The 124,001-nt window shown below is 27.3% G+C and overlaps 6 protein-coding genes across 9 annotated transcripts in view; 3 read left to right on the top strand and 3 right to left on the bottom strand.

The window, feature by feature from the left end:
• The first annotated feature begins 8,076 nt into the window (after nt 1-8,076).
• LOC135929607 (uncharacterized) lies at nt 8,077-25,177 on the top strand. 2 transcript variants are annotated; one of them, XM_065466270.1, is made up of 13 exons: nt 8,077-8,265; nt 8,302-8,361; nt 8,406-8,503; nt 8,548-8,642; nt 9,168-9,304; nt 12,010-12,082; nt 13,464-14,154; nt 14,252-14,328; nt 22,031-22,131; nt 22,191-22,243; nt 22,757-22,919; nt 23,563-23,625; nt 24,957-25,177. In XM_065466270.1, exons 1-13 carry the CDS (start codon nt 8,131-8,133, stop codon nt 25,086-25,088), a joined length of 1,878 nt encoding a protein of 625 aa, XP_065322342.1. In that variant the 5' UTR covers nt 8,077-8,130; the 3' UTR covers nt 25,089-25,177. The 2 variants fall into 2 exon arrangements, with proteins under 2 accessions (XP_065322342.1, XP_065322343.1); XM_065466271.1 differs by having other exon boundaries at nt 8,078-8,265; nt 23,563-23,594; nt 24,957-25,166.
• A 5,394-nt stretch (nt 25,178-30,571) lies between these two features.
• On the top strand, nt 30,572-40,049 carry LOC135930275 (uncharacterized). The gene is made up of 14 exons (XM_065467054.1): nt 30,572-30,703; nt 30,745-30,869; nt 30,912-31,100; nt 31,142-31,331; nt 31,404-31,559; nt 31,724-31,809; nt 32,954-33,103; nt 33,793-33,893; nt 36,059-36,204; nt 36,555-36,708; nt 37,123-37,425; nt 37,476-37,990; nt 38,230-38,511; nt 39,093-40,049. The coding sequence occupies exons 1-14, from the start codon at nt 30,608-30,610 to the stop codon at nt 39,159-39,161; spliced, it is 2,562 nt and encodes an 853-aa protein (XP_065323126.1). The 5' UTR covers nt 30,572-30,607; the 3' UTR covers nt 39,162-40,049.
• Nucleotides 40,050-42,761: 2,712 nt separating this feature from the next.
• Nucleotides 42,762-52,490, bottom strand: LOC135930532 (cleavage and polyadenylation specificity factor subunit 2-like). Of its 2 annotated transcripts, none has more exons than XM_065467334.1 (18): nt 52,342-52,490; nt 52,128-52,287; nt 51,974-52,079; nt 51,650-51,779; nt 51,039-51,094; nt 50,551-50,756; nt 50,108-50,380; nt 49,776-49,949; nt 49,077-49,240; nt 48,717-48,915; nt 48,379-48,491; nt 47,835-47,968; nt 47,586-47,719; nt 46,524-46,593; nt 45,979-46,055; nt 45,751-45,868; nt 43,613-43,815; nt 42,762-42,992 (listed from the first exon to the last, which is right to left on the bottom strand). In XM_065467334.1, the coding sequence occupies exons 1-18, from the start codon at nt 52,488-52,490 to the stop codon at nt 42,900-42,902; spliced, it is 2,559 nt and encodes an 852-aa protein (XP_065323406.1). In that variant the 3' UTR covers nt 42,762-42,899. The 2 variants fall into 2 exon arrangements, with proteins under 2 accessions (XP_065323406.1, XP_065323407.1); XM_065467335.1 differs by having other exon boundaries at nt 50,665-50,756.
• An 8,607-nt stretch (nt 52,491-61,097) lies between these two features.
• On the bottom strand, nt 61,098-92,257 carry LOC135929602 (neutral amino acid transporter 9-like). Of its 2 annotated transcripts, none has more exons than XM_065466261.1 (4): nt 92,180-92,257; nt 65,032-65,543; nt 61,817-63,026; nt 61,098-61,413 (listed from the first exon to the last, which is right to left on the bottom strand). In XM_065466261.1, the coding sequence occupies exons 2-4, from the start codon at nt 65,525-65,527 to the stop codon at nt 61,134-61,136; spliced, it is 1,986 nt and encodes a 661-aa protein (XP_065322333.1). In that variant the 5' UTR covers nt 65,528-65,543; nt 92,180-92,257; the 3' UTR covers nt 61,098-61,133. The 2 variants fall into 2 exon arrangements, with proteins under 2 accessions (XP_065322333.1, XP_065322334.1); XM_065466262.1 differs by lacking the exon at nt 92,180-92,257 and adding an exon at nt 85,260-85,297.
• A 5,746-nt stretch (nt 92,258-98,003) lies between these two features.
• Nucleotides 98,004-107,400, top strand: LOC135929478 (uncharacterized). Its single transcript, XM_065466082.1, has 9 exons — nt 98,004-98,184; nt 99,282-99,453; nt 102,987-103,431; nt 103,925-104,192; nt 104,896-105,018; nt 105,629-105,934; nt 106,504-106,605; nt 106,647-106,738; nt 106,802-107,400. Exons 1-9 carry the CDS (start codon nt 98,094-98,096, stop codon nt 107,018-107,020), a joined length of 1,818 nt encoding a protein of 605 aa, XP_065322154.1. The 5' UTR covers nt 98,004-98,093; the 3' UTR covers nt 107,021-107,400.
• A 13,516-nt stretch (nt 107,401-120,916) lies between these two features.
• Nucleotides 120,917-124,001, bottom strand: part of LOC135930514 (probable 4-coumarate--CoA ligase 1) — a 14,450-nt gene continuing 11,365 nt past the window's right edge. Inside the window, exons 5-11 of the mRNA XM_065467316.1 lie at nt 123,997-124,001; nt 123,359-123,533; nt 122,969-123,069; nt 122,547-122,688; nt 122,401-122,483; nt 121,684-121,848; nt 120,917-121,414 (exon numbers count right to left, since the gene is read on the bottom strand). The exon at nt 123,997-124,001 is cut by the window's right edge and continues 164 nt beyond it. Coding sequence (XP_065323388.1) covers nt 121,265-121,414; nt 121,684-121,848; nt 122,401-122,483; nt 122,547-122,688; nt 122,969-123,069; nt 123,359-123,533; nt 123,997-124,001 — 821 coding nt within the window. The 3' untranslated portion in view covers nt 120,917-121,264. The remainder of the gene's footprint in view (nt 121,415-121,683; nt 121,849-122,400; nt 122,484-122,546; nt 122,689-122,968; nt 123,070-123,358; nt 123,534-123,996) is intronic.

Raw genomic sequence — 124,001 nt, 5'->3', positions numbered from 1 at the left:
CCTCCCCCCTACCCTCTCATAAAAATAGGATGCAAACTGTTCCTACCCCTCTCGCTCATATAGACGCTGGCAAACGCTCATAAAAGCAATGCTTCTATTGTAAATTTTCTTAAATAAAATCAATATAATTTTTATGCTACGTTCAAAAAATGAAGACTATTATATATCACTAAGTTGCCATTTTACTACCTTAAAAAAAATATATTATTTTTATTACGTTAAAAATATACATGCGGGAAGCAATTTTAAAATTGCTTATATTTTTAAAATTAAAAAAGAAAAATATTATGCTCATATAATATATTTTTGGTGTATTTTTTTATTGCCTTAATAAAAATTAACATTTGAAAACTAATAATAAAATTGCTTATTTAAATAAGTAAAGAGAAAATCATTATGTATTGTGTAATTTTACGTTTAAATGATAGGTGGTGGAAAAGCAAATAATAAAAGGCTTATTTTTTAATTACTAAAAGAGAAAAGAATTATTTATATTTTTTCTCTTTTTATTTATTTAAGTTGAAAATTTTTTCTTTTTTAAAAGCAATATTTAATATAAGTCAAATAATTGCAAATGTGTTGACGAAAACTTTTATTTTCTAAATATCCTAACTCAAGTAATATTGATATGAAGAAATTGATTATCGAATAAAGAAACTCAACCTTTAAAAAATGGTCAAAATTTGGTAAAGTTGTATTCCTAATATTGATATTCAAAATAACAAATACTTAGTGTAGTAACACGTGTCATAATAGAAGCCGTCATTGATTTCAATTTAAAACAAATTATTAAAAATAAATCTAGCAAATTATTTTTATGTTAAGTTTATTTTACTCAAAAAACAAAGACAAATAATGCTCATTAATACGCACATTTTAATCTTTTGTTGATATAAATGAAAAAATTAACTGATTCCTTAATAAAAATTATATTCACTTTTCGTCATTGGAATGCACGTTAATATTTAATCGTTATCTAAACCATTAAATGATATTACAGTAAATTCGAATGCATGGACACTTTCAAATGTAATTAATGAAGGCCAATCTAGCAGTATAATACATCACTATATGCTAGTGAAAATTTATATTTAATTTTGTTAATTTTACACTGCTCAATTATTGACCATATAAGAAAAATCTTATATTTCAATTAATAAGTCAAATATTCGATTTAGAGTGTTAAAAAATTTTTAAATTGCCCCCCCCCCTTTCACCCAATATTTTCCTGCCCCTCCAAATGGGCAAAGCTAGATTAGGGGCTATTTATAATGATAAAGCAGATTTATATATATAAAGATATATATTTTGGCATTTATTTTATTTACTTTACATATCAATATCAAAATAAATTATAAAATTTTTAAAAATATTAAAATTAAATTTACATTTTTTATGTAATATATATAGAATCAGGTTAGACATATTAAAAACTTATACGCATAGTGAGTTTATAGGAAATTTTTTTGATGTATTTGGGGAAATTTTCTGTTTTATATAGCCCATGGTTTATTCAATGGGTTTATTCAATGATAGCCATACCGCAGAGGCCAAGCGCTCAGTGGGACCCCTTATGACCACCTTCACCAAGGCCATCGCCAGACTGGGATTCAAACCCAGCCACCTATGTATCAGGACTAACGAAGGAAGGTATTTCCGTAATAAATACTCCTGCGAACCTGATGAAATTCCAACCAGTCATAAAGCAACTCTTGTTAGCTGGTGTGATCGAAGTGGCAGATCAGGACTAAATTTCCTCAACCACATATATCATTCCCAAGTCAGATGAGACTCCCAGATTAATTAGCGACTTTTCCGAAGTTTCCAATTTCGGCTAAAATCTATTCCCCTAATGTCCGCTAGCCTTCAGAAATCTAAGTTCGCATGTAAGATTGATATAAATCAGCCTTTTTCTAAATCCCTCTAGCGTTGGGGTTCACTTTTTGATGACCAAATATAGATACAAGGTACCCGATGATGGCATCATTTAGCCATACTGTCTCCAATGCATCATCCTAGACGGATGTGCTAAAACCGTTAGGAGAGCGTCTTACAACGTTTACCTGGTTGATATCCTCATATATGGCGATAACGAGTTTAATGTAAAGTTGTCAACCCGCTCTTTGCTTTGCACCCTTGAAGAATGGGGCCTTACCATCTTGACCAACAAGTCAGTATTAGATCCCACCTCCGTAATAACATACTTAGGAATACCTATTGGCTGGCCAACAAAATTAGCCTGCTTACAACTATACCCGCCAAAGATTGGCTAGATGCCTGGAAGTCTTATCTTTCGAAGGCATTCCTATCAGCACCTAGACATCGGGAGAATGCTAGCAGCGCGCATTCTAGGAGTCGTCAACCATTTCGCTTATACCATCACAAGAATGTCTAGATTATTCTCACCTTAATATATCACTATGAATAATGCTACCCTCACTACTGTTGTGGATACCTACCTAGCTTTCAAGAAAGCTGTAATTATTATAGAAGCAATCATAGAACCTATTAATATGCGATATCACGCTGCAATTCCGATTTACGTGGACGTATCTGATAGCTTTATTGGACTCTCCTTTTGGGGCTACGACAATATGTCTATCTCCTACCAGAAAGCAGATTTGCTTTTCAATGTACCTATCCAAGCCATCGCAGAAATTAATACCAAGGAATTATTGCCGTTGGTATTGAGGCTCTAATTGGTAATCTATAAAGACGGGTTTCCGCCAATTTTCAACGACTCTACGGTATGCTACTATGTGTTTAAAAAAAGGGGATCCAGATCACCGTCAATCAAAATTGTGATCCGATTCTAACCAAGATTGGATTTCCCTACTTCTCGGCAGTTTTACAATTCAGTGGATACCTACAGACCAAAACCCGGTCGATGAACCATCATGGACTTAGATTAAAGACAGAGATCTGTTAGATTTATTCAGCAGGTCACATTTAGATGAACTAACAATCGGCATCGCTATCCTTATTTAGGACAGAAACAGTCAATACACCCTCACTGATAACAGATCTTTCAGAGCAGGAGCGTCGCTAGCCTTCACAATCTCAGGGGCTCAACTAAAAAATTTATAGGGGGCGAAGCTCCCCATACCCTTTAATTTGCCCCGCTTTTGCCCGGTCTTCGCCCGGGTTTTATATTTATATATTATACTGTTTAAAAATTTGTTAACTCTGAACAATTATTTTGATTTTCATATATTGTCATTTATTATATTATGCATACAAAATAAACTGGCATTGGCATATAATAAACCACATAATGCAATAATATATTTCTTAGCAACTTACATTGACAACAGTATATCAAACTAGTATAACTCTCTATTACCATTTTAGACCATGTTTTAATAGAATGGACTAATAAGGAAAAATTTATAGGTTTAAACCAAGACAACAATTTTTGAAGGAGAGAGTAAAAACGACCATTCCAAATCATAAAACTATATGGTGGTTAGAGCTTCCTCTTAGGTGATATGATGAAAGCTAGATAAGTAATCGAGAAAATTATTGTGACATATTAAATTTCTAAAAGATTATCTTCCATTTTTTGACTATTATTGTTTATCTAAAATATGCAATTATATGCTCTCAGTCGTTAGTAATAATCTTAAATTACATAGCAACACAAATAATAGATGCTGGTTAATTTGCAGTAATAGCCATGACACCCACGATGTAAACTAATATCATAATTTATTATGTTGGATAAATTGATAAAATAAAAACACTAAAAATATTTGTAAGAAATAATTATGCAAATATATTGAAGCCTGGAGTTATTTACACGGCAATGCCATATTAGAAATGAAACATTTTCTAACTATAAAATAAGGACCAGAATGATATGATGAAACAATTAAGATTTTATATATTGTCGCACCACCTTGGTATATTATATCTTATCTTATAAGAGTAGTTTGTAATAATATCAAAAATAAACTTGCATTAAAAATTTAACTCAAGACTGTTTTTCGAATAAGAAAAAAATAACTTACCTAAAAACACGTAAAAAAAGAGAAGAAAAGATATCAAATGTATTACATCTATAGGATGAATAATAAAATGTTTAATTTTAAAATTATTTATCACAAAATAGATGGCGTTAAACACTTGAATGAAATTTGTTATTATATTTATTATCAAAACTATTTATTAGTATAATTTATTATAATATTTGTAATAAATTAATAAATGATTATTTATAGATATTGTATATAAAATAGAATCGAACATTCGAAAAACAATCAATAAAAATTTGATGTTAAAAATAAATTGAAATATAAATTAATAATCGTACTGTTTATAATTAGTAGATGGTATTAGTACAAATGGCGACGATAAATGGAGAAAATAATTCCTTAAATGGAGATAATAATTCCTTAAATGGAGAAAATAATTCCTTAAATGGAGATTCAAAAAAAATAGCGAATTTATCTACGATTAAATTTGATAAATTCGAGTTGGACACTTCTATCCACAGATATTTTTCTCAATGGGAAGCCAGTTTTCGGTTAAAAAACGTAAGCCCATCTGAATGTCAATATAAAGATATATTTTTAACATTTTTTGGCAATAAGAATATTGAGTTGGTGGACCGTTTTTGTTATCCTGATTCGATCGAAACTTTATCTTTTAAGGAAATTAAGTCAATATGTTTTAAACTATTTAAACCGACGTCAACAGCTTTTGCTTCTAGATTTGATTTCGTTAGATTACGGAGAACAACTGAAACCATAACTGAATTTGCAGATAAAATTAGAACAATTGGCAAGCGTTGTCATTATCTAAATGATATTGACGAGCGTTTACGTGATCAGTTTATGGTTGTCATGGTAATACCGGGATTGGAAAGAGATCTTAGAGCTCTATATCCCGACGGTCTTGATAGAGATATTAAAACGACGACTACATTTGATAAAGGCTATAATAAAGTCAAGTATAATAATACATTTGATAAAGAGAATAATAAATACAAATATAATAAAGATAAAGATTATAATAAACTTAAATGTTATAAATGTGGTTTTATTCATAACCGAGAAGTGAGATGTCCAGCTACAAATGCGGCATGTAATAAATGTAAAAAAATTGGTCATTTTGCAGTTTGCTGTAAATCAAAGAATTTAAATTATATAAGAGTGTCATCAAGTGATTCTATTCATAATATTTGGAAGATTCAACAAAATCGAGAGAATCGAGCAAAACTAACTGCAGAGATAAATGGGTTAGATGTTGAATTTGATTTTGACACTGGTGCACAAGCGTCATTGATAGGAATTGATATATGGATAAGTATTGGGCGACCAAAAATTAGGCCAACCAGTCTATTGACTGCATATGGTGATCATCCGTTAGACGTCAAGGGCGAGACCCAAGTCAATGTTAGGATTGGATCACAGGCAAGGACTCTACCAGTGGTAATAATGAATACAATTGGGGTGCCTCTTATCGGATTACCATAGATTATAGCATTCAATTTAGAAATGCCTCGTCAGGTTATGATTAAACAAGTAAGCAATTTGGTCAACAATATTGAAAAAGAAAAATGTTGCATAACACTAGATTCTAGAATTCGAGATTTGATTAATAAACACCAAGAAATTTCGGAAGAGAATCAAGATTCTAAACATGCTTTGGATATTCGAAGTATTAATTTGGATGATATGCAATTGTCAGAAAATATTCTGCGAAAAGAGTCGAAGCAAGATTTAATATTAAAAAAAGTAGCAATACATATTCAGCAAAGTTGGCGAAACTTTGATCGTCATAAAGATAAAGAAATAGTTAATTTTTATAATCGACGGGAAGAGCTTTCTGTCAATCGTAATATTATAGAATGGATTGGGAGATTGGTTATTCCTAATAAATTAAGAAATGCAGTGTTAGGAATGATTCACTGGGGACATCCTGGGGAAAATGTAATGAAATCTATTTTTAGATTGTATTGTTGGTGGCCCAGATGTGATGTTGATATAGAAAATTTTATCAAAATATGTTCTGGATGCCAGAAAAATAGACCATGGTTAGAAGTTGATCTAATGCAGAATACCTCTGCTGATGCTATGATAAAACGACTAAATAAATGGTTTTCTAGGTTTGGAATACCCAAGTACAGTGTGTCAGACAAAGGACCACATTTCTTATCAGGGGAATTCCGTAGGTATTGTGATTTAAATAACATACGTCATATACGTTCGGCACCCTATCATCCAAAAACTAATGGATTAGCTGAACGTACAGTACGAACTTTGAAAGGTCGGTATTATGCAACGAGAGATTCAATTAGCGATCCCGAAGAAGCTATGACACAGGTTTTAACAACCTACCGATTGGGAGAGCATAGTTCCACAGGGAGATCTCCTGCTAAAATTATGTTTGGGAGGCAATTGAAAATAAGTCTGGATTGGATCCGACCAAATGCCGAACACGAAATAGTAAGGGCCAATGATAAACAAAGCCTTCATCATGATTTACATTCAAAGGAAAGAGAATTTGAAATCTCACAACCTATATGGTTAAATAATGAAAATACCAATGGTTGGAGAGAGGGAGTAATTAAAGAAAGAATAGGACTTTATTCTTATATTGTTGAATCTTCCGGGAAAACATTACAGAAGCATGCAGATCAGTTAAGAAATCGTTTAGTTATCACAAATCATGAAAGTTCTTTGGAAGTTACAGAAATGGTTGTGCCAATGAATGAAGCAAATACAAATACAAATACCACATTAAGTTGCTCATCAAGAAACCGTAAACCTACAAAGAGGTTTATTGAAGAAATCTAACTTTAAATTGTTTGAAGGAAATGTAATAAATTAATAAATGATTATTTATAGATATTGTATATTAAAATAGAATCGAACATTCGAAAAACAATCAATAAAAATTTGATGTTAAAAATAAATTGAAATATAAATTAATAATCGTATTGTTTATAATTAGTAGTTGGTATTACTACAATATTAACTGTAATATATTGCATAACTGTCAAATACGTCTATAAAAGTCGCATTATATCTAATATTTTATAAACAACTGTATATAGTAGAGACTTATAAACTATATATCTACTTACTTTTTATAAAGAAATCTCTTATACTTATTTGGACTTTGAAAATATTTTTAAGGTATGATAATAAAATTTAAAAATAAATATAGAGTTGATTAGTAATTTTGAACTGTGCTAATTACAATATTAAATTTGTTAATTTTCAAATAATATATGATTATAATTATTTAATTAGGGTTAAATAATAGTTTAATAATAAAAGTCAATTAAACTTCAACTGTTAAAGCTAAATTAACACTTAATGACTTATTGATATTATATATTTAATACAGAATTTGATTGCAAGCTGACATAGTGATAATATAATTTATATATAACTATTAATCTAATCTAATAATTAAAATAATATTCATTTAATAAAAATTTAAATAGTCTTATTAATTTCTAAATAATAAAATTATATCTATATATTACTTAATGGAATTATAAAAGAAATCATTCAGTGGGCAATCAAAAAAATTTATTTTTAATTCAAGGGGATATTAAGGAGTCATTAAAAAAAATTTTTTTGCTTCAGGGGGCTATTCAAATTTTTCAGTGGGCTCAAGCCCCTGCACCCCTTTCCCCCCTAGAGATGCCACTGTTTCAGAACCGTTGATTAGAACCTGGAACTAGGTATAGATAACTTCGCTTCTAGGGACTTGCTATGAAAAATTGAAAATTAATAAACAACAAGATACTAAGAACTAACATCCCCACTCAATTTTAAATATATATATCGTGTATAATAGCAACGCGAGTAATGTTGTTACTTTTTTTTTCTTGCTTTGTAATATTTATTCCATTTTGAATTATATATCTTTCGCTATATTAGTTGTCCCAAAATTTCGATTTTTATAGTTAGAATTATAATAAAGCATCCAAGTACAAAAGCCATAAAGGCCAATGTACTTGGCTAAATTTTATCATGTACCTAAAAGGGCTTATAAAATTGTCATTGGGTTTATTTTTTAGAGCACGTGGTTCATTTTTCCTCGATAAAAATCTATATTTCGTCGTAGCTTATAAGCAGATCCAGAACATATGTTTCTTTAAAAATTATTTTTATGCTATCTGAAAGATGTAAAAATAAATCATATACAGTGAAGGCGGCGAAAAATCAGTGCTCTAATTGTCAAAATATTATTAAGGATCTTGTTATTGTATGCAAAGAATGTATAGATATCATTTTGTGCTTAGAAGTAATTTATATAAACATTGTATGAATATTTCTTTAGTGCTTTCGCTTTGGTGCTGAAATTGGAAAACATAAATATACACATAAATTTGAATATAATGTACCAATATAAGAATAATAATATTTATAGCTACTTAATTTTAGACATCAAATTTACCAATATTTAATACAAATGATAGTTGGAATGCATCTGACGAGATAAAGTTACTTGATGCGATAGAACATTATGGCTTAGGAAATTGGTAATTTTATGCATAGAAATTGTTATATGAATATCTTAATTTAGGGAAGCCATATCAAATGCTTTTAATAACAAGAGAAGTTCTGAAGATATTTGCAAACATTTTGAAACCTTTTATATTAATGGAAATTTAGGGAAAGGTTGACCATTCTTTATTGAATATCCAATATTTTACTTTTAACTAATAACTATAAAACTGATATTGATAATAAAGATGTTTATAATTCTTTTCCTATTTCTTCTTAATTTTAAAATTTTGTTGTAGACTACAAGCTTTATTAAATATTAAAGCATTATTGCATAAATCTAAAATAAAATATTTTATACAGGAAGACTAAGATATTTCTATTTTTTTTTAAGTATTGATGGTATTTATAAAAAAATAAGAGGTATTGGTGACTTTATGTTTTTTGATAAACATTTTAAGAATTTATTTTAAGTGTCTGATTTTTCATTTCTTATATAATTTATATTGATCAATCTCCATTTTAATCTGCATTAATTAATTTTCCTGAATATTTGATTTTTCTTTTGAACATTTTCCTTCTTAGTGAATATAAATTTAAATTAATTACTGTTTATCTTATTTACATTTTAAATGTAAATTTTAAGAGATATGACATATGACATATTTTTTTTACTCCATATTTTATTTTTTTTATAAGCCACACTTAAAAATTTTGATCACTTGAGTGACAATACCAATCATATTGATATCAGCACAACAGATAGTGCAAAAGCTGTTGATCCTAAACAAGCCAGCACAATAGGGTATTCATTTCTGAGAGATGACTATGAAAAGGTATAAATTAATCTTTGATTATAAAAATTTAAGCTGGTTCCTAGAGGTCTGCATTGGGCAGGGTTTCAGCTCGCCCATTTGCCCATATTTGGCAGGGGGCGGGCAAATTTTTTTTAAGAATGGGCAGGTTGTTTATTTATTTTAATAAACTATGGGTGGGTTAAGAAATTTAAACAATTGGTGGGTGGGATTAAAAAATTTAAAATTATTTAATAAATATTGATAAAAAATAGTTCTTATGAACTTTTTGGATATTAAATATTAAAATGTCCATTTTTGGTATTTTAAAAACTCTTTTGTATATTTAAAATTACATGGTGAGCAAGAAAAATATTGGCAATTCCTGCAACTAGTGTTTCATTTGAACGAGAATTTAGCATTGCTGGAAGGTTTTTAGATCAAAGAAAACCTGTTTTAATCCAGAAAATGTTGATTCATTATTATTTTTGCATTATAATTACATAATATCTTTATATTTATATTTTTCATAAGTATTTTAATTGATCAAATAAATTATGCATTTTTTAAATTGGATATTTTTTAATGCTTAATATAGTAATTTTCATAATTATAAAACTTCTTGTAGAAGTGTAATGCTGAAATATTTTTATTAGATGCTTAAAAAATTGAAAGAATAGGTTTTTTATAAATAATGAATGGGCAGGTAAAATTTTTTAGACTAATGGGCGGGTGGATAAGGAATTTTAGACTAGTGGGTAGGCGGGCGTAATATTTTTTTGAAAATATGGGCGGGTTAAATTTTTTTTTTAAATGCAGACCTCTACTGGTTCCTTCCTCAAAAAAAATTATCCATACATTATCATTTGAATGTTTGTTTATTATGAATGCTCAAAATGATATTAATATAGGTAATGAATAATGTTTACAATATTGAAATAAGAGATATATTTAAGGAAAAAATACAAAGATAGAAAATTAAAATTATATTAAATAGCATTCCATATAAGTGGGTAATAAATAATTTAAAGTTTTTAATTGTAAATATATAATTGTTTATAATATTCTTATATAAATTTATGCAAATTGTAAAAAATGTTACCAATATATCTATCATATTATCTAAGGTTTGTAATTATCTCAGATATTCTGGGAAAAATATAATATCTGATTTGTTAAATATTCATTTCTATTATGATGATCATGGATAATTATCTAATACTTTTATTAACACAATTTCCTTAATTTCATTGAATACCTTATTTTAATAATAAATATAAATAAATATATTTTATATCAAATAATGTTGCTTAATTAATTAAAAAATCCTTTGATTAAAAATTATAGATAAAAAATGTGCAACATTATATGATGCAATATCAAACTATCTTACCTTTTTTATAAATCCACAATTGATCTAATACTTTAATTGAGTAAGTTTATTTTACCTGGTTTAAAATTAAAAAAAGAACCTTTTCATTTCAATCCTATAAAACGCCATTTAATCGTTAAAGAATAAAAAAAATCGCACGCATTAAAAAAACGTACTGTTTCAATGGATTTTTATTTTTTTTCGCTTTGAAAAAAACTGTGTTTTTATCATAAAATTTTACAGAAATAATTGAATTCAATTTTGCTTTGTGTAAATTTTTTTAAGTTAGATGATTTAACAGCACTGTTTGTAAGTACTTTGTATCGTGTTTTTTATAAAACTATACTCAAAATAAAATGAACTAAATTTCTATGGAATAATTTTATATTGAAAATTGTATTCTATATTATATTATTCACGATATAGAAAATATATACATGAAATTTTTTATATTTTAAATTAAGTGTTTAGCCATTAGCGGCGTTTATATATTTTTTTTGAAATTAAATTTGGAATTAACGTTAAAAATCATTTATTTTTTTTGAAAGTTTGTTTAAACTCACATTAAATTTTAAACAAGGGCTTGATTATTTTTTTTATACATCTTTCATTTTTTAAAATAATAAATAAATATGTTAGTATTTTAATAGAACCTGACATAACCAAAATCGGGGCCCTGCACCTCATCTAGCATATCTAATGTTATAATTTATCTCATTACGTATTATTATATTTTAAGATACCAATATTTTTAAATCATTTGCATATTATAAATGCGTAAACTTTAATAATTTGGATGAATATAATATTTTTTGAAAATTTATATTTGATTTTTCTCTAATCTTTATACTCTATCTGAACTTGTAAATAAGCTGCTAATTCTTGAAATCGTGTAGACAGGATTCATAGTGGAAGTGATATGACATGATTAAACAGCTGATCAAGTTTAAAAAATCTTTTAACGAATTAAATAGTTATTAATTAATATTAATAACTCTCATATTATTATCACATGGAATTTAGGTAAATTTATATTAATAAAGAAAATTTCTCATTAAAAAAGGTTTTTTTTATGGATTCGATCAGCAATTCATCATTTCTTATCACGTTCCACTAATAGTCCAGCCTAAAGGTTGCTTACCGATCTTCCAAATATAATAGAAAAATCGATTGATTTTGAATTTAGTAATTGTTTGACAACTATACGTAAACGTTAAAATAGTCTGCAGGAATAATAACCTCTATGTCTATATTAATATCCTGTATCTTCTATGGTGGGGAAAAAGATGACCTTTTTAAAAATTATTTTATTAATAATTTCTAAATTTAATTTTTTAAAAAAACAATTAAACCCCTTCAAAAATAAATCAAACAGGAATACCGCAACGATGCCGAAAATATTATAAAAGATTTGCATTATGAGCCTACTGACACAGATCTTGAAATAAGTTTAATATTATATTTGAATTTATATTATTTTTTTTCTTCACTTTACAACTTTTAAAATATTTTATTATTACTATACATTATGTTTATATATATCTAAAACTATTCAATATTTTTATTTTGTATATTTTTTTTTTATTTATAAAATAAAATCTTTCATCTAATCTGAATAGTCAAATCAGCCGTTCCGGTTCTAATTACAGATCAGTGGCGAAGCTAGGAATTTTCTTATTTTTTTCTAAATGCTTTAAGGACTTCTAAAAATAAAAGTTTTTTTAAAAAAAATTTCCAAGAAACTTTTAACTTACCTTCTTATTTTATAAATCAAACTTTACATTTTTCTATCTTTAGCTTGATTCAATTTTTGTCTAGACATTTTAGTACCTTTTTTAAATTTGTATCCTTCTCTCTATTTTCCACGATTTTATAATATCTAAATAACAAGCTATTCCTTCAAAACCTTTTATTAAATTCTTGATGGCTCGTTGAAATATTGCTGGAAAAGACGATACACCAATAGGATAGTCTTGATATTTAAATAATTCTCTATGCATATTGATTACAAGATATTTTTGAGACTCTTCCCCCACATTAATTTGAAAATAGGCATATGAGAGATCTAATATTTATAATTTCTTTTCTTTTCCAAAACTGCTAATAAATTTTGGATTCATGGTATTGGGTATGAATCAATATTAATATTTTGATTTATAGTTCTTTTAAAATCTCCTCAAATTCTTAAAGTTTTATCTTACTTTTCAATTATTATGGGTGATGCATAAAATGAATGAATAATTTAGGGGTGTACCGATACCACTTTTTGGAGGCCGATCTTATCCGATATTCCCGATATTTAATTGATATTGACCGATTACCGATCCGATATATCTAATTTTGTATTCTGTAAGGATACCAATGGTTTTAATTTTTAATTTACTTTTTATTAGTATAACATCTATAATTTAACTATCATAACATGTCATTTAAATATATTATAATGATCAGTTATAATTTATATTCAATTGCAATTATAAAAGTATATAAAATATTTTTATTGAAAAATCACGATCTCAGCAACATAATTATATAATTTATATTTAATGAATACCTTAGTAAGGAATCCAAAACCATATAAAAAACTCATTAAAAGAAAACACAGTCATACGTCTTTTCCCATTTATTTTTAAAAACTAAACTTAGAGGGACGTTAAAATAAAACTGGTCATACAATAAAATATAAGAAATAACCCATAGGGCAGAGATGTAAATAAATATTTAAACATCATTTAACAGTAACTAATGTAAGGCTTGCCCAGTGAATTTATATCATATCTTCCCTTTTATGCGATCCTTACATACATTTTTTTTAATTAAACTTTTTAGACTGCAAGTTCGCTCTTTACGATAATTATTGTCGAATTTTGCGAGAACGCCAAAAAAGAAAAAAATTTGTCCGGGATTATGGGCTGATCAATCAATTCTTCGAATCCAACCTTGGTGGTAAAAGTAAAGATGAAGATGCCACGTTAAAACTCAGAAACCAAATTGTGGATAACCGACAATCCATCTCGGAAAATAAATGTGATAAGAAAAGTGATAATCTTGATAACAAGGCATCTAACAATAAAGCCGCAACTTCGCAAGTCAAAAGTGTTGCAGCGCCAGTCAGTGGCGGTAATGGTAATCTCAAGCGTAAATACAAAATTATATCAAAATATAAAAACGGCCACGCTTCTAACGGCTACTTACGCAAGAGGGACAATTTGAAAAAGGCAAGTTTGTTCAGGCCTACGACGCAATTCATGCGATTGTTGAGGTCCCACAAATCCCGTGCCGGGGTTAAGCTAGGTGCCATCGATAATTACAAGAAATTTAAGCCTAAGTACGTTAAGAAAATTAAAAAGGGCAAAGGGAAGAGTTTAAATCGTAATTTTACCTCTCTCCAAGATGGGCTTGTAGACAAGGATGAAAATATTACTATGAACGAGACTAATAATAAACTAAAAGATGTGTCGCGCCAAAATCCAAGCCCATCATTCCTCCAGAAAGATGGGGCCATTGATTGGAATAATCCGTATATTTATTATTTACCTTGATATTTTTTTTATATATCGCATTAGTATTAATTTATAATATTTATTTATTACCATATCTAATATTTATATATTAAGAATATGCGAAAAGCTGAAACCCTTTGCGAGATTTATGTCCATGTCCCAGTTTAAAGACGCGTGTTCCGATATAATTAGTAATATAAATTTAAGTTTTTTTTTAAAATAAATAAAAATTCATTATTGTCAAACTGTGTGTTGGTTTAATCTAAGTAACATATTCGAAAATTCTATGACACGGACATATAATAGCAATGAACTTTTATCTTTGGGGTAATTGTTTATAATAGGCTAATTCTACTTATAATCACGCGTTTAAAAAAACCGTTGTGTTGAAGGACGCGTTAATTTATTTATGCTTTTTCACAGTTGTACTACATTTTTTTAAAAAAACCTGAGGCTATTGTATTAATTAATGTGTAGTTAAACGGCTCGATTTGAGCCGATTTTTAAAAACGGCTAACTCAATATCTTAGCCAGAAAAATATTGCATAAGTCTCGAGATTTCGCTAATAAATGTCCAAACCTTTTTGCCATCTATGACCAAAATCTCAAGTTTGCCTAATATTTTCTGGATAAAATATTGAATTAGCCGTTTTTAAATAGGCTCAAATCCAGCCGTTTAACAACATTAGTAAAAATTTTAAGCTAAAAACTTCGTTTAGCCCTCTTTTTTTAAGCTGGACATAAAATAGTGCAATTACTCAACTATACTCACTATAAATGTAGTGTCTGCCAAAAAATATATATAATGATAATCTTACTATGATTTGTTAAATACCCCGTAGATTTTACCCGATTTAATGATCGGGGTAAAAATCAAATTTCTTAAATCAGGATCAGGCTAGTAAATGATGGCATCTGCAGTCAACGATATTGTATTATCATTACCATATTTGTATAATAATAAAAATATTGCCTGTGACATATAACTTCATACACTGAGGTCTTATAAGGAATACGACATCGTTTGGGGTAGGGAATCTTCCTACCTCGAAATCGATCTTGAGGTTGGCATATGAATGATTGGTTGTATGGTTCCGACATCCGTCGTTTTTAATTTACAAAAATATCAACATGACTTGGAATTGTGTCAGTCAAGCCTATTATTGAGAATGAAAATAATACGCATTTTGTCGTTATTATTTTCGTTGTCAACCACTGTAAATGCATAAGTAAGGATGAAAAAATTAAACGAAAATGACAATTAAAAAAAGGCACTAAAAAATGGATAAAAATTCGGAAAAAATACAACATCACCAACGAAGGAACAAAGAAATTTTTTTAAAAAAATTTAGCTACTATTTTTATAATATAAAAATATTTTATTAAATTTTATTTTTCAAAACATGCAAATTGGGTGAGAACATTTGTTCAATATGGAAATTATTTTTAAAATTTAGCCATTATTTTTATAACTAATTAAACTTTTAAATAAACTTAGTAGGAATGATAATGGCTATAAAATGATGATATTTTACTTCGAACATCAACTTCATGATCATGTACCAACCCCTACCATCTTGTTCACGAGATTTAATACGACCAATTTATATTTCAATAAAAGAATTTTTATGAATGTTTGATTGTCTATTATTTGTATTGTTAAATTTATTGCATTTTAAAATTATATTTAAATAACTGTGAAAATAAAAAATTTACAATATATAATATAGTATATCAATAAAAAAGTTTTTTTCATCCTTAATTATAAGCGTCAAATGGTTCCGTTGAAAACATTAGCATTGTTCTGTCTGTATGGATTTCCATCCCTGGGGTAAATCTGATTATCTCTCCTAATTCCCGTAATTTGGGTGAATATTTTAACCAGGGACCAATAGCATATTTGCGTTTCTAGTTCCATTCTACTTTTCGGAAGTTTACATTATTATGTAGTATTAATAGAAGACTAAAATGATTTATCATTTATATAGGAGTGATGGGGTTTAATATGAATTTGAGTATCCGAAAATCACTTTACAGCTTATTTTGAATTATGATTTTAAAAATTAAGAATTAATTTTCAAAATCAATAACTAAATAATGGGTAATAATATTGTTACTTGAAGCAAACTGGAATTGAGAAATAAAAAAAGGAATATTTATGAATGAACCAGTATATATAATTATATAATTATCAGAAAGACTGACAAACGGAAAGTTTATAGGGGACAGGGGTTCGGAACGAAAACGATAAGCTTTATATTATCAATTTAAATTTTCAATTTCTTTTTCTTTTGTACCTAACAAGATTAATCGAATCTTTTTCTTTTTTAAATATACTTTTATCACAAGGAGAAAAACAAACTTTATTAAGTAATTAATTTTTTTTTTAAAACAAATTTGTTTTTTTTTACTAAAGAAAAATCAATTAAACAAAAAAATAAACCTCAATAATATTCAATAATATTTATTTCTCTTTTTTCAAAAAAAAAATAAATCAAAGATAATCATCTATTATTTTTTTTCTACACTATTTATATTATATTTAAAAAAAATAAAATAACATTGCAAAATAATATTATAAAAAAAATAATAACTATTCCTATATAAATAAACGACGGCGAGACACTAATATATTACAGAGATAACTATACTACTTATAAATAAACAATATATGCATCGCGTCAACATCCCCAGATAGGACAGCTATCCCCTTCAAAAACCTTACCCACCCTCCAGAATCCAGTCGCGCTGGGCGTCTGATATTGAATACTCCAACCAGTCCATGAATTCCGGAGTCAGGTAAGTTGCCTCAAGCTCTTCCATGGTATATTCCGACTCCGGCGCCTGCACTCCCTCCTCCGCGCTGTTCCTCCAACGGCTTCCTGCGTCCCCTGGTTCCTCCACTGGCCACGGGGCCACCTCGTTCTTCGCCAATTCGATTTCCCTAGACACCACTCCTCCTCCTCACTGTTCCTCCAACGGCTTCCTGCGTCCCCTGGTTCCTCCACTGAACACGGGGCCACCTCGTTCTCCGCCAATTCGATTTCCCTAGACACCACTCCCTCCTCCTCACTGTTTCTCCAACGGCTTCCTGCGTCCCCTGGTTCCTCCACTGGCCACGGGGCTACCTCGTTCTCCGCCAATTCGATTTCCCTAGACACCACTCCCTCCTCCTCCTCACTGTTCCTCCAACGGCTTCCTGCGTCCCATGGTTCCTCCACTGGCCACGGGGCCCCCTCGATCTCTTGCTGTTGACTTCTCACCCTCCGCAGCCCCCTCTGTGGACATCGACTGTGCAGAGGCCCAATCTGGTGACATCTAAAACAGCGTCTTTGCTCTCCCACAACCGGCCTCATCGTGAGATTCGGAACTCTCATCTGTCCCCACCAACCCGGGACCTGTCGCTGTCTCATTATCCAATACAATTCGACGTCTTCAAAAATCCAACCTCTGCTAACATTCATCCTGGACTGGCGCTCTACAGGTACTCACAATCTATATACTCAATATATATATACACAACCAAAACACTTTGTATCACGACAATCTCTAAGCATATGACCTGGTTTACCACAATTATAACAATTCATTCCCCCTTTCCTTTGCGGCTCAAAACTCTGTCTTATTTCCATTCTCCTTCCCCTAGAGTACTCTTTTGGTTCTCTATAAGGTCTCAATGCCCGATTATCATTACAATCCTGCTTGTCAGCTACATATAAACTTCTGCTTATATCGCTATCCGTCCACCCCCTAATTAACTCCTGAACCGGCAACTTACTCTGCCCATCATATCTTCCTCTCCATTATGCCCCTCAATGGTTAAAGTTTGTCCTTTGATTTTTACACTGCGACTTCTCTTCATTCTCCTGCCCCAAATTAAACTACAAATCCATATAATTAATTTTACCAACGCCCCAAAATATTATACTGGACCTCCCAATACTTAACAAATTTTAAGCTTTTCATCCGAACGTTATAAAAAATTTATTATTAATTTTAAAATGAAAATCTTGGTTATTTGTAAAGTTAATAGATAAGATATTATTAACAACGTAAACAATCCAATAATGCACATATACATGCAACAATCTCAAACAAAATAATCAATATATCTATTATTGATAGGATGTTGTCTAAATTGCTCTCCGCGAATTTACCGTGTATTTTGATTTCTTTAATCTAAACTGGTAGTACCTCTGTGTAATTTATTTCTTCGAAAAATTTGGACAACACTTCCGTACAATTATGGTTTAAGAAAAATTTGGGCAGCACTTCCGTATATTTAAGCTTCGCGAATAATTTGGGCAGCACTTCCGTGTATTTAAGCTTCGCTAAAAATTTGGGATTCACGGGTAACCTCAAAATTTGTTTCTATAGCGCCTGGGAATCAAATTATTCTTGTTGATTTATAAAATAAAGGGGATAAAAATTGGGAAGGGTGGATAGGTGTATAAGTTTTAAATGTATATATATATATTGAGTATATAGATTGTGAGTACCTGTAGAGCGCCAGTCCAGGATGAATGTTAGCAGAGGTTGGATTTTTGAAGACGTCGAATGTATTGGATAATCAGGTCCCGGGTTGGTGGGGACAGATGAGAGTTCCGAATCTCACAATGAGGCCGGTTGTGGGAGAGCAAAGACGCTGTTTTAGATGTCACCAGATTGGGCCTCTGCACAGTCGATGTCCACAGAGGGGGCTGCGGAGGGTGAGAAGTCAACAGCAAGAGATCGAGGGGGCCCCGTGGCCAGTGGAGGAACCAGGGGACGCAGGAAGCCGTTGGAGGAACAGTGAGGAGGAGGAGGGAGTGGTGTCTAGGGAAATCGAATTGGCGGAGAACGAGGTAGCCCCGTGGCCAGTGGAGGAACCAGGGGACGCAGGAAGCCGTTGGAGGAACAGTGAGGAGGAGGGAGTGGTGTCTAGGGAAATCGAATTGGCGGAGAACGAGGTGGCCCCGTGGCCAGTGGAGGAACCAGGGGACGCAGGAAGCCGTTGGAGGAACAGCGCGGAGGAGGGAGTGCAGGCGCCGGAGTCGGAATATACCATAGCTTGAGGCAACTTACCTGACTCCGGAATTCATGGACTGGTTGGAGTATTCAATATCAGACGCCGAGCGCGACTGGATTCTGGAGGGTGGGTAAGGTTTTTGAAGGGGATAGCTGTCCTATCTGGGGATGTTGACGCGATGCATATATTGTTTATTTATAATTAGTATAGTTATCTCTGTAATATATTAGTGTCTCGCCGTTGTTTATATATATAGGAATAGTTATTATTTTTTTTATAATATTATTTTGCAATGTTATTTTTTTTTTTTTTAATATAATATAAATAGTGTAAAAAAAAATAATAGATGATTATCTTTGATTCATTTTTTTTTTTACTAAAATAACATTGCAAAATAATATTATAAAAAAATAATAACTATTCCTATATAAATAAACGACGGCGAGACACTAATATATTACAGAGATAACTATACTACTTATAAATAAACAATATATGCATCGCGTCATCATCCCCAGATAGGACATCGTGCTGATAACGCGAAGGTCGCGAGTTCGAGACTCGTCTTGGCCACCAATTTATCAGAAAGACTGACAAACGGAAAGTTTATAGGGGACAGGGGTTCGGAACGAAAACGATAAGCTTTATATTATCAATTTTAATTTTCAATTTCTTTTTCTTTTGTACCTAACAAGATTAATCGAATCTTTTTCTTTTTTAAATATACTTTTATCACAAGGAGAAAAACAAATTTATTAAGTAATTAATTTTTTTTTTAAACAAATTTGTTTTTTTTACTAAAGAAAAATCAATTAAACAAAAAAATAAACCTCAATAATATTCAATAATATTTATTTCTCTTTTTTCAAAAAAAAAATGAATCAAAGATAATCATCTATTTATTTTTTTCTACACTATTTAGATTATATTAAAAAAAAATATACATTATTTTTTCTTAAAAAAATAACATTGCAAAATAATATTATAAAAAAATAATAATTATTCCTATATAAATAAACGACGGCGAGACACTAATATATTACAGAGATAACTATACTACTTATAAATAAACAATATATGCATCGCGTCAACATCCCCAGATAGGACAATAATAAAATTAAATTATAATATTATTTTTCGAAACGTTCTTTGTAATCACCGTTTTTGTTTCTTTCACGTTCCACAATTTTCCTTCTGTGTCCGAAACTTTTCATTTCATGTTCGTGATATTAACTAGTCTTGTTAAACGCTATTTTTAAATATAGCGTGCTATCGCTACTGATCTTTTTTCAAAAAAAAAGTAAAGACCTATTAACTACCTTTTTTAGAAAGTAGCTTTCGCTATATTTTATGCTGCTTTATCCAGAAAATTACCATTTCAAAAAAAAAGACATGTGAAAATATGAAAAATATATGCATTATTTATTTTATAAGTTTTGCCTTACTAAATAATTGTTATCTCACTTGAGGACAATGTGATATTTGATTTTCTAAACTTTTTTTAAGAGAAAAATTATCAAAAATGAATGTGTCATGACGATTTATTTGCTAATGTATCTTCGTCGGGCATTGGATTAATCAACATTATCAATACCTATTTAGCTGCTCTTTCCAATTAAGTCAATAAAAGATGAAAGCACAAATGCTTTATTTTACTTTCACGTGTTCTACATTCTACTATTGTGCGGATTTAATAAGCATCTGCTAGATCTAAAAGTTTTTCTTTTCTTTAAAATTATCCAAAAATCTTTGCTTAGTATTATTTTTATCGTAAATGCTAATTATAATAAAATATTTTAAAACCTGAGTTTTCTTTTTTATTTTTACTAAATTTATAAGTCTATTTTTCTAGACTGAAGCCCTGAACCCAAGCCCTCTTTTTTAGAAAGAGGGTTCACAACCCTGAATTTAAAAAACTAATTTTTTTAGAATATTAAATATTTCTTACTACATTGAGAATTATATGATTCTCAATTAATTATGTCAAAAATTTAAACAATGACAAACAAAATCAAGTAATTTTTTTATCTAATAAGTAATGATTACTAGTACAATTTAGTATTTTATGAAGTTTATTTAATTTTAAAATAATTATGTCTTTTTCTTTACTTATATTAAGTTGAAATTTAGTAAATAAAATTTTATTAAAAATATTAATTTTTTATTGGCCAACCCTACTTCTAACACCTTACTTTAAAACGAGGTAAAGTGCGATAAAATTTTAACGTTCATTTTTGTTAACTTGTGCGCGAATTCATGCTAACTGTGAATGCAGGGTAAGACTAAGACCATACCAGAACGTTAGAGAGCATAATGTTAAAAAGATAAGGAAGCCAAAATTCGAACGTTCCAAAATATCGCTTTTATTTTTTATAGTCTGCTTAACTAGCCTGTGTTAATTCCTACTAATTCCCGTATTTTAAAATAATAAGTTTATAAAATATATTTAAAAACGTATCCGTATAATCTATAACTATTATATTATTTTTTATACTGACTATAAACTCTCAATTTCTCCAACACGCGATTGCTTCGGATATGGCTGCATTTATAGTAAGCGCGATTCACTCAAGCGATGCGAAATTTTTTGCTACATAATTAGCATAATCAAGCAGTTAATAGGTATAATTTATAAATACTGAGTGAAAATGATTAGGAAATTGCTACAGCTGTTTACGTATATTTCAAAAAGTATTATCGCTGTAATGGATCAGCTGTGATATCGTTAGCGATTAATTTCGCGAATCGTGCTGACCATAAATGCAGCATATGGCTTTCGTCGAATTATTCAAGATGCAAATCCAAGATGAAGGAAAGTGCTTTCTTTTAAAAAATATTATTGTAAATATTGTATTATTTTACTTTAATTTTTGTATCTTGTTAAGATGCGGACAAATATATGTCAGAATATCTGAAACCGATGAGAGAGAAATTTGTGGGCATAGCCAAAATGCTAGGCGAAAGTAACTCCAAAATCAGTATTAAAGTAAATTCTAGAATCTATATCAAAATACTAATGATTTGGTTTCCCTATTTAAATTATAGTCGGAAGTTTTTTCGAACCCCGATGATGACTCATCCTGCAAAAATACCATCAAGTTATTTCTTTATTTTTTTTTTTTTGAAGATTTTTTATAAATTTTTGCGAATTCAGAAATCTATAATAATCAATATTGTTCAAGATAAATATTTCTAACATGAGCTAAACGTTTTTTAAACAGTATAAAATGGCAGCCCTCCCTCTCCCCCATGTTATGAATTATTAAAATTAATTTTGGGTGACATTGAATGTCGAAAAATTTTTTTTATTTATAATTATTAGGCTGCAATCTTTCTTTTTAGAATTGTAAATGGATCTATTCTTAAACTAAAGAAAAGTTATAATAAGTAGACATATTCATTATAAAGATATCAATCTTCTTATGTCAAAATTTTTAAATAATAATTTTTTTAGTTAGCTACTTTTCTAAATAGAATGTTCTGTTTATAATTTAGAACAAATATTAAGACAATATAGGACTCACAGCCTTAAGGTTATATAAGTTTAAATTGGATAATACTTTTAAAAAAGATATTTCCAAAATTAATCTATTTATCCTCTCCAAAAACAGAGAAGAGAATCCCGCTTTTTTGGGGAGTAGTAGTTGCCAATCCAACAACATTTTTAATGACTGTCACCTGTCCAATAATTTTGATTATCCTTCGTCTTCTGATAGTTTTAATAATAAATTGGAAAACGAAGAAACCCATATTTTAACAGCACCAGAACGCGAAGTTAGTTCCCTTTTTTTGAAAAAAAAATAATACTTATTTATAATTTGAGACCAAAACGTAGAACTTTCGACACTGGGACGAATTTTTAAAAAATTTCGAGTAACTTATTATGAAACTAGTTTTGGTTTCAAATTATTTATATAATCGTTTTAAATTGTCGTTATGATTCATTTTTTGAGGATTTATTTATTGTTTATTTTTAATGTTTACTCGAACTTTTCTAGAACCCACATGGTTTATAAATTAAAACTTGGTAAAGACTATCCGGTCCTATATCTAGTGTTGTAAAACGGCCCGATTTAAGTCGATTTTTAAAAAATAAGATTTTAGTTAATAATTATATAATTGTAATCCTGAAGATTTTTCTAGTAGATGGCCAGATAGGTTTACATATTATTATTTTGGCTAAAATCTTAATCGGGCAGCTTAACAACACTACCTATATCGAACCCGGACTTAATAACGAGAAGATTGGGGTGAGGCCTTTCATCTGACCAAATATTCGGATTTGATCTTCACTAGTTATAATAATAATAAATAAACTAAACTTTATTCGGTCAGTTTGGAACTAATATTCAAATCCAAATATCGTGTTTTATGCATTAAATTTATATATTATTAATTAATTAATATTTTTTTACAGATTTGCTCAAAATTGAACCTTAAACCCTCTAGGTATTTTACGTTGAAAAAAAATATCATGAAAGTATTAAAAAAATAATAAATGTTTTTCCACCCAAAATTAATTAAGGATCTTATTTATTAAAATTCTAAACATGAGAATCAAAATGCTAAGTTTTTTTTTATAAAATAATAATGGAAAAAAATTATTTTTTGTTAAATTTTACCAGAGAATAAAAGAAATTTGATTTTTTTTTCTACTTGTTAATCTTATTTTCTTATACTTATTTCTCATTTCTCATAACATCCTTTGAATGTTTATCTAAATATTTTTTTAAAGTTTTCCTTTTATAAAATAATTTTGGAAATTTAATCTAAATGAAGTAAAAAAAGAGAAAAAACTTAGTGGTTTGATTAAAAATAAAATAAAATAAGCATAATAATATTTTTTTCTCTCCTAATTTAATAAACTATTTAATATATTATTGTCAATGCGTTTTTTTTTCTATCAGTGTCTTATGTTTTTTAAAAAAATTAAAAATCTCATTTTACCAGGAAATATATTTCAGTGTGTGTTAAAAATATTTTAAAAATGACTAACTCAACCTCGAAATTTTTCTAATAGTTGTCCAAAAATTTGTGCCCATGACCTAAATCTTCTGGCTTGCTTAATATTTATCTGAATAAAATATTTAGTTAGCCGTTTAACAACACTACTTTCTTTTAGTATTTCGCACAAGTGCCAATCAAATTTTAAGTCATTTATATTATAAAAAAAATAGATCTTTGGAAACAAAATAATGTAAATTAAAATAAGCTTAATTGGAGAGAGTATGACAGTTTTTAATACTTGATTAACGATTCATTTATTAGAACATGTACGTCCATTGAAGTCACCTGTAGTAGTCTATGCCATCGTCGACAGGAAACGCAATGAAGATGTTTTGTCTAAATGTCTTTAACGCTTTGTCTAAATGTGTGATGGCGGACTTAAAAATGTATATGTACCATTTTTAAGGCATTTTAAATGAGTAAATCACCAGTCTATTTTACTATTAATGTCATTAGAATAAAATATTCTGCACATGTTGGAATACATTTCCTGTAAACCGATCCATCACGATTTAACGAAGAAACTTTTTAAATCAATGTTAAATTGTAACGGATTAGATCTCACTGCAGCCAGCCTAAAGAAAAACATATTGACACTAACATTATAAATATTTCGTTTTTAAAATATATATAAGAAAAATTTACTACCTTATCTATTTTATTAAATTACTGATTTATAAATAATGAAAATATTTATACATCTTCGTTAAGAATAATATAAATAAATAATAATTATTAAAATATTCCAAATTTACTCTAACAAAAAAAAATTTAGAAAAATAATAAAATTAAATAAAACAAAAGTTCGACAAAGAATATCACGAATTCCCCCCAAAACCACTCTTTTTGGTTGGATTGGAAAAAGTCAAGAAGGAAAAATTGTTGCGTTTCTTAAAGCAGCGTTCATATATTCATAACATAAACATTGATAATTAGATTGATGTTTTGTTTTACTTTTATATTTAATCTTCTTTCTTTATATTTTTCCTATCATCATAATATATTGAATTATCAAATTAATATATATTTTATAACGCTATATAGTTACAATATTGTAAAACATTTGATATATATTTTTTTTTAAATGTGATTTTTTTAAAAAAAAAATAAAATAAAATATTTGTAATTATAATAATTTGTATTACATATCGATTATTATAAATTTTTGTTAAAGGTGGTTTAAACAGATGGCCCTGTTTCTTGAGTCGGCGCCTATAGTGGATCTCATAAATGAATCTGTTTAAACTAATAATTTATTTTTCAAATCAAATCGATGTTATAAGTTCATAAGTTAATTCATTTTTAAACCGAAAATTTTAATATTTATACTATAGGTCGATCCAAACCGGCCGATAAAAATTTTATATCTACTTTTCGATTCGTAATCATTTTTACCCGACCCAGCCCGTAAAATATATCTCCTACAGAATCAGGCCGTAATAAAATCGTCATTCCCGGTTCAGACCGGGCTTCCAGTCACTGCTGCTCCTACATCTAATTTGTTCATAAAAAAAGCATAAAAATATAGTAAAAATATTTGTAAAATAAATTTAAAACAAGTAAATAAACCCTATTTTTTGAACACAATACTTTTATATAATCTCGCAGGCCCTTTTTAATTTTTTCTCACCAGTTCCTAGTTTTAAAAAAAATTGCGGTATAGCCCCTTTAATAATTTTCGGGCTCGTCTGTATTTAGCCTGGGCATCGTATTATTGTGAAATATTTGGTAGCTATGACAGAGAGACATATATTCAGCGTCAATATGACAGGATTTTCACTGGATGTAAACCCCCTTCAAAAACCTTAGACTAACCCCCTAAAAATTCGCCGCCTTCGGCGGCGGTGTCTTTTTCTAATTGTTTTTACCTATTTATTTATTGATACTCTTTTCAAAGAATTTATAAAGGATAACTTAAATTAATCTATCTCTACTAACAACTATCTATTGTGAATATAAAGAATTTTTTTTTAGATAATAAATTCAATTAAAACCTCCATTATTTACAATGAATTAATTATTATGGCAATATAAGCTTGCTAAAATATCTAAACCTTTTAAATTACATTTAAAAGGATAGTTTATTTGGAAAACAATGTGTATGATTGTTTGCAATATATAGATTTGGTCGATGAATTATATTATAATAATACTATAATAAAAGTATAATTTTTACAGCAATAAATTTTGTCCTATTTAATCTCAAAATTTAATAGATAACCCCCCAAAAAATTTATCCTACCCCCATTAAAGCAGCTAACCCCCTACCCCCTCAAAAAAATAGGATGCAAACTGTTCCTACCCCTCCCGCTCATGTAGACGCTGCATATATTACAAATTGATAGTAGCCAACCCCTGAGTGATAAATAGTATTATGCTATACTATACTATGTTTATGCAAGGCTTTCAGAATTCGTATCAATCAATATATTGACTTTGAAGCAAAAATGCACATTTGAACTCTTACAATTTAAAAGAAAATGCGGCAACTTTAATATTAGGGCATTACATTAGGGATCATATCTAATGTAACTTTTTTTTTAAAAATCTAGAATATTTTTCAAATTTAATATAACCAGGTTCAGGGATCCAAACCGAAACGAATATCGATTCGGTTCGAATAAAAATAACGGTTCGAGGTTCAGGTTCAGTTCGTAAAAAATTAAAATATCGGTTCGGTTCGAACCTCTAAAAACCTGTTTGAACGCTTTTGTATTCAAACCTACATTCGAATTATGTATAGGGAAATTATTTTTTTTATTTTATCATTAATTTAAATAACATATATAAAACCTTCATTTTTATTAATTGCACATTATAAAATAATATTTAATTTATAAATATAAAAATATATATCAATGATTAATTTTAATATGAGCAATATTTTCCTTTTTTTACTTAAATTTTTTTTATTAAGCCAATTAATATATTTTCAAAATTCAGCTCACTCAAATTACATCTATAATGAGATAGCAATTTAATTGTTGAAACATCTTTCACACTAACTTGGGTAGCCGGCACTGCCAATATGATATCAGATTTGATATGTCATTTATAGTAATATTTTGGATTTAATTTTTCTCCATTATAATTTATAAGCTTAAAATATTTAAAAAATGTTGTAAAATGACATTATATTAAAGTTTATAAAAATTATGACCGACACTTATCAATCAAATGTGATCGATGATAATCTTTAAAATAATTCGAATATAATTGAAATCTAATAATAACTTACATATTATTTTATAATAAAATCATGAGACTCGAACCGGTTCAGAGGCATTTTAGCGGTTCGGTTCAGGTTCGGCTGGAATTTTTTTAGCGGTTTAGGTTCGATAAAAAATAACGGTTGGTTTAACGTTCAGTTCAGGTTCGGTTTGGATCCCTGCCAGGTTATTATTATTTTTTTCTCAATCTCGCATCCCAAATGAAGTTGAGCTTTAAAATATATCTAATTTATAAAATAGAAAGGTCTATAAAATTTTTATAAAAAAATTAATTTTTTTTATTATCATAAGTTTTAAACGTTTGTAAGGTGGTAATTGTCATGAATGGTGTTTTTTTATTATTTTGGTATATATATTTTTTTGTTTAATTCATTATATTTTTATTAGGCGCAATAATCTGGTCTTGTTTGATAACATCGGCGCATTTGTTTAACTTTAGATTGTAAGACTCAGGATGAATCGTGTTATTATTTTTTTATTTGAATTTAATAAAAATTATTCTCCAAGGACAGTTTGAGCAAAATAATATCTAAGCGAACAACCAAAAGTAATCAATAAAATAGGCACCAAAACACATTGGGTAGCAAAGAAAGCATATGACTCTTGTTGGGAAATATTTTTCTAACTCTAGCATCCTCCATTAGGTTTTTTGTTTATAAAATGTTTTATTTTTTTAAAATTTTCTCTTCAGGTACGAAAGTCAGCGTCTACATGAGCGGGATGGGGAGGGGTTAGGAACAGTTTGCATCCTAATTTTTATAGTGGGGTTAGGGGTTAAGTGGCTTCTATGGGGGTAGGATAAAAATTTTTGAGGGTTATTTATTAAATTTTGAAATTAAATCGGAAATTTATTGCTGTAAAAATTAATACTTTTATTATAGAACTATTATAATACAATTCATAGACCAAATCTATATATTGCAAACAATCAGCACATTATTTTCCAAATAACTTTATGCTATACTTTTAAATGTAATATAAAAGGTTTAGATATTTCAGCAAGCTCATCATGCTATAATAATGAATTCATTGTCAATAATGGAGGTATTAATTGAAATTATTATCTAAAAAATAAATCCTTTATATTCACAAAATATCGATGTGTCCGACCCGACCAGATAAATAAATATAAACGTTCTAAATAATCATTTTATATAATGCCAATTAGAATAACATGTCTTTTTTTTACCTAACATATTTCATCATTAAAATTTCAATCAATATAGCAAATCATTTTCAGTTATTATTTTACGTCATCTGTTTTTCAAACTATTTTGTTTTTATATTTTTGTGTTATTTTTACATACTTTTTACGGTTAGGGTCCACTAGATCGTATGAACATTTGTGAAAAAACGTCAAATGACCTAAAATGGCCACAAATATATTTGAAGCGATATAAAATTGTATAATTTTGAAACGTTATGGCTAAATGGTAATTAATATTTATATTAATACAAGAACAGTATATATTAAAAAATAAATAGCAGATAATTTACAATATTTTAGCAAACTCTTAATGCTCTAGATCCATTAATATATAATAGACAGCACAATTGTATTATAAATATATCTTTGATATAACATCATTAAAATTTATATGAAATATCTCATAATAAAATTTTTAATTAATATATAAAAATGCAAAGTCTTTTTTTTTGCATGATAATGTATAAATTGAATTAAATTTTTGTTAGAATAGATAATATTATTGTTGTATTTTGATTTGATCAAACTATATTGAACCATTTGATTATTAGAATTTGTATAATAGCTTTGTTTAAAAATGATATAAATAGCAGATAATTTACAATATTTTAGCAAACTCTTTATTATAAATATATCTTTGATATAACATTATTAAAATTTATATGAAATATCTCATAATAAAATTTTTAGTTAATATATAAAAATGCAATTTCTTTTTTTTGCATGATAATGTATAAATTGAATTAAATTTTTGTTAGAATAGATAATATTATTGTTGTATTTTGATTTGATCAAACTATATTGAACCATTTGATTATTAGAATTTGAATAATAGCTTTGTTTAAAAATGATATAAATAGCAGATAATTTACAATATTTTAGCAAACTCTTTATTATAAATATATCTTTGATATAACATTATTAAAATTTATATGAAATATCTCATAATAAAAATTTTAATTAATATATAAAAATGCAATCTCTTTTTTTTGCATGATAATGTATAAATTGAATTAAAATTTTGTTAGAATAGATAATATTATTGTTGTATTTTGATTTAATCAAACTATATTGAACCATTTGATTATTAGAATTTGAATAATAGCTTTGTTTATATGCACTCTTTGTTTTGCCTAGTTTTCTAAAAAAATTAATTATTATATGCAAATTAAATAATATATACTTTACAATTTTCTTATTGATCGATTTAGCTTTAATCTCTTGGATTTTCATAATTATTTTGGGAACAAACTACTTTGGGAACGAACTATTGCAAATTGGCTTTTTTTTGGGAACGAACTATTTGCAATACGACAAAAAACCTATTTCCTAAATTTTCATACGAATTAGAGGGACGATACCCTTTTTACATCATATTAATAAAATAAAATTGCCTAATATCTAATTAATTAAATAGTCTCAAATTTTTATAATTTAATATGGTTTAACAAATCTAAATTGAGGGGTAAGTGTTTTCTTCAATTACTGGGTATCCCTACTTTCTCAGTTAAAGTGAAAGAACGCTTTCAGCGGCTGGTATAACATTTGAAGAGAGGAAAACTTATTTAAAGTCTGACAAACTCGACTCCTCATTATTTATATATCTCAATTATTCACCATGTGATACTATCGATAAATATATTGATATATCTTGATAATATATTCATTATAATATACACATTATTTTTATATATACCCAATTATATTTGATTGTGTTCCAGTTTTTCAATATTTAAACTAAATAAAAGGTTTAAATAAATCAAGTTAATATAAATATTGATTATATTATGGCGGTCAAATAAATTTTATTTAAGGTAATCAAGATAATACACATATTTTTAATTGTTTTTTGGATATTATAATATTCACAATCAAATTTTAAAAAATCTACTCGGGTTCTTGTCGAGTTTTTTAATTCGGGCTCCTGTTGTAAAAAATTCACTCTCAATTGAGAGTATCAGCTGTGAGTATTTTTTAGGCATACATGCATTTATTATTTCTTTAAAAATTTTGATAATATGAGCAATATTCAAAGGCAAGACGTTAGACAAGCTCTAGTTTATATTGATGCTTTTACTAATAATTTTAGCCCCCTTACGATTTATGAACATATGGTATAAAAATTTAAATTTTATATTTCTTAAGATATGTGTAGGCTTTACTTCCTTTAGTAAACATTCCTTGTATAGATTATACAATTGAAATTTTGATATCATCTGGAATAGAAGAAATATATTTGATTTCCTCTATATATAGTGAAAAATTAAAACTTTATCTTAAGTATAATTATATTGGATAATATACGTTCTATTAACAGTTTAGTAACAATAAATGGCTTTCAAAGTTAAAAAAATTAACAATTACTTTGTACACCTCTGAAAGCTGTCAAACACTTGGAGATGCATTTAGAGAAATATACAACAAGGGGAATATATTAAAATCTGATTTTGTACTTATCAATGGATTATTAGCTTCGAATTTAAATATAAAGCCAATATTAGAATTACATAAGTAAAAAAAATCTTAAAATTAATTTATAATTAATGAAATAGAAAAAGAAGAGTAAAAGATAAGATTGATTCCTTGATGACTCTTCTTTACAGAAAGACAAGTGGTAAAATTCCTTATGATCCTCCAAATCGATGTTTGGTAATTTATGATGCAATTTCATATCAACTATTGCATCATTCTACTGGCACAGTTTTGAGAAATAAAAATGATTGTAATATTGCAATTCCTCTAGTAATTTATAAAATTTATTTGTATTATGTGGAACATAAAAAAAATTATAACTACTCTATTTCTTTTAAATAGGAAATTCTTGAGAAATGTAATAATGTCAAAGTTTCTTATGATTTGTTCAACATGAATATTTGTATTTGTAGTCCACAAGTACCACAATTCTTTGCAGACAATTTTGATTATCAAAGCCTAGCACATTTTATCAATGATATACTGATTAATGAAGAAGTATATTTTAAATAAATGTATTGATTAACCATTAAAATTTTTATAAATTTAAAGATTTATAAATAATATTGCAGTATTTTTAATATTAAAAATCATGTATACAATCAAAATATGATAAATTATTTATTGCAAAATATATTTATTTAAACACTAAACATCTACAGATCTTGGGTAGTCAACTCCATGTTTATATTGAAGATAAATTTTATGTATTTACCCTCTCTGATTTGGCAATGTATTATCGGATCAGGCATGCTACCATTATTTTTAATGAATAATTTATGATATAATATATATGCCTAACCCTGATACAAAGGCTTAATATACCTCCTAATACCTGAGCCAGGTCTAAAATATTTTTTTAAATTACTGGGGTTACGTTAAATATTTTATTAGGACTGGGCCTGAAACTATAAAAACCGAGCAGAAATATTTTTTTTAAAAAAAAAACCGTCAAAGCCATGCAAATGGTACCTCTACAGGTCTCTGATATATATTGTATTAAACAGTTAGATTGTTAAAAATGGCTGTCCCAATATTTTGGCCAAAAAATATTACGCAATCCTTGAGATGTTTTTCATAAATGGGAGAACGGCTTGGACATCTATAAACAAAATCTCGAGGCCTACAAAATATTATTTTAGCTAAAATCGTAATTTAAAATCAACTAAATTTAGCCATTTCACATTAATGTTATACCATTTTATCCTAATTAAATATTTTTTTATTGATTATATGAGAATTAATTTAACGTTAATGGATTACTTATTTAATTAACTGAATTAATTTTCTAAAAATTAAAAAAAATATTGAGATACCTTTATTATAATTTGTTAGGGTATTAAGAATCTGTAAAAATAAACTCCCATGTCTGAGTTTTTAAAATTTTACTCTTCTGGGACCTTTAACGATAATATTAAGCTCCTTAAAACTGTACTTTCTACTAAATATATATATACCAATAAAATTCAAAAAATTCAACATATAACTAAGTATTTTGGAAAATTTATTATAAGAATTATCATGAAAATTATTTTGAAAATATATGCAATGAGAACCTCGAACTTATTATATTTCCCTGATAGAGAATGTCACCCCTATCCCGTCTTTTATCGCAATATACACGTCTCATAAATACCTCACCTTCTACCCAGACGCCTCTTCTTAGGAACTTCTACTTTCTCCAGACTCTACCAAACTACTATCGAATATTTTTATCAAAACATTGGCTATTGGCCACCTCTATACTTTTGACCATCGTGAAAAAATTTTTTTACAATTAATATAATAAATCTTCAAAATGCAATACGCAAAAAAAAGCTGACTTTTAAAATATATTGCAATTTGTTTTTCATCAATCTAGTTTAATTAAAAAAAATTTTGATCAAATTAAGCTTCGATATTCTTAACGAATGGCTCTACCCAATAAGTCCAGAAACATGGAGACATCCAACCATACCTCCTAACGATACCAGGATATATAATCAACATGATAACAAAAATATTTTTTTGCCCTTGGATATATCAACTTTCCACATTTCACAGTTTTATTTATTTTAAATGGGGGGGGGGGGGGGGGGATATTTGATTAAGTCATTTATATTGAGAATAATATGATCTTTTAATAAAAAGCGGCTTGAGGATCAGTAAATGATGTTTACTTTTTTAAGAATTTACAGTATATTGTCAACTTTAGTACCATTCTTTGATTTGAAGTTGTATTTAATGACATTAATGTGCATTCATTTAATGATAAATAAGACAATTAGTCGGTCGACGTCATACCGCAAAATGGCTCTTTTTAATTAATGAATCGCCAGTTTAGCAATATATATGCATCATTGGTGTATACAGACATGTGCCAGCATAAAACACGACTCATAATTTATGAGAGAAAAAAAATTTGGAATAAAACCTGGGTTTTTAGAATCAGTCTTTCAAAATAATTTTGTCTGTTAGATAATCCGTAATTTAATTTTTCAATCGATTCGGTTCATAATTTTTATTATTATTAGGCCCACACATTTTTTAAAATCATATTATTTTACCTCCATCGTGGATCTTTGAATTATGTATAATATATTTATAACAAAATTTAAGGTAAAAAACCTTGGGTTGGGGCTGGTAAATTTCAATTTAGGGGACGAGATATAATTGTGATTGATAATTTTAAAGATTTGATTATAATATATTTTTACAATAAAATGTATTTGTCGTCTTTTAAAAATTATAGAAATGCCGAACTGGAACAGAATGTGTTGATATCGAATAATTGCGAAATCGGGGAATCATCTTTAGTCTTTAGAAGCGTGATAGGGAGCAATTGTAGTATAGGTGTGGTATCTTATTTTTTTAAAAATATTTTATCTGTATCCTAGCTCATACTTAATTTTTGTTCTTTGATTCTATTCAGAAAATCAAATAGGGCACTCTTTTTGGTTTTATTTAATATAATATTAAAGATTTTGGCAAAAGGTGATGCTACTTCCAAAAATAAGCGGTATTATATCTTTTTTAGTCTAAAAATCTAATTCTATTTGGGCAACTATTTCTAAAAGGAAAAACCTATTTATTTTTTGGCACAAACATACATAAATGGTAAGGCACTAAACTCAGCCAATTATTGTCCTATATATAGCTATAACAAAGATATAAGAGCTGGCAGGATTGGGCAGGACCTCCGGAAAAAGAAACCGATTCAATTTTAAACACAAATACTGGTATCTTTTTCAAAATATCGCAAGATAATAAATACTCGTATCTTTCGCTAAATTAGAGTATCTTAAATACAATATACTTTAAAATTATCATTACCAATTAAATAAGAATAATTTATAGAATATAGTTTTTATTATTTATTTGTGAAGAACATAACATATGCATGTAATTATAATGAATATTTAAAATATTTAATAAAATATTTAATGATGTGTTAATTATAATAATCAGGCATTTAATACTAGTGTTAGCTTATTCTTAGCATGAATAGGAAAAATAGATTAGTATTTTTAATAAGAGTTGAAATATTAATTTGCTAAAGAATATTAAAATAGATTATTATTTTATAAGATTATCATATTTTTATAATAATTTATCATTAGACCTTTACCGTTTCGGCTTACATTTTGCCAACTAACCTTTCAATTGAAGTTGATGAAGGTATTGCAGTATTATATTTTAAAAAAATTTCCTTAATAGAAGATAAATAATTAAGCTTTTATAATGTATTTTTACTTTATGTAATATAATTTAAAACCTCCAGTTCAATGTTATTTGTATTGAACTCAGCAACATTTGTTTCACCAAAAGAAAAATAATCATCATTTTTTATTAGATGTTAAATCTATTGGTGTTATAGTTTGAACTTGATTATATACTCTGGTATTACATTTAGGGCTTCTTTTAATAATATATTTTGAAAGTATTTTTCCATAAGTAATTTTAAGATAACCTATGTCCCTTTTAACCACATATAAATAATAACTTTAATATGTTTAACAAAATTTGTGTTGAACCCTTTATCATTTTTTTGTTTATATAGGTTTTACCTTCAGCATCTACATTGTTTTTTTAACTTTTATTTTAAAAAAATTTCCATCTAAAATTTTAAGATTGGGATTTTATTCAGGGAAACTTATTTCCATAATTTAAATTTCACTACCTTCTTATTCACTACTATGAGTGTTAATCATTCTGCAAATTAAAAAATATTACATAAAATTGGTAATGATATTCTATCGAGATACAAAAATATAATTTCAAATTAGTTTTGGTTTTGTTATTTTTTAACTATCTTATAATGAGTTGTAAATTTCCCAGCTATATTTAAAATTTGACCGAAAAAATAAAGGAAATTAATTCAAGAAAATTTTAAACATGAATATTAAAAAGAATCTGTATCCTTTGTCAAGAAAATAAAAAAGATACGAGATACTTTTCAGAATAAGGATCTTAAATACAGATACTAGCATCTTATTAAAAATGTCAAAAAGATACTGAGTATAAGATACAACAGGATTTTGTACATTGTATCTACAAGTATTCGCCGTACTGCCCAACACTGAGAGCTGGTTTAAGTAAGGTCATTCGATTTAATATTTAAATGGCCGAAAAATTTGGCACAGGTTGTTTCGACATGAAATTTAGCTAGCCGGCTTGTAATTTTTTTTATGAAGAAAAATTCATAAGTCCGCATTATTTAAGCTTTTAAAAAAGTATGATTTCGCCTCAGCAGATTTCTGACATACCCCATCTCTGGCTAAGATTGTCATCACTCAACATCAAAAATTGCATAATTCCCTAACCAAACTCTCTTTTATAATGATATAATTTATATTATTCCAAAACTTTTAATTGGTAAAATCATTTTTACTAGGCTGTAAATATACTTGGAGGTATCGGGATATTTATCCCTCGCCGTTGTTTGAAAGATATATGAATAATCAATTTTATTTATACTAAAAAAAATATCTATATTTAAAATAAATTGCAAAATAAAGGCAAAAATTGCGTAATCAAAAACAGTATTTTATGGGATGGAGTCAAAATATATGATGACTGCATTATTGACACGTGCTTAATAGGAAATAACGTGACATTACACAAAAAAGTGCATTTGAACAAACATTGTCTGATAGGACCCAACGTAATAATCATTATCTATAATATATTTAGAGTATAATCTGCGTTTTCCCATTTTATCTCTTCATTTTAAAGATAATGCAAAATTTGATAATTTATTTATTACATAATTACTCCAAGTACATTAATTTAATTATTCGGGCTAAATGTCAATTGATTTTCCTCGATACTGGGCATCATTATTTTATCATAACTTACCTCGAAGTCTTGTTCTTTTTCATCTCTAGAGATTCAATGCTTGGAACTTTCATTATTTATGATTATTTAAAAGCATTGTCAAAAATAATAATAAAAAATTGAGCCTCAAAATAATTCTAAAATAAATTATAAATGTTTTTTTTAATTATTATCTAGGTATTTCTGCCAGCGTCACTAAAGCTTCCTGTTGGTACAGTATGTTTAGATGACGCGCAAAAGGCTTCCACTTTTTTGTCTCACTTTAAAACCAAAAAATTTCGCGTCGGTATTGCGAAAGGAAGCGACAACGTAAAATACGTAACATTGCGAGGTTTCTTGTAAGATATGTATCATTTTTTGCTATTAATAATTTGAACAAGCGTTAACTGGGCATGAGGGGTTAGTGCTGTTTTTGAGCCAAATTTTAAAAATGTATAACTCAAGATATTACCTATAAATATATTATGCAAGCCTTTAGATTTTGCTCGCAGAATGTCATGGAGTTTTGGACATCTATTCGCGTAATCTTGAGGCTTAAGCACTATTTTTCTGGCTAAAATATTGAGTTGACCATTTTTAAAAATCGGCTCAAATGCGGCAATTTTACACTACTAGTTCTGGTTACTTACTACTTATTCATTTTTAATTAGATCTATTTTCACACATATAATTTACGTTGCATATTATTTTGACCTCGAGTTGTTTTAAAATTGAAAATGAACGATTTTTCCTTATAACATTCCAGGTTCACCGAATGGTCACAAGGACACTTATTTGTACCGAATAGTTCCTGGCGATATATTGAAACAGGACCTCATACCTTACGATATCATCAAAGAAGAAACCTTATCTTCAACCGAGAATGGGATCAAATTAACGGATAAAATCATTCCTTGCTACGTGCTGAAGAACAAATTTTACAAATGGTTCGGTCCCAGAAACCTGGTCTTGCCTCCTTTTTTCTCTCGTGATAACAGATTGTTTCCGAGTCACGCCAGGGCCAATAGTCCCCGTCGCAAATTGATGGCCGATGCCTTCGAAAATGATTGTAAATTATAAAAACTTTATAACTAACTCATCATTTTTCCTATCACGCAGCACAAAATTCAAGCGAAGACGAAACCGGTTCACGAGCTTCCTCTATTCATTCTTCTATCTCATCCTTAACATCTTCCAACCAAAACATTTCCTCCTTATCTCACACTTCTAGTCGTCCTACGAGCCCCATCAAGTCTCATTTTGCTGATATGGATATTACAACTATTCTAAATAGCGACTCGAAAAACAACTCATCTTCAAATAAAAATTTAGTCAACGATGCCGAAAATAAAAGGAACAGAACTATTTCGGCCGACGAGCACTATATCATGTCCACCGAGGACACGAGAGGTTTCTATTTCGAGACGGCAGAGTCCTTTCAACGGTGTGAAGAGGAAAATATCCCCTTAAAAAATGTCGTGCTTGAGATAAACGCATCCAAGCACGCCTATAATGTCACTTTACATGATCTCTGGGTTTGCGTCAGTAAAATTATCTTCAAGGATGCCGCCCTAAATTTTATCAAGGAGGGCTCAAAGGGGGACGATGATGCTCTGATCCGGTATTATCAAAACGTATGTGGCATCATTCTTATAATATTTATAAAATATTAAAAACTTTTGAAGGGACTAGGTGAAGTAACTCTACCTCTTTTAAACAATACAATATACTATCATTATTTATGAGTTTTCTTCAAATAATTATGGTAAACTAAACAAACTATTTGGATTTAGGAGAAAATATTAAAAGTATATAATCCCATACTTGTCTTAATATTCGTTTATTTTCTTTTTTTCATAAAAATTTTTTACAGAGACTTGTTCGTTACAAAGACTTGCTGGCAAACTACTTTAAAACTCCCGAATCTCAATATGTTCTTTTGGATCGTATTCTGCTTCATTCTTCGAATACTGACCCTTTATCAATTGGTCCTAACAGCACAAAATCAGATAATCATCAACAAAAAGATTTTTCCACATTTGCCGTCAAGCTTACTCACTATGCCTATGAAATAGATATTATACCCGAAGAAGTAATTGTAGATTGGTTTACTGCCAAGCGCGCTCAAATTACTTCTCCTAAGATATTTAAACAAGTTATTAATTATTTTTTTTTAAATCTATCTACGCGATTTATCCCGATTGTTTCGCTTTATGTTTCACATACTGTTTACCTTTCCATCTCTTTTTGGGGTTACCATATGATAGGGGTGGGGCGATTTTATTAAGTATAACATTTGTTTTGAGCAACGCTTTTTAAATGTCTATTTTCGTAAATCAGTTAAGTTAATATCGAATGGTATATAATTATGTTCTGAAAAAATTCTAAAAATATTTTAATATCTACAGCTTGAGGAAGAAAGGGGGGGGGGGTAGTGTTATGATAAAGTTATAAGAAAAATTCCTTACTAATGGCTTTAGTTGCTAACAATTTTTTGGAGACGATTAGTTAGTATATAAAATATTTAAAATTTGGACAATGTAAAAATAAGAAATAGTTATTCATGTTGAATGAGTCTTCTTTGAGGCTCATATCTGTATTGTTCAGGTTATCTATTTTTTTTATGACGTCTAGCATATAAATTCATATGACCTGTATAGAATTACCAGTTTCAATAAATGTATCACTCCCGTTATTTATATCGTATACTAAATAAAAACTATTATTTACATATAGATGGAGACTTTTGTGAAATGGCTTGAAGAGGCTGAAGAAGAAGAGGAAGAACAAGAAATACTAAAATGATTGGCATTTATTATATCAAAATTTGTTTTTTTATATGATTTAGATAAATTGCTGTTTAATTATGTTTCTAATCATAAAATTATTTATTGAAACGGCATTTCTTACTTTTTTAAACAAATTTTTTTAAAATCATTTATAATGTATGACAATATTTTAGTTAAATCGTCTTTTTTGGGATTATTATATGAATTAGTAAATCCCAAAACTAATACAGCCATTGTACTTTACTGAGAAGAATCTATCCTCATTTACCTGCAAATAAACATGATTATATGGCGGAGTTTGTGCTTTTTCTAATCCAAAAAACATTTTTCAGCCTGTTTCTTTCCCAGTTTTTTCTGACTTGTAAAAAAAGCTTTATTTTATCTTGTTAAACATTCTGTTTCACTGGGTAGATTAGATATTTTGAACAACAATTCTTATATTGACTTTGAAGCTTATGTCTTTACTTTGGGGTAAGGTTTTCGCTTATATTCTCTGTAATCATTCTCCGATTTCAAGCTTTAACCTCTATTTCTTGAATAACTGAAGCAATTTAATGAGGATATACCTAAATAGGTATCACATTATTGGGATTCAACTTAGTATATTGATAATTTTTTGTTATCACATTATTGGGATTCAACTCAGTATATTGATAATTTTAACCTTGTATATTGAAAAGAATTTGTCAAGGTAACTGATTAATTCGAAATCCATTTCTAGATCCAAAATATCCTTATATGATTTTAATCAGAGTTTTAACCAGAAGCTGTGAACCGGGTCTAGAAGACAGTTTTCGTGAACCCAACCATTTTTTTCAAAATACTTGTAAATTCAGTTTCCTACAAATAAAATTTTTAAATGTGCAATTGAATATTTTTTTGGCGTATATTATTGAATTATGTATAATATAATAAAGATATTAAATATTTATGACATAAATTTTGTTTTAGTAAAGTTTGAATAAAATATTTTATACCCTTAAAAATAGTTATCTAATTTTGATTTTTAAAAAATTTATTGTATTTTAAAATTTTTGATGGAAATATTAAAATATAATTGACATTTCTAAACACAAACCGAACCTATTTTTTGTCGAACCCACCTTGAACAAGGAATTCGAACAGAACCTGGCAAAAATATTCGCGTTTGAGCCCTGATTTTAACGCAAATTGTTTTTTTTTTCGAATAACTTGATTTATTTTAATGTCTTTTTTACAATAAATAAACGTTTAAAAATTATAAATAAATAAAAGTGGGAATTCTTATAACGTGCAATGAGTGATATTTTATTAAATATCACTTCATAATAAATGGCCCTTTTTCATATTATTAAAATGAATAGCCCTTTTAAAACGATTATTTGCATTTTACGAATATCATTTATTCGATTCAAAGGGTTTAATGCGAATAACGATGAACAATTAATCGTCAAATAACAGCCTCTTCATTATTCGTAACACCAATTTTTTTTTATATTTAACATGTCTAGTATTGTTAAAGCCCGAAAGTTTTTTAAAAGCAACCCAATTAAGATTTTAAGCCAAAATAATATTATCTAAACCTCGAGATTTGGCAAATAGAGGTCCATACTTTTTGCCACCTATGAGCAAAATATCCAAAATTACATATTATTTTGCCTAAAATCTTAATTGGACCTTTTTTAAAAATCTATCTAAATCGCAATTTTTAACTATATTATACCCATCTTATTATTTATTTATTTTTTAGAAAATAATTGATTATTCGATTCGTATTATCTTAAGCTTATAAGCAGAGGCTAACCCAATATTTTAGAAAAAATATTACGCGTGCCTATGAGACTTTGCTCGTCTATTAAGTCAACAAAAACTACCTAAAACGAATTATTTGTTATTCGATATTCGATTCGTATTTTACTAATACGAATATCACAATTATTAATAAGGAAAATATATTATTCGTCGAATAATTTTTTATCTATTATTCGATCGAATTATTCGATTAAAATAATAATATTGAAAAATAATCATATATTATTAGTAGGAATTATTTGTAATTATTCCTATTTAATAAAATTTCCTAGTGGAATAATGAAGAAACATTTTATATTTCTAAAATTGTTGTTAACGGCTAACTTCAGAAAAATGGTTTTATGATGGACGAAGAAAGTATTTATTTTTATATGCAATTTATAACACATATACAATTATAATAAACTAGTAGCCATCCCGTCAAGAATGACGGGCGAACCAGATATTTCTCCGTCGTTTGATGATGAAGAAATCATAAATTTTACTTTTTGCAAAAACTTTTTGTTTAAAAAATTTGTTGTTGGTATATTTGTCTTCTACATGATATGAATATTATATTGATTTTACAACATTATATGTAAAAATAGTATATATATATGCTTCTATATTATCTTACTAATAAAATTTGTGTCTTTTATCCATAGTTAAATTTTACAATATAAATCTAATATTCTATCTTTTTTAATTTATGGTTAAATAAAATTTTAGAATTGAATCGAATATTTGACGAATCGAATCGATTTAAACGAATAAGAATATTGCAATTATTTGATTCGTATTTTTGTAGGTATAACTAAAACTAATTTGATATTAGATGTCTAGTTCTCAGTAAATCAAACTGATAACTTAGGAGCCGCAAATTGTGAAGAAGTTTCAAGATTTTAATGAAATTCGCATATAATATTTTTGAAATTTTATCAAAGTTAAAATTTAATTTTTTTAAAAAAATTATTATTTGGAATTTACGAAATTGAGTTTGGAAGCAAAATTGATAAATTAGAGAATCATTTTTTTTTTGAAAAATTTTTTGACTTTAGACTCACCCTAAGTTTTATTTCTTCTTTTTCGACAAAGTTTCAATAGTTTGCGAATCAAATTATTGGATATTTTGAGTAGAACCATAAAAATTTCATAATATAAAAATAAATAAATTTTGGTAATGCTTTAGGCTGTGTCCAAAATCTAAAAAATATGAATAAATTTAATTTTTAAGAAAAAAATAACAGAAATTACTAATTTGAGTAATAAGTTTTTTCAAAATTTATTTATTTGGGTAATTTTTATTAAAAAAAACAAGCAATTATTTTCCGTATTTTATTCTCGCTTTTTTTGTAAAAAAGAAATAGTGGAAGATTTCGGACATGTTTCATAATTTTATTAGTTTCCGGAAATTTTGAGACTTTTTTTCAAAACATAATGACACAGTCTTATAAAAAAAATATGATCAATATAATTATGGTAATAAGATAATTATTAGTAATGCGGGGAAGAAAAAAAAACATATTTTGAAAGAACGGTGACTTTTATCGATAGGGAAGAAAAATGATTAGTTTTCATATTAGCACATAAATTTATAAATCGTCGTCTGATAATTAAATTATTCCCTCTCTGCTTTTTGTAATTTTATAGGAAAGCAATTTTAAAAAATTAAGTTTCTATCGTTTTCAATATGGATAACTGATATCAAGCTATAGTTTAAATTATTTTATAAATATTTTAGATTTTTTTATATAAATAGAATAGTATAATTATAAAAAAAAATTGATTTATAAAAATACATTTTTGACTAAAAGTGAATATGGAATAACCTAATTCTAAGGCGATAAAATATAGAAATATTAATCAGCAATTTATAAATTAAATTTGAAAGTCAGTCAAAAGATGATATTCTTCTATTTATTCATATTCGTGCCGAATTATATATATATATTATACACTATGTACAAAATGTTATTTATATAACTTATAAAATTGCGAATTGTTGATAAAAAATATCCCTTATTTTAAAATAATCTTTGCATATAGGTCCTTCGAAAGTTAATTTTCCTGCTTCATTCTATAAAATAAACAAAAAATTATATATTTTTTTAAATTTTATTAATTATCCAAGTTTTAATCATTAAGGTGAGTGATTTATATATTTTACAATTAGTCTAAATAAATATTATGCCTGAATTTATTTCCTTTATCTACTATTTAGGGCTGCACCATAGGCGTACCCAGGATTTCCCTATGGGAAAAGGGGGGGGGATAATTAGGTTGGTTTTTTGGAGGATCTTTATATCCATTTAGCTATGTTATATTTTTATAGAAATAATTTTGGGTTTTCACTTTTTTATATATAAAAGCTTTTCTCCTAAAAATTTGAATTACGATATTTATTTTAAAAAATTATTTATTTTTACTTATTTTTATTTAAAATGATTGTTTATAGTGATGTATTGATATATAGAAAGAGGGGGGTAAATTATTTTTTATTAGATTAAAATGATATTTACTAGAACAGGAAATTTTCCACTATTTGGCTTCGCTGTGAGCTGCACCAATATTGATATTGGATCATAGTTAAAATAAATATCTAATTGGTTCAGTCCTACTCCTATTTACCAACTTTATTTGTTAATATAAGATGTGTAATACTATAAAAATAATTTTTTTTTTAAAAAACATGATAACCTTTCTGATAGCGATTAACTCGTTGCAGACCAATACTGGTCCTATAAATTCGACTTGTTGAAGTCCAGAAGAAATCAATATTTGTTTAAGATCGGTCAACTTAATATCACCAATAAAATGGGTTCCGGTCTTCACGTTCCCATCGTTATTTTCAGTAGATTCAGGGTTGGGAGCATCTAAACAAGGAATCCGATTGTCGCCATCTTGAATATAATATGAATTGAAGATTTTGTAAATAATGATAAATAATGATAACTGTCATGATTTACGTTTTCATGATATATTTTATAGCTGGCAACGTCAACCATTAATTATTCAGTTACTGGAAAATGGACTATTTTTTCATATATTAATATCTAGAATTGAAATTAAATACTATTAGAGATAGAATTATTCAACAAACACTGGTTGGAGATGTGATTGTAAACCATCACCAGCAATTAGTCATTTTTATCTTTTGATATGATTATTACAATAAAGTTATTTATATTAATTATTGCTTAGAGAAAGGTCAACCCAAGGCTTGATCTCAGTCTTAATAAATGATCATCCTTGCCATACCTAAAACATCTACTAGCCCCTTCCAATTCCTAATTCCTCTGACCTCCATATCCTCCCTTATGTGACCCTCTTGGCCACACCTAAAATATAGCAAGCTTTAAAACTATTCTTTCCTTGCCCCAAGGCACAAATGCAGGAAATGCATGTAAATACTATTGTGGAATAATGCAATATATAATAAAAACATTAAAATAAATATATTCTCGCGAAAAGAGTAAAGAAATTAATAAATTAGAAGGTTACGTCAAGATCATTTATTAAACTTGCATTAAGGAATAATATATCTGCTGTAAAATTAAATATATTTTATGTTTGTTAACGGTATTATTAGCAATTTTTCTATCTAATGTCATGCATGGAAAGAAGATTAGATCTACATATTTCGAACCCAATATTTTGTTTGAGATATAAATATTTTCTAGGATCGCCAGACATTTATTTTATAATATTTAGTTACATTAACCTAATAATTATTTAAGAACTTAACAATGAAATAGAATCAATTTAAAGCAGTGAAGTCGCTAAGAGGAAAAAGTGGAGGAAACTAGAGGTCAATGGGTTGACTAAAAACCCGCTCGCCCATTCTTCGGACGAGATTTCTAAAATATTATTTACATTGAACGGGTGGCGGGCAGGTTAAAAAATATTTTTTAAATTATGCGGGTGAATTTTAAATATTTTTAAGGCGAAACGCGTAGAAGAGACTTCTATTTATTAAAATTCACATTTTTCTATTTCATAATATTGTATTTTATAATTTAATTAAAAATATATTAAAATAAATAAAGTGCCAAACCAACAATAATAACTTTTAGACAATGGGTGGACTGGTCAAACAAAATTTTATAGATAAATGGGAGAGTGGGTGTGGGAGGGATTTAAAAAAAATATGGGTGGGTGGGTTAAAAAATTTTTAAAAATGAGTGGGCTGGCTTGTTCGTTAAAACAGGTCAAATGCAGTTCTCTCGGAAGAGATTTGAGTACGTTTGATATATTTTATCTTTGGTATTTTTTGAGAAAGCCTAAGGCCTAGCTTAAACTAGGAGGAACTAACACCATTTTGTGAAATGATATTTCTCAATAGGTGTGAATTTAAAGTGATTTTTAAGCTTAACATATGTTTGTGTTGGCAGATTAAATCGTATTCATTTTGGCTTAAATTGAGTCAGACCTAAATAAAAAAATAGCAGGGCAGGGCCACTCTCGTAAAGAATTAATAAATTATTAAACACCTCATCAATGAAATATAAATAATCTTTGGAGAAAGAAAAAAAATTGTAAGGAACTGAATATGGGAAACTCAATATTTTACATTCATCACCAATCAATTCAAAACCTATAATGCGTATTTGTACTTTAAAAAAGATGGGTTAATAAATTAAGTATCAAAATTTGTCAATTTTTTATCTAAGAATATAAACGGCTTCGCATTGAACCAGCCTGAATCCGCCCGCTCGAGGTCAGGCTTGAGCGGACCGGACCTAATTTTAAAACTTTAAGTTTCGTACCAAACCGGGCAAATTTTTTTTCGGACCGAACTGCAGGGCCTTAATTTATATGAAAATCTATCTAATCACCTTTTTCGATATCATGTTCATCTTGCTCATACACAACGCTAGAGTCTAATTTAGACAATTCGATGCCTTTATATCTGGAAAATCGAAAAGTACTAGTGAGCGAATCCTTCATTTTTACCTAAAAATTATTTTAAAAATTGGATTTAAATTCTATCTAATGAGAGAAGGAAGGGAGGAATATAAATTAGCAAAAAAAATTATTATTTATAATTTAATTTTAATATATACTTTAAATATCCGAGATTCTAGCGTAGCGTTAAGCACCTCGTTTAATTTTGGACAAAATATTTTATTCTTAGGTATACCTTCGAATATTGTTGAGAAAAAATTTCTATAAAATATTTTGGTAAATGATATTTTTTCTGAAACGAATAGAATATAATGTTGACGCTTAAGATTTAACTTCAAGGGCCTCGTATAGTAAGCGCGAAATATCGAGATATCGCTCAAACCACGAGTAATTTATCAATAAACGTTAGCATGGCTATATAAATACATTGCGTATTTTGTAAATTACGCATCGTCTTTATCGCGGTATTTCGGGTTTACTATAAAATGAGACATAGGGATTATCCTTCTTTCTTCTCCTTAAAAAATGGATGGAAAAAAAACTCTAAACTTTCACTGAAATTTTTTAAAAATTAAATATCGTCTCATAGAAAAAACTATATTTGTATGATACTAGGTAATAGTTATTATAGTAATATGTCTATCACTGTGTATTTCAATTATATTTAAAATAAAATAAATATCATAAAAGGTTTTAAAAAAACCTAATGAAGGATGATTTTTAAAGTAATCTGCCATAACCATCGTGGCGTGTTCAGGACCGTGTACCAATATCTTCAATTCAAAAGATTAATGAATATTTTTATAAAAAAATAATAAACTAGAAAAAAAATCTAGCCAATAGTTCGTATTTTTATTTCGAAATTGTTTTTCCAAGATTTGAATATAAGATATTTTTTTAATTTTTTTAAATTAAAAAAAATATGATTTATATTTGTTTTTTATTTGGTTTACTTATCATAAAATATAAAAAGATTGATCTGGGTATAATCAAGTCTTAACAAATATCAGATATCCAATACTGGGTTGCGTTATTTTCAAGCGTTGAGTTATTAGAGCTGATTCAGTTTTAAAAACTAGTTTAAGATAAAGTTAAAATAGAGATAATTATTTATAATATTTAAGAAAAATCATTACGTTTTTTATTGAATTCGCTATTATTTTTATAATCGTATGGTATATTTTTTTTAATCAACGCATCGCTGTTTTTCAAATTTTATCGTAACGCTTCATATTTATATATTTATACCTATTTATTGGCTTAATTTTGTATAATGCTGCGTTAAACGCAACGCTTGAACATAACGCGTTTACTATAAATGAGGCCTTTTATATCATTATAATACAAATATGAAGTAGTCAATATCATATACCAAAAAAACGTATATGTATTTGTTATGGAAGCTATATCTTATATTTGTTGACACCCTTATATAAAATAACTATAATATACCAATATAATTATTCATAATAAACATTAATTTAATATAATTACTAGTTATTTCATTTAAATATTATTTATTAATTGATCTTTCAACAAATGATATATATATATGAACATAATACTTTTAATATGCAAATGTATTCAAGTTTGTCAAGAAAGAAAGGTTGGCTATTTCTCTTTTTCTAATCATTGACTGTCATATATTACCAATATATGATAGTCAAAATGTTGTTATTCGATTTGTGCATAAAATACAAACCAGTGGGACTAACAAAAATAGATTGCTTTATTAATGGAAATCAACTTTATATTAAATACCAACCAATTGTTTGGGCTTAATTTGAGATATGATTTTTTTATAGGATTCGCCATCGGACTTGCCTTCGAAATCAATGAAAGTGATTGACGCTCGAATATTTAAGGTTCTCGGGGTCGAAATACATTTTGTAGGTTCGGCTAAAATAATTTTGCAAAATTTTTTTTTAAATCAAATTGTCTCTTTTTATTGGAGGTAAATAAATTTATATGTACAAGCCAATGAAAAGAGGGAAAAATAATAATAACATCTTACAAAAGGTAAAATTTTTAACGTCGTTGGGAGATTTATTGTTCTCATTTTCTTTTTTAGTGGCATCATTGTTTTCAACTTTATTGGTGTTATCGTCTGCTATGCTCATTTTCTCGAATAAATTAAAGTCGTTTGGACTAAAATGGATATTTAAACAAAAAATAAGGGTTAAAAATATAAAAGAATACATTTATAAAATTCTGTTAAAATTATTATTTTATAAATCATAAACACGGGGCTGGACCTATTTTGTAAAAAATTAATTTATCATTGGAAAATAATATAATCGACCACTATAACATTTCATTTAATACTCAATTTCCGCTAAAGGCATTTTACAAAACATGGGCCAAAATGTTTTAAAAAAATTTGAAAATCCAGGCTAGGCTTAAAATTTCGACATCCAGATCTCCGAAATAATAATAAGTTATGTGTTGTCATTATTATAATTCTTTAATTTAAATGGTGAATTTAAAATGCTATCAGATTCCATCTTAATAATAAATGTTCAAGGTTTCCAAATTAATAATATAATATAGGAAGTAACTCTATTGGTTCCCCATAATCGTCCCATTTAACTTTGTGTTCGACATAAGGAAACATGACCAATCGTTTTCGATATCTCTTAAAATCGGTTATTTGTAATTCGTCAATGTAAACCTTGTTAATTTATTTTTCACAAAAAAAAGTTCATAAGAAAATGATTTGTCGATTTTGTCATGACAAATAGATTAGTAGTATATAAATGCGAAATTATTGAGTAAACTGTATTGCAATTCAATCCTAAATTATTCTCCTTCTTTCTATCTTTCTAACATAAAAATATATACACATAATATTTGTAGTTGGAAGTTAGAGTATAGCATATATCATTAAATATATTACATCGTCTTTTATGTAAGTATCGTATGGTAATCTCTGTCGTGATTTAGTTTTCTTGGAGCTAAACGATTTATTACTATCGTCGCGAGTTAGACTTTCGTAGTCATCAGAACTTGAGGATGTGCTAGAAAGTTCCGAATCATCGCTACCAGTAGAGAAATCAGAATCGGATAATTTTTTCGAAGCCTTCTCTTCCGGTTTTCTAATTTTTAAATTAAAAAAACCAGTATAACATAAACAAAACAAAGATGGATGACCATACTCAAACATTTGCCACAATTTTTTTAGACTCGATGTAGCATAATCATATATTATTAATTAATGGAAATTATTGGGGGGAGGGGGTGAGATAATTATCCTCACTTGTCGATCTCCGTGCTGGTTAGTTCTTCTGTAGCTTCTGTAGATAATCGTTTCTTTTGTTTTCTCCAGGGGTGTATTGGGTTGAGATGATTATGATTATTATACCTTTTCTTTTTTATGTATTCTACGAGCTCTTCTCCCTCTAATTTAACGCGTTTCTTAACCTATAAAAATATATATATATAAATTATTACTATTTATTTCTTTTTTTAAAAAAAAATCATTCGCATAATTCAACTTTGGAGGCATGTAAATATTTATGAGCAATGAAAAATATTTTAAAATGATAACTATAAAACATATAATATTTTTGTAAAACGAAAGCATAACCTTATGATTATATAACTGATGATGAAGGTCAGAGGTCCGATTTTCTCGGGTTATACCCCTTGGAGGTTCTGTCTTTAGATTTGGTTCAGCCGTTCAGTCTAGCATAACTATGTTCCTATAGTTGTGATTTGCGGTTAGGTTTTTAAAAATGGGCTCTAGAATATTATTCGACCCAAAAAAATTTATATACTCTTTCTAAGCTTCATTCAGTTTTCACTATGTTTTCTCTTGGCCAAATAAGTCGCTATCTACATATTTTCAGATATCTTCCAAAAAATATATTTGGAGCCTTATAGCCGACCACATAAAAGATAAAAATGATTGTTTTAAGCTTTCCAGTAATTTTAACTTAAATAAAATATTCATTACTTCCAGCGTTATCGTCTTAATAGAACCAGTGTGATCATCGATCAAGGTTCTAGCCAGAGTGCCAGGGGTCGTTCTGACGGTTAGAATAACAGAATTTTTAGAGTTTCCACACCATTCCAAAAAAAGATCTCTTGAAAATCCGCTGTCCAAGGCTGGGCTAGAGGCTAACACCACCTTTGAAAACATTAATTATATGATTATCAGATATTATTATGGTAATATTGATACATTGATAATGTTAAAACAATAATCGCAAATCGCATTACTCATTGTTTTATTGTAGAGTCATTTATGAAGTTAAAAAAAATTAAATATAAAATAAAATAAATTACTTTAGGGTCAGGTATTTTATCGAGTTCTGACAGGCTATGGCAGAGTAGCAAATGCTTGAAATGGAAAGGAGATTGATTCATGGAATTGTGAAAATCTGGGCTGGAAGAAGAATTTATATTTCCATCACTATTGATGACCAAGGATTTTGAAATTTTTTCGCTCATCCATTCTATTTGCGACTGAGCAAAGGCGACTACATTATAACTAACGTTGTTCAAGAGGACAAGGGGATATGAACCAAACCCTGAATCGGGATTACGCCATAGTTGATCCTATCGATAAAATAGTAAATATATTTTTTAAGTGGAATTTAAAGAATGGTTCCTGCATAAATATACGTATAACTATGTCTGGGAAAATTTTTAAACAAAATAGTTTTATTTTCAAGGCTCAAACAGAAATAAGTGCAGATAATGGGGTGGTGGGGGGGGGGGGTTCAAACCAATAGATGAGCGATTTCCAAAACCCGACCAGCTGTATCTATGGGTAAAAGAACGTTCCCGCCTTGACTTCTGAGCGTGTGAAGTATTTTTGTCACTAAGGCTTCGTCCCTTACCCGTCGCCTGCTTTGTTCGTAGAGTGCATTTATTGTGTCCGTTATAAGCAAGCTGCATGGTTTGTCAGTGGATAAAGTGCTGCTGCCAATACCTTTATAAATAAATTAAAGGCAAAATTTAAATTCTAATTATATATTCTATACCATTATATATGGGCAATTCGAAAACCCGTTCATTGTAGATTTATAACACTGCCACATTTATTTTTAAGATAAATTTAACAATACTAAAATTTATAATGATTATATACGAAATCATCTTAAAATATTCTATTGAATGAAGAAAATCTAGATAGTCTAAATAAGAAAAATATTCTTAAGCTGTCTTAAAAAATATTGAAGACAGCATTATATAAATATCAATTATTTGTTACCTTTAATATTTTGGCGGCTAGATAGACTTTCCAAGATTTGGCAACCGTTTAAATGACTGTATTGATTTTATTAAAAAAGTATTAATTAAATTATTATAAAATTGCATTTTCATAACTTTGAAAATATGTTAAGTTGAAAGGAAACTATGAATCATCTAAATACTCTAAGAGTGATCATAAAAATTTTCAATATAAAATTGAAGGTATTAGTACTTACTGTGATTCTCCATTTGTGTGCAACAACATTCCTATAAAATTGTTTAATTTGCCAAATTTATTTTGACAAAAAAAATATTAAAATTATCATATTCTAAATAAATTTCAAAAAATATTTTTTCAATAATTAGGGCAAATTAAATAATTTTATAAGAATATTGTTAAACATAAATGACAAATGTGTTACAAATCATATTAAAACTATAGGTTTAATAAATCAGTTCCTGATTTATTCTAAAGGAAATAATGTAACTTTTACTTAGCCTTATTTAGACTTAATATTGTTAATTATTTCCCCATTTAATCTATTTAGTATTAGTTAAAACTTTAGCTTAGGCTATCTCAAAATACTAATATTCTAAATAAAATACAACTAAATAAAACAATAACATTACCGTTCTTTTTTGTGATTAAAGTCAACTGCATATATAATTTCTTCTTCTCCATCTTTGACTATTTTCCATATAGTCCCCCCAATCATATGTCCAGCAGAAATGGGAGTTATTTGTAAACCATGACCCTTACCTTAATGAATTAAATGTATATTAAACATTGTATGTAAATTTAAATAAATATGTTTTGAAAACTACATTTTTTATACTTTAAAAAAATTTATTATTTCAAATCATAATATAAATAAGGTAATCAAATAAAATTATGCCATCTAAAATAATTACTATTGAATGATAGTTTTATTATAATTTATTTTATAAATTAACTCTTAAGTCCAACTGTCTGTGAAAATTTAAGTTGAGTAATACGATCAAAAGCTGTATCCACATCATCAAGTGAAAAGACATCAAAATTTTCATTATTATACCTTGACTTTATATGAGATAAAATTGTTTTAGCTTCTATGTTAAAAATATTTACTTGATATATATCATACATAAACATTTGACCCATTTTATAAACAGGTATAGTTGCATAAATAGGAGCTAATAAGCCACATTTACCCACCAAATAAGGCAAAGCTCCCAAATGATACAGGTCAGGGTATGATAGTAAAACTGCATCAATTTGATGAATATATCTTTGTAAATTGATTATAGATGATAATTAATATATTAAATTTATTAACATTTACTTCTTTATATTTTTTATATGATTTAAATTAAAATTTTCATCCCAACCACAGTCTAGAAGAAACGTAAATTCATCTATTTGTAATAAATATGCAAGAGGTGATTCATCATAAACCCCAGATAAAGGTTCAAATTTAATTATGGATGTCATGCAGCAAAAAATTAAATTTAAAATAACTGTGTGAATGAATGATTAATATTAGGTTCCACATGACTAGGTTATCCACTAACTATAACTAATATTAAATTTATAATATATACCAAATGATCAGCCAGGAGGCAGGGTAATGGGGAATTTCCAGTATATAAAATTTGTGTTTTCTCACAAATATTGTTTTAAGCCAATAAAAAATTTTCCCTACATTCCGTCCTATCCCCCTTTCTCCAAAAAATGTGTACAATATAATATATCACTCTAAGAGAATTTGGGGGAAAAATTAGTATTTTTTAAGTAAACAATAAAATTTAGAATTTAAAATAAACATATTTGTTAAAAAAAATAATAATAATAAATTATTTTTCCAAGAATTTATATAAACTAGTGTAGATTTATACCAATAAAAATATCTCAGCACAAAAACATGAGTGACAAGAAAAATATCTTTCTTTATTCATTAATTAAGAAATTGAATAAAATAAATGCTGTAAATAAAAACAGATTAATTTCTTCAAATCCAGAGAATATGATATATTTTAAAACCTAAGTAAACATATTATCAATGTAAATTTGTATTTAATTTAATTATAATATAAATCTAGGACACTTTGTTAGCATTATGTAATCTACTTTTATTTGTTATATAATAATCATTTTTAAAACTAACAATTTTTACATAATAATAATATAAATAATTCTAAAATAATAATATAGATACATACACTATATTATATTTCGCCAAAATTAATTTATATCATTCTTCGATAAATCTTTACGTTGATATTTCGTGAACATTGCGCGATACTTGGAAATTCTAATCCTCCAATACTACTTGAATCAGTAGTTTCTTTAACTTATGTGTTCAAATTTCTCTCTCTCTCTGTTTAATCATGTTCGATGAGACTACTCATTCCCAGTTATATCAGCAGAATCTACAATATATAACAAATTAGAACCTATAATCCTTTCCGCCAGCCTGACATAATATTATTATCTACCCAAACAGGTTGCGAATCTTTAAAATCTCGTATCTTACATTTTAAATTGCAATTATTATTTTTTAATTTAGCGATTTTTCTATTTCATTATGGGTATCCTATCTATCCCAATCTAAATTGATTTTTTCTGTCAGCCTAACATTATCTTAGCAGGACTTCGACCACCTATACTATGTTCACTCATACGGTATGTCTTCAAAACATCTTTTAAAGCATTTTCAGAATCTATTCCAAAATCTCGCATAACTCTATATTTTTCCTTAAGTTTTCGAATCGTTCTTATAACTATAGGCATTCGTCCAAGAAATATTTTTTAAATGGCAGATTTCAAAACGGCTTAGCCGAGTTCATAATCAAAAAAATAGTCTGAACCTTGGTACACAAGTCAAAAAAATCAACTCAACTTTGGTTCCCAAGCCAAAACATCAGTCCAACCTTGGAGCTCAAGCCAAAAAAAACGGCTCAAACTTGGCGCGCAAGCCAAAAATCAAGCCAGCCTTTGAGCGAGATCCGAAAAATAATCAGCTAAGAGTGCAGCTAAAAATATTGGCACAGCCTTGAATTCAAAATTTGTGTATTATCTTTCACAAACCTTTTATATTATATTTGGCTAAGAGTATAGTTTTGTTAATATGTTTGGTCGTAATGGTGCTCAGGCCTGCTTTGAGCAAGAACCCGGAGCACACACCCGGGGTTTATACCTGGGAATCCGTGCAAGATATTTATATGGGCCTCAAATAAAAGTTAATTTAATTATATTTTGATTGTATAATTATTATTCCTAGTTGAAGTATCTAAGTCTTGAGGAGTCAGAAATGTTTTTATCAACTCAAAGTATTAATACAGATGTCAAATAAAAGCTACTTTAGATATTTTGATTGTAATCTTACTTATTATTCCAAGTGGGTGGGTCTAGGTACTTTAAGTAGCTGGATTATTATTATCAACACAATATATCAATATAGGTATCAATTAATTAAAATATCCTCTAACTTTAAATTATGAAAGATTCTAGGAATATAGAATTTTTAAAATCTTGTTTACTATTAAAAGAAGAAATTATATAAAATCATGTTTATTTTTATTATAAAAGAATGGATATAATTGAATTTTTTTAAAAAAAAAAAATATATAATTAATATATTGTTTTTTCTTCCTCCCCAGCCAAGATAATTAAATTTATATCTTCCTTTTTTCTTTTATCGATAAGATTCATATGAGGATGTTAGTTTTATTTTATTTCACCCTTTTAACTATAGTTATCAATGAAAACATGTTTATTTCTTCTATTGAAAATATCCTGTTTGAAGATGTGATGAATGGAAACACATTTTTTTAAATGATTATTTATATCATTTTAAAATTTATATAAATATTTGAAATTATATACAATTTTTTTTTTAAATTATGTAAAAATATGTTTATATGTGTCAGTGTTTCCCAAGTAATAGGAAAATTTATTATATTTGTATATAATAAAACAAGAGGGAAGGGATAAATTTTTTACATTTATTGAATAATAATTTTTATATAACTATAATAAATAAAAAAACGATACTGAATATTGCAATTGGTTTTGATATAATTTTACATGATTAACTACCTTTTTTAAATAAGCGATAAGTGTCACTTAACCCATCTCGCTCCTCAACACAATTAGTTATATAATACTTACCAATAAAAAAAAATTACAAACGTTTAACTTCGTAATTAATATTTTCAGAAACAAAAATTTTTCCTATCGATATTTATTTTTCTTAGAAAATAGCCAAATAATATAATAACAAGTCAAATTATTATTATTAGGTTTCATTTTTAAGCGGTAATACACTGAAATTATATATATGATACAGTAGCAAGAATATCTATTGCCATTATAATAAAAATAAAAGCGATTAGCTAATCGATTTAATGGCTTAAACTTTAAGGCTAATCCAAATTTGTGGGCTCGCGCTGTAAGGTTGAACATTTTTTTTCGGTTTGAGCTCCAAGCCTTAGCCAATTTCATCAGCTCGCATTTTAGGGTGAACCGACTTTTCGACTGGCGTTCCAAGATAAAGACATTTTTTTCGGCTCGAGCTCCCAAAGTTGAGCTGGTTTTTTTAACTCAGCCTCGAGGCAGCTGGCTTGAGTGGAGCGATTTTGCATCACTAGGCAATAAAATTGAAATTTTATACCTTCTAATAATTGTATTGGAAGTTGTAATCTTCAACTGAAATACCTCACATTTTGGATAAGAAACCACTAAAACTAATCAATAAGAAAGATTCCACTAAAACTAACTAATAAGATTCTAGTGGCCCTGCCAAATCTATATGCAATTCTTTCCACGGTTTTTGACATATATTTCAAGAGAATAAAGGGGCCCTAATAATTTTTATATAATAATAAAAATAGAATATATAATTCCAAAAAAATATTACAATACGCTATAAATAAATTTTGTTATTTATTACGTATGAATTATTAATGATCTGGTAAACTATTTGTATATATAAATTTTTAATAAAAAAATTTTTTCTTCATATTTTGAATGAATTCCACGCGTTAGGAAGTGGGTTTGAAGAGAAAATGTTTGGTGATGTATTTATCATTGTGGCCGGGTATTTCGTTAAATTACAATTATTGAACGCGGTGGGAATCGTTTGCGGCGTCGAAATTAGAATTCTTCCAGATTGGTTCAAGGCGGGGAGCAATTGACTGTATACCGGAGAGGTATTTATTATTCTTCCCGCCATAGGATTCTGACAGTTAAAAAAAGTATTTTTATCAGCGGGATAACTCGCAAGTGGAGACAATGGGAACATGTTAAGATTAGTTGGCTGTAGCACGGTAGGTAAAAGATTATCCTGAATCATGCTCTTAAATCGAAGGTTTGGTATGCTACCAATACTGGTATCTAGGTTGTTGCTATTAATATAACTGCTGTTCATTCCACTCACGCATCTCTCGGGCGGGAAATAATTCTTAAGTGAAATATCTTCCTTACCTTTCTCAGTGTAATCTCTGTACCAATACGCCTTACGTATCCATTCCTTGCAGATTTCTTGATCCTTTAAATCCTCGAAGCATTTGCCGATCAAATAATCCTTAGGGATCGAATTGAATCTTACGTGACTCATAACTTCAGCTGTCAATTTTTTCCGAGCTGAGTCGTGGTTGAGCCATTTCCACAGGGTATCGTAAAATCTTTTTTCGTCGTACACTTTAGTACCCTTATCGCCAATCAGTGTCAAAAATGTTAACTCCTTGATGGCGTATAGTTCCACCCGTGTGTCAAGATCGATAAAATTTTTTAGAACATAAGTGTAAGCGAGCATGTAATCCAGCGATTGTTGATCGCTTTGATCGAGTGCTCTAAAGATATCGGCTAAATCTGTGTTTTCGATCCTAAATTTCAGGATCTTTTCTTTTTCTTGTTCATTGCCCATACCAGTATTATTTGAAGATCTATCCGGGATTCCTATGAAACAACTCTGATTCTTATTACCTTTTCGCCCATCGTCGAAGTCCTGAAGATTCATATACTTGTCGATGTCGGTGACCTCGTTGGTTAAGCTGTATTTCCTGGCTATGCTCTTTTTCCGGACACTTTCTTGGGTGGGCGGCACTGTTGGCTCCAATTTTGTTGGCCCCGTTTCTTCGTAAAATTCATCTTTTTCATAATCCGCCAAGTTGTCGATGTCTGGGATATTTTGTTCATTGTTTATTGGATCGTATAGTGAGTCGATATCAATTCCAACTTTTTGGTTGCTTCTTCCGACTTTAGAAGCCCTTTTAGAACTTTTTCTTCTAACATCTTTTGAGTCGTTTTCTACTTCATCCAAAATCTCCATTCCCCGTATCATCATATGATTTTTATTGATTTTAGAAGCCTTGCTTGTATTTTTGGAAGATACGTTTTTGGTGTTTTGTAAAGTCGGCTTGGGGCTTTCTTGTTCTGGGAGGAATAGGACTGATGTCTGACATTCGTCGTTCAAATGAACTAATATTGGATTCTCTACTACTTTGGTAGAGTGCTTGGTAAAATCATCAAAACTTCCCTTAGCGAAATTATTAACGACATGAATTTGATTGACGTTGTCATCGTCATAATTCTTTGCAGCCGATTTGGATAGATGGCGAGAAACTTTGGTTTTATGTTTGGATTTGTGTTTTTTTGGTTTTTCGAATTCATTTATATAGTGAAAGGTGTCATTTTCGTAAGCATTATCATCATTCAAAATATTTGACACCTCTTTTTGAGCTTTTTTACTTAGAGGGCTTTGTTTTTTTATCGTTGACCTTTTAACTATGGTGGGATATTTAATATTCGCGTTAGGCGGTGGAGGAGGGGGTGAAACGATCCTTTTGGATTGGGAAGGGTAATAAATAAAGTTATTTTTTTCGTCGGGGAACAATGAATCATTTGTCTCGCTATCGATTAAGTATGATGACTGAGCTAAACTTGAATCCGATTTTGGAGAAGAGAATCCAATATTTTCATCGTAATAGACATCATTGATTACAGATTTTTTGGAACAGGTATCTTTGAATGGTAACGTATATATTTTCGTTTTATTGATGGTTTTAGAACTTGATTTGAGTGAATGTCGCTTATTAAAATTATCACGAGCAGGGTTGGGAACCCATACGTTTTCCTTTTCCTCCTTAAATATCGCTTTGGCACTATCGAGGGAGTGTCTTTTTTTATCCGTTTTCAGTGACGGTGTAGCCCTTAGAGTGCCATCGTCGGGTTCAAATTTTTTTCGGTTTTCTTTCTTGAGTTTAATGCGTTGAATGCTCATTTGCGCTTAAGCAAGGCCATGCGGGTTGTGTTAATTCATAAAAGATTGAATGATTATTTATGAGTGCTAGTGAGTGAATGTGAAAGATAAGAAAAGAAGAAGGGAAAAATAAATTAGATCAAAATTGAATTTTATTTTTTTGAAACATAAAACATTAAGAAATGGATAAAAATATGAGGAATTGTTTGTTGAGTTTAAAATATGACAAATGGAGAAATTAACATCAGTCAACAATCAATCGAACAATTGCGATCGCTGGTATGCGAAAGATTTATTAAAAAAATAAATATTATATTAAAAAATATAATATAATATATAAAAATATAATGTTAATTTATTTATTTAATAAAGAGGATATAATATTTTTTCTAAGAAGCTTTCCCCAAAGTATGATATAGCTATCTTTGAGAGCTTGTTGTCCGAATGGTTTAACTGCTCAGTATTCGTTATCGTTGGCTGGTAAGGAACTTGATAAAGAACTCGTCTTTACCTACTGAAGGAGATGTGTCAAAGAGTTCAATGGTGTATTATTGAACATAAGATCCTGATTAAGGTCAATGATCCCAAGGGGACAATATTCGCTCTTGTCTGAATTTATTTGCAATCTCAAACTGATCCCGCTTATTCCATAGTTAGAAGAATCTATCTATCTCCAAATTGGAGGTGCGAGGGACTAGCATAACATTCGAAGATAAATTGTTAGTATTCTGAGTAGGTGAGGATAGGATTTATTCTACGCTTTGTTAAAGGCGTTCGAAATGTTTATTTTGACTAGGATATCATCGCTCTGTTTGTAAATACATCCGGGCCATGTGAAGGGATATCCCTAATTGATTCGGGCACAGGTGATTGGATATGTGAATATTCTGCTTACTCTAGCTTGGAAGTTAATCGGCGCCAAGTGATTCCAATAGTGATAGGGCAAATATCTTTATTAAGTTTAAGGAGAGCGATGAGTTTAGCTCCGTATAGGAGTGGAACAATGGCGGGTGGTATGCCTCCAGTAAGCATACGGTTGATGAGTTGGGCAATTTTTCCAAAACGTAGCATTGTTGTGTGATGTAAGGTGCGGTTAGATCTTATGGGAATATTGGGTGAAACTCATATGAGGAATCGCGTTTGAAGATGAGAATAGCCTTTCTAAAGTCGCTTGTGGTATAAGTGGCTGCAATTAAAGGGGATCGAGGGTAAAACGGTATTTCGTCCTCAAGATCGTGTTAGTGATGTTTTAGGACAAGAGCTTGATAAGTTGCTTGATGGTAAAGAGCCAGCTTATTGTCAGAGGTTGCCAGGCGTAGACGGATTTAACATTCAGATCCACATTTTTAAATATTAGTCTGGCCTTAGTGAGCAGGTCGTTTTTGTGATTTTTATCTGTGTCATCACTCTTAAAGGATGTGGAAATGTGATTAATGGGTAAGGGGTAGATATTTGCATCCTTAATTTGCAGGGTCAAGGACTTTTTGCTGGCAGAATCAGTAACTTGTAAAGTATTAAAGGCAAATGACAAGATGTCTAGCCAGTGTTTTACAGAAGAATAATTATTTATCAAGGGTTAGGGTTTTTTTTTAATTTATAGTTTATATTTGGTTATTTTGTGGATTACTTACAAATTTCATAAGATTTTATAAAAAAAATGCAAAAAGAATCTCCAAAGTCAAAATTTTATTTTTAATAAAATAATTCATTATTGCAATTTTCGAAATCGAATTTGGACGCCTATTCAAGGTAATGAATAAATGCAATCATTTATTTTTGTTTTGAAAATTTTTTGACTTTCACCTTTTATTTTGCTTACTTCATCTACGGAACCAATTGGATAGTGCCATGGAGATATGGATGGGAATGGTTTAATATAGCTATCTATAAATTCCATAACTATACAAAATTATCTCATGAATGTAACTTTCGGAAAATCTAATATTCAATTTTAACATCATTACCAAATTTTTATATACTTTTTATTACTTTGAACATGTAATATAATTTATAAGCCATTCATTCTAAATTTGTTTATGAGATTAGAAATGCAGATTAGGATTTTTTAAAAAAAACATAAATAGTTACTTATATTTTGTCATGGAAGCGTTTAGACAAAAAAAACATATTTTAATTTATATATAAAACTGAGAAATAATTGATAACTGATGCCTATCTTTTTGTCAAAGATGTTCGCTACTATTTCATGGCTCAAAATTTATTAATCAAGAATGCATACATATAAAATAATGAAGGTCCAAAAGCTTTTATAACATGATAAAAAAATAAATGAATATTATATAAAATGTAAATAAGTTTATCCCTTCACATTTAAATTTTTAATTAAAAATCACTGAAACTAATTTTATTAGCCCAAATTCGAAATGATAGAATTATTATTTTATAAAATTAAAATGTAGGTATAAATTCTTTTATCCGTTTTATTTAAAAATTTCTCCGTCCGCTAAATGAAGAAGTGGATGATAATTATGGTTGTACGATTCTAAACAGAAAATTTGAATGGTCCTAAAAATTAAGACAATTCTTATTTTTCTTGGTTGGATGACGAAAAAAAGCGGAGAGAAAAGGCCATGCATTTACAGATTCAAATTGTCCGAAGTAGGGCCTGATGGACCATAATCCAATTTCTTTTAATTTGATGAATGAAGGGGTAAAAAAAATATTCGAATCAGCCTTATCGCCAAAAACCGGCGCGACAGATAGCTTTATCTAAAACAAAGATAGCATTCATAATTTAACTAATGATTTATTAATTATTTATTCTATTTTATTATATAATTAAACATATATATCTTAAATACAATTTTGGAATATATAAAATTCGCGAAAAAAAATAATACATTTATATACTTTTAGTTAAAAAATTGAGATACAAAATTTGAGGCGCCTAATAATATCAATACAAATATAATCGTCAATTTTAAAGGAGTTATTTGACCGCACTCTTTTAATGAAAGGGCCCAAACAATACATGGATACAAAAATATGTAAATAAATCCGCAGAAACCGCCGGCAAACCTTAAAATATAGCCTATCTTGGGGAGGAACATCGCGAAAACCAAACAGATACATACCAGCACGGTGTTAAGTGGCAACAAGTATCTAGGATCCGTTGAAGACAATGCGGAAAATCTAATTATATTTTATGTTTTTTACAAATTAATTCAGGAATAGGGTTAAATTATTTTCGGATTATATTTTATTTTATGGTGAGATTACGTTTTGTAAGCAATCTCGATTCCACGATTTTTTAAAAATATCTAAATCAACGTTTTAGCCAATGATTACCCAACAGCTAGGCCTCATTTCGCTATAAGATGGAAGAAAGGACTGGTCCTTTAGCTAAATCTAGAGAATTCGGTAACATTTTGGAGATAATATATTGATTCAGACAATTTTTAAAAAATCGGCATGAAATTTAATCAAATCATCGATAATCCTCCTATCCTTATTTAAGATTTTAAAAAATCTTGCATTTAAAAAATAAAATATTAATAAGATAATCCTTACAATATCAAATCTAAATATATTAAACCTATAAATGTGACCGTTATTTTCTAAACGATCGTCAGTAAGTAATGGTTCTTGTTCTTCCATAATTTTTCTATGAGACGATTGTTTAGTTGAGAGCAAGTCTTCCCCTCGATCGGTTAATTTTGGCCGCTCCAGCGATTGAAACAAAAGCGAGTGAGCCTGGACCCGTACCAAGTAGGCTACGAGAGGAAACACCGTCGCCATTTGAAAAAGTAATAGCAATCGAACGGCGCAAGCGAAGGTGTCGGAATAAGGAACGTTTTCGAGAAAATTGTCTCTAAGGGGGCATGTCAAGAGATCGCCACCGTGGCCGACCCGAACGAAACCGTAGTAAAATACGAAGCCTACGAAAAGGTAAGTGAAGGTGGCTAGGAAGTAACCCGCGGCTAAATCGTGAGCCATGGCGCGTAGGGGCCTGAAATTTGTTTCTACGTTGAATATAGGTATAAAAGCGTTGTGAATGAGCAGAGCCAGAGCCAGTATACCGGTCAGCTTTGGAAAGGACGGTGAAAAAGGAACGAATGATGATTGAGTAGGAGCAACGAAGGACGAAGAGTCGGAGGAAAAATAACAAACAAGACATTTTCGAGTCACGAAAGCTATTATCGTTATCACGGAAACCGTTCCGAGACTATTTAAACGTGAAAAAAATTTGGGCGATTTGAAATTCATCAGGGGGAATAGCAAGAGAATTAGGGCCAGGGGTGCGGTACGATACTGTGACCACCATGATAATACCCCCTGGGGGTCCGTATTACTGCCTTGAGTCCTACAAGTGTATACCTGAGGGCAACTCGTGTTTGAGGTATTGGACTGACCCATTACCTTATAGAAGATATTTTTTCCTATTTTGTATTGAGGCTGTTGCATATTTGATGCATTTCCGTGAAAGATATGGTATATCGATAGATGTGGTGGTACAGAGCTTGGATTAAGCTGCGAATATAGACTATAGAAGTGAATTACAATGTCGTAAAGATAGGAGCTCATTAATATCCAGTATACCAGCATTGCGGCAGTCAATAAAAATATCGAAATCACTGAACTAAAATGTCTACCCCATCTTGGACCTATATAATATCCGCACACGTCGCTGAAATCGGGAAGATCGCGAAATTTTAATTGAGTCTTTATATTGTGTGATTGTCGGAGTATTAAGTAGCAAGTGAAGAAGCCCAGGAACCCGAATAATATTATAAATACAGTCCCAGCTGTTTATATTATATATATAAATTAAATTTAAACTTGAAATATTTTTAATAGAACAATGAATGAATATTCAGCTAAATATTAGCTTGAATTACTATGAAAAAGATGTAACTTATTTAACAGTTTGTTTAAAATAAATAGTAAATATACTTTTTAATTAATTCTAAGGATATACCGGGTACAAAACAAATCTGTGATGTGGTCAACCCGGTTATTGAGATAATCGGGTATTTACCTGTCTCTATTTCCTTTTTTTATCTACAATTCTGGCTTCCAACCCGAATTCAGGAATATAAATTTGTTTAATCGGACATTTTTAAAAACGCAAACAAATAGGTAAAGGACGTCCGGTCTGGGAAAAATATTACACGCGATTTTTATACATTAATTATTTTATGGGATATTTATGTTATTTGAAAGTTTTGCTTGCTTCTTTCTGGAAATGATCAGATTTAAAGATGACATTTTTAAATTTTTCTTATTAATTTTAATTATTATTTGAAAGTTAAAACTAAATTGAAATAACTCAAATTAAGATCTTCTATTATTTAAATTGCAGTCCCGTAAAGATGTCACTGGTAAAATGGTAACCAAATTATCTGATTTATCGTAAATAATCTCCAGGAAGGAAACGAATATTTGTTATTAAAATGTAAAGAGAGAGGGAAAGAGAATAAAGAGCATCAATCTTCGAATTCCAACGAGAGTAATCTTTCCAGATTACTAGATGATACACATATTTAAAATCTAATCAAACTGAAAAGATAATATATTTTATTGTTAACTATTATAGCATGAAGGGTCGAAAACTATTTTAGGTCAACAAGGTGCGATGGTGGAGTTAACTTCATTATGCATGTTAAGTATCCATCACAATCGAATCCTAGAAAAAGCTAAAAAAAAATTGTTGAGAAATTATTTCAATATTTTCAGGTCAAGGAGATAGCAAATAGCTTAATTTTAAGAAAATAACTCACATTTTGGAAACTTCCTCCAAGGTTTGTTTTAAATATAAATTTTCATAATATTTATATGGGAAATACTAAACCACGCAAAATGACAGAAAATCACATAAAATGAAATTTACGCAAAATATCTAAAAGCAAGCAAAATGAGGCATAAATTAGGCAAAATGACTTAATATCACATAAGGCGACTAAAAAGATGGAAGAATTACGCAAAATGCGCGTAAAATATGCAAAATGAATGCGAAATGATACATAATTATTATATTTTTAAAAAGCAAAATATAATAATAACATAAAATAATAAAGTAAAGTAAGAGGCTGCAAAAATTATGAAAAATGGCGAAATATCACAGAAAATCATGCAAAAAGCATGCGAAATGACCCAAAATGCGAGCAAAGACAAAAGCAATAAAAACCCAAATTGGTGTGAAATTTTTTTTTAAAAATACAAATGTCCCCGCATTTTACCAAATTATAAAAATATTTTTTTAGCCTTCCCCTGGAAAAATTCCTGCTGGAGCCAGTAAAATAGGGACCGCTTTATGGACAACCCATCAAACCCGTGATATTTTTGAACCGCGCGGGAACGATTCCATTTTCGATTAAGTTTTACGTTATCAAAATTTCCGTCAAGTTGTTGAAAATTCCTGTAACCGAATTCAGGTTCAAAGCTCTTAATACAATTGAACCGATTACTTAGACAAATAGTTTATTATAATTTCATATTATATCTATAAAATTTTATATCGTTTTTTTTCTCCATTGTTTAATTAAGTTTTAAATATTAAAATAAAAACTTATTAACATTACTCTCTCTATCTCTCTCTTCTCAAAAATTATTTTTGAATTCAATTGATATACTAATTAATTATTCCTGTGTGTTGATATATTCTAAGCATTAGCTAATAAATAAATAAAATTCTACACAATATTCGTTACCGGAACAGATAACGACTCGGTAAAATCGGGTCCGGTTAGGTTTTGGGCGTAGAATGCCGATAAGGTACCTTCTACTTAATTCTATCTTTATATAATAAACCTATATATCCGGCCTGGAAAAATGCCCATGGCATTGCCAGCATACCAGACCCCACCATTGTATTCCACAAGGTAAACACCGTGATTAATCGTTTGTAAAATACGGAACCCTCTTTCCGAACTACCGTCAATATCTCGTCAGGTGTTATGTCGTCCTTGGGAATGTTGGAATCCTTGTATTCGCCACCATTCGAATTTTGACGAGAACTATTGTAATCGTTGACTAAATTACCGTTATATTCGTATTTCAAGATGGGAGTCAGATTGGACGAATCTTGATCATAGGTTTGTTGGAATGATTTATCGGAACCGAGTCCAGAATCGAAATGGAATGGTTTTTTTGCGTCTATATGTGGTGTGCCTTGAATAATATTATTCTCATATGCCTTTAAGGGTGGACTACAATTAGTCGTATCGTTTATCGCGCCATAGTCTTGATAAGATGGTTTAGAGATTGAGGCATCAAAAAGTCGTCTGTTTTCTCTTTCGTCACCCATGACACGCCTTTTCTATCTTTAAATTTAAAATGGCCGTTTACTAGTCAATTTAAAATTGTTAAAATTTGAATTTTTTTGCCAATAAAAAAAAATTATAAACGAACTTTGATCGTACCATACTTTACTAATTATTACTATTTATTTATTTTTAATAAACTAAATTAAATTTCAAAGTTTTTTTTTGTAAATTACGAATGAAAAATAAATGTGAACAAGGTTAAAGTTAAGCAGATGTTTTAATTCTTATTTTATAATTTAAATAATTATTATTTAGAATTTCCCACGATTTGGACTTAAAATAAATAGCAAATATTTTCTAAACAAAGGTTAAATTTAGGTTTTATTTTGATTCGATGAAAAAACCGCAAAGATATATTTTTCTAATTTTACATAAATCGCGAATAAAAAAAAAGGTGATGATATCTGATGATCTAGTGTTGTATCATAAAAACTTATCCAATGATTTATTATAGGTGGCTTAAAAATATTATTACCATATCCACAATTTATTTGTATCAAAATGATCAACATTGATTCCTAGACGTTTTTTTTAACTAATAAGGGCTCATAACTTAATAATTTCCAAAATTAAAGAAAAAAATAAATAAAAATTCCATCTAAAACTTAGCGAAAAAACAAGATAATTTATGTTAAAGAAAAATGCCCAAATTATTTCTAAGGGGCTAATCTACGTTTTCAAGGGTTTTGATCCCTCCTCTGTGCTCTCGACTGATGGGGCATTGTGAAAACCCTACTAAATGAAGTCTTAGATCACGATTTTTTGATTTAAATCAAAATAATAAAATAAATCATTTAAAAAAAATAAACGTGAAAGAACGGTTATTTAAAACATGGAATGATTATTACCACATATAAAAATCGAGTTTTTCCCGTGGAATTTATGCCTAAGCCATTGTTTATTAAACAAATGAATTGATTAAATAAAAACTGTTTAAAAATTTTATCAATAATTGAATATTTCATTAATAATAATTTTAATAATTCTTCTAAAATATAATATGAAAATATTATATTTTAAATGCTAACAAATTCGATTTTTACACCATCTGTAGATCTTCAACCTCATTTAAATTTCCTATGATAGATGATATTTTAGTTTTGCACAAATCTCATATTCTCTCCCTGGGTAATCCTTTTATTCTCAACGGTCGAACATATATTATATTATCTGGAGAAATCTTACAAGCTAAAGCTAGCTAGGCTTTGTAATCCTTTAGATAAAATAAAATTTAGTTAATTTTTAAGCTATCTTAATTAGGTCCGTGAAGTTGTAGGAACGATGTAAGGATCAATTACCAAAACCTATGCCATTATTTAGAGTCTTAATTGATCCTAATTGATCTTCAAACCAGACATCAGCGGAATCAAAGGTTATTGAGTTATAAGCAAACTAATGAAAGTGCGAAGATTTGTAGCTGTAGGAATGATTTGAGGATCAATTACCGAAATTTATACCATTGTATAGCCCGTTAATTGATCCTAATTGATCTTCTATCTGGAAAGCAGCGGAATGAACCGTTACTGAGTTATGAGCAAAATAAGAAAGTGTTGGCACTTTGCCAAAACCGAAAAAATAAAAAATCACGATCTGAAACTTGGCAATTATTTAGGCTTTAATTTGTGCGTTAATAATTTCCAAACCGGATAACGATATCACTAACCGCAACCGAGTTATGACCTGTTTTTAAAGCGTGAAGTTGTAGGAATTTTTTTAAAAAGTGAGGATCAATTACCAAAAACTATACCAAATTGTGGTGCGGTAATTGATCCTCCAATCTTTAAACCGCATATCAACGGAATAAACCGTTCGTGAGTTATAAGCAAAATAGAAAGGTTTTGGCATCTTGCCAAAATTAAAAATTTAGTTATAGCCAATATTTAGTAGCTTAATTGATCCTCCGTATTCTTCAAACGGAATGTCAAAAAAATTAAAGGCTATTGAGTTATAAGCAAAATAATGAAAGTGTGAAGATTTGCAGCTCTAGGAAAGATTAGAGGATCAATTACCGAAACTTATACCATTGTATAGCCCGTTAATTGATCCTAATTGATTTTCTATCCGGAAAGCAGCGGAATGAACCGTTACTGGGTTATGAGCAAAATAAGAAAGTGTTGGCACTTAGCCAAAACCGAAAATATAAAAAATCACGATCTGAAATTTGGCAGTTATTTAGGCTTTAATTTGTGCGTTAATAATTTCCAAACCGGATATCGATATCACTAACCGCAACCGAGTTATGACCTGTTTTTAAAGCGTGAAGTTGTAGGAATTTTTTTAAAAAGTGAGGATCAATTACCAAAAACTATACCAAATTGTGGTGCGTTAATTGATCCTCCAGAATCTTTAAACCGCATATCAACGGAATGAACCGTTCGTGAGTTATAAGGAAAACAAAAAAGTATTGGCACTTTGCCAATACTGCCAAAACCGAAAATAAAAAAGATCATGAAACTTGGCAATTATGTAGTATTCAATACGTACATTAACAATCACCAAACCGGATATCGATATCACTAACCAATACCGAGTTATAACCGTTTTAAAAACGTTAAGTTAGAAGAATTAATTTAGAAAGTGAGGATCAATTACCGATAATTGTGCCAAAGTGTAGTACGTTAATTGATCCTCCAGAATCTATAAACCCCATACCAGCGGAATGAACCGTTGGTGAGTTATATGCAAAATAGAAGTTTTGGCATTTTACCAAAATCTAATTCGAATTTTATTTAGAGCCAATATTTAGTGCCTCAATTGATCCTCCGCATTCTTTAAAAGGAATGTCAAAAAAAATAAAGAAAAGCGAGTTATTAACAATAAGTGTTTCAGGGACGTGACAAATTTTGTATTCTTTAACGATGAAACTTATTTCTTAGAGCTCCATTACTAGTGAGCACTTTAATAAGTTTAATAGCCCAAATTAAAATGAAAGTTAATAACAAATAAATGGTGGTACACCAAAACAAAATCTAGAGCAGAAGAAAACATCCTATTTTTGCCATTATATAGTTATTTATTAGTTAAATTTCGTATTTAATTTGGTTAGCCCCATTATAATTTTTTTTAAAAGCTATGTAAATAATTCAAGGTCAAATTTTGACCTGAGAAATTATGGAAGCACTGCCCTTTTAAATTATTACGATTTGCTAGGCCAATAATGTAGCTTTAAAGGCTATTATGTTTCTGTTATAAAAGTCTATTTCTTCCTAATTGATAGATCTCAACATTTTTTAAACAAATATATTCGAAGATGTACTATTAATTTTGAATTACAGTAGCTATCTAGAAAAATTATGTTTTTATAACTTTTTAATACTTGGTCGTTTCAATGTATACTTAATATCATTCTCAAAAATTAACTTAAAAACTTTATACAATGAATATATAATATTTTTAATACTTTATTCGCAAATATCCCATGTATATATTCCCAAATATCATCCTGGATTCAAATTATATCGCTACTAAATTTCATTTAACTTTGTTGTAGTAATATAAAATTTAGCCAAATATATCGGCCTTTATGGCTTTTGAATTTGTCCCTTTATTTTAATCTCATATCTATATATATAATCCTCAAAAAACATCAATCAAATTTAGCCCATAGTATTTTTTTAAAAATATTTGTCCAATAAAAATCATAACATATAAATTAGTTACTGATCATAGTCAAATATATTTTTGTTATTAAATTATGTAATACTCTATTTCTTTTTTAATTATTGGAAGTTTGTCCTACTTAATTGACAAATTTTGATAATTTAATTTATGTTAAATTATAATTTTAATCTATAAATTATTTAGCCATCTATCATCATATTAATATTTATTTTAATTACATTATATTTAAAAGTAGAAATGTAAATGTTTTATCTATTTTTTAGAATATAAATTATAAATATAAATAAATAAAATTTTATTATTTTGAAAATTTTTTTTATTGTGCACATAAATTAAAATAACTAAATATATACTTTATAAACATATTTTATCATAAATAATGTCATAGGTAATCAGTAATATTTTAACAAAGAATTTTCCTATGGGTCTCAAGAATAAGCTAATTTAAAGATATTTTGATTCACAAAATATCACTCTTAGTCTTAATAGGTTGGAATTAGTTTGAAGGGGGGGGGGGTAAAAAGGATAAAAATTAGATATTTAAATAAAAGGTAACATTTGTCGTTGAAGAACAAAGAAAATTCTTATTCACTGTCATTTTTGACGGGCTATCTACAAGTAATATAATAGTGAAGGAATGTTGAAAAATAATATGAGCGAATAATAATATATTATTCAGAAAAGGAAAAAACATAGGTAATTTATTATATTCGCTATATATATATTTATTATAAGCGCGGGGATGTAGCGTATTAATTAGTAATTGCTGTTGGGTCCTTTCGGTTTAAGTACACTTGGGTATTTCATAGCAAATCTGTGGAATTGATTCAAACTTCATCCAATCGCCAGGTTGTTGTTGTAGGTACGGGCAGGCCCGAGATCAGGGAAAAGATCATAACGTTATCTAATATCCCAAAGATTATAAATTATTTTAACTATATAATACTTGGTTCTCAGTTATTCAATTCGATGTACAGATATTGTGTAATATCCCCTAGAAAGCTATCTATAAAGATTATAAATTATTTTAACTATATAATACTTGGTTCTCAGTTATTCAATTCGATGTACAGATATTGTGTAATATCCCTGGTTATTCAATTCGATTTACAGATATTGTGTAATATCCCTTAGAAAGCTATCTATAAAGATTATAAATTATTTTAACTATATAATACTTGGTTCTCAGTTATTCAATTCGATGTACAGATATTGTGTAATATACCTGGTTATTCAATTCGATTTACAGATATTGTGTAATATCCTTTAGAAAGCTTTCTATAAAGATTATAAATTATTTTAACTATATAATAATTTATTCTTAAATTCTCATTCCGTGTTTAAAATCATCTAGGAAGCTTACGTTTTCATTTTCAGTTTTGTTTTCCATTTATCATAATGTATTTTTTTGTATTTTCTTTTTAATTTTTTTCTTTTTTTGTTTATTAAGTGAGAACCAAGTATTATATAGTTAAAATAATTTATAATCTTTATAGATAGCTTTCTAAGGGATATTACACAATATCTGTAAATCGAATTGAATAACCAGGGATATTACACAATATCTGTACATCGAATTGAATAACTGAGAACCAAGTATTATATAGTTAAAATAATTTATAATCTTTATAGATAGCTTTCTAAGGGATATTACACAATATCTTTAAATCGAATTGAATAACCAGGGATATTACACAATATCTATACATCGAATTGAATAACTGAGAACCAAGTATTATATAGTTAAAATAATTTATAATCTTTATAGATAGCTTTCTCAGGGATATTAGATAACGTTATGATCTTTTCCCTGATCTCGGGCCTGCCCGTACCTACAACAACAACCTGGCGATTGGATGAAGTTTGAATCAATTCCACAGATTTGCTATGAAATACCCAAGTGTACTTAAACCGAAAGGACCCAACAGCAATTACTAATTAATACGCTACATCCCCGCGCTTATAATAAATATATATATAGCGAATATAATAAATTACCTATGTTTTTTCCTTTTCTGAATAATATATTATTATTCGCTCATATTATTTTTCAACATTCCTTCACTATTATATTACTTGTAGATAGCCCGTCAAAAATGACAGTGAATAAGAATTTTCTTTGTTCTTCAACGACAAATGTTACCTTTTATTTAAATATCTAATTTTTATCCTTTTTACCCCCCCCCCTTCAAACTAATTCCAACCTATTAAGACTAAGAGTGATATTTTGTGAATCAAAATATCTTTAAATTAGCTTATTCTTGAGACCCATAGGAAAATTCTTTGTTAAAATATTACTGATTACCTATGACATTATTTATGATAAAATATGTTTATAAAGTATATATTTAGTTATTTTAATTTATGTGCACAATAAAAAAAATTTTCAAAATAATAAAATTTTATTTATTTATATTTATAATTTATATTCTAAAAAATAGATAAAACATTTACATTTCTACTTTTAAATATAATGTAATTAAAATAAATATTAATATGATGATAGATGGCTAAATAATTTATAGATTAAAATTATAATTTAACATAAATTAAATTATCAAAATTTGTCAATTAAGTAGGACAAACTTCCAATAATTAAAAAAGAAATAGAGTATTACATAATTTAATAACAAAAATATATTTGACTATGATCAGTAACTAATTTATATGTTATGATTTTTATTGGACAAATATTTTTAAAAAAATACTATGGGCTAAATTTGATTGATGTTTTTTGAGGATTATATATATAGATATGAGATTAAAATAAAGGGACAAATTCAAAAGCCATAAAGGCCGATATATTTGGCTAAATTTTATATTACTACAACAAAGTTAAATGAAATTTAGTAGCGATATAATTTGAATCCAGGATGATATTTGGGAATATATACATGGGATATTTGCGAATAAAGTATTAAAAATATTATATATTCATTGTATAAAGTTTTTAGGGTAATTTTTGAGAATGATATTAAGTATACATTGAAACGACCAAGTATTATAAAGTTATAAAAACATAATTTTTCTAGATAGCTACTGTAATTCAAAATTAATAGTACATCTTCGAATATATTTGTTTAAAAAATGTTGAGATCTATCAATTAGGAAGGAATAGACTTTTATAACAGAAACATAATAGCCTTTAAAGCTACATTATTGGCCTAGCAAATCGTAATAATTAAAAAGGGAAGTGCTTCCATAATTTCTCAGGTCAAAATTTGACCTTGAATTATTTACATAGCTTTTAAAAAAAGTTATAATGGGGCTAACCAAATTAAATACGAAATTTAACTAATAAATAACTATATAATGGCAAAAATAGGATGTTTTCTTCTGCTCTAGATTTTGTTTTGGTGTACCACCATTTATTTGTTATTAACTTTCATTTTAATTTGGGGCTATTAAACTTATTAAAGTGCTCACTAGTAATGGAGCTCTAAGAAATAAGTTTCATCGTTAAAGAATACAAAATTTGTCACGTCCCTGAAACACTTATTGTTAATAACTCACTTTTCTTTATTTTTTTTGACATTCCTTTTAAAGAATGCGGAGGATCAATTTTTGCACTAAATATTGGCTCTAAATAAAATTCGAATTAGATTTTGGTAAAATGCCAAAACTTCTATTTTGCATATAACTCACCAACGGTTCATTCCGCTGGTATGGGGTTTATAGATTCTGGAGGATCAATTAACGTACTACACTTTGGCACAATTATCGGTAATTGATCCTCACTTTCTAAATTAATTCTTCTAACTTAACGTTTTTAAAACGGTTATAACTCGGTATTGGTTAGTGATATCGATATCCGGTTAGGTGATTGTTAATGTACGTATTGAATACTACATAATTGCCAAGTTTCATGATCTTTTTTATTTTCGGTTTTGGCAGTATTGGCAAAGTGCCAATACTTTTTTGTTTTCCTTATATCTCACGAACGGTTCATTCCGTTGATATGCGGTTTAAAGATTCTGGAGGATCAATTAACGCACCACAATTTGGTATAGTTTTTGGTAATTGATCCTCACTTTTTAAAAAAATTCCTACAACTTCACGCTTTAAAAACAGGTCATAACTCGGTTGCGGTTAGTGATATCGATATCCGGTTTGGAAATTATTAACGCACAAATTAAAGCCTAAATAACTGCCAAATTTCAGATCGTGATTTTTTATATTTTCGGTTTTGGCTAAGTGCCAGCATTTCTTATTTTGCTCATAACCCAGTAACGGTTCATTCCGCTGCTTTCCGGATAGAAGATCAATTAGGATCAATTAACGGGCTATACAATGGTATAAGTTTCGGTAATTGATCCTCTAATCTTTCCTAGAGCTGCAAATCTTCACACTTTCATTATTTTGCTTATAACTCAATAGCCTTTAATTTTTTTGACATTCCGTTTAAAGAATACGGAGGATCAATTAAGACTCTAAATAATGGCATAGGTTTTGGTAATTGATCCTTACATCGTTCCTACAACTTCACGGACCTATCTTAATTAGGCAAAATTTGTAAAGATTTCAAAAATTTCTGAATTACAAAAATTAAATAATATATAATGCATTACATTGTAATCGATTTAGTATGATATACATATTTAAAAAAATGACTTTTATTCAAATTAAAGTTATAGCAAAAAATCGCAATATTTTTTAAAATAAATATCCAGCTATGCTAATTGTTGAAGAAATTATTTAAAAAATCGTATCAGGTCAATTCAGCGAAACTTTTATCGCGAATGTCGTTTATAGCGAAGAATTTTATAGCGAAGGTAATATTGCAAAACCAAATCCGCGAAACATTTATAGCGAAGACAATATCGCGAACTTATTATCGCGAATTTATTACCGCGAAACCTTAACCGCGAATACTTTATAGCAAAACTTTGATCGCGAACTCGTTATAGCGAATTTATTTTCGCGAATCTTTAACCGCGAATACTTTATAGCGTATACATTTTGGCGAAACTTTGATCGCGAACTCATTATCGTGAATTTATTTTCGCGAAACCTAAACCGCGAATACTTTAGAGCGAATACATTTTAGCGAAACTTTAATCGCGAACCATTTATAGCGAATTTTCAACCGCGAATGTATTTGCGCGAAATTATTATAGCGAGTGCATGACCGCGAAAATTGCGAATTCATTATATCAATTTACCAACCGAAGTTTCTTAAATCATAAACGCGAATGTTTTAAGAATATTTTATTACGTATTGTTTTTAATAAGCATGTAACCTCTATCTGATGTGATAGAAAATATATTAGTCTTTCTGGTCTCACTCACTCATGGTTGTAAGTATGGAGGGGACATTAAGTTTTTACCAGAATAAGTTAACCCTTCCCCCACATAAAATTTTAAAGTGTGCTTTATGTCATTTAAAGTAAATGAAATACGTATTTCCCAAGATAAAAAAATATACTGAAAGCTAAGAATTTTTTATTGATTTTCTCAGATTATTTTTAAAAATTATAGAAGATTTTACTGATAATTAATGCCTCCTAATTACAATTTTTAGATAATGCACATCGATATAACTTTCTGATTTTTGACCTCTCCTTTTTCTTCTATTCGCATTTTAATAAATAGCAAATAACTGCAAAGTTATGATTAATCAAAAAAAAAATTCAAAATATTCTATTGGATTACATAATTTGTAATATTTATGAAGAATAAATTATGGAAATAAATCATTAGATCTTCAGTTATTTTAGTTTTTTATTTTTGCTCATTTCACAAGTCTAACTAAAATAATATAAAAATTAAAAAACGTAAAATAGTTTTCATCATTTTTTAAAATAATACCAGTTCAATTTAAATCACAGCGTTTTTATGAAAACACCGCTAAATGCTTCTACTCAATTTATAAGCACTTTTACTCATTTTTTCTAATAAAATGGAATTAAAAAAATCAGGATTTTTTGAAAATAAATAGAAAATGTTCCAAATCAAGAAAATAAAGATATTCCAATATAGGGAAACCAGAGCAAAATGGAGTGTTTATTTATTTACTCTTACATATTTTACCACGACAAGGGTAAAGGGGGGGGGGGAGGTGGTTTGTTAAAAATATTTTCTAAATTTTGAGAATAGTATATAAATGAAGGATAATAAAAAATAACTATAAAAAGTGGCTTTATTTTAAATGATTAAATAGGTGTCTTATTCAATTTTCTCATTTTGTAAATTGCAAAAATTTTTAGGCCCGGCCAACCTCCCATATTCTAAGAGTGAGGTGGGATTTTTAATGACTAAAAGGATAAAAAGCGGGAAAGCGCGACAACTGCAATCCTTTTATATATAAATATTGGTGAATAATTTTTTTCAAATTATAATTTATAAATTTAAATTTGAATATTATCCATATTTATATAGGGTAAATTATTAAAAAAAACAAATAATTAAAATAAAATAACAATATGTTTTTTTATTTTTGCACAACCCTAAAAAAATAAATGACAATCAAATATATAATATATAACAAAACAGATTTAAAAAATACATTAAAAATGTTAGCGGCAATGTGAAAATTCCGGCAATGTGTTATTTTTTCAACTTTAAATCATTTTTTAAGTGCGTTTTTAAAAATTTTAAAATCTGATTTTACCAAAAATATATGCCGCCATGTATAGAATACCTACCCCATGAATTCAGACAATTTTTTGCCGCTAACATATATATTCTCCTTTTTCTAAATTCCTTTAAAATATATTTCAATATAAATTATATTTTTATAAATTTACCTTAATTCATTGGTTGTCCTCAATAACCAATCTCCAAAAATTGATGTTTATTATAATAATTTAAAATCAAAAGGAATAGTAAATTCATTAAAAATTGATGTTACATTATTAATTATTTCGTTTCGAGTATTTGGTTCGGGGATTGATCGACCTATATTTGTTTTTTAACACTCCAAAAAAATTTTCTATCGGGTTTAGTTGCGGCGAATAGGGTGGCAAATATTCTATTCGCGCTCTAAAACAATCAATGAGGTGGCTTTTATGGATGGATGCATTGTCCATAACAATAACTGCATCACTCGGTAGAATATTAATTAGTGCATTCATATAATCTCTAAATAAAAGGCTATTATAAGGTCCTTCAATGATGCGATAAAATTTGTAATATTAGGTATTGAATTTGAATTAGATATAAAAACAGGATCAGGATTTAATGTAAATGAATTTGTATTACTAGATAAAATTTGTCGTATATTAAACATTTGAAAAAAATATTAAACTCTATTTTATAAAAAAAATTAAGTTATATAAAAATTGTAAATGCAAAAAAATTACCGTATGTATTTTATAAAAAAAATTAAATTATATAAAAATTGGGTTAGGGTACCTTTTCAGGGGCAATTATTTTTGTTATTTTTTTATGTTATTTTGTTATTTTTTTATGCGATTTTTTTTTTATGTAATTTTTTTATGAAAGCTATTGTTTTTATATTATTTTTTTATGATTGGTTCATTTTCTTATTGGTTAATTTTTTATTTAAGATATTTTAAAATAATTTTTTCTAAAATTTAAAATTCGTACAATTATTTAAAGGAAGTGATGGGGGCAAATAAGGGGGAAGGCTAGGGGTAAGATTTTTGGTAGACGAAACTTTCCATTTTTATTTTTTTTTTTGGTATAAATCTTTTTTTGGTTCCCTTTTTTTAGTTCCAATATATATTATATAATTCCTTCCATTTTTTTAAAATGAATATTCATAAATGACGAATTTTTAGATTCCATTTTTGAAGGAATTCATGATGTTGGGAGATTTTTAAGACTAGTGTACTTGTACATAAGTACCAATTCTTTAAAAAATATTAAACAAAATTATTTTTAGGCCGTTATAAAATTTCAACTGCTTCGAAAGAGTTAGATTATGATAAGAAGGCAATTTCAAGATGGTAATCTAAAGTATAATATGGTTTTTTACTTCACTTATATAGGTTTAAAAAATTTCGAAAGGTATGTGGATTCCATATAGCCTCGAATCATTCAAAGATCGGGGGGCCTGGCCACGTTATTGAAATTGATGAAACTCATGTATGGAAGCGTAAATATAACCGTGGTCGGCATTTGACTTCCAAGGCTATATGGATTATTGGTGGTATATGTCGGGAAACAAATGAGATATTTTAAAGTGCCACCACAACAAGAGATCAAGATACCACCTATCGTGTGGTTAAAGATAATGTTATGCAAGATTCCACGATAATGACTGACTCGTGGTTAGGGTATGTGAATTTATTTTTTCAATAAAGCAAAAGTGGTGATAAATGTAAATATATTTATCTTAGATATAATCGGCTAGAAAGTTCAAACTATTTCCACTATCGGATCAACCATTCGCAAAATTTTGTTGATCCAAATGACAGATCGATCCACACTCAAAAAGTCGAGAGGCTGTGGCGGAATCTAAAGGCAAATTATAAAAGACATGGGGATCGGGATAATATTCATGAATATCTTCTTGAATATAGATATTTTCGAAAATATAGATTATTAAATCGTTTTGATGTTTTTATTCATTTTATTAATGATTGTATAAATTTTAATAGTATATTTCAATTTAATGAATAAATTATTTCGATTGTTATGTATAAATTTTATTTATTTTTGGAATCTTCATTTAATTATAGTGTTATCACTAAAAAAAATTAAATTCTTTATACAAATTTTAGAAAAAATTATTCATATTAAGTTTGTATAGAAGGAATCATATTAAGTTTGTATAGAAGGAATCATATTAAGTTTATATAGAAGGAATCATATTAAGTTTGTATAGACGGAATCATATTAAGTTTGTATAGAGGGAATCATATTAAGTTTGTATAGAAGGAATCGTATTAAGTTTGTTTAGAAGAAATCATATTAAGTTTGTATAGAAAGAATCAACCAAATAAATTTTAAATAGCGAAGTTTCATCTATCAAAAATTTAACCCCAAACCTACCCGCATTGTACATAATCTAATAATTTTACCCCTTACCCCTAGCCTTCCCCCTTATTTGCCCCCATCACTTCCTTTAAATAATTGTACGAATTTTAAATTTTAGAAAAAATTATTTTAAAATATCTTAAATAAAAAAAGATATATTAATTTAAAAATATCTTAAATAAAAAATTAACCAATAAGAAAATGAACCAATCATAAAAAAATAACATAAAAACAATAGTTTTCATAAAAAAATTACATAAAAAAAATCGCATAAACAAATAACAAAAAATCGCATAAAAAATAACAAAAAATAACATTAAAAAATAACAAAAATTATTGCCCCTGAAAAGGTACCCTAACCAAAAATTGTAAATGCAAAAAAATTACCGTATGTATTTTTTAAATCTGTTTTGTTATATATTATATATTTGATTGTCATTTATTTTTTGAGGGTGCAAAAATAAAAAACATATTGTTATTTTATTTTAATTGTTTGTTTTTTAAAATAATTTACCCTATAAAATCAAAATATATAAAAATTAGATCCAAATCTACATATTTATCGGAGGGAATTTATTTTATTTAAGTTTATTATATATGAAAATAAGTTTTAACTCTTCGCAATTCATGTCAAAATTCTGCTTTACCATTAATTCGGCCTCTAATAAATCAAATGAGACCGAAGAAGAATTTTTTTTCGCCTAATCATATTCATTAAACTCATCTCTGAGCCAGTATTTAATGTAGAAATTAAAAATAAATCTTTACATATTTTTTATGCTTATATTTAAATTTTTATTTAATTCTTTCAAAATATTCTAACTTGATCGTATCATTCAAAATCAAAGGTTTAAGCATTTATATCTATAATTACCACAATAGTTTGATAATTCTGAGTTGTTACATTATAGGAATTTATAAATTAAAATATTGGTTATTGAATAGTATTTTATTTTTATATTGCATACATTCATTATATTTTTATTTGGTTAGGAATTCAAATTCAACTTGTATTACTTTTTATGAATTCAAATTTATCTTTTCAATTCAACTTTTTATTTTTGTAATTCAACTTATATTACTTATTATTTTTTGTAACCTTACTTTTTGTTTTTATATATATTCTAATTTATATTTATAGAAAATGTATATATACCTTAAGAAAAGAAAAAGAAATTAGTTAATAAAATATATTTTTACTGACTCGAACCTCGCGCTATATCGTCACCTTCTTTATTCTTTTCATGAGTAATTTCTTTATATGCTTCAACTTAGGAATAGACAAGATTTATATATTTTAATATCAGCGCCGTTAAATTTGGCGGCTGAATAGTTCTACGAACTAATTGTAAATTATATCAATATTTCTTGCTTTATTATACCAATTGAGTATTTAAACGAGTATATAGTAGCTCGTAAAAGGAAAAAACAGTAACAAAATTTTGGCAAATCTATGATTTAAGCGACTGAAATAATTAATTCTGAAAATTTTATCTATGTTCCGTATTAATTATAATTTAATTCGTTTAATAGACAGTATAAAGAAAAAGTTTACTCGCAAAATAAGAAAAATTGGCATTATAGATAGAATGGAAAATAGCTGGTTTGCGCTAATATTTATTAATTCTTCAGTCATTTTTTTCACACACAAAAAGGTAACCGTACTATAAGAGAAATAAAATCTATAACACCCATTAAAGCGTAAAATCAACCAAATTTCTAGAAGCATTTAATCTCGAACTTAAATCAATAATTGAAATTTATTACATTGATTCTTCAATTCGTTTGGTAGATAGTTTTTAAAGACAAAATAAGATAAAATTGCCACGATTGGCAACATGCGAAAACAAACAAATATTTTTGGGTGAGCTCATACCATATGAAATACCAGATTAGTACTTACTATTCCATCAATCAGTTTTTCTAGTCAATAAACAAAAACTAGTTTTAATAAGAGAAATAGAAAATAGCACACCTTTAAGTATGAACAGGGTTGCCATGTCTCCCCCCATCAGTGGGAGACTCCCGCAATTTTTTTAGTTTACACGCAGATATCTCTCTTCCGCAAAACTACCGCAATTGGAAATCTCCCGCAAAAATCTACCGCAATTTTTTAATTTCTCCCACAATTTTTTTAAAAAATTATTTTAACGTTTTTAATATGTAAATAATAATTTTGAGATATTAATTGATTATTTTTATATTTTTTAAATAAATTTTAAATATTTATTCGGAAAAAATGTCTAGTTTGTAAATTTCTTTCTATCCTGTTTTATTTTTATCCAATAATAAATCAACAATATTTCATTCATATTAGTCAGTACAGGGTAGTATATCAACATCGATTGCAATACAAAAATATTATCAAAATGAAACTATATTTGCGGAAATCATATACATCTATTATGTAGTTCAACATTCACAGAGCTCTATATATATCATTACAATGTGATCTAATAAGGGAAATATTAAAACATTTTTCTCGATCCTTCGCAATTTCAATAAGAATAAGAACATTTCAATAAAACTGTTAAAATTTTTTCCTCGGATAGTGAAAAATCCAACAATATAGCTACCCACATAATGGTAAGTATAGCTGTTTCAGGGTTATCAATGATTTGCATGCCAGCTTTCTGCGCTGATAATGCCTCCGTAAATTTTAAAAACTAAAGTTACCGAATTGAGGCAGCACAAATGAATTAATACCAATTGGCTGTATATGCCATATATACTACATAATTCTTGCAAGAAGGCGATGAATGTACTATCTGTGGATATCGAAAATGTTTTAACGAATTTAGTTCAACTAAAAGAGTTAATGAATAAAAAGAGTTGGTGAAGTGGTCTTGTTGCGATATATACCTATCAGGTTGTTGTCATTAATACCTGCCATCGATAGAATTTTAAAATTTTACAAACCCTTAAAAAAATATTTCTTAAATAAAGATTTTAGAGGCTGTGCTAAAATTTTGAAAAATTTTTTCGAGTATGAAATGGCAGAAGCATATTTGGGATTCGTTTCACATGTAGGAAATCTACTGCATGCAGTTAATGTTCAGTTGCAATCAGAATATTCTTTATTAAAAATGATTTACAAAATTATGCTACAGCTCTGTTCATCTCTATAGTTAAAAAATTGATAATAAATTTTATGGCGCTATTGCTAAAAATATTATATTAAAATGTTCAAATAATATTTTAATTAATACATTTTTAAATGAAGCAGATATTTTTATTAAGACAATTTTAGAATATTTACAATCAAAATTTGATTTTAATAACTCTATTTACAATTGTATAAATATTATGACATAGTAACAGAAATCATCAATTGATGGTTTTTATAATTTAATAAATATATTAAAAATACCGAGAGACATTGATGTCTTGTTTGAAGAGATTGTAATTCTCTCCATTTCTTATGATTCGCCAAAACTTCTCCTTACCTCATTCTAATGCCTCATCCGAGCGCATTTTTAGCCTGAAGAGGACTGCCTGGAAAAAGGAGAGAAATCGTATTTAACAACATTAGAGAACGAGCTAATGGTTAAATAATGTATAATATGTCATGCCAGGAATTTTATAATCTCAACAACGAGGGTAAACATTTAGTTTTATTATTTGAATATCAAATAAAATATAATTAAGTTTTAGCAATGGCGCCATAAAATTTATTGTCAATTTTTAACTGTAAAGATGGACACATTTGCAGCATAATTTTGTGAATCTTTGTTAAGATTCTTCTGATTGCAACTGCACATTCTACATGTGAAATCATTCCGAAATTTACCTCTGCCATTAATTATTAAAAAAATTTATCAAAATGTTAGGACTATTTAAGAAATATTTTTTATAGGTTTATAAAATTTTAAAATTCTATCGATAGCGGGTATTAGGAACATATCGCAACCAATGATATATTTACCATTATATAGCCGTGTCTTTTGATTTTTCACTATTTGAAGGGAAAAAATTTAATAGTTTTATTGAAACAACCTTAATTTTGTTGAAATAGAGGAAGATCAAGGGAAATATTTCCCTTATTAGATGCATCTGTTAGAATTGCATATATATGCCTATCTTTCAAATCGTCATCCTGAATTTAGGTCTTAAAACATTAATGATAGCCTTGCTCATTTTTGTTCTACAAGTATAATTTTCATTTATATTAGAGTCGTTATTATGGAAAAAAGATTCTACCAACATTGTGATGATAAGTATCTCTGTGAATGTTGTTCTACAAGATAAGTACAATTGCAGCAACTGTAGTTGCATCTGTTTTATCTTATTTTAGAGTACCTTATAATGTATTTAAACGTGATACGTGATAATTAAGCGCCTATCCCTATAATGTTATACACACACACGGTAGATTTCCAATTGCGGTCGTTTTGAGGGACATTCGCATAAAATATATTTTTAATTGTAAAATTAAAATCGTTTTTTTATATTTAAAAAAGATCGTTGGTTTTTTTTATAAATTAATATATTTTAATAAATCAAGATGTTATTGTATTTTGAAAAATAGTTACCGTTGTATTTATATAAACTAATTATAAAAAATAATATGCGGATAATTAAGTTAATTCAAAATCCCGGCCGAAGGCCACCCGCAAAAAAATTTTTTTAGCAATTTTTATATTTCTACCGCAATTTTCATGTTTCTCTAGCAGAATACCAAATTCTCCCGCAATTTGAAAATTTTGACGTGGCAATCCTGAGTATGAACTAAAAGTTATTAGAATTTCAAAAATTTAAATCAAATTTAGATTGAACAAAGAAACTAAAGAAAGCAATTATAATAAAAAAATTAAATGAAATATCTTAAAAAAATATTACTATCATTATTTATAAAATCAACTTTTTCCTATTTCAAAATATGAGGATTTAAAGATATAAGGCTAACTCGATATTTTAGCCAAAAGAAAATTAAGCTTGGAAACTTTTCCGACAGATGACATAACTTGCGGCAACTTTGGAAAATGTTATATCAAAATGAGATGGATTGGTTATGGTAAAATTTAAAACAATTAGGATAGCTAATTATTTTCATAAAGCGAATAGGTTGAGCTATTGTTTAATAAAAAAAATTTTGATTATTTTTAATGCCGTAAAAAAAAATAAAAATAATTTTTTAAAAAATATAACCAAAATAAATGATGTATTTTAGTTTTATTTTTATTATTCATGACATGAACAGGGTTGCCAGGTCAATATTTTCAAATTGCGGGAGAAATTTGGTATTTTGCGGGAGAAATATGAAAATTGCGGGAGAAATATGAAAAATGCTGTAGAAATAAAAAATTTGCTAAAAAAGTCCCGCAAAATCCCGGTCGGGCCGAGATTTTGAATTGACTTAATTATCCACCTATTATTTTTTATAATTAGTTTATATAAATACAAATTCAGTAACTATTTTTCAAAATAAAATAACATCTTGATTTATTAAAATATATTAATTTATAAAAAATAACCAACGATCCTTTTTAAATATAAAAGAAAAGAATGTAAACAAGATAAAATTTTATAAAAGAAAAGAATGTAAACAAGATAAAATTTTATAAAAAAACAAACTATTTTACAATGTAAAAAATATATTTTATGCGAATGTCCCGCAAAACATCCACAATTGGAAATTTACCTTGTGTGTGTATAACATTATAGGGATAGGCGCTTAATTATCACGTATCACGTATACATAATAAGGTAATATTGTACTCAATGATAATTATTTTATTTATTATTGTTCAATCACATTATAATAATCAGTGCAGGAGTATAGTATATTTAAAAAAAGTTAACCAAATGCCAATATTTAAATAATTAATAACCTTAAGGAATTTTAGAGCTATAATATAACAAAATTAATTCAACCAATTTTTCCCCAAATTTTTATAGCAAGGTCAATATCGTAACTTGAACTGCGAACTCATTAGAGGAGCATCATTGAAATTAGAGGGAAGGGGATAGTTAATTATGAAATAATTATCATTATTTGAATAAAATTGAAAAGGGATGAATGGTATTTTCTTTTTTTAATTATTTATATTTGGTAGGAGGTTAAAAGTTTTGAGAGGGTTGATATCATTTATAGATGGGTATACAATCCCCTGTTAAAGTGAATACATTATATTCTCCACAGTCCTTTTCTTAAGTTAAAATAGGAAATGGTATAACAAGTATTATCTTATTTAAATAGACCCCTTTAGGTCATATTTTTTTATATCTAATTTACATATAAAATAAATATCCTTACAAAATAAATTTCATTATAAAAAGTTTTTTAAAAAATAATTTTTTTATTTATTGAATATGTGAAGGAAAAAGTAGAGCATTGCCATATCATATCGTCTAAACCAATAGTTTGTTTGTTAAATATATATAACTGAAGTGTAAAATTTTAAAAGAATCACTGATTTGGACAAAGACTGGTTAAAAATAACCATAGAAAAAAAACACCCCAATATAAAAAAATTTACATGATTTAATAAATAAAAGGAAAATGTAATCCTCGTTTTAAACTTTGCCCTTTAGTGTAATACTTGAGTTAGTGATCTGCATCGGGCCTAATTTTTCAAGCCCGGCCCGAAATTTTTTTAAAAAGGTTTTGCCGGTCTGCCCCGAACCCGAATTTTTTTTTAAAAAAATTTACCCACCCGGCCCGGCCCGAATTTATTTAAATATAGAAATTAATTTTTATAATTACTCAAAATAAAAGACATATGTTATATGTCGTTTAATTTCAATAAATAAAATCAAATATTTTTATTTTACATAAAAAATCCAATATAAAATTGATAAATTTAAATATATTTTAAAAAAATTCCAAGGTCCGACCCGACCCGGCCCGAATTTTTTTTAAAATATTAGGCCCGGCCCGAACCCGATTAGTTTAAATAGAATTAGGGCCGGGCCTAACTTTGCAGATCTCTAACTTGAGTATTATTTTATAATAATATTTTACTAATAATGTTGCTCATCATAAATGATCATACTTATAAGGGAAAACAACTATATGACTCAAGGGCTAGGAATATGAATTTTAAAATAATTTTATAATGCATGACGAAAGGTAGTTATTTTTGAAATATTAATCGTGGGATTGATGTGGTAGATAAAGATTGCGTCACATAAAGAATTTGTAAATACCTTCATAAAATCTGTATCTTGATGAATAAGTCTGTATGTAGCTAGCTAAATTTTATACCAAAGTAGACCTTCCTATATTTTTGTCACAAAAAAATAATGAAAATATAAAAATTTTGAGACTATTATATAAAAACAAGCAAAATTTTTATTATTGTAGATAAGAATTTAAAAAATTAAACATTCAATGTTATATTAATAGCGATTCCTTTAAGATAATCTAATCTTGATCGATTTTCGAAGTCAGAAACAATTGTTACTATTCTCGCATGTAGATTTCGATATTTTTTTCTCGGGGTAGAGTGTGTTTCACCAGAATTATATTGAGCAATTTTTAACTCTGTCAACCCTTGTTGTTTTTTTAAGCCTAGAATATAAATTATATAGTTTATTAGTAAATCTTTATACTTTTTAAATCATTTTAAAATAATAGATATATAGATAACTTGATATAAATTTCCACATGTTTGGATGGTGATTTGTTAGGATGGTGATTTGTTAGGATGGTGATTTGTTAGGAGGGAACTGAAGCATCTATGCCACCCTTCAACCGCGTTGTTGGTTTTCGCTTCCCCGTTATTGGTAACAATTCCATAGTTCAATATTAAACAAAGCAGGTAGTTTGCCCAAACATTTTACCAATGTAAGCTTTTTCAAAAGTTTCAATTAGAGGCTGAAGTAACAATTGATTATTAGAATAAATTCGGAGTTTATTAATATATCAAATGTTTCAACTACATTTTAGGGTGGCACAAATGCCAAGCAAACCATCATTCTAAGTTGTATATTAAATTCCACATCTGTTTTATATTTCTGCGATATTTCTGGATATTTTTGAATGTTTCGCCAAAAGGTTGGCCAAAATGGATAGCAACATTTGTGTTGCGAACTGGGAAACACTTAATTAAAAGCTTTTACACTGGTCCTTTCAAAATCCGTCATAATTTTCTTTGGTTGATATTAAGTTGTCACCTATAATAGTAAATATTCTTTTATATGTCATAATCCTTTCTCTTGGTCAATATATATATGAGAGGTAAAACATTATTATTTTTAATCTCATGAATTGTATAAATTTAAGGTGGCGACGATTTAAATGTACCATCAGAAAACCAATGTTCGCATGAAGCTAAGAAGTCCAAATTTTTTATTCCAAATCTGATAACACGGTGGGGAACCTAGCACACATGATAAATAAGCAATTATAATTAAGTGTTTCTTATCGGGCAGCTTATCGCAATAAAAATGAAGGATTTCGTTTATATAAATTTATAGAAAATCTTACTGGACCATCATCATGAAGTATGAAATCCTCATACTTATCTGTAATTGAATATTCATGCGGAATTACCAGCTTAATAAGGCTGCTAGGATTCGGAGGTGCAAAACTGTTTGAACTCCGCGTTCGGTGAATTATACGTTTCATAAGATTCGGTGAGGGTAGTGCCATTGATATGGAATCACTTAATTAACATACGTGTTTCGCCATATAAAAGTTTGGAGTTTCCATAGTATTATTCAAAGCTTCATTCTTAATTGAAATGATTATTTTATTGGTTTCCATTTCGATTAGATTTTCTGGATGATTGTGTATTTCTTTATTATCTTTTATCTTACCATTTTTTGTCGTACGGGACATTTAAATATATCTTGATTAAGGCATCTATAATAATTTGTATCTGAGACTACTTTATCCAGGCGGAACAAATAATTTATAAAGGTTAAGATCTCCTTATTTTTGCTTGATAACATATTTTATAAGACTCCGAATCCGAAATAAAGAGGAAAGAATGGTGAAAATATTTATAATTTATAATCAAAGGAATGGCACCAGCCAGATGTGAAAATTTTTTTTTTCAAATTTCGGCAATACTTTTTTTTTTAATAATTATATAATTTATCAAATATGTCATTAATTATTTGTTAATTTTTAGTGTAGCTATTTTTTTATTATATTTTAAAATTATTTAAGATTCAATAAGATATCAAAATATTATATTTAAATTAATTGAAATTAATGCAGAGATATTATGCTAAAATTTTTATCACGCCCCCCCCCCTCTCCAAATAAACAGAAAGATAAAAAGATATCTATAACGATAGTAAAATAATAAGATTAATAAATATTTTAAATTGGGGAAATCCCTTATTTCACTTAGATGTAATTTATTTTTGAATTGCCATTCAACATTGATATTCTAAACGGTAATGTTGTAGACTTTATTCATCTACACTGTTTAAGAATAGTGACTGCCAAAACCACGGTTGTGCATTTGACTGGTCAAATATGGTTAAAATCAAATAAATATTTTATTATAATAAATATCATCATTTTCTTTAATATTTTTTAATCAATTTTCTTTTTGTCTAAATCTTCAATCGAATTCTGTTTTAGTAAGATTATTGACACATATCGACCAATTCTGAAGAAGTAGATTTAGGAATTGTTAGTAATGCCACTTCTCTTAATGGCCATGGTGGTCAAAGCTAATTTCATGAGATTGAAATCTGATTGCTTCTTATGGAAGTTACTGCTTTCCCCATGATTTTCTATTAAACAAGCCGCTTTTATTTCTGAAATTTATGATATACCTTGAAATATTTTGATCACCACCTTGTATGCCTAATCCTTTTATTATATTACATACTTCATTAAATTCACTATGATTAAAATGCTCTCCTTAATATTAGGAACTCAATAATAGCAGCATTGTGATCACATGTATTTATATCGTTTTTTCTTTTTCAAACATATTTTTATATTCAGATCTTATAAAATATTTGACCATTTGACCAGGTCAAATATTCCCCCCTTCAATTGACCCGTCAAAATCTAGTCATTTGAGTGGTCAATTGACTTACTTGCTAACCCTGGCCAAAATTGATTGATAAATTTATAAATATTAAGTCCTCAGACAATAAATAGGAATGCTACCCAGATATCAATTTCGCCAGTAAATATCAAAATTTAACTAATAAACTCAATGATTAATATATTGATAAAACTGAGTTCCTTGTGCACGATTAGGCCTATTCAAAAATAATTCGAATATTCGATTCGATTCGAATCTAATCGAATAATTACGAATACGAATAATAAATTATTTGTTTTATCTGAATACGAATAATCAATAATTCGATTCGAATAAAACGAATTATTCGTAATATTTAATAAATTGTTTAATAAATCTAACATTTGTCATTTCTATTTGTTGACCTGCCAATCGGACAGGTGATGTGTTTGTGTTTATAAAAATTCTAGCACAAATTTAAAAATTTCTGTGAAAATTTAAATTTTTATTTGCCACTTTTTTGAATCTAACGAAAAGTTTATTTTTTGAATCTCATAATAAATTATATTAAAAATTACACAAACCAGAGGTACATAAAAATATATTACATTTCTACAATAATTATTGTTAGCTAGCCTAATTATGTTAGAGGAGATTGCTTCTAATGAAATTATGCTTGATGTTGAAGATGAGAAAATTTCCTCACAAAAGAGAGAAATCATATGGGATCAATATCAAATCCTTAAAGATAGTGAAAAGGCTGCTTGCAATCATTGCAAGTGTATTATAATATCTAAAGGCAAAACAACATCTCCTCTTATTAATCATTATAATAGGTTTTATTCACACCTTAGTAAAAAAATAATAAAATTGACATTTTTTTAAAGTCTACACCAAATTCTTCAAAAAAAAATTAATTTTAAGGATAATTTATTAAAATTATTTATAAATCATAATATTCCTTTTATTTATTTTATTAAAAATATTAATTCGAATTATTCGAAATATTCGAATAATTCGAATCGAATACAAATAGTAGAATTTATTATTCGTACGAATTCAAATAGTAAATTATTCGATTCGTTTAAACGAATTGAATATGAATAATGCACTATTCGATTCGAATTCGTTTTTGAATAGGCCTATGCACGATTATTATAAAATAAGAACTTCGAAAAAAAGGATAGGATAGCGAAAAAAGTGTATTTCAATAACAAATTTCATAAACCAGATTTAAGTTTATTAATCATTATATAAATTTTTTAAGGTTAAAAGAAAATTACAAACTATGTAAATTAAAAAAATATTATTCAAAATTATTAAAAAATGATTCAAAATAAATTAGTCATTATTAGCAATTATCGCGATATTAAATTCTCCTATAATATCTTCGCGATATATGTTTCGCGAAATAATTGTCGCTACATTGTCTTCGCGATTTGGGTTTCGCGATAATAACTTCGCTATAAAATTTTCGCGATTATTGATTGGCTTAAAGTTTCGCGGTAATGTATTCGCTTTAAAAGTTTCGCGATAAAGGTTTCGCTATAAAATTTTCGCGATTATTGATTCGCGATAAAAGTTTCGCGGTAATATATTCGCTTCAAATGTTTCGCGATAAAGGTTTCTCTATAAAATTTTCGCGATTATTGATTCGCGATAAAAGTCGGTAATGTATTCGCATTAAAGATTTCGCTATAAAAAATTCGCGATATTTGTTTCGCGATATTGTATTCGCGGTAATTTATTCGCTATAAAGGTTTCGAAAGGTTTCGCTATAAAAAATTCGCGATATTACATTCGCGGAATAGTATTCGCTATTATGGATTCGCGATAAAAGTTTCGCTATAAAATCCATTCGCGATAAACGACATTCGCGAAAAAGTGCTTCGCGATAAAAGTTTAGCTGAATTGACATGAAACCTTAAAAAATAATAAAAGGATATTTTTTAAAAAAAATTAAAAATTGGAGACATCATATCCATTAATATTCTCAAATTTTCTACTGACTATAAAATAATCATATATTTTTAAAAAAAAAAATTTATTTTGATGCTTGAACCATAATTATCAATTATTGACTTAGCCATATTAGATTCAGTATTCAATCTCATTTAATTATAAATTAAAAACTAATTATTTAATATCAGGAAAAAACTAAATTTGATCTATGATTTCATATGAACATATATAACCAGCCTACAAATTTTTAACGAAATTGAAAGGGGTCAACCGAAAGGTTGATTTGACATTGACCATACATGATAATCTTATGAAATAAAAAAATTAATTGTTATATGGTTTTTAGATTATATTATTTCATGATTCAATACAGTGCTGATGGGAGATGAAAATCAAATGCCTCTTTGATCCTTCATTACAGTGGTGCAGCCAAACTACCAAAACCCAAGACTAGGCAAAAAAAATTTTGGATCATAAACAAAATATTTAAACACAGACAGGGCATAAATTTTGAAAAAGAAAGGAAATTTATGTTGTTTACCTTCATAAAAATTATAATGGGCTGGACAACTTGTATATTTTTACAAGTCAAGCTGGGTAAAAATAATTATAGCTTAGCTCCAAAATATACTTTGTCCAAGTTATTTGCATGGTTCAAAATTATTTTTATGAAGGAAAACGTTATAAATTAATTTAATTATTAGCTTTAAATCATTTTCACAACTTCAACCTTGCCCATCAAAAAATTTTAAAGTTTATCTGGCCCAACCTCAAAAACGTTTTCTCAACCCAACTATGGGTTGCATCAACCTCTAGGCATGTAACCAATAGGTGCAAATTGACTGTTCCCATAATTTTCATATTAAGCTAATAATATTCCCCCTACACATCTTTCCCCATCCTTCCTCCAAATGTATAAAATATATGATTATAAGGAAAATTTGAAAGAAAATTAGTATTAAAAATTTTTTAAATAATGACTATTGTTCAAAATTTTTAGAAAAATAAGTGAAACCCCAAAATTATTTTAATCTAATATAGCCAATGGCCTACTATAGGTGTTCCTAAATGTCTCCAATAAATTATGAGGAAAAATTTACCTAATAGCACCCCCCCCCCTCTTTAACAAATCCGGCATATGTCTATGCCAACCTCTAATGTCTAATGTGATCCATTGAGATCATCAAATATCAATTGCTAAAGATAGTGCAATCTATCAAGTGAGGCGTAGATAGTAGAAGCAGAAATATCATTTTCAAATTTCAAGATTAAAATGCCTAAGAAGTAATGGTGGAAACAAGATTTAGGAAAGTTTAGCTTTGTTGAATACCCAGGTAAGTGTTTAAATGGTAAAAAACTTAGTCATAAGATTGCAAAAAAGTGACTCTAAGGTCCTCCAATTAAATTTATAGGGAGGAATCATCCAAAAACCTCTATTATTGGAGAATTTGTGGCTATTCCTGTTATTGGCTTATAACAAAAATTGAGTTGTCTTATTAAAAGACACCAATATAAAATTAGGAATACAATTAAGGTAAGCTAGATATCTCTAAATCTATTAAATTGAGTTGTCTTATTAAAAGATACCAATATAAAATTAGGAATACAATTAAGATAAGCTAGATATCTCTTAATCTATTTTTTTTACCACCAAATATGATAATACAAACTTTCGTATTAACCATACACTGGTATTAAAATTAAAAATAATATAGATGTTATCATCTGAGGTAGATGCCCATGGTATTAGTCAGTATTAATTATTTGTGAATCTTCAATTTGATACCAGTAGCCAATACTAAATTAATTAACATTATTTTAAAAAAAATTTAAGCCTACAATATAAATTCATTTTTTAAAAAAAATTCTAACTGATAATAAAAAAAAAAATAAATAAAGTGCTGTTATTTCCCTATTTCTCTTTTATATTCATAGATCAATTATAAATTGCAATTTGATTTTTTTTTGGCATTGACCAATTGGTTAAAAAGGTGATATCAGTGCTTTTCTGGTTATAAGCCACTAATGCATATTAAATGGCTTTAAAAAATTGAATGCAAAACAAAAAATAGGGATTCAATTTTTTTTTTAATCATGTCATATCAAGATAAAATATACAAAAATTTTAATATAAATATAACAGTATTAGAATATTTTAAGATTGCTTACTAAATTTCTAAATCTTCTCGATGGACCAAAGGTATTTTAAAAGCATAACGACATTATTGAAATGACCGATAAAATTACAGCTGATAATGTAAACCGCCAGATTTCAATTAAAACTTTAGAATTATAAATTAAAAATGAAGAAATGTGTGGAACTGATAGGAATATTAATTTCCTTAATAATTAAACGCTTAGAAATATATTAATTTAATATTGTAATGTTTCTTAGTAGTCAATATATGAAAAAAATTTTTTTTAATGAATAAGGTTTTATTTTCACTATAAGAACAAAAAACAATAAAAAACGCAAAAAAAAATACGTTTGCTAATTTAAACAATCTAAATTAATCCTGATTTAAGAGCCTTTTTTTTACTCCTTTGCACTACTCCGATGTACGGACGGTGAGGGAAATTAGGAACGTTCTAATTTCAAACGCTGCCAAGCTCAGTCTAGTAGGGGGTACTTTAACCATAATAAATAGGAGGGATGCATCAATAGCAATAGGGATATCTAAAAATAAAAGGTTTCGGCACAAATTAAATTAGTTTAGGATGCAATCCTTTATTAGCTATAGCCAGCAATTATGCTTGTTGAATAATTAAATTTGTTTGACTTTTAAACTTATTTTATATTTTATTTTGGAAGAGCCTTTATGTATGTAGCTATTTAAATATATTTTAATAAATTTTATATATATACCGATGATAATTTGTATAGTTAATAGAGATAATATATTTTAGAAATTATATAAAAAAAATTTATTTTACCTTTCTACCACCATTTGGCTTCCTTTTAGTAACACAAATGAAAATCGACGTATATAAATAAAAATGATTTAATAAATAAAACGGCAAAATCCATCTAAGAATTAATACCTAAATATTACGAGTTTTAAATACAAATTTAATCAGAAGTAAAAAAAACCATCATTAATTACATGGTTGATTTAACGTTAAAAAACACAAAGTAAAATTAATTATTATAAAATGCAATTAAACTCATTAATAAAAAGGTGATTTTCGATGCAAGAATTTTTAAAATAGCACATTATTTTATCACGCTATAAGTAACATGCTACGTCCTTACTTTTAAATTTTATATAATAAATTTATACTATAAAAAATTATAAAATTTATCTATAATTGATAACCATAAAATTTCCCTAAAAATGATATTATGGAGTTACCTTTTCCTAAATTATAACCCGCTTTATTATGGATTTAGTCATATCAAATGGCTAACCTTATAATCTAAATATTAAAAAAAATTCGGCGACATATTTATAAATTAATTTCATTTAAATATTGAACGCAAAAAAAGTTAAATACCTAAATTGCCTTTAAATAAAATCAGCGTTTGTAGCAAACCTATTGTGAAGTTCGACTCTTTCGATATGGTAAATATAATTTTATTGGTTAAATTTATATGTATCTAAAAAAAAAATCCCAATAAGAGAGATGAATTTTTTGAATTATTTAATTTCTTTGTAATAATTGCAGGTAGTTTAAAACCTCAATTTTCATTTAAAAAAAGGGCCACCATGTTTGAAGCAAGAAATAAGTGTTAATAGCATTCATATTAGCATAGAAACTGGATTAAAGTGTACAAATTGTCTTGAATAGGCACATTTGTGCTAGGAAGGAGTCATTTTATGTGTGCCCACTACATATTGTGAAAAAAATATATTTATCATTTGTAAATAATATGTGTTTATTATATTTAATAAAAATTAAAAATTTTGTGTTTTATATGTTGAATTTTATATTTGCAATCTTATTTCAAGGTCAGGATTCTTCAGAATGTATATTAAATCTCGGTAATCGTGAAAATTAGTCATTTAGCTCATATTAAAATATCCATGATAAATTAAATTACTTGCAATATTTTAAATAAGTGTAAGCCCTGGTAAATTATCTTTCAATAATATTGTTAAAAAGCCCGAATCGGATCAATTTTTAAAAATGGCTTGATTAAGATTATAACCATAATTTGGGATAGGTTCTAAATCGCTAAATATTGGGAACATGGCTTGTATCTCCTAGAAATTTTTTAAAGTAAATTTGAAATTAATATTAATAGATACTAGGGGACTAAACACTTGTATTTAAATTGAAAATTAAAAAAAAATCGCTAAAATGGAAGAAATATCATCCAAAATCCCAGTTTTGGGAATCAAATTGGGAATTTAGATGATATTTCTTCCATTCGATTTTTTTTAAATTTTCAATTTAAATACAAGTGTTTAGTCCCCTAGTATCTTAATATTAATTTCAAATTTACTTTAAAAATTTTCTAGGATATATAAGCCATGTTCCCAATTTTTAGCGATTTTTGTTTTAGCGATTTAGAACGGGAACCCATAATTTAATGTAAACATGCAGATTTTGCTCATAGATGGCAGATTTGAACATCTATTTGCCAAATCTCGAGGGTTATATAATATTATTTTAGCTAAAATATTTATGGTGTCGTTTTTAAAAATCGATCCAAATCGGGCTTTTATCAATATTTTCAAATAAATGTTTAAGGAAGCCTTATCTACTTCTAAATATATTTTATATTAAAATTATTGTATATTTTAGCCACTATATCAATAAACACATACATAAAAGTTGTCCAAGGAAATGAATTAAGAAGAATCATATCAGAAAATAAAAAAGTTAAGGCCATGCTAAGATTTTTAATGTCCCTGTGTAAAAATAAATTTGGAAGCCTCTCTAAACAATAGGGATAAAATAGGATTATTTATTTATAATATGACTGAATCATTATTAGGCATAAGGTGATATTTATAACAATTCATTTAGACAAATTTATAAGAAACAAGATTTACCGATCCCTAAAAGCTTATGTTATTAACGCCGCCCTGGCTGCCATTTCTATTCAATCGCTTCTTAGTGCATATTTAATATTTGGCACTATTTAATCATTATTGCACCATTTTATTATCTTAATTCAACGCTGCGATTACTAGCCTAGAAGGTGTCCATATACTCGATGACCTAACATGCAAGATATTTTCCTAGATTCACGCTATAATGGATAAATTTTATCTTATTCATTTTACGATAAATTTCGCATTACATTCTTGAACCCTTAAAATATAAATACAATGTTTCAACTTATAAAACACATGAATAAAATTTATATCCTGTCAGATTCATACACCAAGCCGTATAACTTTAACATCTCATTCCCTGTTATGCTTGAACACTCTCGATAGCTCTGATTCTTCGTCAATTTTTCAAAACTTTGTTTCCATCAGAGTGGAAAATCAAATAGACAAACTTTCTAGGGTCTGATATTTTAAATACAAACAGCTATTCTCCAGTGGCCACCAATTCTTACATCTCAACATATCCCCAAATTTTTTGCAACGGAACAGCCCCTCAATCATCTTTTCAATTTAAAAAAGTGCTTGCATGTTAGTTGCTAAAGCTTATACCAATTGTAAATCCTCCTTACTGAAAAATTTGATTCAATTCCATATCTAAATATAAGACTATTTCTTAATAGGCCAAAAACTTCGCATTACTTCGCTATATTAGGTATGTGTCACCTTTATATTCAGAAGAATAGCCTTTTTTACATTTAATTTAATTAGTCCAAAGAATATCATTCCTTACATTTAAGTATTCTAAAGATCGCTTCCCTAATTATAAAATAAATTTTATCTCAAAAACTTTAAAAAGATAATACCCCGAAAACTGTCAAATCATTGAAATTCGGGTAATACAGATCTAATGGAAAGCCTACTACCCTGATCTCTGGGTTTCTCATTTGTTGAGATTGTGTGCATAAATTTTTCATCATGATCTAATAGAAATTTTCTCCGCTATCAATTAAGCCAAACTCTTAAAAAAGAAATATAAAATGTTTTTTAACAAAAAAAAATTTCATCCACAATTTAAAAATTTTGAAGCAATTTAGATTTTTTTAAAAACAGGTATTGTTTATGTTATAACAAGGAGAGTTTGCAAAAAGAAGGACATTCGTATCATTAAATCTCTCCATTTTTAAATTTGTTTTATTATATATATAACCACATTATAATTTATAACTTAGTCATAATTAATTTTTTAAACAATTCAGAATGCAATTTACGAGCCGGGAACATTATCATTTTTTTTACATTATAACAAATTACAAAATTTAAATTATAAGTTTAATTTTTTAGAATTTAAAATAAAAATTTGAATTTTTTAAAAAAAATTAATTTGATCTGTATGCGGGAGCGCAACTGGAATTTATCCAAGGATAGGGTTATGAAAAATAAATTGGGGCTTCGTCCCCAAACCTCCAAATCCTGCTAGGTCCCTCATATGAAAAATTATGATTAGATACTATTGATTCTCCGTTTTTAATTATATTTTGCTTTTTAAAATAGGTAATATTCTGATATCATCGCCGTTAAGATTGACTGAACAGTTGTAAAATTCACTATTCTCATAACTTCAGCCAAATTTTTTTTTTTTAAATATTGCATATAATTCATTCCAATGAAAAAAATCGGCAGTCATATTAAATCTAATAATGTATCGCTTCAGGTGAAATATCAGTACCTTGATCTTTCGACAAATACTTGATTCTAGACTTCACCCATGTCTTTCCCTTCCCCGAAAATAATTTTATTTTTATAATCCTGTCGATATTGGGTACAAACAAAACAAAAATTCTCAAAAAATCAATTATGTTTTTATACCTTTAGTTTACCTCTTCCATTGGGCCTTATTTCAAGAGTTTTAGGTTCATTAGAAAGAAAATATGAGGACGTTTGTATCAGAGACTAAAAGGATCTTTAAAAAAACCTAGAGTTCAAAAAAATGGCTGAATCTGGCTTAAAAAATATATTTAAAAAACCCCGCTAGACTCAAAATTTGGAATTTATAAATATTCTAAAAAATAAATTTAAAAAAACCTAAACTCCTCCGGGATTAGAAAGCAATTAGTGATTTTATTTAACTTTAAAATATGTATTTATAATATTCCCAACTTAAAAAAAATTTTAGGCCTGCTCAGGCTTGGGCTGTAAAATAAAAAATGGGAGACCGACTCGAACCTAAAATTAAAACACATTAAAAAATTCGGGCTTTTTGTATAAATATTTGTTAGAATCATCATTTATTCATTTATTCCGAACGTGGGTCTATTCCCCTTTCTTTAAAGAACTCAGCTCAGGGGTAAATTATACGAGGCCCTTTCTCGTATAATCGGGCCGGGTTCTTTTTTCCTCAAGGAAGCCGACAAAACTTTTTAAAATATATTTTATCATAAATAAAATAGTATAATCTTGGTTTTTAATTTTAAGTAGGCAATAAAAAATCATAGATATTTTTTTTAAATTGATAACGATCTTATAAATTCGATTTTCTAAAATTTATAATTATAATGCGGAAAAATACAAAGAATTTTTTTTAAATTATGTATTATGTGTGTGTGGTATTTAGACTAGTCAGATTCATTGGTAATTTAAAATACATTTAATAAACCATCTTAATAAAACATAAGGGTTTTTTTTTATTAAACTTTTACATTTTTTTTATTTATAATTTACAACTAAAATGACAAGATTACATAATACTGCACCCTTATAGAGTTGCTATTATCATTTTAATGGGTTATAATTATATTGTTTGGTGGGTCGGTATTTAGGTTGTAAATGTAATAATGTATGTATCATAGGGAGAAGAATATACATGACTAATAAATGATTCATAAGACCATTTGAAATAGAATAATAAAAAGATGGTAATCTATTAGCAACTATTAAAAAAAAAATTCATTGTTTTTTGTAAGGCTAGATATAAATTGAATTTCTCCATTTTTTTTAAAATAAAAAATATTGTATAAAAAAGTTAGAAATCATAAAATATTTTTCTTATAATTTATTTTGTATTTAATATAAATTTTTTATAAATGTTTCTATTCATATTTCTCATTTTGATTTCTAACCAATATCGCTATCCGTTCAGCATCCATGCTAAAGAAGCAGAAGTCTATTACGATGGTATGTTATTATATTAATTTATGATAGTATAGTAGTAAGATATAATGTTTATGCTTAAATAATCTCATTTAATCATTTTTTTCTAAATTAAATTTTTGTTTTGGCAAACTGTTCAGGTTTTTAATTTGCTAAAATGATATTTTTCAAAGATTATCTCACTAAAAGTAATAATATTGGATTAACATTAATTCCAGTGCCGTAATAACTATATTTCACCGTAAAAGGAACCGAGCTATATTGGGATTTTTAGGCTTCCCAAAAAATAATGGAAGGCCGAATAGGCGGGTGGAAAATTGTTACGCTACTGTATTTTTCTTATATTATTTTTATTTTTTTGAAGTAATGTATAAAATAATAGGAAATATCGAAATATTAAAATTTACAAATCTTGCAGAACACTGAAATTTAAGTTTTTCTTAAAAATAATAATTTAAACAAAAAAAAATCAAAATTAACCTCATGGTCAGATAAATATTCTAAATGAAGATAACAAAAAATATTATATATAGCATTTATAATATTATGATGAATAACTTTTTTTGTAATCTATCTAACTATAAAATATAGTGAAACGGCTAGATTAAGATTTTCGCCGAGATAATATTATGTAAGCCTCGAGATTTGGCAAATAGATGTCTATACCTTTCTCCCAGATATGAATCAAATCTCCAGGCTTACATGATATTGTTGAGGCCAAAATCTTAGCGGGCCGTTTAACAACACTAATAAAATGTGATAAATTTTAATAATAAGTTTGAATAATCTATAAAATGTTTAATTAATAATATAAATAAAAAGATTTTGTATCTCTCAATTATAACGTACGACTTCCTATACAAAACCAAAAAAATCAAATTTTTGTTTACATTCCAAAACTGTTTTTAAATATCAAATTAGTTTTATTTTAATATATTTTTTTTAGGAACACCCCGGTTTTTAAAAAATATATTTTTACGCTCATACCTGACCTGATTTTTTTTTGGCTCAAGCCTGTCTATTCTATTAATTTGTTCGTAAGGATCAATCATTAATTTTCCCGATATTACTCACCTCTCAATTCATTAGTTAAAAAAAAATATATAAAAAAAATAATAAAGATTTGAACAAGTTAATAAATGAATTTGTGTTGAATAAAGTTTTAAATGAAATTTATTACGAGACCGACGAAGGAAGTGTAAAAATGTCGCTCATGAAAGATGATTGTCAGCCAATGTTGAAAGAAAGTATTTTGCAATGCATAAATTGTGTGCATAATACTTGCCAAAATAGGTAATATATATTTAATTTGCTTGTTATTATAATATCGTTGGTTTTTAAAGCAAATTTTAAAAAAAACTAGTTTATATTAATTTTTATGTCTAATTTTTTCATGTGAATTAAACGCATGGCCAAATTCTTTGAAATTCAAAGTGTAGGCAAAATAATGTTTAAAATTAATAAACGGATTTAAGTAAATTTGCGAAACGTTTAGAACATTACACTAGGATCTAATAATTTACTATTCGTATTCATATGAATAATAAAATCTACTATCTGTATTCGACTCGACTTGTCGAATATTCAGAATTATTCGATTAATTGGAATGAATTTTCATATTAAAATAAATCAAACTCAAATATATTGACAAATTTTTTTATTGCAAATTTAATTTCAAGCATAAAAAATTATTATAATAATCTGATGATAAAAAATATGTAATCAAGTTATAAACAAAATTAAAATGTATATTATTATTTTAATTTATAACCCTAGGCTAATTTTTAAGACAAAGAGATTTTATTATATTTTCTTCCTTATATGACATATGATTTTTTGACAACAAATTAGTTCCAACTGAGAAAATTATTACACAAACAGTTGATGTTCCTTGTATAGATAGGTAATCCCTTGCAATTTTGAGAGTATGGGGATCCGATATGCGTTTGCCTGCCACCATATTAAAGGGTCAATATTTTGCTCTTGGCTCACTAAGATAAAAATCTATCTCACACAGTTGAATGTAATTTTGTTTAAAAATAGTTTTGTCTGTTTTGTTGGATTTCATCCTTATTTGTATGCAGAGACCTGCAGAGGTACCATTTGCACGGCCCGGCCTGGATTTTTTTTAGGCCCGGCTCGGAATTTTTAAAATTATATTCGACCTGGTATATACAAAAAATTCACCTATTCGGTATTTTATCATATATTTCGGCGAGTATTATCATTTAATAAGCAAGCATATTATTATTTTTAACAGATATTTAGTATATTACAAATTGATACTATAAAAATATTTGTGTAAATAATATTTTAGAATATACTAAAAAAAAAAACATTTTAATTAATTAAAAATATTACATATATATTATAATAATGTATTTATTACCTATTATCCTTAGCGTATTTATTCCATGGCAGGAAAACTATAATTATATTATGTAATAGATATTATGAGTGTTAGTTAGCTAGTGTTAACTTTCATCCAACATTATATTAATCATAACTATATATAATCATTATAACCATATCTAATTGGCGAATATAATAATTCATGTTGTATAAATTTTTTTAAAAAATTTTACGGCCCGGCCCGGGTATTTTCAAAAACAATTTTTCAGGCCGGGCCCAGGTATTTAAAAAATTATTTTCAGGCCAGACCCGGCCCGGGTATATTTTTAAAATTTTAAATACGGCCCGGGCTTGGGGCCAGGCCCGCAGGTCTCTGTTTGTATGACAGTTATAATTATCAGCTTATAGAATAAAATCATTTATTTAAATAGGGGTAAATTAAATATCCTTATCTCTTTAAATTTGTCCGTTAACTTGAATATATCAAAATCAGCTAATATTGATTTTAAATAATCTACATTAAGACTGGAATCTAATATTATGGTTATTATTGCATTATCAGCAGTTAAATTAAATAGTTAAACAATTTATCATGTGTTGCTTTAAAACTATTTTTAAAGGATTTATGGAAATCAGGTTTTCCATTTTTTAGGTGTTCAAGAATTAAAATATAATAAAGTATAACCAAATTATAATTAGGAATTCTCCTCACATACCATATTTGTAGTTTCAAATAAAGGCAATAGGATAGCTTTAATTTTTATAAGATCCTCCCATTCCTACTATATATATATAATAACAAAGTGTATTATATTATTCCCATATTATAAATTTTAGTTTATCTCTTATATTTGTTTTTCTTGAAGAATTTTGATATTAGTTATTACTTCTAATCCATCTTATTTCACAATCTAATTTTGGTTTTAAAAAATTTAGAGGAGGGTATAGTGAGCTACATATATTTTTAAATTAATTTAACTTTTTGGTCATTATAATAATGTCTCAGTTTTAAAATAGAAGGATCTAAATTTTTTGAAATTTCTTTGGAAATTAAATTAATTACATTTAAAAAAAATATTAAAATTTTAAAAAAATATTAAAATTTTAAAAAAATATTAAAATTTTAAAAAATATTAAAATTTTAAAAAAATATTAAAATTTTAAAAAATATATTAAAATTTAATAAAATTATTTAAAAAATAATTTTTTAAAAAAATGTGTAAAAATTAACAACTATTGGTTTTCGATATCAATCTGCATTTAATTAACTCATGTTTTATAAACAGACTACCAATATCCTTACTCTTTTATTAATTGCCTACTACTAGAATGTGTCCTATTTTTATTAATAATATTTTTTTAAAAATGTAAAAATAAAAGTTTTATTATTAATTGCATTATCCAAAGTTATAGTAAAATTTGTATCTTCCAAATTAAATTTTAATTATTTTTAAAAAGGTTTTAAATGTCTTTTCACCTGAATATGCTTCATTTATAGAAGCAACATTCAAAATTTTGTTATTTGCTTTAAAATTATAATAAAATGGTCTGTTGCCGTAAAAAAAGGTGGGTTAGTCTAATTGCCAGATGAAAAATTAATCTTATTTTTATTTTTGGATATTATTTCCTATACTAACTGTTCTTTTTCTGCAAATGTATTATATATACATATACAATTTAATAGTATTGGAGCATATTAATCCTACAGAACAATCAGGATCCCTTCTAAAATTGTAATAACAGTTTGAAAAGATATATTATTATTTATAAATAGCTTTAGCAAGTTATCTTAAAAATTAATTTTTAGACTTTAAAAAAAGTCAATTTTATTACACTTTTTACTGAAGTACGAATGGAATCTATTTATAATGATTAATAAGAGGGGATTTTGGTTTGCCTTTACATTTTTTAATGCTCTTGCAATGATTTCAAGCAGCCTTTTCACCGTCTTTATTGATTTGTTATTGATCCCATATAATCGCTCTTTTTTGAGAGGAAATTTTGTCAACTTCAACATCATGTATAACATTTAATCAGCATTCACCTCTATCATAATTAAGCTAGCTAACAATAATTTATTGTAGAAAAATGTATTATATTTTATATACCTTTGGTTTGTGTAATTTTTAAATATAATTTACTATGAGATTCAAAAAATGTACTTGTGGTGACATTCAAAAAATATGGAGAATAAAAATTTAAATATTGCTTCAATTTTCACTTCAGGGATTTTTAAATTTATGCCAATTATTTATAAATCATATCACATGTGAGATTGGCAGGTTATCAAATATAAATGACATATGTTAGATTTATTAAAAACAATTTATTAAATATTCTGAATAATTTGTTATATTCGAATCGAATAAATGATGATTAGTATTTAGATAAAACAAATAATTTATTATTCGTATTCGTAATTATTCTCTTTTTCTTAAATGTTAAGTTTAAACAATTATAAATATGCGAAAAGAGTTGAAGAGTGTCATATAATTTCGAGCATCAAGGGTAGTTACAAAAATACAGATGTCGCCGCTAACGAGGTTGAAAAAACTAACACCAACCGTCAACTCGATTCAACTAAAAGCCAAATCAAATATCCGCATTCACGTGTACCATCTCATCATTTTAAAGCACCCGAACAAGTTATTAAAAGTACTCGATGTAAGAGAGGACTTTTAGATATCTTTCAAACTGGGTGGGAGGCGGTTAAAAATACCACTTTACGTATATTCATGGGTTCTGAAAAAGTTTCCGAGGGAGTTTCAAAAATTGGAGACGGTATAAAAGAGGACTATTTGACACCCGCCTTTGATGCGATCAAAAAAATGATGGCTCAGTCTAAGGCAGAAGGTGGCAAACTGATGAATAACTCAGTGGAACTTTTAAAGAGCTACGAAATGTGCAGGGGAATTCAGGTTTTATGACAAACATAAAATTAAAATATTAAATCCATTTTAGGAATGATAAAGTAAGCTTGGGGGTAGAATTGGGAATATTGCTAAAAAAGATAAGGGTTACCGTTAGATATATTCAGAAACAATGTGTCCTAGCTTATCTTTGACTTGAGAGAAAAATGATAACAGTTACAGAGAACGCTACTTATTAAAATATAACGGTTGAAAGTTCTTCGTTACATAATTATAATTAAAAAGAAGTTGAAAACTGAAATGTGCATTAAATATGATGAAGCCTATTGGGGAAAAATATATAATTAATCCACTTGTATGATTAAATTATGCCATCCCTTTTATCATATATTTTGGGGAAAATAAAGTAGGTAAATGATAAGGTGGGGGGGGGGGGGGTAAATATTTTAAGGGAGATGACTGATATTAAGATCTATATTAAATAATAATATAATCATTTCAAACAAAAAAATATTTTTTTAAAAATTGATTTGAAAATAAGGATTGCTACGAAAAATTACTATTACTTCTCAAGGAATCGGAAGAAAGGGTAAGTGATTTTATCATAAGTAAATCTCTTTTGAAAAATAATGGAGGTAGTCCAAAAGTTGCTGAGATGTCTATTTCAACAATAGGAGAAACGCTAGAACTTGCTACTAGGTTTTTAGATACCTGGACCAATTGTGAGGGCTTAGAAAATTGTCAGAAAAGTTTACAAAGTATATTTGTACCCGTAAATTCGAATGAACGCCCGGCGACTGATCCCAATGGTTAAAATAAAAAAATTATTTTATTCGAATATTTTTCTCTACTTAGATCATGTAAACATTTAAATAATTACTAAGTAGAAAAGACTGGGTCAAAAAGGTATTTTGAATTTTTACTATAAAATTTTTTTTAAAAAAAGTAACAAATTACTAATATAACTTACACATAAAGAACTTTTAATGTTTATTTTTGCTCAGTAGTTCTACAGGTACACGTTAATATTTTAGAATACTTTTTTTAAAGATTCATTTTATCCATAACCGCTTTACCCCAGGGGGATATTTATCATATAAATTGTTCGTGACTTCTCTTACAGCTAAAATTTTAAATCCTTACGATAAATATATTTTTCTAAAAGCAAACCTTACTAGAAGGTGATTTTCTTAGATATCTTATGTAAATAGGTAACTATTAATCGGAAAGATATATTAAAACCAAACCATTAGGTAAAAAATGAACATTTGTAAGAAACTACATATATGCATCTTCACATCATATTTAAGGTCTTTATGATCGGCGGTTAAAAAAAACTATTTACATTATTATTATTATTCCATCAACCTCTTTCCCCTAATCTCCCCTAAATATATCAGTGGTGTGAAAGTGCTAATATTTTTTTTTAGAAAACTCTTTTGAAATATACACTACCTTAAATAGGATATACTACAATTTCATAAATATTTCGTATATAATTTATTAAACAAGATTTTTTGCAAGATGTCAAGAAGTCTGTTATCGAAATAACTGCCATAGCTTTTGAAACAGAGTTAGGAAAAAATATAAAGAACGTTTTAAAAGAGTGGTACAACAATACGCGCAGTTTCATCCGTAAAATATTTGATTTTATAAAAAGTATTACATTTTTTAGGGCAGCCTTTTTAAAATATTATGAACAAACTTAATAAAAATAAATTATAATTTAATGGATTAAAAAGTTTAAACTGGATAAATCCTTTAAAAGGTATTTTCATCAAAACATTTATTTACCTAGTAGAAGTCGGATCGGATCAGACAAAAAAATAATCTAACCTAACCGAGATTTTAGATCTTTGAGCATTTTTTTTTGAATGCAAACAGGAATATTGAACAAATTTTGCTTAAAATTCCAAAATAATAAATAAAAATATTTTTTAAGCAAATCTTTTGTGATTTTTAATCAAATCTTTCATAATGAAATCATGAATTTTAAAAAAAGAATTTTCCCTTTCAAATTATTTTTTGTCCAAATTTTGAGCGAAAATTTTTTTTTTCAAATTCTGTAAAATTTATTACCAACCGAGCCGAAAAAGGCTATCAAAACCTGGTTGGGTCTTGACGGCCCCTAATATCTATATTACGTTTTGAATTATAAATAATAAGATTTTAAAAAATAAACAATGCTTAAAAGCGGGAAAACTTTATATTTTTTTCTTCTAAAACCTATTAAATATTAAAAAAGCCCTCTTCAACCCGGTAAATGAAGTACCGCAAACAAAAGATTTAAACACAATTTTTAAAGGTGTAGATGAAGTTTGGTCCGATAATTTCGTTGACGCCCCGAAATCTCTTGATAATGAAGGCTACCGCCACTCTGAAACCTTAAATACCGCCGAAGATTCTTACGAAAAAGTCAAGAAGAATAACCCTTCAGATTATAATTCCAACTTTCAGGACTTACATTCACCATACAATATAAAAAGATTCCGTAGATCAACTTCAAAGAGAAATTCATCATCTGTAAACTCCGATAAATTTGATCTCGCGGGTAAATTTAAAATAAAATAAAAATTATTTAATAATATCTTGGAAACTGGCTAAGTGGGTAGCTATTTGAACCCATCTATATTTTACTATAACTATTTTTTCTCCAATCTCCTGCAGGGCCAATAATTTTCTAGAAATCAATCTCTTATAAGAGATTAGAGTAAAAAGCAAAGAGATCTGTATAGTAAAAATCGAAATAAAATTGATATGTTATAAAAAAAATTTTAAGAAATATTACATAAATAAATGGCTTAGTAAGTATCTACTCACCAATATCATTATAGGTATAAAAGAAAAGTATATATTAGTCAAAGTTAGCGTAGGTGAGACCTTGACTCCTGAGCCTGACTACCGATAACATTCGACCATTTAAAAATCATTAAAAAAATGGATAAATAGTTTTCTATTGAACCACACTATCTGGTGTAACCAATATTTATTCTGAACCCAATCACTTCCACGAGGTTAGGATTAAATGACCATAGGTTTGTATATTACATAAAGTTTTTCTGTCGATAATAATTCTATAGTTAACCCACCAATCCATAATTTTAAATATTTTTTTTGCAGAAAATCGATTAAAAGTTTGTTTAAACGTGGACAAGGAGGATTACTCAAAGAAATGCAATTACATTTTAGGGGAATGTAAAACGTGCGAAATTTTGAACAAGAGTAATAATAAATGTATATGTAATTCTAACTTTTAATTTTAGATTGTTACGAAAAATCTTTAATGTTGGACCAATTACTATACAAAAATGGTTTGCTAAACAGAATGGGATGGCCGGTGTTCGCTGTGAAAAACGTAGGGATTACCGATTTTAAAGAACTTATTTTCTAAAATATTCAAATAAAAAATATATATTAGATCACAATCATTGATCAAACAAGACCGCAAAATTATGAAAATGAAAGACTTTTCAATTCTCCGCGGCTATATATGAAATTTCAAATTATGGGCTATAATGACCAAATTCAAAGCTCCCTAGATGTCCAGAGATTTGACAATATAATGGATCTAGCGCACGAACTTGCGTCACAAATATGGCAGAATTTTCAGGATAAATATGGTTCTCTAGCTCTATAAATCAATAGATTATTTTCCTCCTGAATCAATATTTGTCAAAATTAATTTATTTTTATTATATATTTTTTTAAATTTTCTTACATTATAATAAAAACATAGCAATTACCCTGTGTCAGATTATAAAATATCCAAATTTCATAGCATTTTTAATATTTAAAAACATATATAATATATTCACATATCCCGGCGCATAACCAAGGGGCGCGGGGTAATCCCCCTCTCCCCAAATAATATATATAATATATCCTATAAGGAAGAATTTTGAAAGAAAAATTATTAAAAGTTAATAACTTTATAAAATAGAGATTATAATTCAAATTTTTTTAGTAAAAAGCACTTTTATATATTAAAAAATGAAAACCCAAAATTATTTTCATATAGCCCAAGGCATATGTAAAGATATCCAATAAAATTTATGGGGAAACTATTTAATGATGCCCCCCCCCCTCAACAAAATTCTGAATGCACATATCTAACGCTTATTTATTGAATTTTTAGATCGGGTAATAAATCATTCTTAAAAAATGAATCGAGTAAATATTTGAATTATAAATTGTGCAATTTTTTTTTAAACTATTTATGTTGCAACCTTTAAAGCCACTAACTCCAGTGAAAGAAAATGTGTATGTATAACCCTGCATTCACAATTATCAAGAATTCGCGGCGAAGTATATATAATTACAAAAAAAATACAGCATTTTTGTAAAATTCCCCGCGAATTCGCGCTGAATAAGAATGAATGGTAAAGAGTTTTTTATAGACTGTGCCCTATAGGCTGCATTTCTTTTTTTTAGCTTAGTTTTGGTTTGGACTATATTTAAATGATGATAAGAAAAAAAAGACGGGAAACTGATTTTAAAATTTATTGAAAGTTTTGCTTTAATAATACAAATTCATAGCATTTAAAACAAGGGCAATATCCTTCGCAGAATGTGACCTTCGTTTTTATCATTTTGTTATTCTAATGAATTAATTCATTGAATTTTAAAAATATCATTGTTTTGGAAAAAAAAAATTTATTAAATGTGTTGCGAAAGGAAAAAAAAAATTACCTATAAATTTATTATCACTCATTTACTTCTAATTAAAATAAAACAATCCTATAAATTGTATCCACTTCATCATAATTTTCATATAATCTATATTTTTGCCAAAATATTGTATAAAGATTTCACAATTAAATGTAATTAATTGTTTGGATAATGAGGGATCCGAAAATTACAATAATACTTATATATAAGAGACCTACATGCCATCTCCCAAAACGGGTCATAAAATAATACGACTTTAACCACTCTGGCTGGTCCGGCTTAAAACTCTAAAAAAGATTAAATGTCCTGGGTAAAAAAGTCGGGGATTTTAAAAATAATAAAAACCATTTGAAAATAGAAAAATATAATTTTACTAATATTTATATATTACTCATTCCAAGTTTTGAAAACAATTTTTCAAAATGAATAAATATAAATTCTGTGGGGTATAGTAACATTAATCATAAATATCTATAAATACAGTGTGTGTATGATTTGTTATAAAGTATTACAAGATATGGACAAAAATATAGTCTATAATGTTGTAAACGAACGCGCTTAAAATTAACGCGTAGCGCGTTAGTGTTGGATTTTTGACGAACTTTGAATGTGAACACATTCGTTCAATGAAAACTTTTTATTTTTATTCATTTGAAGATAAAAAATATTAATTTAATATTAATCGGAATTTTTTAATCAGATTTTTTGTCACATTTGAATTTTTTAACCAGCTACTATTTCTGTCCTATAGTATAGTTTATTAATTTGAATATTTATAGATTAGCATAAGCATGGATGTTTTTATTTTATCATTTGATTCCGAATCAGAAACAGATGAATTAACTTTATCATGACCCTATATTAAATAACTTTACAGTAACATCACATATTCAATAAACTAATTTTATTATCCTTACCAAATGTAAAATGTGTCCAAAAAGTATAATATCTTCAAGTTTTAATTTATAGGCATATATTTTTTATAATATAACTATAAGTATCTTGTTAATAAATTATTCTAGATTGTTATATTTCATAGGCTTATTAAATTATAATAGATACATGAATTAAAAATCATATATTACATATATAGATATAAAATAGTTAATATCTTTTAGAATTTATTTATTTTTAGTGTGGTAATTTAAAATTTCGCTATTATTTTTAAGTTATTCAGTGTTTTATATTATAATAGTCAAAATGTCAATGATAATAAAATTGGAGTAAAATTAAAAGAAAATTTATCTTTAGGATATATAAAAAATTTTAAAACAAAAAATAAATCAAGTTTAAGCGCTATAACAAAAAATAACAAAAAAAATTAATCGAAATTGATTTAAACAAAAGAAAATATCGTTATATTAAAGTTTGACTAGCCATATCCAGATATAGATTTTATTTACTAACATGAATATTTTATGGTTAATGTTAACATTGCATATTTTGATATAACAACTAATCAATTGAAGAGTTTATTTGTCAGCCTCATCATTGCACTTATTGAAAGATGTTGCATTATTCTAATTACAATATAAATTTTATTTTTTGTTATAATCTAATTTTATTTTATAAACGGCGTAACCTTACTTTTTTTATATTATTTTATTTTTTTGTATTTCGTTTTATATTCTAATTTATATTTTAGAAAATGTATATATACCTTTAGAAAAGAAAAAGAAATTAGTTAATAAAATATATTTTTACTGACTCGCACCTCGCACCATATCGTCACCATCCTTATTCTTTTCATGGTGCCCCTTGGGTGGTGGACTAGAAAAAGATGACTACCTATTGTGTATCTAACCTATAGAGACTGCTTAACCTATGGAGATGACTACCTATTGAGATGACTATCTTATCTATTGTGACTGCCTAAGCTATTAATATCCTATGCCTAATATACTGAGATGACCAAGAATCAAACCTTAGTACGTTCTTTCATGCAAAAAGCTTCTTTCTTTATGGTGTCCCGGCTCTGGATGTTGGACTGGAATATAATAGCCAGCACCTAACCTAATGTGGCAACCTAGAAAGAACCATAATGAAAGTTGGACGTTAGGTTATGAATTCTATATTGTGAGACCAATGATGATTACCTTAATATTCTAATTCACGTAAGAAGAAAAGTTATTATATTAAGATTTTATGCCAGGATAAAGGCATGTTATAAATTTTTAAAATCACTAAAATGTAAAATCATAATGGATATATTTGAACACACAAAAAGCCTTTAAAAAATTATTTATAATTTCTTAGTGAAATATTGATACTAAAATGTAAAATCATAATGGATATAGACCACACAAAAAGCCTTTAAAAAATTATTTACTTAAATTCTTATTGATATTTTTTGATTTCTTGAATGATGACCAATTGTTGTAAATTAACAACTAAACCTAAAGATGAATTCTTAGATATAATTAAATATAAACCATTAAAAATCCTAAACAAGAAGATAAAACTTTAATTTTAAATATATTAAAATGTAATTAAAACGTATGAATTAAAAGGGATTGATTTAAATACCATAAGTAATGCTTAATATGATAAAAATGTTTTTGAAATAAAGCTTTTGAAGACAAAAGGTTATGTAAAAATTAAACATCATTATTTTAGAAAAATATTGTGTGAAATTTAAATTTTTAAGAGAGGGAAATGTGCATATATTTATATTTTAACCTCGGAGATTGAAAATAAATAAAAATAAATTAAATAATATTAAAACGCTACTAATTAAATATTAAAACTCTACTAATAAAAAAATGTAAAACGCATAAAACGCTAAAAGTATAAAACGCTATGATTAACTTAACACCTAAAAAATAATATAATAATTTATCATTCCTTATTCTGGATTAAAATTTTATTCCTTATTCCATAAATTATCATTCCTTATTACATATTTTATTGTTCCAAAATTCAAAATTTTATTCGTGCATATTATTCATACATTTGATTTGATCAACTATTCCAAATTATATATTCCGATTTATTCCAAATTCCAATATTCGACTGGATTAATTATAAAAAATGATAATAACAATTGAGCACTATCAAACAAGCTATTATTAATGGAGATAATTTACGATATGGATATCAAGCTTGTGATTAAACAAACCAACGTGCAAAATCGAATTGATCAAACCAACGATTGGGACAAGCCAAAATGATAAACCACTTGGACAACAAACTCTTATGACTTCTCCGATGAAATTATCTGAAGAGGGAGAATGTTGCATTATTCTAATTACAATATAAATTTTATTTTTTGTTATAATCTAATTTTATTTTATAAACGGCGTAACCTTACTTTTTTTATATTATTTTATTTTTTTTTTGAATTTCGTTTTATATTCTAATTTATATTTTAGAAAATGTATATATACCTTTAGAAAAGAAAAAGAAATTAGTTAATAAAATATATTTTTACTGACTCGCACCTCGCGCTATATCGTTAAGAACTTTATTCTTTTCAAAAGACCTTTAATTTTTTAACACAAATTAAAAAAAAATTCTACTTAAAATCTGTTTACCTAGTGAAAAATATTATGACAACTTTTTATATATTGTTAAAATATTACCCACCATAAATTTATACCTTAAAATAAATTATCAAATTATATTTTTTTCACATTTCCTTTATACCATAAATATGTCATTTTTAAAAAAATATTCATTATTTTTAAAACAAAATTTAATATTAAGTATTACAAAAAAAAAATATATAATTTGTCATTTCTATAACATATGTTTCACAAAATACCCAATTTAATAATATATTCTAATTTATAATTCATAAAGAAATTATAGTTATAATGTTTTTGTCCAAATAATTACGACTAAGTAACTCAATAACATTTTTATTACGAACATGTCATTGGTTTAACAAAAGTCTTTAAATAAGCATTTTAAAGATTATTATCACATTTTGAGCAAAACCTTTGAATTGAAAATAAACAAAATTGAACCTTTTATTATTAAATATTTATTTATGTATAAGGAATTGTCCTTGATATTATATAACATTGCGTAAATTGATTAAAAAATTTTATTGACCTTATTTTCAGCGCTGTACCAAGATTTTTGGCAATCCAGGGCAAAAAATAACTTGTTGGTTTTTTGATAATTTTTCGCAATGAGAAGTAAAAGTATATATATTCAATTAAATTATAATTATAAATACATTATAAAAGTATAATCATAAACTAAAATATTGCAAATTCATTTATCCTCTTCGCCTTTTTATATGTAAAAGAGGATCTTAAATCAATATAATCCAACGATTAGTGAATATCACTTACTATTGAAATAAAACAGAGATTAACAAATCGGTCCTGTACTATTCAGAATCGTAAGTATGATATAATTAATTTGAGCGAGAAGATGCGTTCTGAAGATACCGCGGTAGTAGGAATGGCTAAAGTAATCCATAATACAATAAAAATAGTTGAAGGCTTCATTTAACTTATTAGTGTTGATGTGTAAAATTCCAATAAAGTTTTATGGAATGCCTGCTTAATATATTCACTAAAAATTTTAATTCAATTAGTTTATCTTGTGGATAAAATATTTAATTAAAAATATATTTATAAGCTCTCTTTCAGGCGCATTAATCAATTCTGGTATATTAAATAAGAATTTAAGATAATTTTTAGAGACTTTAACTGCTAGAAACGTCTCTTCAACGAATTTTTGGCTTGATCTAGAAATGCATTGAAAAAATTCAATCTTGTTTTATTTTTAAAGATCATATACTTCTTCGTAGGAAAATTGTTTTTGAATTTTTAGTCTAGAATTAATGTTATTGATAGAAAGGGAAGCACTGCTCTTTTAAACTCATTACCGATTCCTGCGCAATATTGAGTCACGGAAATTTTGAAGCCGTTTAAACGGTCTAAAATATCTTAAGTACTCTTTATAAGTGTAATGACTCCTTCCAATTCAATAATGTTACTTTGAATGACCTTACATACTAAATAACCTGGGTTAATATCTCACACCAGATATATCTCACACCAGATATATCTCACACCAGATAACAATAGTTACAAAATAGGGAAATTGTTTTAATTCTTTAATAGCTTCTGTACAGCATTTAGAGTCATTATTTTTTCGGATACCTCAATTAGTACATCGTAAATGTCACCTATTCGATTTCTAATGGCCTTTACACTCTCCATTTTCCAATTATATCGCGTTTCAGGTAATAATTCTCAAAAATGATTTCGCGATTAATGATGATCGTCACGTCACCAAGTAGCAGATTTAAGCTATGGCAATCTCAAGGCAAAAAAACGCTCCTCGATTTATTGTGTTATTTGAGCTTGAACCTCTTTATAACATCCTCTCATATTGTCATTATCGTAACCTTGTCCAGGACAATTTATTTTTACCTCTAATAACAATTTTCTTGATTTTGTTCATTTCTATCAAGGCCTGGCCAGTACTAAAATAGATTTTTAAAAAGATACAAATCGCTCACATATTTTAACTTAGTTATTGTTAAGTTCTATATGATTAATTTTTTTTGGTAGCTTATGTGGTGTACAGTCTAATATAATGTAAAATATATTGCGTTTGTATCAAATTTTCATAAAAAAAATCAAATTTATTGAAGTTTTTTACTAAATTATAAATCATTTTTGGTTATGATACATATGGCTAGATACACTAAATCTTTTTCCAAAATTATCCATGGATTCTTTCAAAATAAAAAATAATGCCTTGCTTGTATATTGTTATACAAAAAAATATTATTATTCAAAAGCTAAAAATAATTAAGAAAATTTCAAAATTTAGAGGCCCCTAAAACTCTCTGATTTTAGGGGCCCAGGGCGGCTCCCCCTCTCGTTTATCCGTTTGTATGGCCCTGCTTAATCTGATAGCTATATAAATATCAGTGACGAAGCGTCCATAGAAGCAAGGGAAGCATTGCTTCCCTTGAAATTTTTCTTACAAAATTTTTAAATAACAATATAATCTTTGTACCCTTTGTAACTATGCTAAATAAACTAAACTGACTTCTACGTTAAAAAATTAATATAATTTTTATAACGTTGAAAATTAATATTATTTTTTTACTATATTAAGAAATACTATTATTCTTACTACGTTAAAAAGTTACTATTATTTTTACTACGTTAAAAAGTTACTATTATTTTTACTATGAAAATTTACTATTATTTTTTACTACGTTAAAAAAATATACATGAGGGAAGCAAATTTAATATTGCTTATTTTTTAAATAAATAAAAAGAAAATCATGCCATGGTATTGTATAATTTTACCATTAAAAAAATAAGCATTGGGGAAGCAAATAAAAAAATGCTTATTTATTTAATAAAGAAAAGATAATGAAATTTTTTTATATAATAATTTTTTCCTTACTTTTTTAAAATAAAAAATTTTTCGTTTTTAAAATCCTTAATTAATGTTTAATAATTGTAATTGTATTATTGAAAATTTATTAACATCATCATTTAGCTCAAGAAATTTTGATGCAAAAAAATTGATTATTGAAAAAAGAAGACCAAAACCTATTTTACAAAACTTAAAAAAAGAAATCAAAACTTGCATCCGTAATTTTTCTATCGATAAATATGAAAAATATGAATGGCTCACTGGATGTGAATTTTCTAATTCTCTATATTGTTGGTCATGCCTATTATTCCCAAAGGAAAAATATGTTTGGAATGATAAAGGATTTTCGGATATCAATAATTTTTCAAAGGCAGTTAAACGGCACGAAGAGTCAAACATTTGCAGTCGATGATTCAATTAAAAACATTTGGCCAAAATCGTATTAAAAATATGATGGATTCGAGGTGCAAAATATCAATCGAACAGCATAATTCTAAAGTCAAATCAAATTGAGAAATATAAAAATATTGATCAACTCTATATGTTTTCTTGGAATTCCGGAGCTCGTATTCCGTGGTGGTGATGAATCTTCTAATTCAGTAAATAGTGGAAATTATATTTAATTAATTTATTTGCTCGCGACAGAAAATTTAATAATGAAACATCATTTAGAAATAGTGCAGTTTTTATTGGACTATCAAGCGATATTCAAAATGATTTGATTAATTCTATTTCATAAGTCTTACACCAAAAAATATTAAATTCGTCGAATTGTTAGATATTAGTCGATTTCAAATTATCAAAATTTCCCAAAATATTTATTAGATAATTTAAACGACACTTATTCTTAATTTTTCGACTTACACAAGCTGGAAATCGAATTAAAGGTAGTGTTTCGGGATGTTGAATTTAGAAAGAAAAAGTTAATGAAATACTTGATTTTTAATATGCACCGATTTGATGAAAAGTTTTATCATCTTAACTTTGGCTTCAACAACAGCAATGCAGAACGGTGTTTTTCATCTTTAAAAAGAATCAAACCTTATTGCAGAAACAGGACGAGCCAAAATCGATTATCGAATCTATCTTTTATTTAGATTGAAAAAAAATTATTAAAAAATTAAAAGCTAGCGATAACTTTTATAATGCAGTACTTGATCATTTTACTCAAAAACTAATACCACTAATTTATAAATCTTAATGTTTTTATGGTTTGAGTTTGACTAAAATAAAAATAAAAGTTTTTTTGATTGCTTCCCTAGTAGTGAAGTTGACGCTTCGTCACTAATAAATATACATTATATTGTAATATTTATTATATTTAACACCTTTTTCCTAGTGGTAAATAAATATTTAAAATATTACATACGTATTGCATATTTAATGGATCAATTACAGTCGATTATAGATCCAACTAAGCAATTCATCAAAGATTCAATTAGGTTGGTAAAACGATGCAACAAACCTGACCGCAAAGGTATTATAAATTTAAATGCAATTACCATTTTTATTGATTAGAATTTCAAAAAATTTCAATGGCAACAGCTATTGGATTTGCAATTATGGGGTTTATTGGGTTTTTCGTTAAACTTATACATATACCCATTAACAATATCATTGTGTAAGCTATTTATATATTTTAAAAGATATCAAATATTTTATAGTGGAACATGAAATTATTAAAACAATGACCATCGTGATTATGGATATTTAATATTACTTATAATTTTTTAATGTACAATAAATAAACATTTTATAATATCAAATTAATCATTATATCCTTATAATACTTATTTATAATATTTAAGATGCTTTTTATTTCTAAAAGATAATAAAGTCAAGAAATGTTGTTTATTAAAATTAATTAATATGTTATATGGAATATAGAAATGCTCTTAATAGAATTTTTAATCTTTAAAGATATGGGAACTAGCATATCTTTAGGAGGTTAGTTTTATAAGAATGCTAGATAATTAGACTTAAACCCAATTCTCTTTATTTTTTTTAATTAGAGAAATATTTATAAATTATATGATTTTCTTTAATTACTAAAAAAAATAACATTTTTGAACCTCTATACTATCATGTAAATATTTAGTACATTTATATGCAGATTAATCCTTAAAAAGTTTAAACTAAAATATGTTTTAGAATTGGGGACCTCATATATTTTATTTATTTTTTAAATGAGAATTTAAGGCACATGACTTCTAATAAACATTTAAATCCTATTGATTTTAAAAATCAATATTTCTAAAAAGCTAACCACTATCCTTACGCATTATAACAAAAATCTCCTCATTAAACTAAGGTGACTATATCTAAAATGAGATTTTTAAAAAATCATTCTTTTTATTAACCCTTCATAGCGCATGTGAAAAATAAATAACTTGAAAGTTGGAACCCCAATTTAGATTAACTATTTCTTAGAATTAAATTTTTTGTAGCTTTCATATTTTAAACATATATTAAATATACTCTAATAATTTCACTGTTATTTTAAAATTTTATAACATCTTTTGCCAAGTGAGTCATAAAAGTTGCAAATATTATAAAAATAAAATATAAAACTGATGTAAAATGTTTATCTAAGGTTATAAAATTGATGTTGAATGTTTATCTAAGGTTCAAATATTAATATAACATAATTTTTAATGAATAAAATTATGGTTATTTTTATTTATTTATGCTTAATATATCCATACAAGAGAAGATGGGAACAGATAACATTATAACTTATTAATTTTGAATTTTACCTAAAAATATTTTTTAAAAGATCCAGACAAAAATATAGAAAGGACTTTGAGTAATAACCATTTTTAAATAACTGGGGTCTGCATAATCCCATCTATTAAGGGTCAAAGTTTACGAATTTTGATATTTTTTTTCAAATTGTTCAGTAAAATTTTATCAGCCCTAGTAAATTTGGTTTCCAGTGAACGATTATTTTCTATAGCCAATAATCGATTACTAGGGGAATGAAGAACTTAACTAAAATATAAAAAATATTTGCATTTTTAAATAAATTTTGAGTTTATAAATCGACTTGATTAGTGGATTCTTAATGTACATAAAATATTAGAAATAAGGCAGATTATAATATTTTTATAATAATTCTTGATTTTTTTTTGGCCATGATAGAAATTTTCCTTCTTGGTTAGTTGTTAGGTTGGGCTAAAAAAAATTAAAAATCAAATATATTTTTTTTATGAACATGAGTGGGCGGGCCATGAATAGAAAATTAGGTCCGGACCCTATACCGATACTAACGTGTCAATCAATACTTATATAAAAAATAAACATATTTATTGGAAAATGATACAGCCTGATTTGATGCTCAAGCCTTGAAATTTGGTTCAAATATAATTTCGGAAATTAGAGATAAATTTTTGTCTTCGTTTCGTTTTTGTAAAAATAAAATTTTAGAAGTGTCATTATTATTTAAAATTATTTATTTTTAAAAATTATTTTATTTAATATTTATCAAATTTATAAATAGTCGCCTTATTTTATATATCACGTGTAGAACTCGTAATCTCTTTGTCCTAAAAAAATATAAAAGGGATTAGATTTTATAATTATTATGACTTTTTGTTTTTTTAAATATATTTAATCAATAAAATTTGGAGTTGAAAATTTATTAATCTTAGTTTTAGAACTGTGTTGGTTAATTGTTAGAGTTATAAAATGGCGTTGTACTACTGGTAGAGTTTTTTTATAGTATATAATTTTCACAATAACGGTTAGTTTTTTTTTATTGTGTATAATTATCATAAGAAGATTACCACAATTAAAAAATATATTTAGTGCAATTTCTAAAATCTAGTCTCTTAAAATTTATAAATTGTAATTGAGCAATTATTCTATTTATAAATAATATTTAACCGATTAACACAACTTATATTAGCCAAGAATTATTACCTCAGCCTTTTGAGTTATTTTTCAAAAATATATATCTCATTTTAATTTAACTCACATCTCAATTCTATGGATTTACTTTGGCGCAATACAATTATTCTAATAAATTATATATAGAAAAAATTTCACTTTAGTATAATATAAATAATAAATATATTTTTTTTAAAAAAAATTATAAAACTATCATTTTTAGTTATTTTCTATGTACACTGGAGTGGACTAAGATACTCCTATGGCACAAAGATATCGGGCAAATTATTACAATTTTAATAATTTTTTAATTGTAGAGGAGGAATTTTTCTAAAATTAATTATCTCAAGGTAAAAAATATAACATATTTGAAATGATAGTTAAAAAATGTCCTAGATATGTTCATATTAGAGTGTAACAATGACCGAATTTTAACCATGCTTAATACCAGAGTTGTTAAAGGATCTAGATACTTGTATCTAGATCCTAGATTTATTTTTGATTAAATAATCTGTATCTATATATTATTTTAGACGTTGTATCTGTATCTAGATCCATTTAAAAAGTATCTTTTAACAACTCTGCTTAATACATACATCAAAAAACCTTGCAAAGGTCAAAAAATTTTAGGTCGATGTGGATTTGAAAAAAAAATATTCATTAATATTATTTTACCTCTAATTTCAAATGCTTGCGATATAAAATTTTTTAGAGAGCTGCAAGTCGGGAACGGGTAGAAAATCTGTATATTAAAAAAGGGCAAGGGGTTAAAAAATTTTTAAAAAAAATATAATCCATGTCGGGCTCAAGAATTTAAAAAAAAAACTGGGTTAAACCGTAAAAATTTAAATTAACAATTAATAACTTGGGAAATGTTTAAAAATCGTAGAATATAGCGTTTGCTATTAATACATTGCTAATATTTTGAATTTCCCCTTAAAATAGTTTGCAAAATACAGCCTAAATTATTCAAAATAACGAAATACCTGGGCTTGGTATAAAATTAAGACCTCTACAAGTCTTTGATTTATTTAATTTGTTAAAATCCCCGGAAATTATATCATCCAAATGAATTCTCTCAGAATATAAATCTCAGGAAATAAAATCCCTTAAAAATAATTCTCAAGGAAAAATTTGAGATTAACAAATATAAACTAAGCGAATTATTCGGTATGATTATTAGTGTTTATTAAAATAAATTAATTATCTATCATTTCTATTGATGACCTATTAATCTGGATGTGATTAATAAAGATATGTGTCAACTGCTTGTAAACGGCTTTTCTTAGTTGGAACTAATTTGCTGTCAAAGAATTACATCTCTTATAAAGAAAAACTCTCCTTTAAAAATGATTATGCCATTATAGCATTTCAATTCGTTAATTTTAATCACATGTTATCTTTTTTTTAAAAAAACTAATAAATTGAGTTCACTTAAACGAATAATGTACTATTCGATTCGTACTTAAATAAGTTTGTAGAATGAAGCTTGTCAGGTAATTTAATATACAACAGATATGGTTAAGGATTAATTTATATAAATCGTTTTTCTAAATTTTACCAACAGTAGAAAAGAGGATATGGCTAAGCAGATAATTTAGGGTTAACTGTCACTATATAAGGTTAGTTTATAAAATTTAAAAATCTTTTTTAATTGTCTATAATTTTATTTGAGGAACTTTTTTCTTCAAATTTTATTTTTTCCGAGATTTTAATCATAATTTTTTGGATCTATAATAAGCCAGGGATTCATTTTCCTTGAATCACTTTTTCGAGAAGACTTAGCTATAACTTATGTCAAATTTAAAAGAAAATCTACTTCCAACTCTAGTTCCAATCTTGAACTTAATTTGTCTAAAAATTAAATCATTATAGAATAAATAATAATCAAATTGGCCCACGTTCCACCTTGTTTTAAGGCTAAATATAACTGGTAAGCGGAAAATAATTCCCCGGAAAAAAAAATCCCCAATAATAATTGAATTGATTTTCTCAAAATTTTTAAATATTTTATTTGAGGATTTTTATTTCGTGTATATATTTATAGGATTATTTCTCCTATTTTATTAATTTTGTAATTTTTAATATCTTAAAAAATGGGGATTTTTTTCCCGGGGAATTATTTTCCTAGATTCAATATAACTGAACAACTTTCATTCGTCTCTACTAAATTCGAAGTGAATCGAATATTAGATGTTCTTAAATAGTTAGCAGTTTGAATTTATAAATGGATAACTAAATCCACATTGGTAAATTCTTTTCACCTAATATTTTTATTATTAATTAAATCCTAGCCTAACTAGCACATAGATAAACGCTAGCAGTGCATATATTCCATCGAATTATCTTTTCCAGAAATGATACCACGTTTTTTTCGGTATAAGTTTAACGTTTTTAACTAAAATTAAGTTAAATAAATATATAAGGAAAACTAATATATAATACAATAAATAATTTAGACAATTATTTTAATTAAATAAATCACTATAAAAAATTATATAATAGATAATATCAATATATAGTAGCAATTCATAAAAACTTGATAGGTTTACAAATAAATAATAAATTATTTTTTTCTCCGCAATGCAAAGTTATAATAAATATTTATTTTAATTAAATAAATTTTTGGAGTTATAATAATAAATTTTATGATATTCCATATAAAAGGGCTGCTCTTGATAAAAAAAAATATTCATGATTTGATTTTAAATAATTTAAATCAAACAATATTCATTGTCCTTTATAAATATGAGGCTGTGAAAAATACTGAAAAAGTTTATTATAAAAAACACCAAATAACATCACGATATTTATAATATAGAATGAATATTTTTTTATTTTCTAATGGAAATGGAAAACTGGAATTTTTATAAATTAAGTAAATGGCCATATTAATAAAATTATATAGAACCTTAAATTTGCTCTTATGATATACATAGCAGTATATAAAAATATTTTTTCTCTATCATTTTTCGTTAAATTTGTGGTATTTTGTATTTGTTGTTGTATTCTGGGCGATAGCTTTCAATTCCCTCCTTAAAACTTTCCCGCTGGCGGATTTTGGTATTTGATCTATAAAATGAATACCACCTCTCAGCCATTTGTGAGCACTTAGCTATTGTTTAATAGTTATAAGATTAAAATAAAATATGTAGCAAAACAATATTGTCTTCTCCTCTAAAATACAAATTTGTTTATTAATATCACTATTCTCCTCTAAAATAAAAATTTGCATTAAAAAATATTACATCTACAATATATATAAATTTTCTTTCTTTCTTACATAATTTTTTTTTCATTTTTGAAGACGCCTTAGAATAATTATTTAAAGTTTTAAAATGGTTATTTTATATATAGCAATGATTTATTATATTTTTTTTATACCTTGCCATTTATGAGTTCATTTATCATCTTAGCTGTCACGACTTTTTTGGCGACGATAAAAGCAGTAGGTAGTTCCCCAACATTTTCATCCGGCATCCCTATGACTGCAGCATCGATTATATCTGGGTGTGCGATTAAAATGGATTCGATTTCAGCTGGTGCGACCTTATAGATTTAAATATTGAGTGTTTTGATTTGAGATTTTAAAAAAAATTATGAGATAAGAGAACAAAATCAAAATTTTTGGGTCCAAGTCAACTGGCAGCCCAAAGGGAATTTTTTTTAATTAAGGTCCGCTGGGAGCAGAATTTTTTTAAAAGCTTAGAGGTGGAAAATTTAAAACTCAAAATATTTATTTTATACTCTATTGTTATGCATTAAATTTAATTATTCAGAAATAACTTTGAAGCCCCTGATAAATAGCTGAAAATAAGAAAAAGTAAAATGCTAAAAAGAAAATAATAAACACCCCGAATAAATAACCACTCCTCAGAAATTATCATTTTTTTAATTTTTAGAACAATAAAATTAATTTTTAAGTGATTGGGTAGCTTTATTTTTTCAATTTATTTCTGTTGTTTTGTTTAAAAAAAATTTTTCTATCCGCACAACCAATTGAAAAGGTATAATATATGCTTAAATTTTAATTTAAAGTTGGGTCAGGAATTATTAACAGTAATATAAAGGAATCATCTTCATTATTAATTTGATGTTAACTTGAAATCCTTTGTATTTTATTAATTCTTTCATTCGATCAGTCAAGAAAAAATAGCCATCATTATTGTAATATGCTACGTCTCCTATATATAAAAAAAATTAAATAATATTTAACTTTACTAAATAAAATAATGATTTTAAATAACCTGTGTGTAGCCACCCATCGACGATCATTTCTTTCGTAGCTTCTGGGTTATTCAAGTAACCCAACATCACTTGTGGTCCCTTAATGCAGAGCTCTCCTTTATTATTCGGGGAAAGAGTTTCTTTAGTGTCAATATCGACTATCTAAATAACGATTTGATTTAGGGTATATCGACTATATTTAGTGTCGGGTCTGAACCCATCATTATATTAATTTTTAAAAGTATCGCGTCCAATATTTTTTAATTGCCGCCTATATATCAAGATGACCAATAAAAACTTATTTAAAATTTTAAAAAAAGATGAAAAGATTTTAAAAAGAATTTTATATTACGATAAAAGTGGATATCAACTTGATATAGCCTCTAAAAATAGAATATGTATATTTTTAAATCAATATCTACAGTTTAAAAAAAATTCATACTTTACAAAGGGTGTTAGGAATAGTTAAGCCTATAGATTCGGTATAGTCACTATCAATAGGCATGCAATGCGATACGGGGCTCATTTCGGTCATACCGTAACCTTAGGGAAGAGAAAATTTAAATGTTTTAAAAATATATAAGTTGTTTAAAATATTAGTTCAATTATGGTTAAATATAATAAGTCTATTTTTTCTTTCTTAAGCTGCCAGGGAACGGAAAAAAATTTCTGGATGCCAAAATGCCTAAATTTAATTCTCTATTCGAGCAAAGCTAAATTGACAATTGACTTTTTAACAAGCTTGGATTATAAGAGTTAAAGATGCCAAAGTTTTCATACAATAATAGTTTGTTTTTTTTAAAAAAAAATTAATAATTTAAATCTTAAGAACCTTGGGAAATATGTACGTTCTGCTTAAAAACCTTTTTTAAATTTTTAGCTTGAGATAGTGGTAGGCGAGATGCTCCGTTGAAAATATGAATAACATTTGAAAGATCGAATTTATTCAGATATCGATAATTGATCAAAAATTGGGCCACTGTAGGTACAATGAACAAAAATGATACCTTATTTAAGATTTATAATTATTATTTTTTTAAAAGAAAAAAAAGAATTAGACAAATAGGTAGATAGATAAATAATGGCAAAAAATATGGTGGATTACCAAAATAGACACCTGATTTATCATTCATTCAATAATTAAACTAGCAACGTTGAGAAATGTTAATTTAAATTCCACCCACTCCCCCTCCCCTTAAATATGCGCATATAATCACGTGTCCACCATATTGGTAATTAAAACAAAAAAAATTAGATGCACCGCTACCACTTATTTTTTAGGCAATACAAGTATGGATACTGTCATATATCTGTATTATATGAAGTCAATGGTTAGAAAAAGAGAAATCATCAATCCTTTTTGTTTGGACTTTGAATACGCATTTTTTATTTAAAAAATATATATATTATTGTTGGAAGAAGTTTATAAATAATAGAAACAAAAAAAACGAAATATATATTGTTTTTCACTTTAT

This window comes from Gordionus sp. m RMFG-2023, chromosome 5, assembly GCF_954871325.1.
Source record: "Gordionus sp. m RMFG-2023 chromosome 5, tfGorSpeb1-WG-v2, whole genome shotgun sequence".
In the NCBI taxonomy this organism is placed as follows: Eukaryota; Metazoa; Nematomorpha; class Gordioida; order Chordodea; family Parachordodidae; genus Gordionus; species Gordionus sp. m RMFG-2023.
Note: the sequence above shows the minus strand (reverse complement) of the source record. Positions and strands in the feature narration are given on the sequence as shown.

Bases quoted from the DNA above. Each gene is read 5' to 3' on its own strand.
- LOC135929478 (XM_065466082.1), top strand. From the start codon at position 98,094: ATGTTTCTATTCATATTTCTCATTTTGATTTCTAACCAATATCGCTAT. The intron at 99,454-102,986 runs GTAATATATATT...ATATGCGAAAAG, and splicing joins CATAATACTTGCCAAAATAG to AGTTGAAGAGTGTCATATAA. The intron at 106,739-106,801 runs GTAGGGATTACC...AATATATATTAG, and splicing joins CGGTGTTCGCTGTGAAAAAC to ATCACAATCATTGATCAAAC.
- LOC135929607 (XM_065466270.1), top strand. From the start codon at position 8,131: ATGCTATCTGAAAGATGTAAAAATAAATCATATACAGTGAAGGCGGCG. The intron at 8,504-8,547 runs GTAATTTTATGC...ATCTTAATTTAG, and splicing joins CATTATGGCTTAGGAAATTG to GGAAGCCATATCAAATGCTT. The intron at 22,132-22,190 runs GTAAATTCTAGA...TTTAAATTATAG, and splicing joins ACTCCAAAATCAGTATTAAA to TCGGAAGTTTTTTCGAACCC.
- LOC135930532 (XM_065467334.1), bottom strand. From the start codon at position 52,490: ATGACATCCATAATTAAATTTGAACCTTTATCTGGGGTTTATGATGAA. The intron at 49,950-50,107 runs GTAATTTATTTT...ATGTTTTCAAAG, and splicing joins ATAAAATACCTGACCCTAAA to GTGGTGTTAGCCTCTAGCCC. The intron at 49,241-49,775 runs GTAATGAATATT...ATATTTTTATAG, and splicing joins TTAAGACGATAACGCTGGAA to GTTAAGAAACGCGTTAAATT.
- LOC135930275 (XM_065467054.1), top strand. From the start codon at position 30,608: ATGAGCAATATTCAAAGGCAAGACGTTAGACAAGCTCTAGTTTATATT. The intron at 36,709-37,122 runs GTTTCTTGTAAG...ATAACATTCCAG, and splicing joins AAAATACGTAACATTGCGAG to GTTCACCGAATGGTCACAAG. The intron at 37,426-37,475 runs GTAAATTATAAA...CCTATCACGCAG, and splicing joins CGATGCCTTCGAAAATGATT to CACAAAATTCAAGCGAAGAC.
- LOC135929602 (XM_065466261.1), bottom strand. From the start codon at position 65,527: ATGGGTGACGAAAGAGAAAACAGACGACTTTTTGATGCCTCAATCTCT. The intron at 63,027-65,031 runs GTTTATTATATA...TAATATAAACAG, and splicing joins TTTCCAGGCCGGATATATAG to CTGGGACTGTATTTATAATA. The intron at 61,414-61,816 runs GTTTAATATATT...AAATATAATTAG, and splicing joins AATAACGGTCACATTTATAG to ATTTTCCGCATTGTCTTCAA.